At 39.1% G+C, this 144,179-nt stretch overlaps 1 protein-coding gene and 1 pseudogene across 1 annotated transcript; one reads left to right on the top strand and one right to left on the bottom strand.

The window, feature by feature from the left end:
- Positions 1-45,858: 45,858 nt before the first annotated feature.
- LOC128652444 (beta-citrylglutamate synthase B-like) lies at positions 45,859-47,920 on the bottom strand (annotated as a pseudogene).
- Positions 47,921-52,317: 4,397 nt separating this feature from the next.
- Positions 52,318-135,433, top strand: ZMPSTE24 (zinc metallopeptidase STE24). Its single transcript, XM_053707201.1, has 10 exons — positions 52,318-52,474; positions 61,683-61,829; positions 62,626-62,712; positions 72,915-73,031; positions 81,544-81,696; positions 81,785-81,926; positions 82,768-82,931; positions 83,949-84,059; positions 102,586-102,729; positions 134,533-135,433. The coding sequence occupies exons 1-10, from the start codon at positions 52,367-52,369 to the stop codon at positions 134,755-134,757; spliced, it is 1,398 nt and encodes a 465-aa protein (XP_053563176.1). The 5' UTR covers positions 52,318-52,366; the 3' UTR covers positions 134,758-135,433.
- Positions 135,434-144,179: the final 8,746 nt, after the last annotated feature.

Genomic DNA, 144,179 nt, shown 5'->3' with positions numbered 1-144,179 from the left:
TGTTCCTTAATACAATCTAAATCACCATTTTTAATGATAAGTGGGCCTTTTACCCATGGAGTCGGGAATGGTCTACCCATTAGGACCTCAAATGGAGACAACCTGGTTGTCCTATTTGGAGTCATTCTGATTTCTGCTAAAATCACAGGTAAATAGTTTTGCCATTTAACCCATGTACCTGCTGTTGCCTTTAAAAGTTTTTCCTTGATATTGCGATTCATTCTTTCTACAATCCCTGAGCTTTGAGGATGGTAGGGAATGTGAAAGTTCCAATTAATCTGTAACCATTCTACTAACTCATGTGTGATTTTACTAATGAACGCTGGACCGTTATCAGAATTAATCTGAAGCAGACAACCAAATCTGGGAATTATTTCAGTGGCTAAAATTTTAGCGACTGTTTTTGCATCTTCCCTCTGGGTAACAAAAGCTTCTGGCCACTTAGAAAATTGGTCAACTATTATAAGCAGATATAATTGTTTAGTGCCAGTTTTTGGAATATGTGTAAAATCAATTTGTAGATGTGTGAATGGGGCTGTAGGTGGGGGTAAGTGGTCATGCTGGGCTTTATTGGGGATGGTTGCATTGGTCTGTAAGCAATATACACATCTATTAATATATGCCTTGCAATGATCACCTATACCTCTAATGTAGAAAGATTGCTTCAACAAGTTAGTTGTTGGTTTTATACCTATGTGTCCAACACCATGGGCTTGTGCTATAAAGAGTGGTGCACTGCTTTCCGGTATGCCCACCTTCGTCCTTCACGTGTGTTTAGGGCATAGTTAATTGTTGGATCTCGACTCAATTTACTAATACTCTTTACATTACCCCACTCCCAACCTGATTCAGGGTCATAGTCTAGAAGTGCATCAATGATAATTCTTATATCTGTCTGTGTCATGTTTTGTCCTTGTAACATTCTTTTTAAATACATAATACAAGCTGATGGATGTTGACGGGGGTTTGGGGCTCCCTTGGTAATTTCCCTTAATTCACCCGGGGACAAAGGTTTAATAATTAATTGGTCTCCAACAGTAAGAAATGGCATACTAGCTTCTGGTACAGCTGCCTCCTCCTCCTCTACTTCTTCATTCCCTCTTTTATATTGTGGGGTTATTGTAGGGGGGTAGGAAGGTGTTACTGGTTCAACCTTAATCGGGGGTTTGGGCATAATTGGGGGTTTAGTGACCTGGTATCGGGGAGTTACAGAAGGTCCTGGCATTGTCCATTCCTGGGGTACCTGAGCAGAGGCAATAGCAATAGTCTCTAGATCTATGTCACTAGGGGATGGGAGGCTAGGATATAGTCTGTTATATGATGGCAAAGGTAGGTGAGGGGCATTATATGGGGCAGGGGGGGTAAATATGCTGTCTGTCTTTGCTTCTCACTTTTACCCTTCTTTTTATTCCCATCTATATCAATATATTGCCAGTATGGAGCAACAGTCAGCCAATTTTCCCCACCCTTTTTCATATAATCCATATTCCACCTTGGATCACCTTTATACCATGGAAATGCCTCTTCATCACCTAGACACAACCCTTTTACCATATTCACATGAAATTTATCATTATCCCCCTCTCTGGGGAATGGATCAGAGCTTCTCATAGCTTCTGTCCAATCTGCCATATTCTGAACCCAAGGAATAATATACATAAACCCATCGGGCGACACCCTTCCCACATAATCTTTACATTTTTCTCCTTGCTTAGGTGATGGAAATTGTTTAGACTGGGATTTGCCCATTCTCAACTCCTAACTTATCATTTAAAACTTTTACAACAACTCTTACAGCTCCGATGTACATATATGTTGTGTGGTACAATTCAGATAGAACACATATTTTCTATTATATGTGTTACAGGCAACCATGGGGGTGTTCAATCATTGCTGAGTGTGTACCCCTAGCAGCCAAGGGGGCCACATCACTGCTCTGTACATGTAATACTAGCAACCAAGGGGATAAAATGACTGCTTAGTTGTGAAAAATATATGTGGTGGGATCAAGGGTGGGGTCTAAGAGTGAGCTTTTGTGGAGACATTGCTTGAACCTAGCTACGTCCCATATCCAATCACCTATAGGTCGTCCAGTATTTTTATGAAGCACAGCTGGCAACCCTACAAACAAATATCAGCTATGGGCTAGATTATGAGTGGAGCAGTAGTTTGCACTCACGTTCAAGCATTGAAAGTAAAAAGTTAGCTCTCTCATGCTCGTAACGTCACAGTAAAAAATAGACTTTGAAAAGTTGCGAATGCAAAATCGCATTCCCCATAGACCTCAATGGAGCTGAAAAAGTTGGAAAAAATACCTTGCACCCACAAGTCGCACAAACACGATCTCGGTTATTTAAAAGCGTAACATAAGAATATAATATTGCATCTTTAATAATCAAATGTTCTACGCATAGCAGAATATGTTCTATTTATTCTTAAAGAGATATTTAAATGTATATCTGATTTATATTTGCTCAAATACTATTTGTACTATTGACCTCGGCAAGGCCAGTTGAGGGTTCTGGATTTCTCTGACTGCAGGGGAGTTTATGCACACCTCACTTTGTTACCTCTATTGAACGACAAGGGAAAGCAGTAACCTCATTGCACACATCTTGGAGCTTCAGCACTCGACTGCAGCACACAGGGGAAGCAGCATTTCAGCATTCTACCGAGTCCGGATTGACATACACCAGCATATATGGATGTCATATTTTGACGAAGATGGGTGAGATCAGTCCACATTACTTGCCTGCACTAACGGGTCCCTTGGGTGAGGGTAAACCCCTCAGTAGGTAGTACCCTGTAGCAAGTATACCCAGCAATTTCTGGGAGCATCTAATTGCTTGGAACACTATTCGGCTGTGTCTCTACTAATTGAACTGCTTGATTGTTATATTGTTTCACTGCTTTTCATCTACATTGCATGGCATATGTTTGTTTGCAGGAACTGCTGCTGCTGATTTTTACTAATATTCCCTGACTACTGATCGTGTTCTTGGAGACTAGTGTGGTGCTAATCCTGCATGGACTTATGGGCTACTATTCCATATCTTAGGATCACTGTATGAACTTTATTATGCTCCACTATGATGCTTTGATTTATTACTTGAGCCCTATCCATGGATACAGCTTTCTCCCCAATGGCTATTGGTAGATAGGTACTTTTGTTACATCTAGGTTATTTTTTAACTCATTCTTATATATTTATATGTATTTTTGACTAATAAACTGAAGGCACTTTTTTGTACATCTATGACTAGCAGCTTATGTTTATAGGAGAGGGGCTTATATCCTTTAGACCAGTGGGTTTTACATCCAGCTTTGATGACTTTATTTTATATTTTCTTTTTACATGATCAGTGCTGGCACAGGGCATACTTTTTTCTTTCCTTTTTTCTGTCCCCTCTTGTGTTTTTTCTATATTTTATAAATAATTATATATTGGTCTAGAATCTAGATATATACAGATATATATAGGAATATCTATTTAAAAATACAAATAACTTATTCCACTTTGTGTAGAACATTGGAATGTGATATATATATATATATATATATATATATATAGTGTAAATACACAGTTAAACACTTATGAATATTGCATTAAATATTGCATTAAAAATGTTTTTCATGTTTTCATCTACTTAACTGCAAAGGGCTCCAATGCCTGGATTGGTGTTGATTGATAACACTAAGTTTCTGGAAGAAAGTTTGGCAGAGGCGAATGAAAGTGGATCTACCCAGTAAAGAATCTCAAAGTTCAGATTGCACAAGTGAAGGTGTTAAGGAACCGGACGAGAAATCTGGGTGAGACAGAAGCCGGATGCCAAGTCCTGGCTCACTTCATATGGATGCTTCAAGTTTGTGCCTTAAGAAACCGAAACCCGGTCTTTGCTGCCTGGAACCTATCCTTACCTGGAAGAGGTTGTATACGTTTTCCTTTATCCTTTTTTGCCGTCTCTTGGAAATAGCCTGTTGTTACTATCAAGCACTCATGGTTTACATGTGCTGACTTAGGAGGACGCTTTTACCTCGAATCTGTCAGCTGTTTCTTTTATAACGGTACCGTTTGTGGATGAGCTCATATGTTGCTATTTGCCAATAAGATATCTACATTATAACCAACATAATATTTGTGGAACTTTTTGCTACTTTGGGACATTTTGTTTCAGCTTCAATTTGATTCCTTATGTTATGTTTTGTTTTATTGATTCATTTTGTGCAACATTGAGAATGTCATTATTTTGTACCTAGCACTCATGAGTATAGGTATTTATTCAGGTTTTCCACTGCAGTGGCATATTTAGGATAAACTTGTATTAATAAATGCGTTACACGTTAATTGGACTACCTGTGTGTGAGCCTCTGTTTTGATACTATGTTTCAGCTTTTTTCTACATATTAGATTTTGAGAAGTTATTTCTGAGTGCTGCAATCCCCTACTTTAAACATAGCATCTCGTATAGCTCTGCTGTGTGTAACATATATTTACTTATATAAATATATTTGAACTATTATAAAATTTTGGGGTCTGCACCAGGACCTGGCCTAGCTAGCGCTATCCAGGTTCATACTATTGTTTCAGGCAATTTACCTAAAAGTGGAAACATAGGTGCCTGATTATTATATTTCTCTCCCTAACCCTTGATCAATTTATTTAACATAAAGGAATATAAGAGAGGATTCTCACATTTCCGTTCTTTGGGATTGAGGAAGTATTTTAGTAGTATACGGTTTTGTGTATACTCAAACTTCTCTCTTGTAAAGCTGATAACATTGTTGATAACAGAAGATTATGGCATTCACCCTCTCAGATGAGGTCTGGGAAGCTGAGCTGAAAGAATCCCTTACCAATACAAATTTAGAAAGCAGTGAATTAGAAACTAATGTGTTCAATGCTTTTAAAAAATATAAGAATTGTATTGTAAAACAGGTAAAGGTAAGAGCTGAGAATTCAAGCCTAGCTAACTATGTGGAGAAAAAAATAGTTCCTAGAGGGTTAAGACTCTTCTTAGACCCAGGTTTCAATGCTAGAGAGAAAGAGGGAGGCTTAGAATTTTTGGATGAATGGAACGAAAAATTATCTTCATGTGCGCTTGGAATGATAGAAATGCTAATTAAAAGGAATGATAAAAGATTGGAAAAAATAAAAGAAGATGTAGAGTCAGCATTACAAATTGTTAATAAGTTTGATCATGATCCGAACTTTGAAAAATTAAATGAAGAAACTAAAATACATATTTCTTTCATGTAATTAGCAAGAGTCCATGAGCTAGTGACGTATGGGATATACATTCCTACCAGGAGGGGCAAAGTTTCCCAAACCTTAAAATGCCTATAAATACACCCCTCACCACACCCACAATTCAGTTTTACAAACTTTGCCTCCTATGGAGGTGGTGAAGTAAGTTTGTGCTAGATTCTACGTTGATATGCGCTCCGCAGCAGGTTGGAGCCCGGTTTTCCTCTCAGCGTGCAGTGAATGTCAGAGGGATGTGAGGAGAGTATTGCCTGTTTGAATTCAATGATCTCCTTCTACGGGGTCTATTTCATAGGTTCTCTGTTATCGGTCGTAGAGATTCATCTCTTACCTCCCTTTTCAGATCGACGATATACTCTTATATATATACCATTACCTCTGCTGATTTTCGTTTCAGTACTGGTTTGGCTTTCTACAAACATGTAGATGAGTGTCCTGGGGTAAGTAAGTCTTATTTTCTGCGACACTCTAAGCTATGGTTGGACACTTTTTTATTAAAGTTCTAAATATATGTATTCAAACATTTATTTGCCTTGACTCAGGATGTTCAACATTCCTTATTTTCAGACAGTCAGTTTCATATTTGGGATAATGCACTTGAATCAAATATTTTTCTTACCTTTAAAATTTGACTTTTTTCCCTGTGGGCTGTTAGGCTCGTGGGGGCTGAAAATGCTTCATTTTATTGCGTCATTCTTGGCGCGGATTTTTTTGGCGCAAAAAATCTTTTCTGTTTCCGGCGTCATACGTGTCGCCGGAAGTTGCGTCATTTTTTGACGTTCTTTTGCGCCAAAAATGTCGGCGTTCCGGATGTGGCGTCATTTTTTGGCGCCAAAAGCATTTAGGCGCCAAATAATGTGGGCGTCTTATTTGGCGCTAAAAAAATATGGGCGTCGCTTTTGTCTCCACATTATTTAAGTCTCATTTTTCATTGCTTCTGGTTGCTAGAAGCTTGTTCTTTGGCATTTTTTCCCATTCCTGAAACTGTCATTTAAGGAATTTGATCAATTTTGCTTTATATGTTGTTTTTTCTCTTACATATTGCAAGATGTCTCACGTTGCATCTGAGTCAGAAGATACTTCAGGAAAATCGCTGTCTGGTGCTGGAACTACCAAAGCTAAGTGTATCTGCTGTAAACTTTTGGTAGCTGTTCCTCCAGCTGTTGTTTGTATTAATTGTCATGACAAACTTGTTAATGCAGATACTATTTCCTTTAGTAATGTACCATTACCTGTTGCAGTTCCATCAACATCTAATGTTCAGAATGTTCCTGATAACATAAGAGATTTTGTTTCTGAATCCATCAAGAAGGCTATGTCTGTTATTCCTCCTTCTAGTAAACATAAAAAATCTTTTAAAACTTCTCTTTATACAGATGAATTTTTAAATGAACATCATCATTCTTATTCTAATGACTCTTCTGGTTCAGAGGATTCTGTCTCAGAGGTTGATGCTGATAAATCTTCATATTTATTTAAAATGGAATTTATTCGTTCTTTACTTAAAGAAGTACTAATTGCTTTAGAAGTTGAGGATTCTGGTCCTCTTGATACTAAATCTAAACGTTTAGATAAGGTCTTTAAATCTCCTGTGGTTATTCCAGAAGTTTTTCCTGTTCCTGGTGCTATTTCTGAAGTAATTTCCAGAGAATGGAATAATTTGGGTAATTCATTTACTCCTTCTAAACGTTTTAAGCAATTATATCCTGTGCCGTCTGACAGATTAGAATTTTGGGACAAAATCCCTAAAGTTGATGGGGCTATTTCTACCCTTGCTAAACGTACTACTATTCCTACGTCAGATGGTACTTCGTTTAAGGATCCTTTAGATAGGAAAATTGAATCCTTTCTAAGAAAAGCTTATCTGTGTTCAGGTAATCTTCTTAGACCTGCTATATCATTGGCTGATGTTGCTGCAGCTTCAACTTTTTGGTTGGAAACTTTAGCGCAACAAGTAACAGATCATGATTCTCATAATATTATTATTCTTCTTCAACATGCTAATAATTTTATCTGTGATGCCATTTTTTATCAGAGTTGATGTCAGGTTTATGTCTCTAGCTATTTTAGCTAGAAGAGCTTTATGGCGTAAAACTTGGAATGCTGATATGTCTTCTAAATCGACTCTACTTTCCATTTCTTTCCAGGGTAACAAATTATTTGGTTCTCAGTTGGATTCTATTATCTCAACTGTTACTGGTGGGAAAGGAACTTTTTTACCACAGGATAAAAAATCTAAGGGTAAAAACAGGGCTAATAATCGTTTTCGTTCCTTTCGTTTCAACAAAGAACAAAGGCCTGATCCTTCATCCTCAGGAGCAGTTTCAGTTTGGAACCCATCTCCAGTATGGAATAAATCCAAGCCTTCTAGAAAAGCAAAGCCAGCTTCTAAGTCCACATGAAGGTGCGGCCCTCATTCCAGCTCAGCTGGTAGGGGGCAGGTTACGTTTTTTCAAAGAAATTTGGATCAATTCTGTTCACAATCTTTGGATTCAGAACATTGTTTCAGAAGGGTACAGAAGGAGAATTCCTTCAGACCAGTTCTGGATCTAAAAATATTGAATCGTTATGTAAGGATACCAACGTTCAAAATGGTAACTGTAAGGACTATCTTGCCTTTTGTTCAGCAAGGGCATTATATGTCCACAATAGATTTACAGGATGCATATCTGCATATTCCGATTCATCCAGATCATTATCAGTTCCTGAGATTCTCTTTTCTGGACAAGCATTACCAGTTTGTGGCTCTGCCGTTTGGTCTAGCTACAGCTCCAAGAATTTTTACAAAGGTTCTCGGTGCCCTTCTGTCTGTAATCAGAGAACAGGGTATTGTGGTATTTCCTTATTTGGACGATATCTTGGTACTTGCTCAGTCTTTACATTTAGCAGAATCTCATACGAATCGACTTGTGTTGTTTCTTCAAGATCATGGTTGGAGGATCAATTTACTAAAAAGTTAATTGATTCCTCAGACAAGGGTAACCTTTCTGGGTTTCCAGATAGATTCAGTGTCCATGACTCTGTCTTTGACAGACAAGACACGTCTAAAATTGATTTCAGCTTGTCAAAACCTTCAGTCACAATCATTCCCTTCGGTAGCCTTATGCATGGAAATTCTAGGTCTTATGACTGCTGCATCGGACGCGATCCCCTTTGCTCGTTTTCACATGCGACCTCTTCAGCTCTGTATGCTGAATCAATGGTGCAGGGATTACACAAAGATATCTCAATTAATATCTTTAAAACCGATTGTACGACACTCTCTAACGTGGTGGACAGATCACCATCGTTTAATTCAGGGGGCTTCTTTTGTTCTTCCGACCTGGACTGTAATTTCAACAGATGCAAGTCTTACAGGTTGGGGAGCTGTGTGGGGATCTCTGACGGCACAAGGAGTTTGGGAATCTCAGGAGGTGAGATTACCGATCAATATTTTGGAACTCCGTGCAATTTTCAGAGCTCTTCAGTCTTGGCCTCTTCTGAAGAGAGAATCGTTCATTTGTTTTCAGACAGACAATGTCACAACTGTGGCATACATCAATCATCAAGGAGGGACTCACAGTCCTCTGGCTATGAAAGAAGTATCTCGAATTCTGGTTTGGGCGGAATCCAGCTCCTGTCTAATCTCTGCGGTTCATATCCCAGGTATAGACAATTGGGAAGCGGATTATCTCAGTCGCCAAACGTTGCATCCGGGCGAATGGTCTCTTCACCCAGAGGTATTTCTTCAGATTGTTCAAATGTGGGAGCTTCCAGAAATAGATCTGATGGCGTCTCATCTAAACAAGAAACTTCCCAGGTATCTGTCCAGATCCCGGGATCCTCAGGCGGAAGCAGTGGATGCATTATCACTTCCTTGGAAATATCATCCTGCCTATATCTTTCCGCCTCTAGTTCTTCTTCCAAGAGTAATCTCCAAGATTCTGAAGGAATGCTCGTTTGTTCTGCTGGTAGCTCCGGCATGGCCTCACAGGTTTTGGTATGCGGATCTTGTCCGGATGGCCTCTTGCCATCCGTGGACTCTTCCGCTAAGACCAGACCTTCTGTCGCAAGGTCCTTTTTTCCATCAGGATCTCAAATCCTTAAATTTAAAGGTATGGAGATTGAACGCTTGATTCTTGGTCAAAGAGGTTTCTCTGACTCTGTGATTAATACTATGTTACAGGCTCGTAAATCTGTATCTAGAGAGATATATTATAGAGTCTGGAAGACTTATATTTCTTGGTGTCTTTCTCATAATTTTTCTTGGCATTCTTTTAGAATTCCGAGAATTTTACAGTTTCTTCAGGATGGTTTAGATAAAGGTTTATCCGCAAGTTCTTTGAAAGGACAAATCTCTGCTCTTTCTGTTCTTTTTCACAGAAAGATTGCTAATCTTCCTGATATTCATTGTTTTGTACAAGCTTTGGTTCGTATAAAACCTGTAATTAAGTCAATTTCTCCTCCTTGGAGTTTGAATTTGGTTCTGGGGGCTCTTCAAGCTCCTCCTTTTGAACCCATGCATTCATTGGACATTAAATTACTTTCTTGGAAAGTTTTGTTCCTTTTGGCGATCTCTTCTGCCAGAAGAGTCTCTGAATTATCTGCTCTTTCTTGTGAGTCTCCTTTTCTGATTTTTCATCAGGATAAGGCGGTGTTGCGAACTTCTTTTGAATTTTTACCTAAGGTTGTGAATTCCAACAACATTAGTAGAGAAATTGTGGTTCCCTCATTATGTCCTAATCCTAAGAATTCTAAGGAGAAATCGTTGCATTCTTTGGATGTTGTTAGAGCTTTGAAATATTATTTTGAAGCTACTAAGTCTTTCCGAAGGACTTCTAGTCTATTTGTTATCTTTTCCGGTTCTAGAAAAGGCCAGAAAGCTTCTGCCATTTCTTTGGCATCTTGGTTGAAATCTTTAATTCATCATGCCTATGTCGAGTCGGGTAAAACTCTGCCTCAAAGGATTACAGCTCATTCTACTAGGTCAGTTTCTACTTCCTGGGCGTTTAGGAATAAAGCTTCGGTTGATCAGATTTGTAAAGCAGCAACTTGGTCCTCTTTGCATACTTTTACTAAATTCTACCATTTTGATGTATTTTCTTCTTCTGAAGCAGTTTTTGGTAGAAAAGTACTTCAGGCAGCGGTTTCAGTTTGAATCTTCTGTTTATGTTTTTCATTAAACTTTATTTTGAGTGTGGATTATTTTCAGCAGGAATTGGCTGTCTTTATTTTATCCCTCCCTCTCTAGTGACTCTTGCGTGGAAAGATCCACATCTTGGATAGTCATTATCCCATACGTCACTAGCTCATGGACTCTTGCTAATTACATAAAAGAAAACATAATTTATGTAAGAACTTACCTGATAAATTCATTTCTTTCATATTAGCAAGAGTCCATGAGGCCCGCCCTTTTTTGTGGTGGTTATAATTTTTTTGTATAAAGCACAATTATTCCAATTCCTTATTTTATATGCTTTCGCACTTTTTTCTTATCACCCCACTTCTTGGCTATTCGTTAAACTGAATTGTGGGTGTGGTGAGGGGTGTATTTATAGGCATTTTAAGGTTTGGGAAACTTTGCCCCTCCTGGTAGGAATGTATATCCCATACGTCACTAGCTCATGGACTCTTGCTAATATGAAAGAAATGAATTTATCAGGTAAGTTCTTACATAAATTATGTTTTCTAGACTGCAAGCAGAAATCAAAGTAAGGAAGTGCAGAAAATTGCATCGCGATCAGGAAGATTATCAAAACAAAAAAGTCTATGTGTACAAATTTGATAGAGGTTCATATGATTCAGGGACAGATATGTCAGATATAGAAAATGAAGATAGATCTTGAAAAAATGAAGGAGGCCCTGGGTCACAGATTTTAGGCCAGGGCAACCTAGGAAGAGACGAGGGGGGAGGAAGAGGAGCAGAAAAAACAAAGAATATAACAATCGAAGAGAGGAGATATCCCCAGCGAGAACAGAGAGGGAGAGGGGGCAATATGAGACAAAGGCAAGGGAACAGAGGGAGGCCACGAAGGAGACCTTATCAGGGCTATTAATCCCGACTGTATCTAAAGATGAGCTACAGATCATCAATCTTTCCTCATTTAAATTAAAACTAACACATATTGAAGTTCTAAGAAAAGGCTTATCCTTTAGTCCAACTAATAAATTAAACAAGTTTGACTTCATTAAAGATTTACATCTATTTGCGAGAAAACTAGTGTTACATCATATAATGCACCAATCATCTGAAAATAAGAAAGACGAAGAGGCAATACTTGCCTTAAAATCCCTTTTGGATGACAATGAGTCCACAATGGTTTCTGAGAATACAGGAATATTTAGATCAAATTTAAAGACAAAATCCACCTATATGCCTTCTATAGCACAGGTACCTGCTGTCTCTATGTTTGTAAAGGCTGTGGAAAAGGAGATTGAGCAGCTACCTGAAGAGTGGATTTTGTCTGATAATTTAACATCTGGTCAAAGAATGGCGTTGAAAGAATTAACCCAAGCGAAAGGGATAGTGTTCAAGCCAGCGGACAAGGGCGGTAACCTAGTCTTGCTTGATGAATCTTTTTACCTAAATGAATCAAAAAGACAACTGTTGGACAGAACCCAGTATGAAAAACTTCCAAAAAATCCTTTGTCAAATATGAAATTAAAGCTGTATCATATTTTACAGGGAGCTAAAATGGAAGGTCTCATTTCCCCAGATGAGTTCAAGTTTCTAAATCCGGTGTGTCCAGTGATGCCTACCTTCTATACTATCCCGAAAATTCATAAAAACAAGTCTCACCCACCAGGGAGACCAATAGTATCGGGGATAGGGGGCATCAGTGAACACATCGGACAATATGTAGATTTTTTCTTAAGACCGTTCCTACTCTCTCTGCCCTCATATGTCAAGGACACCCCAGATCTCCTTCGAAAAATAGATGACATAACTGTCTCTACCCATACTATCCTTGTATCACTTGACGTTGAAAGTCTCTATTCCTCTATACCTCATGAGGTTGGGATTGGTGCAAGTGAACACTTTTTGAGATCTAGAGGCTCAGAAAGCAATAATCATACTGATTTTGTCATTAAGCTTTTAAGGTTTATCCTTGAGAACAATGTGTTTGAATTTGATGGCTCAATTTACAGACAGGTCAGGGGGACAGCGATGGGAGCCGTATGTGCACCCACATATGCTTGTCTACACTTGGGGGCATGGGAGCTGGACATCTTTGAAAAGTTTGGTGAGGTGTTCAGTTCCCATGTGTCCCTTTGGCTTAGATATGTGGACGACATCCGTATGCTTTGGGATGGCCCCCTGGCCTGTCTGTTTGAATTTATTGACTCATTAAATAAGAATGATAGGAACATTCTGCTGACACATGTATTCAGTGAGAAAGAATTACCTTTCCTGGATATTTGTATTAAAAAAGAAGGGAATAAGATAACTACTGAAAACCATCGAAAGAATACAGCAACAAACAGTCTATTAGAAGCTTCTAGTAGCCACACTGAATCACTCAAAAGAGGCATTCCCTTTGGACAATTGAAGAGAAATTGTTCTTCAAAAACAAAATTTGAGCATCATGCTCAAATTATGTGTGAAAAATTCATTGAAAGAGGATATTCAAATAAACTAATTAAATTCACCCTTACCAAAGTTTGGAAATTGAATAGAAATGATCTTCTTTATTCAAATAAAGTCAGAGCTACAGCAGATAGCAACATAAGATTCATCACTACATTTAATTGCCAATGGCAGACTTTGAGAGACATTTTGTCTCGACACTGGCACTTGCTGTCATTTGATGAAAAAATTGCTGGAAAAGTGGGTCAAAGACCCCTTCTGCCCGCAAAGAAATCTCCTAACTTAAAAGAGAAGTTGGTTAAAAGTAGATTTGTGAGGTCCGAACCCACAACTAACTGGTTGAATAAATATCAACAAGTTAAAGGCAGTTTCCCATGTGGACACTGTGTGTACTGCCCGTATATGCTGAAGTGTAAAACATTTTCGGCAAATACGAGCAAAAACTTTGAAATAAGATGTTTTTCTAATTGCAACACAGTAGGAGTAGTGTATCTCTTACAATGCTCCTGTCCCCTGTTCTATGTTGGAAAAACAAAACATATGTTCAAGGACAGGGTACAGGAGCATAGAGATGATATACTATATGAAAGAGATACGAGTGTCGCTAGACATTTTAAAGATGCACACAATAGCAGTACTGTATCTTTGAAATTTGTTGGTATTGATCAAGGACTGACAAGTGGCAGAGGAGGGGACAATAATAAATGTCTTCTAAAAAAAGAAGCTAGATGGACCTATGTGTTAAAAACTGTGTCCCCATTTGGCTTAAATGAAAGAATTGAATTTAGGTCTTTCCTGGGTTAAAGAAATGAACAACGTGACTAATCAACCTAGTTAGTCCTAAACAGCACTAAGTTCTTTTTGAAAGATGATTCCTTTCAAAGTTATTCCTCTCATTCCTTAAAAGGCCAAAACACATGTATGAAGATAAAAATGTTCATCCAAATTTTAATAAAACAATTTTTGAATACCTTAAAACTAGTTATGTAAAGTTATCTAACTAGAGGTGATTAAAATAAATCTAACGCAGGCTTAGCACCAGTTGGTCCCTTTGATAGTGTTTAAACTCATTTGTTATATCTATTCTTTTTAGTCTGTTAACTTTGCTTAAACATGGTAAATAGCAATGTTTTGTTTTGTTTATACATGTATGGGAATCTGAATGGTGGCGATGTTCTATCATCTATCCCATTGGCTGGTGTGTATACGCCTTAACCACTCCTGCAACATTGGCAACAGATTTAAATGAATGGAGATATCACCTGTGACTGACAGTCCTGACGCAAAGCATTGTGGGGCGAAACGCGCGTCGACACAGTCATTTGAAAATTAAGCGGCAGTAAGCAAGTACCTGGATTGGTGTTGATTGATAACACTAAGTTTCTGGAAGAAAGTTTGGCAGAGGCGAATGAAAGTGGATCTACCCAGTAAAGAATCTCAAAGTTCAGATTGCACAAGTGAAGGTGTTAAGGAACCGGACGAGAAATCTGGGTGAGACAGAAGCCGGATGCCAAGTCCTGGCTCACTTCATATGGATGCTTCAAGTTTGTGCCTTAAGAAACCGAAACCCGGTCTTTGCTGCCTGGAACCTATCCTTACCTGGAAGAGGTTGTATACGTTTTCCTTTATCCTTTTTTGCCGTCTCTTGGAAATAGCCTGTTGTTACTATCAAGCACTCATGGTTTACATGTGCTGACTTAGGAGGACGCTTTTACCTCGAATCTGTCAGCTGTTTCTTTTAGAACGGTACAGTTTGTGGATGAGCTCATATGTTGCTATTTGCCAATAAGATATCTACATTATAACCAACATAATATTTGTGGAACTTTTTGCTACTTTGGGACATTTTGTTTCAGCTTCAATTTGATTCCTTATGTTATGTTTTGTTTTATTGATTCATTTTGTGCAACATTGAGAATGTCATTATTTTGTACCTAGCACTCATGAGTATAGGGTATTTATTCAGGTTTTCCACTGCAGTGGCATATTTAGGATAAACTTGTATTAATAAATGCGTTACACGTTAATTGGACTACCTGTGTGTGAGCCTCTGTTTTGATACTATGTTTCAGCTTTTTTCTACATATTAGATTTTGAGAAGTTATTTCTGAGTGCTGCAATCCCCTACTTTAAACATAGCATCTCGTATAGCTCTGCTGTGTGTAACATATATTTACTTATATAAATATATTTGAACTATTATAAAATTTTGGGGTCTGCACCAGGACCTGGCCTAGCTAGCGCTATCCAGGTTCATACTATTGTTTCAGGCAATTTACCTAAAAGTGGAAACATAGGTGCCTGATTATTATATTTCTCTCCCTAACCCTTGATCAATTTATATATATATATATATATATATATATATATATATATATACACATACATATGTATTTAAGTGTTTATATGTCTGTAAATACATATATATATACATATAATACATATGTACACATATGTGTATGTATGTATGTATGTATGTATGTATGTATCTCTATGTTAAAGCTCTTTGCAGTTTTTCAAGTTCTCAGTATACTGTAATTAAGCATTCTTTACTAGGTGTGTTACAGTATGATGAGCTTGTTTTTTACATCATATATGAAAATGTGAGGATTTTTAAGTTTATATGCATGGGAGGGAGGCTTGTCTGTTTATCCGAGTAGTGGTCCTATTATAGATAGCTAGACCATTATGACACTGACAAATGAGGCAAGTAGGCAACTTGGGAAATGGAGGCCTGCACTGAAATAAGCATGAACATAATGTCTAGGGGTTTTTGGGTGATCCAGTTGCTCCTATCATTAACAGATATTCTTTGTGTCCTCATATATAAATATACAAACATATCTATTGCAGATATGTGCAGAACATCTGGCTATTTTTTTTATTTTTTTAGGTAGGAACCCTTTTAATATGTCAAGGGCACTTGGAAATAAGGCAAAATCTTGAATCTTATGATATAAGGAAGCCTTTTTATTCTATAGTAGTTCTGCTTACATACAAACCCAGTACAAAAAGAGTGATCTCTTGTAGGGTAATAATTTATTGTAATACTACAAATGTAGTGTTTTTTCACTATAGGCAGGTTGTTTCACCCTCATTAGGGCTCTTCGGTATGATGTAGGTACTATGTTATTGGACTCAAGCATTAATTTTAGGTTTACGGCTATATGCCAGTTTTGCTGATGATTGCATTAATTTTCATAATCACACTTAAAAAGCGTGAAATAAATGCTTGAGCAGAACAGCAGCACCAACCATTGACAGCCTGTAATGCCCACTTGGGGCTCATCCCTCCATTGTATTAATCTTAGCAAAAAACAAATATACTTATCTGTGCAAAAACTATTCAATTTAATTGGTCAGCCCTATAACAAAGGGTGAAATGCTCGCGGACATCAGCATTAACCATAATGACTTGAGTGAGGAAGAGTCCCAAAGTAGCAAAACAGGCTGCCTCTGGTTGATGCAGTGTTATTTAATCCTCATGTATTTAACAGTTTGCTACACTACTGGTTTAAACTAACAGGAGCATAAGCATTTTGAATTAGTAATACACTCTGTGTGATGATGTGTATATTTTATCAATTATATATTTATTCCTTGCTAAACTAATTAAATGGAGGGTTTATCTCCCCCTATTAACAACAATACATTTATTTGGTACAATGTGAGTCCCTGCTCTAAAGGATTTCCATGGGTTAAAGTGCAGACCCTGTACCAAGGAGCTTACAATCTAGTGTTTCAATGCTTTGCTCAAAGAGCTTACAATCTTGTATTTAAGGAGAACTTACCTCTGGCTACTTACAGTGTAGAGAAATAAAATAAAGCCCTGATGTAAGACTGTATTCAGCATGTGACATAACACTAGTTCCTCTGACATCTTCAATCTTCCTGCCACTGCTATAGAGTATTCCAGTCTTAATTATACTGCTTGCCAGATATGAATCAGTCAATGCACATATTGTAAGGATTTTTCATCCAATACAAGAAGATGGGTGCATGATACATCGTACGTTATAATGCAGTATTTTTTCAGTTTCTAATCTGAAGTAAAAAATACAGGACCATCCCATGATGTATCAAATCTTGTGCTTCACTAGGACTCTCTACTTCAAAAATCCAACAGTAGTACTTGTCCCACAATGACTGTAGACATTTAAGTTTAGTGTCACAGACATGGTAGTCCTTGTTCCATGATAGCACAAAGCAACACTCACACACCAAGTCTCTAAGTGAGTTTAGAATGTATTCATTCTGACTTTTAGGGTAGTAAAATTACATCTCCCCTAGATGTAATATATGCAGTATACTCAGTCATACATACAATCAGCTTCTGTGGTATATTAGAAGTGTTAACTTAATAAACTCTGTATAAGTAGCAATGACAAGTATGTGGTAAAAGAAGTAATACACTTCTATGCTGAACAAGTCAAATCCACAATGTAAGTAAGAAACAGAATTTATGCTTACCTGATAAATTACTTTCTCCAACGGTGTGTCCGGTCCACGGCGTCATCCTTGTGGGATATTCTCTTCCCCAACAGGAAATGGCAAAGAGTCCCAGCAAAGCTGGTCACATGATCCCTCCTAGGCTCCGCCCACCCCAGTCATTCGACCGACGGACAGGAGGAAATATATATAGGAGAAACCATATGGTACCGTGGTGACTGTAGTTAGAGAAAATAATTCATCAGACCTGATTAAAAAACCAGGGCGGGCCGTGGACCGGACACACCGTTGGAGAAAGTAATTTATCAGGTAAGCATAAATTCTGTTTTCTCCAACATTGGTGTGTCCGGTCCACGGCGTCATCCTTACTTGTGGGAACCAATACCAAAGCTTTAGGACACGGATGAAGGGAGGGAGCAAATCAGGTCACCTAAACGGAAGGCACCACAGCTTGCAAAACCTTTCTCCCAAAAATAGCCTCCGAAGAAGCAAAAGTATAAAATTTGTAAAATTTGGCAAAAGTGTGCAGTGAAGACCAAGTCGCTGCCTTACATATCTGGTCAACAGAAGCCTCGTTCTTGAAGGCCCATGTGGAAGCCACAGCCCTAGTGGAGTGAGCTGTAATTTTTTCAGGAGGTTGCCGTCCGGCAGTCTCATAAGCCAATCGGATAATACTTTTAAGCCAAAAGGAAAGAGAGGTAGAAGTCGCTTTTTGACCTCTCCTTTTACCAGAATAAACAACAAACAAGGAAGATGTTTGTCTGAAATCTTTAGTAGCCTCTAAATAGAACTTTAGAGCCCAGACAACGTCCAAATTGTGTAACAAACGTTCCTTCTTTGAAACTGGATTCGGACACAAAGAAGGTACAACTATCTCCTGGTTAATATTTTTGTTAGAAACAACCTTAGGAAGAAAACCAGGCTTAGTACGCAAAACCACCTTATCTGCATGGAACACCAGATAGGGCGGAGAACACTGCAGAGCAGATAACTCTGAAACTCTTCTAGCAGAAGAAATTGGAACTAAAAACAAAACTTTCCAAGATAGTAACTTAATATCTATGGAATGTAAAGGTTCAAACGGAACCCCTTGAAGAACTGAAAGAACTAGATTTAGACTCCAGGGAGGAGTCAAAGGTCTGTAAACAGGCTTGATCCTAACCAGAGCCTGAACAAAAGCTTGAACATCTGGCACAGCTGCCAGTCTTTTGTGTAATAAGACAGATAAAGCAGAGATCTGTCCCTTTAGAGAACTTGCAGATAATCCTTTCTCCAAACCTTCTTGTAGAAAGGAGAGAATCTTAGGAATTTTTATCTTATTCCATGGGAATCCTTTGGATTCACACCAACAGATATATTTTTTCCATATTTTATGGTAAATTTTTCTAGTTACAGGTTTTCTGGCCTGAACCAGAGTATCTATAACAGAATCTGAAAACCCACGCTTTGATAGAATCAAGTGTTCAATCTCCAAGCCGTCAGTTGGAGGGAGACCAGATTTGGATGTTCGAATGGACCCTGAACAAGAAGGTCCTGTCTCAAAGGTAGCTTCCATGGTGGAGCCGATGACATATTCACCAGGTCTGCATACCAAGTCCTGCGTGGCCACGCAGGAGCTATCAAGATCACCGAGGCCCTCTCCTGATTGATCCTGGCTACCAGCCTGGGAATGAGAGGAAACGGTGGGAATACATAAGCTAGGTTGAAGGTCCAAGGTGCTACTAGTGCATCTACTAGAGTCGCCTTGGGATCCCTGGATCTGGACCCGTAGCAAGGAACCTTGAAGTTCTGACGAGACGCCATCAGATCCATGTCTGGAATGCCCCATAATTGAGTTTTTTGGGGCAAAGAATTCTGGATGGAGTTCCCACTCCCCCGGATGGAATGTCTGACGACTCAGAAAATCCGCTTCCCAATTTTCCACTCCTGGGATGTGGATCGCAGACAAGTGGCAGGAGTGATCCTCCGCCCATTGAATTATTTTGGTCACTTCTTTCATCGCCAGGGAACTCTTTGTTCCCCCCTGATGATTGATATATGCAACGGTCGTCATGTTGTCTGATTGGAACCTTATGAATTTGGCCTTTGCTAGTTGAGGCCAAGCTCTGAGAGCATTGAATATCGCTCTCAGTTCCAGAATGTTTATCGGGAGAAGAGACTCTTCCCGAGACCATAGACCCTGAGCTTTCAGGGATTCCCAGACCGCGCCCCAGCCCACTAGACTGGCGTCGGTCGTGACAATGACCCACTCTGGCCTGCGGAAGCTCATTCCCTGGGACAGATGGTCCAGGGTCAGTCACCAACGGAGTGAATCTCTGGTCTTTTGATCTACTTGAATCATTGGAGACAAGTCTGTATAATCCCCATTCAACTGTTTGAGCATGCACAGTTGTAATGGTCTTAGATGCATTCGTGCAAAAGGAACTATGTCCATTGTTGCAACCATCAATCCTACTACTTCCATGCACTGCGCTATGGAAGGACGAGGAACAGAATGAAGCACTTGACAAGAGCTTAGAAGTTTTGATTTTCTGACCTCTGTCAGAAAAATCCTCATTTCTAAGGAATCTATTATTGTTCCCAAGAAGGGAACTCTTGTTGACGGGGACAGAGAACTTTTTTCTTTGTTCACCTTCCATCCGTGAGATCTGAGAAAGGCTAGAACGATGTCCGTATGAGCCTTTGCTTTTGACAGGGACGACGCTTGTATTAGAATGTCGTCCAAGTAAGGTACTACTGCAATGCCCCTTGGTCTTAGAACCGCTAGAAGGGACCCTAGCACCTTTGTGAAAATCCTTGGAGCAGTGGCTAATCCGAATGGGAGGGCCACAAACTGGTAATGTTTGTCCAGAAAAGCGAACCTTAGGAACTGATGATGTTCTTTGTGGATAGGAATATGTAGGTACGCATCCTTTAGATCCACGGTAGTCATAAATTGACTTTCCTGGATGGTGGATAGAATCGTTCGAATAGTTTCCATTTTGAACGATGGTACCCTGAGAAATTTGTTTAGGATCTTCAAATCCAAAATTGGTCTGAACGTTCCCTCTTTTTTGGGAACTACGAACAGATTGGAATAAAATCCCATTCCTTGTTCCTTTATTGGAACTGGGTGTATCACTCCCATCTTTAACAGGTCTTCTACACAATGTAAGAATGCCTGTCTCTTTATTTGGTTTGAGGATAAGTGAGACTTGTGGAACCTTCCCCTTGGGGGTAGTTCCTTGAATTCCGGGAGATAACCTTGAGAAACTATTTCTAGCGCCCAAGGATCCTGAACATCTCTTGCCCAAGCCTGAGCAAAGAGAGAGAGTCTGCCCCCCACCAGATCCGGTCCCGGATCGGGGGCTACTCCTTCATGCTGTTTTGTTAGCAGTGGCAGGCTTCTTGGCCTGCTTACCCTTGTTCCAGCCTTGCATTGGTTTCCAGGCTGGTTTGGGTTGTGAGGCATTACCCTCTTGCTTAGAGGATGCAGAATTAGAGGCTGGTCCGTTTCTGCGAAAGGGACGAAAATTAGGCTTATTTTTAGCCTTAAAAGACCTATCCTGTGGAAGGGCGTGGCCCTTTCCCCCAGTGATGTCTGAAATAATCTCTTTCAATTCTGGTCCAAATAAAGTTTTACCTTTGAAAGGGATGTTAAGCAATTTTGTCTTGGATGACACATCCGCTGACCAAGACTTTAGCCAAAGCGCTCTGCACGCCACGATAGCAAACCCTGAATTTTTCGCCGCTAATCTGGCTAATTGCAAAGTGGCATCTAAAATAAAAGAGTTAGCCAATTTAAGTGCGTGAACTCTGTCCATAACCTCCTCATATGGAGTTTCTCTACTGAGCGACTTTTCTAGTTCCTCGAACCAGAACCACGCTGCCGTAGTGACAGGAACAATGCATGAAATTGGTTGTAGAAGGTAGCCTTGCTGTACAAAAATCTTTTTAAGCAAACCTTCCAATTTTTTATCCATAGGATCTTTGAAAGCACAACTATCTTCGATAGGAATAGTAGTGCGTTTGTTTAGAGTAGAAACTGCCCCCCTCGACCTTAGGGACTGTCTGCCATAAGTCCTTTCTGGGGTCGACCATAGGAAATCATTTCTTAAATATAGGGGGGGGAACAAAAGGTATGCCGGGCTTTTCCCACTCCTTATTTACTATGTCCGCCACCCGCTTGGGTATAGGAAAAGCGTCGGGGGGCACCGGAACCTCTAGGAACCTGTCCATCTTGCATAATTTCTCTGGAATGACCAAATTGTCACAATCATCCAGAGTAGATAACACCTCCTTAAGCAGTGTGCGGAGATGTTCTAATTTAAATTTAAATGTCACAACATCAGGTTCAGCTTGATGAGAAATTTTTCCTGAATCTGAAATTTCTCCATCAGACAAAACCTCCCTCATGGCCCCTTCAGATTGGTGTGAGGGTATGACAGAACAATTATCATCAGCACCCTCTTGCTCTTCAGTGTTTAAAACAGAGCAATCGCGCTTTCTCTGATAAGTAGGCATTTTGGATAAAAGATTTGCTATGGAGTTATCCATTACAGCCGTTAATTGTTGCATGGTAATAAGTATTGACGCACTAGATGTACTAGGGGCCTCCTGCATGGGCAAAACTGGTGTAGACACAGTAGGAGATGATGTAGTATCATGTTTACTCCCCTCATTTGAGGAATCATCTTGGGCAATATCATTATCTGTGGCAGTACTGTCCTTACTTTGTTTGGACGCTATGGCACAATTATCACATAAATTTAAATGGGGAGACACATTGGCTTTCATACATATAGAACATAGCTTATCTGAAGGTACAGACATGTTAAACAGGCTTAAACTTGTCAACAAAGCACAAAAAACGTTTTAAAATAAAACCGTTACTGTCACTTTAAATTTCAAACAGAAAACACTTTATTACTGAATATGTGAAAAAGTATGAAGGAATCGTTCAAAAATTTTCACCACAGTGTCTTAAAGCCTTAAAAGTATTGCACACCAAATTTCAGAGCTTTAACCCTTAAAATAACGGAACCGGAGCCGTTTTTAAATTTAACCCCTATACAGTCCCAGCTATAGTCTTTGCTAAGACCCAACCAAGCCCTGAGGGGAATACGATACCAAATGACGCCTTCTAGAAGCTTTTTCAGAGATTTTTAGATCCTCACACATGCATCTGCATGCCCTGCTCTCAAAAAACAACTGCGCATTAATGGCGCGAAAATGAGGCTCAGTCTAAAACTAGAAAGGCCCCCTGACTGAAAAAGGTGACCAACACAGTGCCTGCCGTTTTATAAGCGTTCCCCAAGATTATAAATGCCAATTGTTAGCCTAAATCTGAATAATATGCCCAAATAAAGCAATCGATTTAGCCCATAAAAATGTCTACCAGTTTTTTAGCCCATATTAAGCCCTTTATTCTGTTTGTTTGACTAAGAAAATGGCTTACCGGTCCCCATGAGGGGAAATGACAGCCTTCCAGCATTACACAGTCTTGTTAGAAATATGGCTAGTCATACCTTAAGCAGAAAAGTCTGCTAACAGTTTCCCCCAACTGAAGTTACTTCATCTCAACAGTCCTATGTGGAAACAGCAATCGATTTTAGTTACTGTCTGCTAAAATCATCTTCCTCTTACAAACAGAAATCTTCATCCTTTTCTGTTTCAGAGTAAATAGTACATACCAGCACTATTTTAAAATAACAAACACTTGATAGAAGAATAAAAACTACATTTAAACACCAAAAAACTCTCAACCATCTCCGTGGAGATGTTGCCTGTGCAACGGCAAAGAGAATGACTGGGGTGGGCGGAGCCTAGGAGGGATCATGTGACCAGCTTTGCTGGGACTCTTTGCCATTTCCTGTTGGGGAAGAGAATATCCCACAAGTAAGGATGACGCCGTGGACCGGACACACCAATGTTGGAGAAAAGATGTTACCTCAATTCTTCAGTAAGGACTTCACACTCTTTAACAAAGTGAGCACAAAAGTATACATCACTGGTAGGTATATTCAAGACAAACTTGAACCGGTTCCCACAATTTGCATGATAGTGCTAGGCCCAAGAGAGGTCACACAATCCAGATCCAACCACAGTGATCTGAGTAGGTGAGGGGAGGTGCAAATAAAGTTGCAGGCTCCTAAGCAACGATTCCCAAACGTTGCCAAATAAGATACAAAACCACTTAAAGAAGAAAAGGAGTTACAGATGGCACCATCAGGAATATGTTAAAATCCAAATGTTTTATTCCAAGTTGCAATAAAAAGTAATATCCATGGCAAACACAGGAATTAATCAACCCCAACACACAGGAGCTGCCTCCGACGTCTTTCCTGCTAACACAAGCACTTTATCAGGGATGAACAGCTGTATTCCGTCAGTATTTAAACCTAGTAAATTAACCCTTAACTAGCCACAATGTATTGAATCTGGAGCCGTTACAGGTACACCCAATATCAAGATTTCTAAACCAAAATCTAAGTCTTCTACATTATAAATGGGTATGTAAAAATAATACAAAAATAGGAAAAAATACATAAAAATAACATTAAATAAACAAATAAAGGCAACATTGTTCACATAATCATGTTACAAAAAAGAAACTATCACCTAGATTACGAGTTTTGTGGCAATGGCAATTTCAGCGTAAAAGCAGTAACGCAGCTATCGCGAGTCGTGTGGGTATAGCTATATGCCGCACTCAAAAAAATGATGGTTTTGCGTGGGATTTCAATAGCGCCGGTATTACAGGTTGTGCGGTGAGGCTAAAAAGCTTGCGTTACAGCCTATACTGACACAATCCATACCGCCATCTGAAAGCAGTAGTTATGAGTTTTGCGCCACAAAAATGTTTCACAAAACTCATAACTAAAGTGTTACAAAGTACACTAACACCCATAAACTACCTATTAACCTCTAAACCGCCGCCCTCCAGCATCGCAAACACTATATTAAATGTATTAACCCCTAATCTGCCGCCCACCCACATTGCGACTATTAAATACATTTATTAACCACTAATCTGCCGCTTCCAACATCGCCGACACTAATAAAAATTATTAACCCCTATTCTGCCACTCCCCGACATCACCGCCACTGTAATAAAGTTACTAACCCCTATTCCGCTGCTCCCCGACATCACCACCACTATAATAAAGCTATTAACTCCTATTCTGCTGCTCCCCGACATCGCCAACACTATAATAAAGTTATTAACCCCTAAACCTCCGGCCTCCAACATCTCAGCAACTAAATAAACCTATTAACCCCTAAACCTCCGGCCTCCCACATCTCCGCCACTAAATAAACCTATTAACCCCTAAACTGCAACCCCCCACATCGCAAAACACTAAATTTAAACTATTAACCCCTAAACCTAACATCCCCCTAACTTTTAAATAAAATTACAATATAACTATATTTAAATAAATAAAAACTTACCTGTGAAATAAAAATAAACCTAACATTAAACTATAAATTAACCTAACCTTACTATTCTAATAAAATAAAAATACTATTAATTAAAATATCTAAATTACAACTTTGAAAAAACCTAACGCTATGAAAAAAATGTAAAAATCTAAAATTACAAAAAATTAAAAACACTAAATTGAGAAAAATAAAAAAACACTAAGCTTTAAAAAAATAAACAAATTTATCAAAAATAAAAACAATTACACCTAATCTAATAGCCCTATAAAAATAAAAAAGCCCCCCAAAATAAAAACAATAAACTACCAATAGCCCTTAAAAGGGCATTTTGTATGGCATTGCCCTAAGTTAAACAGCTCTTTTACCTATTAAAAATTCCCCCCAACAATAAAACCCACCACCCAACCAACCCCCCAAAATAAAAAAATCTAACTCTAAAAAAACATAAGCTACCCTTGCCCCTAATGGGTCATTTGTATGGGAATTGCCCTTAAAAGGGCATTCAGCTCTTTTTTATTGCCCTTAAAAGGGCATTTAGCTCTTTTTCAAAAGTCCAAACCCTAATCTGAAAAAAAACCCACCCCAAAAAATAATAAATAACTAACACTAACCCCAGAATATCTACTCATGGTTGCTGAAGTCCAGACATCCAGGCGGTGAGAAGTCTTCATCCATTGCGGGGGAGTCTTCTATCTTCATCCTGGCGACGCGAAGCGGTGAAGACATCCAGCGCGGAGTGTCCTCTTCATACGGTCCCCGTCGTTCACTGAAGCTAGAAATGCAAGGTAGCCATTTCAAAATTGCGTAATTTGCACTCCTACTGGCTGATTTGATTCCTGAAATTCAAATCAGCCAATTGGATGAGAGCTTCTAAAATCCTATTAGCTGTTCAAAACAACCAATAGGATGAGAGCTACTGAAATCCTATTGGCTGATTTGAACAGCCAATATGATTTTAGAAGCTCTCATTCTATTGGCTGATTTGAATTTGAAGAATCAAATCAGCCAATAGGAATGCAAGGTACGCCATTTTGAAATAGCTACCTTGCATTGAAGCTTCAGTGTAGGGCAGGGACCATATGAAGAGGACGCTCCGCGCTGGATGTCTTCGCCACTCCGTGCCGCCAGGATGAAGATAGAAGACGCCCCGTGATGGATGAAGATGTCGCACCTGGATGAAGACTTCTTGCCGCCTGGATGAAGACTTCTCACCGCATGGATGTCCAGACTTCAGCAACCGTGAGTAAATATTCTGGGGTTAGTGTTAGTTTTTTTTTCAGATTAGGGTTTGTTTGGGCTTTTGAAAAAGAGCTAAATGCCCTCTTAAGGGCAATGAAAAAGAGCTGAATGCCCTTTTAAGGGCAATGCCCATACAAATGCCCCTTATGGGGCAATGGGTAGCTTAGGTTTTTTTTAGAGTTAGGTTTTTTTAACTTTGGGAGGTTGGTTGGGTGCTGGGTTTTACTGTTGGGGGGACTTTGTATTTTTTTTTACAGGTAAAAGAGCTGTTTAACTTAGGGCAATGCCCTACAAAAAGGCCCTTTTAAGGGCTATTGGTAGTTTATTGTAGATTAGGCTTTTTTATTTTGGGGTGTTTTTTTTTAATAGGGCTATTAGATTAGGTGTAATTGTTTTTATTTTTGATTATTTAATTTATTATTCTTTGTAAACTTAGTGTTTTTATAGTTATATTAATTAATTAGTTTTAATTTAAAGTTAAGGGGTGTTAGGTTTAGGGGTTAATAGTTTAATTTAGTGTTTTGCGATGAGGGGGGCTGGTGGTTTAGGGGTTAATAGGTTTATTTAGTGGCAGAGATGTGGGAGGCCGGAGGTTTAGGGGTTAATAGGTTTATTTAGTTGCGAGATGTGGGAGGTCGGAGGTTTAGGGGTTAATAACTTTATTATAGTGTCGGCGATATCGGGGATCGGCGGAATAGGGGTTAATAGCTTTATTATAGTGTCGGCGATGTAGGGGAGCGGCAGAATAGGGGTTAATAGCTTTATTATAGTGGCAGTGATGTCAGGGAGTTGCGGAATAGGGGTTAATAGCTTTATTATAGTGGTAGTGATGTTGGGGAGTGGCGGAATAGGGGTGTTTAGACTTGGGGTTTATGTTGGGGTGTAAGGTTTAAACGTTACTTTTTTTCAAAAGAAAAGGGTGTGATGAGGATTGGGCTAATAATAGTGTTGACTTGGCCTTATTAACAGTCTTTATTGCCCTTGCGTGCTGCTGTGTACCAATTTACATATTTGCATATACAACCGAAGAAAGTTGCAAGGAAAGTTTACACCGTAATAGCACTCTCATTACTTTTACGTTACTTTTTTTTCCCCATAGACATCAATGGGGTTGCGTTACAGAGATTTTTCATTCCGCACTTCAGGTGTTTTTTTTTTCTAACACTCTCTCCTCATTGATGTCTATAGGGGAAAGTGTGCACGAGCACGTCAAAGCAGCCCTTGGCTTTAGTGCTTAACGCCACCATATTGCACGCACAAGGAGGCTTTTCAGTAACTCGTAATGACAGCGCTAAGGAGGGTGAAATAACGCAACTTTTTTGGCATTGGTTTCGCACCCTGTTTAGCACAAAACTTGTAATCTAGGTGTATGTACATTAAATTGTATTAGAGACTGATCAATCAGATACAGATATGCATTGATATTTTAATACATGAATAACTGGATGGATAAATAAATCAGTTAAATAGATAAGGCCAGAACTAAAGAAAAGTGGCAAATCTATATCTAATTTATAGAAAAATAAATAGAAAAATAAAATGAAAAAGAATTAAGGGCTTCAAACACCAGTAAGAAGTTTTTTTTTTTTTTTTTTAATTTTTTATTGAGGTTTCAAAATGATACAGCAAATATCTGGTAAAACATAAACAGAGAAAGCAAAATAAAGTATATTAGTTCTGTACAAAATGTATCATCTTATCCCTTATACATGTCAAGTATTTTCATAACAGGCTTATGCAAATTAATACAACATCTGACAGTCCCCAAAAGAGCCATCCGGAACATTTCAATCTTCACATAATTCAACAGCGTTCCAAGATACAAAACATATATTAATATACCAGATTTTAAACACTTTAAAATATCAACCTCTTTTCCTTTCTAAGAATAAACCTCTCTATTATTTTATAATCACCAACAATATTATTAGATCAAACAACTTGCCTTTACTATTGTACCGCCTATGTGTTTTGGAATTAATCAATGCATTTAGCATACAGTATATACCTGACAGGAACAAAACCTGTCTTCCAAGACCCTCTTATACCTTCAGGCAAGTTAAAGCATATAGACAGATATGTTCCTCTTAACTACCTTGTGTAAAAAAAAAAAAAAAAAAGTGAATGGTAACTATCATTAAAAAGTAAATAAATAGTAAAATAAAACTTTCTTTCATGTAATTAGCAAGAGTCCATGAGCTAGTGACGTATGGGATATACATTCCTACCAGGAGGGGCAAAGTTTCCCAAACCTCAAAATGCCTATAAATACACCCCTCACCACACCCACAAATCAGTTTTGCAAACTTTGCCTCCTACGGAGGTGGTGAAGTAAGTTTGTGCTAGATTCTACGTTGATATGCGCTCCGCAGCAGGTTGGAGCCCGGTTTTCCTCTCAGCGTGCAGTGAATGTCAGAGGGATGTGAGGAGAGTATTGCCTATTTGAATGCAATGATCTCCTTCTACGGGGTCTATTTCATAGGTTCTCTGTTATCGGTCGTAGAGATTCATCTCTTACCTCCCTTTTCAGATCGACGATATACTCTTATATATACCATTACCTCTGCTGATTTTCGTTTCAGTACTGGTTTGGCTTTCTACAAACATGTAGATGAGTGTCCTGGGGTAAGTAAATCTTATTTTCTGTGACACTCTAAGCTATGGTTGGGCACTTTTTTATAAAGTTCTAAATATATGTATTCAAACATTTATTTGCCTTGACTCAGGATGTTCAACATTCCTTATTTTCAGACAGTCAGTTTCATATTTGGGATTATGCATTTGAATCAATCATTTTTTCTTACCTTAAAAATTTGACTTTTTCCCTGTGGGCTGTTAGGCTCGCGGGGGCTAAAAATGCTTCATTTTATTGCGTCATTCTTGGCGCGGACTTTTTTGGCGCAAACAATCTTTTCTGTTTCCGGCGTCATACGTGTCCCCGGAAGTTGCGTCATTTTTTGACGTTCTTTTGCGCCAAAAATGTCGGCGTTCCGGATGTGGCGTCATTTTTGGCGCCAAAAGCATTTAGGCGCCAAATAATGTGGGCGTCTTATTTGGCGCTAAAAAAATATGGGCGTCGCTTTTGTCTCCACATTATTTAAGTCTCATTTTTCATTGCTTCTGGTTGCTAGAAGCTTGTTCCTTGGCATTTTTTCCCATTCCTGAAACTGTCATTTAAGGAATTTGATCAATTTTGCTTTATATGTTGTTTTTTTCTCTTACATATTGCAAGATGTCTCACGTTGCATCCGAGTCAGAAGATACTTCAGGAAAATCGCTGTCTGGTGCTGGAACTACCAAAGCTAAGTGTATCTGCTGTAAACTTTTGGTAGCTGTTCCTCCAGCTGTTGTTTGTACTAATTGTCATGACAAACTTGTTAATGCAGATAATATTTCCTTTAGTAATGTACCATTACCTGTTGCAGTTCCATCAACATCTAATGTTCAGAGTGTTCCTGATAACATAAGAGATTTTGTTTCTGAATCCATAAAGAAGGCTATGTCTGTTATTCCTCCTTCTAGTAAACATAAAAAATCTTTTAAAACTTCTCTTTATACAGATGAATTTTTAAATGAACATCATCATTCTGATTCTAATGACTCTTCTGGTTCAGAGGATTCTGTCTCAGAGGTTGATGCTGATAAATCTTCATATTTATTTAAAATGGAATTTATTCGTTCTTTGCTTAAAGAAGTACTAATTGCTTTAGAAATTGAGGATTCTGGTCCTCTTGATACTAAATCTAAACGTTTAGATAAGGTCTTTAAATCTCCTGTGGTTATTCCAGAAGTTTTTCATGTTCCTGGTGCTATTTCTGAAGTAATTTCCAGAGAATGGAATAATTTGGGTAATTCATTTACTCCTTCTAAACGTTTTAAGCAATTATATCCTGTGCCATCTGATAGATTAGAATTTTGGGACAAAATCCCTAAAGTTGATGGGGCTATTTCTACCCTTGCTAAACGTACTACTATTCTTACGTCAGATGGTACTTCGTTTAAGGATCCTTTAGATAGGAAAATTGAATCCTTTCTAAGAAAAGCTTATCTGTGTTCAGGTAATCTTCTTAGACCTGCTATATCATTGGCTGATGTTGCTGCAGCTTCAACTTTTTCGTTGGAAACTTTAGCGCAACAAGTAACAGATCATGATTCTCATAATATTATTATTCTTCTGCAACATGCTAATAATTTTATCTGTGATGCCATTTTTGATATTATCAGAGTTGATGTCAGGTTTATGTCTCTAGCTATTTTAGCTAGAAGAGCTTTATGGCTTAAAACTTGGAATGCTGATATGTCTTCTAAATCGACTCTACTTTCCATTTCTTTCCAGGGTAACAAATTATTTGGTTCTCAGTTGGATTCTATTATCTCAACTGTTACTGGTGGGAAAGGAACTTTTTTACCACAGGATAAAAAATCTAAGGGTAAAAACAGGGCTAATAATCGTTTTCGTTCCTTTCGTTTCAACAAAGAACAAAAGCCTGATCCTTCTTCCTCAGGAGCAGTTTCAGTTTGGAAACCATCTCCAGTCTGGAATAAATCCAAGCCTTCTAGAAAAGCAAAGCCAGCTTCTAAGTCCACATGAAGGTGCGGCCCTCATTCCAGCTCAGCTGGTAGGGGGCAGGTTATGTTTTTTCAAAGAAATTTGGATCAATTCTGTTCACAATCTTTGGATTCAGAACATTGTTTCAGAAGGGTACAGAATTGGTTTCAAGATAAGACCTCCTGCAAAGAGATTTTTTCTTTCCCGTGTCCCAGTAAATCCAGTGAAAGCTCAAGCATTTCTGAAATGTGTTTCAGATCTAGAGTTGGCTGGAGTAATTATACCAGTTCCAGTTCTGGAACAGGGGCTGGGGTTTTATTCGAATCTCTTCATTGTACCAAAGAAGGAGAATTCCTTCAGACCAGTTCTGGATCTAAAAATATTGAATCGTTATGTAAGGATACCAACATTCAAAATGGTAACTGTAAGGACTATCTTGCCTTTTGTTCAGCAAGGGCATTATATGTCCACGATAGATTTACAGGATGCATATCTACATATTCCGATTCATCCAGATCACTATCAGTTCCTGAGATTCTCTTTCCTGGACAAGCATTACCAGTTTGTGGCTCTGCCGTTTGGCCTAGCTACAGCCCCAAGAATTTTTACAAAGGTTCTCGGTGCCCTTCTGTCTGTAATCAGAGAACAGGGTATTGTGGTATTTCCTTATTTGGACGATATCTTGGTACTTGCTCAGTCTTTACATTTAGCAGAATCTCATACGAATCGACTTGTGTTGTTTCTTCAAGATCATGGTTGGAGGATCAATTCACTAAAAAGTTCATTGATTCCTCAGACAAGGGTAACCTTTCTGGGTTTCCAGATAGATTCAGTGTCCATGACTCTGTCTTTGACAGACAAGAGACGTCTAAAATTGATTTCAGCTTGTCGAAACCTTCAGTCACAATCATTCCCTTCGGTAGCCTTATGCATGGAAATTCTAGGTCTTATGACTGCTGCATCGGACGCGATCCTCTTTGCTCGTTTTCACATGCGACCTCTTCAGCTCTGTATGCTGAATCAATGGTGCAGGGATTACACAAAGATATCTCAATTAATATCTTTAAAACCGATTATACGACACTCTCTGATGTGGTGGACAGATCACCATCGTTTAATTCAGGGGGCTTCTTTTGTTCTTCCGACCTGGACTGTAATTTCAACAGATGCAAGTCTTACAGGTTGGGGAGCTGTGTGGGGATCTCTGACGGCACAAGGAGTTTGGGAATCTCAGGAGGTGAGATTACCGATCAATATTTTGGAACTCCGTGCAATTTTCAGAGTTCTTCAGTCTTGGCCTCTTCTGAAGAGAGAATCGTTCATTTGTTTTCAGACAGACAATGTCACAACTGTGGCATACATCAATCATCAAGGAGGGACTCACAGTCCTCTGGCTATGAAAGAAGTATCTCGAATTCTGGTTTGGGCGGAATCCAGCTCCTGTCTAATCTCTGCGGTTCATATCCCAGGTATAGACAATTGGGAAGCGGATTATCTCAGTCGCCAAACGTTGCATCCGGGCGAATGGTCTCTTCACCCAGAGGTATTTCTTCAGATTGTTCAAATGTGGGAACTTCCAGAAATAGATCTGATGGCGTCTCATCTAAACAAGAAACTTCCCAGGTATCTGTCCAGATCCCGGGATCCTCAGGCGGAGGCAGTGGATGCATTATCACTTCCTTGGAAGTATCATCCTGCCTATATCTTTCCGCCTCTAGTTCTTCTTCCAAGAGTAATCTCCAAGATTCTGAAGGAATGCTCGTTTGTTCTGCTGGTAGCTCCGGCATGGCCTCACAGGTTTTGGTATGCGGATCTTGTCCGGATGGCCTCTTGCCAACCGTGGACTCTTCCGTTAAGACCAGACCTTCTGTCAAAAGGTCCTTTTTTCCATCAGGATCTCAAATCCTTAAATTTAAAGGTATGGAGATTGAACGCTTGATTCTTGGTCAAAGAGGTTTCTCTGACTCTGTGATTAATACTATGTTACAGGCTCGTAAATCTGTATCTAGAGAGATATATTATAGAGTCTGGAAGACTTATATTTCTTGGTGTCTTTCTCATCATTTTTCTTGGCATTCTTTTAGAATTCTGAGAATTTTACAGTTTCTTCAGGATGGTTTAGATAAAGGTTTGTCTGCAAGTTCCTTGAAAGGACAAATCTCTGCTCTTTCTGTTCTTTTTCACAGAAAGATTGCTAATCTTCCTGATATTCATTGTTTTGTACAAGCTTTGGTTCGTATAAAACCTGTCATTAAGTCAATTTCTCCTCCTTGGAGTTTGAATTTGGTTCTGGGGGCTCTTCAAGCTCCTCCTTTTGAACCCATGCATTCATTGGACATTAAATTACTTCATCATGCCTATGTTGAGTCGGGTAAAACTCCGCCTCAAAGGATTACAGCTCATTCTACTAGGTCAGTTTCTACTTCCTGGGCGTTTAGGAATGAAGCTTCGGTTGATCAGATTTGCAAAGCAGCAACTTGGTCCTCTTTGCATACTTTTACTAAATTCTACCATTTTGATGTGTTTTCTTCTTCTGAAGCAGTTTTTGGTAGAAAAGTACTTCAGGCAGCGGTTTCAGTTTGAATCTTCTGCTTATGTTTTTCATTAAACTTTATTTTGGGTGTGGATTATTTTCAGCAGGAATTGGCTGTCTTTATTCTATCCCTCCCTCTCTAGTGACTCTTGCGTGGAAAGATCCACATCTTGGGTAGTCATTATCCCATACGTCACTAGCTCATGGACTCTTGCTAATTATATGAAAGAAAACATAATTTATGTAAGAACTTACCTGATAAATTCATTTCTTTCATATTAGCAAGAGTCCATGAGGCCCACCCTTTTTGTGGTGGTTATGATTATTTTGTATAAAGCACAATTATTCCAATTCCTTATTTTATATGCTTTCGCACTTTTTTCTTATCACCCCACTTCTTGGCTATTCGTTAAACTGATTTGTGGGTGTGGCGAGGGGTGTATTTATAGGCATTTTGAGGTTTGGGAAACTTTGCCCCTCCTGGTAGGAATGTATATCCCATACGTCACTAGCTCATGGACTCTTGCTAATATGAAAGAAATTAATTTATCAGGTAAGTTCTTACATAAATTATGTTTTTTTTACTCGTAACACCCCAATATACTGTTGGAGTGTCAAAAACAAAACAAGTCCAACAATATAAATATATATATATATATATATATATATATATATATATATATATATATATAGTCAGGGTATATGAATATTATAAATGAAAAAATAAAAAAATAAAATATAGATATATATATATTGTCAGGGTATATGAATATTATAAATGAAAATAAAAATAAATATATATATATATTGTCAGGGTATATGAATATTATAAATGAAATATATATATATATATATATTTCAATTTCATATATATGGCTGCTGGGACCACAGGATTAATTAAATATGAGGCTATTTACAACAGTTCTATTCACTGTAAATCATAGCCCCCTCTGCCAAATGGTTTTGGCTGGGTGAAGACACGTTTATCCTAATTAAAGATAACATTTAAGTAATTTCAAAGACAAGAGCAGAGGTTTATAGCTTGATATAGGATAGGACCATTAAACCATTTAAAAAAAAAGACAGATTGCCTCAAAAGGTACATGCCCATATATGGGCTTCCTGCCCAAGGAGGAGCCGCTCCGTCTAGGAGAATGTTTGAAAATACAAACATCTTCAAAGAACTGTAACTTTTAACAACCACAAGTTAAATGATCCCCTGTGGACTTTCCCATGTGAAGATCCCAGACAAATTGGCATTTAAAGTCTCTGTATGGCATAAATAAAAAATAAATAAATCTTGCAAAAGGAATGATGCCAGTTTTTCATTTGAGATTGAAAATACTCAGGTAACACCTATATGAATATATATATATATATATATATATAATATTAGCTGTGTTGAAAAATAAATACATTGATATATACAAATAGTGACCCATTGAGTTAAAGATAAACACATTTTTCTCTGTTTTCCAGAAATCTAGTGAAAATTACAAGAGGAAGACTCGCTAAGCAAAAGCACATGGCGTATAGCGAGTACACATGTGGTTGTCCCAATGGGAGATGTACTGAATGTGAAACATGCTGTATTTGTATGAATATATATATATATATATATATATATATATATATATATCAGGATTTTAAATGCTATTAATTTTGGAATAGTTAGCAGTATAAATTACTTTGATGTAATATGATATTAGAAATAATACTGATGTTTCATATTAAAAGAGTCAGAATAAATAATGTGACATAGTCCAGTACATGTGAACATGTAACTTATTGATATAAAGAAATGATGGCATTTTTTATGAACATTTGTAAAGAAATGTTTTTACTGTCTAGAAATGGTTAAATGAAACTGTTTGTTTGTCATGCTGCCCCCGATGGCCAGAATCCAGTATTACAGTCAAAAGATTTGACTGTTAAAAGATGCGTTTCCTTAGTAACCATGCATCGCCTAAGGCCAATCAGAGAGATGCTTCCCAGGTGACCAATGAGATGATCAGTTTCCGCAAGGGCCTCCCACATGGTTTCATCCATGATTAAAACATATATAAGCTAAATGCAAGAAAAGAGAAGGACACATGCTGCTGACCTTTATTGATAACTGACTGCTGGGCGTTTGAGATACAATTATTCTAAGCAAAGCTGGCTACCTTTTCTCATTGATTGCAAAATATACTTATTTGTCTTCTGAGATGAAACAAGAAGTTTTTTGAAACTGACTTATCGATTTGGTCAATTTTTGGTGATGTATGATTGTTCTAATTTTTGATATCTAAATCAAAAATATTTGGTAAAATATAAAAGGTTGCTAATTACAGGTAAATGTCTATAACAAAATATATGCATAGTCACTGCAGTTAAGTTACAACTGATAGACCTAAAGAGCATTATTTATATTTTAGAATTATATTCATAGTCCTGAATAGTTTAAGCTTGCCTTTTTGTATGCAAAATATTTAAAACAAACATCCATTGTTGCTGTAGGTGGCAGACTTAAAGAAATAAATTGTATTTTAACCTTGTATTCATAGTCTGTGCATTTTAAAACATATATCCTTGATGCTAAGTAATTTAACCTGGCAAATATATATATATATATATATATATATATATATATATTTATAACTCAGAATTGGTCTTAATTGTAGATAACTAAGAATTTATTTCAGCTTAGAGAAATTGGCATAGGAATTGGTTGTTTACACAAATAATATAAACAACTCTCTGGTATTTCAATTAGAGTGTATATTGTCCTATCGTTTAACTAAGCACTGTTAAAATTGTACCAATCTGAATGTTAGTGGCTTATATCTTAGTCTCATTGTGATATTTTAAATGCAACTCTGATTTGGGAGGCTATTGTGAATAAGGCAACTTTTATGAACTTTGCTTAGCATATTTTAATAGTTTTAAACGTGTATAGTATTGACTCATATTCTGGTTCCTACAAATATATTTCGATGTGTCTATAGATATTAACTAATAAAAAGAATTCAGGAATTTATATTAATTTTATTGTCTTAGTATATGCATTTTTATTTTAAAGAATAATTATTAAATATATTGTGTTAAAACCCGGCTATATACTGACTATATATATATATATATATATATATATATAAAAGGGGGGTTGAGGGTAAAAAGTTTTATGTCCCGAATTTCATTGATGCCTTTTGGATAATCTGCCTGAAGTGTGTGTATCCAAAATGCTTCTTTTCTATCTAATTTTGCCAACCTATATCCCCCTATAATACGCTTGGGAATCCAGTCTATTGCTTGGAATTCAAACATTGACATAATTAGTTTCTTAGCTGTTTCATCAAATATATCTTCAATTCTGTGTTTTGCAAAATGTTTTGCCACTGGAGTTTTTGGTTTATCCAATTCCAATGATAGTAGGTGCTCCCGTATTCGGTCTTTGAAAGGCCTAGTGGTATGGCCTGTATATTAACAACCCCATAATCTACAAGATATTAGATAAACCACAAAACTGGAGACACAAGTTAAATTATAAAAGATATTGAATTCACACTTGGTTTGATTAGAAACAAATATATCCCCACCTTTACATGGTCACAGCATTTACAGGGTCTAACTCAACACTTAATGAGGCGTTTTTCTTGATTAGCAAGTTTCTACAGTTAGTACATGATTCAGATACATTTTTATTTACAAAGTAACCTATGGATTTTGCTCTTCTAGATACAAATTTTACATTTTCATTAGCAATAGTTGCTAGTGAAGGTTCCCTATTAAGTATAGGTAGGTATCGTTCAACAATGCCACAAATTTTACGGTACTGGTTACTATATTGGGTAGAGAAAACTAAAGTATTATCAGAATGATCCCCTTTTGGGTTGTCCCTCAAAAGCATTTCTCTATACATAGATCTAACTTCCATAAGGGAATCTGTTAGACTACGTTCCCTATAGCCTCTATCTTTTAATCTGTCTTTTAGTTCCAAAGCATGTTTGTGTAATACTCATTTAAATTAGTGCAGTTTCTGCGTAGTTTCATAAATTGTCCCTTAGGGATCGCTTTCTTTAAATGATGAGGGTGATGGGAATCAAATCTGAGGCTAGTGTTTCCAGCAATAGCCTTCCTATAGGCTTCAGTTAGGAGCAAATTGCTAGATTTATCTGTCTTAATATTAAGGTCTAAGAATGAGATGTTATCAGAAGCCCATGTGTAAGTGAATTTGAGATTCATGCTGTTATCATTTAGGCTGTTTATAAAGCTTTCTACTTGGTCTACATTACCATCCCATATAATCAGAATATCTTCTATAAACCTGGTATAAAACTTGATGTTATCTTTATAAGCATTCAATTCATCAAATATTTTAAATATTTCGAAATATCCAAGGTATATATTTGCATAGTAGTCCTTGTTAAAATTGTAAACCAGCTGCAGGGTGCTTATAACCTAGTAGTATTATTGGTGTCCCTACGTCAAGGCATTGCATTGAGGATATAAGTGCAAACATATTATTAATCATATCATTTTATTCTCTTTGCCAAGATCCTTAACATTATTATTTTATACAGATATGTGCAGTGAGGGTGGATTTAAGCCATTCAATTTAATTTAATGTTAGTTTATTAAAGTTATAGCAGTGTAAGTGTAATTATGCTTTATTGTTGGTGTTATGATTCAAGTTCTAGTGTCACAGAGATGATTTGTATATCTTTATATCAATAAGCCTTAAAAAGTACAGAAAGCTTTAAACATACAGAACCAAATTAAAGCTAAAGATTTTTATGAAATGGGAAAGTAAACGAAAAACACAACAGAAATGTGAGAAATGATCTGACCTCACTGCACATGTCTGTGGGCTCTGGGAACAGGGTCTCTATTTACAATCAAGTGTGGTTATAAGATGTCTTGCTCAAAGAGCTTACAAACTTGTTAATGTCAGAAAATCTTACCTTAGATATTTACAGTTTAGTAATAAAAAAAATCCTTGAAGGACATCTGCCATTAGCGCATATACTGCAGGTCAGATGCACATCAGTCTGATCTGAATATATTTCAGAAAACCAGTTGTCTTTTCTTCATCCGGGTCAAGCAGAAAAACCAGCTGCATCAAATGCTGCACCTTACAATACAGTGTTTAATGAGGGTCCCAGCACCAGTGAGTTTGCAGCTTGAGGAAATCTGCCATAAGCACGTATACTGCTGGCCAGATGTGCATCAGTCTGATCTGAATTTATTTCAGATTGCCAGTTGAGTTGTCTTTTCTTCATCCAGGTCAAGCAGGGCAAATCAGATGCTGCAACTTACAGTACAGTGTTTAATGAGGATCCCAGCACCATTGAGTTTGTCTTTTCTTCATCTGGTTCAAGCAGAACAAAAAGCTGCATCAGATGCTGCACCTTACAGTACAATGTTTAATGAGGGTCCAAGCACCAGTGAGTTTGCAGCGTGAGGACATCTGCCATCAGCGTGTATACTGCTGGCCAGATGCACATCAGTCTGATCTGAATTTATTTCAGATCGGCAGTTGCATTTTCTTCATCCGGGTCAAGCAGAAAAAAAACAACTCCATCAGATGCGGCACCATACAGTAGTGTTTAATGAGGGTCTCAGCATCAGTGAGTTTGCAGCGTATAAATTGCAGACTCATACCGTGGGGTTTATATTTTAGACCTTTAGTAAAAGTCCTTGCTTTAGAGCATCTGCAGACTAATGATGCAGTAATTCCTACCTTCCTTAAAGCTGTTTTAAATTCTTTACTACCAGCTGCAAGTCTTATAAAGATATGTAGAGAAAGCACAGAAAGGCATTTGTTTGACCTACAGTTATTGCTGTAATGCTGGTGCTCATAAGAATCTACAAAGTTTAAGCTATTACTTTTATCGGTATTGATTTACTATGTATATAAATGTGATCTAGATTTATTCAGTTACTGAGTTGGGGTAATCATGGTAACACTACCTTTAGTAATTAGTGTTCATAACTGCAGCTCCCACCGGATGCCATTTGCATTGTGTTGGAGGTAGTCACTGTTCTTCATACCAGCACATAAACAGAGCTGTGGTTGTAAAGTACTAGCTGTACTGTAATGTGCTAGCTGTGAAAAAAAATATATTAGATAGCTAATATTTACATGCCAGTGATTACTGAAGCTCAGCAGGATCAGTCTGGCAACTCTAGTAAAGTGAGCAGCAGTTATGAGTGTGTTGTCAGCTGGTTTTGTGCCATAACTGCTGCATCACATAAGCGACTCCCCTAAGGCTGTCACCATGACAATCAGGCATTACATTATACCATGACTGTGAGTTAAGCCTTTAGTTATATTATTAGTGTGACATAAGATATTTAATTAGGCATAATAAAACAACTTTGTAATATACTCATTATTTATTTTGCCCCTTGGAACTGCATCCTGCTGACTTTTCAGAGCTAACTCTGCATCAAATCTTTTCCTTATTGGCTTTAATAGATAACAACTGCAAAACAATTGACTTTATACTTACTTAATGGCAATGATTAGCCTTGTTGTCTGCCAACTCAAACTTATTTGTCTCCTCCAAATAAGGCGAGTGTTGGGTGCAGTTTTTCTATTGAAAACTAATTGCAGTAAACAGGATTTTATTTTATTATACAAATATTTACATTTAGCTGATATTTTATTCTGTAGGACAGTAACAGAAACGTCTTGTAATTACAACGTTTTTAATGTCTACTACTAGTAAAGAATTAAAACTTAAATTTTAATGATTATAAGTTAAAAAGTTAGAACACAACCTTATTTACAAGAAATACCTAATAAGAGTCATCTTGTTTCCCTGTTTCCTGGCCGATAACTGCTCCCTCGGCTTCAGGTGACAGAGACAAGAGACAACTAATGTTAAAAAACCAATAAGTGCACCAAAGTGCTTACTTTTAAACACAAACGCATTTTGGCTGTTTACTACAGCCTTTCTCAATGTGGCAAGACAAACCGAGGCCCGGGTGCCACCCCTTCTTATAGCGCACTACTGACGGTTCTACACCCAATCACAGGCATTAGATAGGACCGCCCTACTGAGCACCAATGATTACGCTGTAAATGTGGGCTTATTCGTTATGTGCGATCCGATTGGCTGATGTGTTAAATACAATCTGGGGCCAATACGCAGTCGCAGCTATGTATATTACGATGTCAATTTGTCTGTGACGATAAAGCCCTATGTACCTCTCTTGATGATTATTTATATTTCCAGTATAAATGTCATTTATCCTCTCAGGTTAGAAACGAGGGTTACCAATCGATGCTGTAAAACAAATGTTGTCAAAGTTACCATAAAGTTATGCTATGTCGAAATGCTTATCTTTATTCTCATTGCATCATTCAAGATTGATTATTATATATGCATGTGTTTCTACACCCGTAAAAATAAACAGCAAGACTTTGTGGTGTCACCACTGTCGATCCGAGTCTCAAAGCGGACCATTAGGCATACTACATATCAGTCTATGCATATTAAGACACTAAGTAGAGCAAGAATAAAGGGTTAGACAACTACTTTGTCACATAATACCAGAGTAAACTAATGCAAATGTTCAGGGTGTCTATCAGTCTTTGTGAGTATTACGCTTTCAACGGTCATCACTTATTAGTATGGTAACAAAGTAACTATGTCACTGTGTCTTATGTGAGCTTCCATTGGCCATAATTATTGTTGAGCAGAGGATTCCATTCTCACATTTGTTCATAGTGGTCAAAATAAAGGTCTAAAACAGAGGCTCCCTTATGGAGAATATCTAAGAATAAGGAGAAATTGCACAGACATTTCCTCTTTTAAAAAAACAGCTTTGGAGCTAAAAGAAAGATTATTAAAAAGAGGCTATAACAAAGCATTAATGAAAAATAGACAAGAACTATTTAAACCTAACAAAAAATGTGACTCAGGATCTAACACTATCAGATTTATATTGACATATAATAAACAGAGTGAGCAAGTGAGTTAAATCGTCAGAAAATACTGGCACATACTACAAAGTGATGAAACTCTTAAACAATTGCTACCAGAAAGACCTTCCTTCACTTTTAGACAAGGTAGAAACCTTATGGACAACGTCACTACCAGCCATTTTGATAGAAACAGAAATAAACAACCAATATATCAAGGATCCACCCCGTGTGGCCACTGTAAAACATGTCAATACATGATAAAAAAAAAGACAGCATTACTGGCAGGTTCTCCAAAAAATGGAAAATTAAAACACATATTAACTGTCAGAGCGACAATGTAATCTACTGTTTATCCTGTTCATGTAATTTAATTTACACAGGTATGACTACCCACAAATTACGTACTAGAATTGCAGAACATTTAAGTAATATACGTAATGCGGACAAAGATCAAAAAGATGGGAAACAGATTACTAGTGTGGCCAAACATTTCCTATTACATCATGCTGGCAGTACAACCTCTTTTAAATGCTGGGGCCTAGAAAGGGCCAAACCAGGCAGGTGGCAACATAGAAAATGTTTTATTACAAAAGGAAACAGATTGGATCTTCAGGCTGAATTCTGTCACTCCACATGGAATGAATGAAGCCAACAATTATTGGGTATTTCTGTAAGGCGATTCTACACATGCATTACACTCTGCATATACCTTGCGGATCTCTGAATGTAACTGATATGATACATATACGATCTTTTAGACCTGAGATCATTCCTAATTCTATTGTGGTAATCATTAAAGAGATATTCACATACCAGCATATTCATATACTAATTCGATGTGATACAACTTGTATTACACCTACAGGGTAATCTTGTTGTAATATTCAATTTATGTGAATTGGCATAAGATGGATAATCCTTTGATACCCACACATAGGGGAATTAAAGTCTATGTGTCGCCCATAGCATACTATACTACTCCAGCTACCCCACACATTTATTGCTTATCAAGTTAAGTCTTGCGCTTTTTTAAACTCAGTATATAGATATTGTACTTGTTGTTCCAAATGGAATGCCACATAGATATGTACTTTCATACTAATTTAGTGACATCAACTGGATTCATGTACTATTACTATTCATACCTTAGACCATATCTAACACATGAGCATTATTAAGTTCATATAGGACCAATCTAGTATGCAAAGTACTTATGAGCTGATATATGTAACTCTCTGTAATTACACTAAATGGATTATGTATTCCTTACTAGTCATTTAATGCACAGGCCCCCTCTGGTGCTCTGATTGCTGTCTAATCGATATTCACCGATACTTATATGTATGATATCTTGCGCAGTATCGCATTTGAAACTGTATGCACACAGCGATATCTGCCTGTGACGAAATTATTCTCTTATTATTATGGCTAATAAAGGTACACAGACGGATGGTGATCAGCTTCTGTTTTAGACCGTTATTTTGACCACTATGAACAAATGTGAGAATGGAATCCTCTGCTCACCAATAATTATGGCCAATGGAAGCTCACATAAGACACAGTGACATAGTTACTTTGTTACCATACTAATAAGTGATGACCGTTGAAAGCGTAATACTCACAAAGACTGATAGATACCCTGAACATTTGCATTAGTTTACTCTGGTATTATGTGACAAAGTAGTTGTCTAACCCTTTATTCTTGCTCTACTTAGTGTCTTAATATGCATAGACTGATATGTAGTATACCTAATGGTCCGCTTTGAGACTCGGATCGACAGTGGTGACACCACAAAGTCTTGCTGTTTATTTTTACGGGTGTAGAAACACATGCATATATAATAATCAATCTTGAATGATGCAATGAGAATAAAGATAAGCATTTCGACATAGCATAACTTTATGGTAACTTTGACAACATTTGTTTTACCGCATCGATTGGTAACCCTCGTTTCTAACCTGAGAGGATAAATTACATTTATACTGGAAATATAAATAATCATCAAGAGAGGTACATAGGGCTTTATCGTCACAGACGAATTGACATCGTAATATACATAGCTGCGACTGCGTATTGGCCCCAGATTGTATTTAACACATCAGCCAATCGGATCGCACATAACGAATAAGCCCACATTTACAGCGTAATCATTGGTGCTCAGTAGGGCGGTCCTATCTAATGCCTGTTATTGGGTGTAGAACCGTCAGTAGTGCGCTATAAGAAGGGGTGGCACCCGGGCCTCGGTTTGTCTTGCCACATTGAGAAAGGCTGTAGTAAACAGCCGAAACGCGTTTGTGTTTAAAAGTAAGCACTTTGGTGCACTTATTGGTTTTTTTAACATTAGTTGTCTCTTGTCTCTGTCACCTGAAGCCGAGGGAGCAGTTATCGGCCAGGAAACAGGGAGACAAGATGACTCTTATTAGGTATTTCTTGTAAATAAGGTTGTGTTCTAACTCTTTAACTTATAATCATTAAAATTTAAGTTTTAATTCTTTACTAGTAGTAGGAATGAGTGCTAACTAAACCCCTTTCTTGAGGTCCTTTGGCCTTTATCTTTCTAAGTTTAGTTTAATTGTGGGGCTAGCACCGGATTTTCAATCCATTTGTTCCACTATAATTTACTGTATCTAGTGCCAGTTTTTCACTCCTTTACAATGTTTTTAATGTCCCTTTAAGTCCTAACAAAACTTCCAGTATAAATCCTGAGTTTTCAGTGCTTATGTGTTGGGAATAGATTATTAAAATTATATGAACATGTGATTACCTCTGGGGTGACCAGCCATACTAATTAGCATATGTAATTGTGCAGTGTAGCTAAGAAACTACAGGTGCTAGGTCTGTCATTATTTAATAGTAGAGTCCACACATTTAGAAGCCTTTATGTCTGTATCAATTTTATATTAATTATAGTTGATCTGAACTATACAAATAGGGTGTCCAGTATTTTAGCAGCTGTCCAGTACAATCTGTACAAAAATACTGGACACTTAAAGACCACTGACAGCTAAATGTAAAGGGCCTTTATGGATTAGAAATATGGCTAAAAAAAAAAAAAGTTACACATTGCATTTTCTACTATATGTGTTACTGGCAACGAAGGTGTTAAAAATATATGTGGTGTGATCAAGGGTGGAGCCTAAGGTTGAGCTTTTGTGGGGACATTGTGTGAACCAAGCTACGTCCCGTGTCCATAGGTCGTCAGGTATTTTTATGGATCACAGCTGGAAACCCTATGTGCAATGTGGGGTATTCAGGCTAGAAAAAACTGTGGAGCAATATTATACAGCAAACAGAATAATGAGGGCAAATAGACTGTATAGATAAAGGCATATTATTACACAATATGGTTTAGTTGCAGTGCGGGTTCTGTAAAATTCCCCATAATACTTAGTCTTAAAATAATACTTATGTTCCATGCAACAGGACAGACGTTATCCAAAGTTTGTTGGAGAAATATCATATAAAAGATAAAAAAAGTACCACAAACTTATATTTAGATAAAACTGCAATCAAATTCAGAGAATACAGCTTATTGTACACTTTCCTTATGGACGTCATAATATGGAACAGTAATTATGGATTTGCTGTGCCAGCTTACAGCATAGCAAGACAACATTTGTAAAGATTCAAACAAATGGGCCTAGAAAATCACTAGAGAAATATCTTAAAAATCAGATTCACAAAATGGGCTACATAGATTGTCTTATTTTTGTCAGTTAACATAACATTGTAGAATACCCACCCTAGTTTTTCAGTATTAGGGATATTATAGGGACCTGTACATGCATAATGAGGAAGAAATACTGGATAGGTCACCCTACTCTGTCTTGTCCAACACAAAGATGTGATAGCAGTTTCACGAGGGGGAAACTTCTCAAAAACACCTGCATGAATAGCCTCCAGCACTGATGAAAATTGTTTTCATGCCCCAGAAAACAAGACAAACTATAAAAGTAATTAGCTGCACCACACTGCCCATGCAGAGAGGAAAAAGCCTGGCAAGACTATTTAAACAACCCTCAAGTTGCATGTCTCTTGCCACACTCCTGGATGGATGTATCAACCTGTTTAGGTATTAGAACACAGGTAAAATAATGGCCATAGTGGACTGTATTATTGGCCACACAACTGCACATCTTAGCATGTAAACATTCTTAAATTTAATAAGTGATGTCACAATAAGGTTCCATGATCTACCTGAACCCCACCATAATTTAAAGCCTGACTGTGCAGCTTTATTCACAAGATTGAGTCTACTTAGCAAACTTCAAACACCACTTCCCCTCACTCATCCCTGCCCTCACCTGTAGTAATAGCACTATTAATATTTACATGTGCTAGAACCAAAAAGGAAACTCCCACACCCGCACTGCCCTACCTATTCCCCTACATCGACTCCCCCAATGGGTTGATTTCACTGTCAAGATTTTGATTAATGTTAAAGACTGCCCCCTTGGTAAGTAGTTCTCTCTCTGTGACACTGTCAGGACACTCTTTCTCTCTGTGACACTATCCACTGAGCTGGCCTTCATTTTGCCTCCAGCTTCATAGTTGTAGTGATGGAGCAGTAGAATGGATACCCCAACAATTAAGCTGGAACGGAAAGTTCAGGGTCACTAATCTCAATTGTTCTTTAGACTTTACAAAAGAAGAGACATTCTGCAAGTCAACTGCTTGGATGTAGTGACAGAGCATTGTCAGCCATGAGGAAAGCCACATCATGGTTGCAGGCTTTGTCAAAGACGATGAAACCAACATTGGCATTTGCCTCACACACACAGAGCCATCCTCTATGGTAAAGAGGTCAATGCCCCACACATCCATTCCAAGAAAGTTGGAGACCTGAATCGCCTACTTCCCCTGCTGAGAGTACATATTTTCTTGATGCCTCCTCCCTACTAGAAATAAATTGCTCAGCATTCAACAATCTGTGGAGTAGCATGGTACCAATGACACAACCCCCAATTACGATGACTCCCATATGACTACCATGTGACTCCTGCACATACTTCTGGAGTAGGTAAGGTGCTTCATGATGAATCAGGTGACTCAGGTCTGCTAGGTAGTGCTTGCCCTGGGGTCAGGAACACTGCTTTACCTCTGAGGCCTTGTGTGTTTTACACAAGCACTGGGAATTCCAGCACTTCAGCTTCTTCAATAGTCTTTGCATATTGTTTGTGGCCCCAATAGCAGAATGTGTTCGGTAGTGGTACCCATAACTAGCAAGTTCTTGAAAAGTCCAGAATATTTTGACGCAGTTGAGGATGGCCTGAGTCCTGTTCATGGGTTGGCAGCCCATCGCCTCTAGGTGTCTAAGAACCGTTATGTCACGGTTACTGTGTACCCATGGAGTGGGCACATGCACAACCACCAACTGGGGGAAGGCAGAGATCAGCTCACCATTCATATGCATCCCAAGGCAGCCTTATTCAATAGTCAGCATAACCTCATCCATAAGCAGCGATCTGAACTCCAGCTCCTCCTCATAGGACTTGGCTTTGAGAGCGCGCAGGATTTCTTTAAGCAAACACAACCAATTCAAGAGGACAAGTAATCCACTCAAAGAGTCGGTCAAATGCTGCTGCACTCTCTCTCTGCACTTTTGCCTCCATCCCTGGCTCTCTGTTCATCCTCAGTCAGCTGCTTGCTTTACCAGTCCCCAGATCCCTCACAGAGTATACAATTTTAAACAACTTTCCAATTTACTTCTATCATCAAATTAGTTTAATTATATAATAGAAGTAAATTGGAAAGTTGTTTAAAATTGCACATTCTATCTGAATCATTAAAGATTAATTTTACCTTTGCTGTCCCCTTAAATCCAGCATTTTAAATAGGTCTTCAGCGAAGCTGCTGCTTGACACAGAGTTATCATGCTTGTCATAGTTTTTTATTCATATTTTTTTCTTTTATTATCTCGTTTATTAAAATCAATGTCCCCTCCAAGTCCTCTTTAATGCACACTCTTTTCTTGTTAATCTCTTCTAGAATGAGGAGATGTATGCCTGAAGAGAGCATTGCTTTTTTCTGTAATTTTCTTTTTTTAAGGGACATGAAACACTAAATAAATGCTAGATATAATAAAGCATTCACAGAAAAGATTAGTCCACGACTAACATGTAGATGTATTTTTTAAAGTTTCATTAGTTGTTTAAATATTGACAAAATAAGTGTAAACTTTTAGTGTCTATAAAACAATGGGAGCTGCCATGTTGTAACTTAGGTTACCTTTTCTGCTGTGGCCAATTAGGGACAATTATAAATAGATCACTAGAGTGTGCAGCCAATGGCTGTATGGAATATAACAGTGTTCTGCACTTCTATTTCTAACAGGAATTGAAAAGCTCACAATTTCAGTTCCAGGAAAATAAGGAAAGTATATTGCAGATTTTTTTCTATATACAGGATTGATCATTTTATATTACTATCTCAAAGTGTTTAATGTTGCTTTAAAATGGAAAACTCTCTGGTTGCTGCTATGTCATTATTGTCATAATTGTAGACCGTTGTTTATTTCTGTGGTTCCCAGCTAGTACATTTTTTACCAGGCTCTACCACACCATTGATGTCCTGTCCCCTAACCAGTACACGGGTTTGCTTTTAAGATAACTTATGCCAAACAGGCAGATATTGTCTTAGCAAATAAGAGCATATGGCACCAGCATTCCAGGTTGTAAAGTGATAATCAAACTATGTTTAGTTCTCCAGGTAAAAAGAGAAAGACAGAGATTTGTTCCTCTTTTGGATTTGAAGCTGGAGAAAGAACTGTTTAATAGGAGACATCACCTTTCTCAGGAGCAGAGATTTTAGCCAAACTGTCCTTGAAAGACAGAAGAGGTTGCTCTGTACTTTTCTTCATGGCTCCCCTGTTGTCTGCACCTTTCTCATGTTTCCCCTTATTCATGTATTTAGACCTTCTTAATGCCACATTATCATCATTGCTGGAGGTTTCAGAATATGAAGATGTAGCAAATTTGCTCATCAGTAGCTGTTTGTATATGAATTAATCCTCTGTTGCCTAGGAACCAAAGCTTTGTGTTCTCCATGAAATCTATATAATTTTGAGCTTTTCTGCCTGTTTCTAAAGCATGGTTGCAACTAGAGAGCAATTCTGCCTGAACTCCTAGAGCTACAAGAACACCGAGTCTGCTCATAGAACAGATTTCTCTTAAGACCGCAGCTTCTTAAAGGGACATTAAACCCACATTTTTTCTTTCATGATTCAGATAGAGAATACAGTTTTAAACAACATTCCAATTTACTTCTATTATCTAATTTGCTTCATTCTTTAGCTATCCTTTGTTGAAGAAATAGCAATGCATATGGGTGAGCCAATCACACGAGACATCTATGTGCAACCACCAATCAGCAGCTACTGCGCCTATCTAGATATGCTTTTCTGAAAAGATTATCAAGATAATAAAGCAAATTAGATAATAGAAGTACATTAGAAAGTTGCTTACAATTGCATGTTCTTTCTAAATCATGAAATAAAACAACATTTGGGTTTAATGTCCTTTTAACTCCTGTTTCCGGCGAGCCTGAAGGCTCACGTGGAAACAGGTGCATTTGGGCCTTAATAAATTGGCCCCATGATCTATGTCATACAACCACTCTCTGAGAAGGCATTGTATTTAAATGGTGGTGCATGGGGCACTCGCAGCATATGTGTGTATGCTGCTAAAAAACAGTAATAACTTTTATTAGAAGCATTTTTGCTAATAGAAGTATATTGAACAAAATAAAAAAAGCTTATATTTAAATTGTAAAAGCACCCATGCACATTTCAGTTATGACCTTTCTTTCCCTTTAAGGTTTCTGTGGTGTGTCACTCTGTAGAAGATTTGACAAAAAAGTTATAGTACTTAAATCCTGGTGCAATACTGCATACTAAAAAAGTAACAGCAGCTCCCCTGCTTCTTGTTTTGCTGATTTTAAGGGACAAGTGAGTGGGCAGTCATGACTAGAGTCAACAATGTGGCATGAGTCTCTTACCTCTACGGATGCCACCACTTCAGGAAAAAAATACTGGTCCTGCTCATTAGCATAAATGTGCATTAACAGTTAGACAGCATAATTTAGGAACTAAATCTGCTAGGAATAGTTTTAAATGATCATTGCTTACAATTACATTCTAACAAAAGTAGAAGAAGTTACCCCAAGACATCTTTATTTCTATATTTAGTCTTCATTTGCAACCTTTACCTGAACCTTAAAGTGATGATAAACTTGACATGTTTTAAAATCTGGTCCGGAATCTAGGAAATATTTTAGAGGGACTTTAATTGATAACTTCTAATGAAGATGCTCTGTAACTTACTTTATAATCTAGCCATGCCATTCTAATACCCTGCGCTGTGGGCCACCCATTTCAAAACTCATATATTTTGTAAGCTATCGGTTTGAATTGTTCTCCAATCGGTGCTCTAGCTACAACAAAAGTGTTGTACGGCTAGAGCGCCGATTGGAGAACAATTCAAACCGTAAGCTCACAAAATATATGAGTTTTGAAGTGGGCAGATGTAGCGCGGGGGATTAGAATGGTATGCCTAGATTACAAAAGTGATCAATTAAGTCTATCTAAAATATCACTTAGATTCCAGACCTGATTTTAAAACATGTAACGTTTACCATCACGTTAAAAATACCGGCTAAGTCAGTAAAATATCGGCTTGGTGGTAGCTCTACTTACCTCCCGATATATATCTTCTTCAGAAAACGCTGACACAGAGCCAGACTTAGCCACTCAAGAGGGAAAATGGTTAAGAAGCAAAAATATTTAATATTACAACATTAAAATCATAATCAAATGCTTTGGTCACAAACCCATAATCCTTTGCTGCACATAATCTGAAGTTGTGTAGAACAGCATTCTCCAACAGAAAAGCAAAGCGACACAGATCAAAGCCCAAATTTACACAGGGTCTGCCCATCTGCTGTGCTACATAGAGTATCAAAGATAGTGAACTCATTGAAGCAGAGCAGCACATTAAAGGGACACTGAACCCAATTTTTTTCTTTTGCGATTCAGATAGAGCATGAAATTTTAAGCAACTTTCTAATTTACTCATATTACCAAATTGTCTTCATTCTCTTGGTATTTTATTTGAAATGCAAGATTGTAAATTTAGATGCCGGACCATTTTTGGTGAACAACCTGGGTTGTTCTTGCTGATTGGTGGATAAATTCATCCACCAATAAAAAAGTGCTGTCCATAGTACTGAACCAAAAAAGCTTAGATGCCTTCTTTTTAAAATAAAGATAGCAAGAGAACGAAGAAAAATTAATAATACGAGTAAATTAGAAAGTTCCTTAAAATTGCATGCTCTTTCTGAATCACAAAAGAAAAAAATTTGGGTTCAGTGTCCCTTTAAGCCGATCTGGCTCTACTACCTGGAGACCCTGTGTTAGTGTGCCTGGGCACGAACCTATACTAGAAATAAATTATGATACATTTCCTGTTAGTTTCAGTATCCATTTAAACAGCTTTAGGTTATGTTTTAAATTAAAACACGTTAACATGCCTATTTTATTTATTATACATGATAGAAGTGATTTAGAGTTTAATGTCGCTTTTAAAGGTATAGCTGTTATTGGAATCAATGCAAACACTTTTTTTTTTGAGTACGTGTCTTGTAAGCCTGCTTGAATGCTCAATTTTACCAAACCAAGGGCAGATCAGAAATACCTGTTCAACACTGACATGTCTCCTTTTTGTGTATTTGAAATTGTTGAAGTTTTTTAACTACAACTAATATATGAAATACTATTGCTGTCAGAAAACCAAGCATGTGTGATAAAAGAAAGCGTGTGTGATTCTTTATCATTGTACATAAATAGTGACATATGAATACAAATCTAAATGTTAAAATTCTATTTTTTTAAAAAATACAATTACAGCTGTATCAGACTGATAGGTAGTTCAAAGGCTAATAGTTACTTCTTGTTAATGTTCATTGATTGATTCCTGCTAATGCTCAGAAATGTCTATAAGCCAATCTGCATTAGTAGCAAGTGCATGACTGATACCAAAGTCAAAATTAAACTTTCATCATTCAGATAGGCCATGTAGGTGTAATTTTAAATAACTTTCCAATTTACTTCTATCTCATTTGCTTTTATCCTTTGTTGAAATGCTTGAAAAGAATATCTAGGTAGGCTCAGGAGCACTTATGAGACCTAGCTGCTAACTGTCATTGGCTCACCCAATATGTTCGGCTAGCTCCTAGTAGCGTATTGCTGCCCCTTCAGCTAAGGATATCATGAAAATTAAGTAAATTGGAAAGATGTTGACAATTGTATGCTTGATCTGAATCATGGAAGAAAAAAATGTGTGTTTGATGTCCTTTTTTAAACTTTTTTTAATTTGTCATTTTTACTAAAAAAAATGTTTTCTTAGCCTTTTTAGTGGTTATTTATAAATTGCATCATTCACATGGATCAGTAAATATTGTTTCAGTCCAGACTGTGAAAAGGGGAGCTCTTGAAAACTTGTTCATTCGTACGTTTAAGATATTACTAAACACTGCTGTATTAAATTGTAAAATCTAAATCGCTTGAATAACAGACATGTTAAAGGGACATGAAACCCAAATTTTTTCTTTTGTGATTTAGATAGAGCATGTCATTTTAAACAACTTTCTAATACACTTGTATTATCTAATTTGCTTAATTCTCTTGATATCATTTCCTGAAAAGCATATCTAGATAAGCCCAGTAGCTCCTGATTGGTTGTTGCACATAGATGCCTTGTGTGATTGGCTCACCCATGTGCATTGCTATTTCTTCAACAAAGGATATCTAAAGAATTAAGCAAATTAGATAATAGAAGTAAATTGTAATGTTGTTTAAAATTATATTCTCTACCTGAACCATGAAAGAAAAATGTTGGGTTAAGTGTCCTTTTAAGCTATATAAATAAAAATCTAGTAAACAATGCATTCATTAACTCCCTATCGGTACATAGTGCTGCATTCATACACTGAAAGACTCAAATTTGCGTGTCATTAAAACAATTATTGCTCTTTTAACAAAAACGTTAGAACATTTAGCATCTGAGAGCTACCACAAGCGATGAGTCGTATAACTAATTCCTAGGGCCAGGTCGCCCAAAAATAGTGTAATTTCCCGTTTGTCATTACAAACCCACAGAAACAACCAATCCGAATAGTCACAGTTGACAGACATCAAAACCAATGAAAACTCGTGTTTGCGAGATACCACTAACCAATTATCCAGGGGCAATATATGAATGTACAATTGTACATTCATTTACAGGAAAACTAAGAGGCGGCGACAAATATAGTCATCACCCAGAGCCAATCAGGATGGTTCTTACCTATGGTGCCGGCTGTAAGCCAATCAGCAGCAGGCTCCTTGTGCGCCTCTGCTACAGGCCGGTGTTTGTCCAGTTTCTCTTCAGCGACCATGTTGCCTCTCCTGTTTGAGTTGTCAGTGGAACAACAGATCTTTTACTCGGTGTTGTTGTTCTCATGGCTCGTGTACGTGTGGGAGGCCTACCTGGCCAACAGGCAGGTTAGTATGACAACCGACTGGTATTGTGAAACGGCTGGAAATGACAACAGGGGACCTGCCCGAAAAAAATGGTGTCTGTTTTCATTTTCTATTAAAAAAAAAAAAAAAAGCAAGGAGAAAGAATTGTTCTGCGAGCTTTATCTTACCGATACCGACAGAGCACTGGCTTCTGTTTAATAGGCAATGAACTCTGGTGTCTGGCATTCTCGTTGCATTATTTGATGATAATATGACCTGTGCAGTGAGGTATTGGTTAACCTTCATAAATTACATGCAGTTTGTGGTTCCATATCAAATACTGAATTTTCATACTTAAAGTGATAGAAAACTTTGTGGGTTTTAAAGATTGTATTTAAATCTATGCACTGTAATAGGATTTGTACATAAATGTGGTTTAAACGTAGGTCCTAGAAAAATCTAATTTATTTTATATAAACTTGTGCAGCTCTATGGGAAAGTTTTTATTTTTTCTACAATGATGATTAGGATGGTAAAACCTATGCATACTTGCACCACTCTTCTCATTGCTTTTGATGGTAGCACTCTCTCTAGCTTGTGAAGGAAGAAGCTGTCAGCTTTTTAAAGCAACGTCTCAATTGACTTAATTTTGTAAAATTTACTTTCTACTCATGGTATCCTTTTTTGAAAAATATGTGGCAGTAATGTACTACCGGGAGCTAGCTAGTGAGGATGTGTCTAGTAACATTCCATTAATTCACCAGATGTGTTCAGTTAGATTCTGGTAGTACATTACTGCTCTGGAACTGGCTTTTGGCAATGTGTTTAACCCTTTCGCAGTAACAGTGCAGTAAAAAAATGTTGTGACAAATTAAAGCATTTTCTTTTATGTCCCTTTAAATTAGATGCTTTTCAACTGTCTTTTGCCCAGTAATGCCACTACTGCCGAGTGTAATCATTATTATGTCCTGCAAATATAAATATATATATATATTTTCTCAATCAGAGATTATTAAATTATGGTCCATGGGTCTTAACATTTAAAGGGACTGTTTACTTTATCTTTTGAAACACTACACAAAATGCCATAACCTGTTTTCTACCCATCTCCAAGATTTACATAACTAACAGTGTTTTATTAACCCCTTCCTGACCTTATGACATTCTATGCCGTCCTAACCGTAAGTGAATCTTAATAGGGGACAACTTGTCTTGTAACTGAGAGAACGTCATTGATCTATTCTGTAATAAGAGATCTGCCACCCGATACAAGCCCTTATTTTCCCATTTAGCTATTTCTTTCCTAAACTCCCTATTTAGCACAGTGCTTGACGAATATGTTCAAAAATTAGGAGCCAGGCATATTTTTAGGAGCCAGACAGTTGGATTTGTATATAGATATATGGAGAATAACCCAAAAAGTTAGGAGCCAGGGGTAAAATTCTAGGAGCCAGTGGCTCCCAGGCTCCTGGGTTTGTTGAGCCCTGATTTAGCAGATACCTGATTGCCATTAGAATGGACTTGACTTGTCATATTCCCTGTTTCACTGTAAATTGAGATCAGACATACCTACTGAGTTCTGTCCCCGGGCATCCAGCCCCTGCTCTGTGATAGGGTGCTGGTTTCGTTTCCCAAATAATTGCGTCATGTGAGTCCCAACCCCCCAAGTTGGACTGACTCAGTTGTAATCCAAATAGCTTCCTTTTTCTCGTCTGCCAATCAGAGCATCTTGTGCTAGTCTAGCTGATCTATAGTATTCTATTAGGTTAGGTATTCCTAATCCTCATAAGCATCTATGTTTTGTCATTATTGCATTATATTCTGGCCATTCCCCCCCCCCCCCCCCCCCCTTATAAATGCTAAAATTTCAGCTTGAATGGCTTTCAGTTCAGGATATTGAATTTTTATTGGGAGGGCTCTGAAAAGATAAATATGACGTGTCAGTATGTTTATCTTAATCACTGACATCCTCCCCAATCAAGAAAAATGACACCTCCTCCATTTTTGAATATCTTTTCTAACATCTTTGTAGAGTGGTATGTAGTTTAATTTTTATAAGTGGTGGGTTTGGGCTGTAAAGTTTATTCCCAAGTACTTTAGAGAGTGTTTTTAACTTGTTGCACGCCAAAATTGATTTCCACTAGGTTTGCTGTGTAGGAAGGGAATTCGATAGGTAACATTTCACACTTATCTAGATTGACACAATATCATGAAATCGTAGAGAATCTGTCCAGAACGTCATATAGATTGGGCAGGGATATCAGCAGTTTGGTAATAGTTAGTTAGTACGTAGGATATTGTCTGCAAAAAGGGTCAATTTGTACCGATTCCTTTATCGTGACCCCAGGGACATCTGGATTGGATCTAATTCTCGCCGCTAGGGGTTCAATGCACAATGCAAACAAGAGGGTACAGCGGGCACCACTGTCTTGTGCCATTTAGGATTGGGAATAGTTTAGACTTGTATCCCATAGAGGTTACCTGTGCAGATGGTGAATCGTATATCGCCTTCAAAGCTTTAATAAATGGGCCGTTAAAATTCATGTGAGAGTCATCTGCATGTATTTCCAGTCCATTCTATCAAATGCCTTCTCCGCGTCCAGCGCTAGGAGCAAGAAAGGCGTATGTGTGCTATTTAGATGATGATGTATGATATTTACTAGACGTCTGATTATCTGGGACCTCTCTCTCCTTAATAAAACCCACCTGATCTAGGTGAATCAGTCCAGGTAGAATATGTTTAACTCTGTTGGCGAGTATTTTAGTAAAATGTTTTAAGTCCTGGTTGATGAGGGATATTGGGTGGTAATTGGCAGGTTTCTTGGGGTCTTTACCCGGTTTAGGTATGACTACAATTTTGGCCTGCAACAGTTCAGAAGGAATTGGGTAGCCCTCCATGATATAGTTACAAAATTTAGTCAGGTGTGGTATCAGGCTATTCCTAAATAATTTGTAGTATTCGCCCGGAAAGCGCTTGACGCTTTTCCTGGTTTAAGGGCGTTGATCGCAAGAACTACTTCTACCTTTGTAATAGGGGCATTTAAAGTGTCTTTATCTTCCGCTGAAAGAGATGCCAGGGTTGTAGTGTCTAAAAATTCCTTCATGATTTCCCTTACCTACTGTGTGTGACTGACCTTTCTGCCATTATATAGTTCCTCATAATATTCCGCGAAGGTGTCCACTATTGCTTGTGGGTGGGATGTGTGTGCCTTGTCTGGTCTCTCAATAAGTGAAATGGCCACTGTTTTTTGACGCTCCCTAATCTTATGGGCTAGAAATCTATCCGGCTTGTTAACGTAAATGAAGTATTGAGCCTTAAGTTTTGTTATTGCCCAACTTGCCTGCTTATTTAAGATTTCTGCTAGGGTATTCTTTTTGGATTTTAACACAGTTAAGATGGCGTCTTGTTTGGTCATTCTGTGTTGTTTTTCTAGCTGGGCTATGTCCTTTATATAATTGAGATAATTGGTTACTGGCGTGTCTAGAGAGAAGGGCCTTCTCTTGTATGAGTAAACCCCTTATAACCGACTTATGGGCTGCCCACGTATAATTCGGATTAGTGGTGGAGTCTATTTTTATATTCCAATATTCGGTGATACATTGTAGGGCTTTAGAAAAAGATATTGGATCCCTGTGAATTGTTGGGTCATAGGCCAATGATCTAGACCTGTTATAATCACAAACACCCTGCATCTGTAAAGACTCTATTGAATGATATGACCAGACACATGAGTGTATAGAAGATGAAATGAGGATCTGCTGCAATATTTGACTAGTGTAAATATAGTCTTCTCACATAGGTATTGTGTGCAGCTGAGTAGAAAGTTGTCTGTTGAAGGACCATTTAGCATGTCCCAAGTGTCAATTAAGATATGGGATGAGAGGGACTCTTGAATTGATTTTATCATGCAATTGCACCTTTGAATTTTGTAAGAAAGTGATGGCCTATTTTGGCTTTCACTGTAGTTAAAGTCGCCCTCTAAGATTATCCTAGACTGCGACCATTGCGTCAATAACTGTACAATATGTTCAAAAAATAGATGTTGGTTGTCATTGGCGGTGTAGATATTACAGAGGGTTATATCTGTGTTATTTAACTGACCTTTCAGTATGAGATCTCCCCTCTGTATCCGCTATTGTGGACTCATGGGTAAAATTAATTGAGGAGTGACTAAGGATGGATACCCCTCATTTTTTTCGTATCTGCTGTAGTATGATAGTGTTTGGTAAAGCGTTTGGCCCAATATCGCGGAATTTGAGCCTTCACAAAGCGAGTTTCTTGTAGTAACAGTATGTTTGCTCTAAGGTAGTTGTAGTGCGTCGTTTGATGTCTGTATTTAGTCCCCTTACGTTATGAGAAATTTATATTTAGGGTGCTTGTCATTACTTAATATAAATGGTATCGTCTAATAACTCTAACTTTGTAGGAGGTGTACCCCTATTTTTTATGTATCTGACGGTGTGCTGTGCATAGTACCTAAAATATTCAGGTGAGCTTCCCAGCATTCTGACATCCTTGGGGAAAACTATAAAAATAACAAAACATTACAATTTCAAAACATAACGTGCATAAAACCTTTAACCCAACTTTTGGGTTCTATTGCTAAAATCTTATATAAACACAAAATTAACAAGGATTGCCTCTACGACTGTGCTTGACGAATATGTTCAAAAATTAGGAGCCAGTAAGAATATTTAGGAGCCAGGCATATTTGTTAGGAGCCAGACAGTTGGATTTATATATAGATATATGGAGAATAACCCAAAAAGTTAGGAGCCAGGGGTAAAATTCTAGGAGCCAGTGGCTCCCAGGCTCCTGGGTTTGTCGAGCCCTGCTCTACGACATCCCTTGAATGTCCAGATCGTGGGCGACAGACAACGCCTTTAGGATCCTGAAACAAAGTCTCTCAGGAAAGGCATTTCATTCTGAGGTTACATAACTTTGACATCACTAAAATATATCAACCTACAGTATATGTAGCTAGCGAGTAAGAACTTATCTACATTATCAGCCTTATGCTGTACAAGGATATTCGCTGGGTCCATTCAGAGTCCGCCAACTCTCAATCATGGAGTCAAACGCTTCCTCCTAAAAGAAAAAGGATTACCTCGCTGTCAGGGGGAAACACATTACAGCGGTGTTCAAGGTTTCTGTCTCTTTCGGTTAACCCTGGACCACTTGGTTGATGAAGAATGAGAGGATAACTTTGGAGAGAGAGTTAGGATTGCTGCTGTAGTTGTTGAAGGGAGTTTTGGGGGGGTTCCAAGCCCAGGATCTTACATACCTCTGTGATATCTTCAGGTTTCCTGATGGTGATTATTTTAGAGTCTTTGTTGATATATAGCGCAAATGGAAAACCCCATTTATAGGGTATGTGGTGCTTGCGTAGAAGAAGAGTTAGGGATAGGGTTGCCACCCGTCCCTTAAAATACAAAACACTTATAAGTGACACATGCTGTAGGGTGTGCAGGGAGGAATATAAATAGTGCTGTCCAGAAACACAATACATGTTCCTACCTGCACACCCTGCAGCATGTGTAACTCATAAGTATCCAAGAAAACATGGCTGAGGTGGCAACCCTAGTTAGGGATCTCAGAGAGCTCCTACGTTGCAGGGTTCGGAGGCTAAGGTCTGTATCAGGTTCCCTTGGAATTTGAATGTTGGATTTTTCCTTGCAGCTTGTAATATTTTGTCTTTATCTTGGAACAAGAGCATTTTAATTATAATGTATCTGGGGGGCTAACCTTCCTTAGGCTTGGGTCTAAGAGCCCTGTGTGCTCTTTCTATGCCCATGCTATAGGTATCATTTTCTCCTGTCACGTGATGGAAAAGCTAAGCTATATAGGAGAGGGAGATCTTTATTAGAGATGGTTTCAGGAACTCCTTCCATCTGATGTCGTTCCTCCTATTCTCCAGATCCTCTAATTTGTCTTCCATCTCAGTAATTAAGTGATGTTGGGATGTGATGGACTGGGACATTTCGTTCAGATCTTCTTCCATAGAGTCTGTATGTTCTTCTAAAGAGTCAATTCTACCTCCCAAGTCGACTATTTCAGTTTTGATTGCAGATAGGCTATTGGTCACCGATGTGTGCATATTGTCTATCTTATTCCACAACTTATCAAAATTCACTGATATGTTCTGTTTAGACACTAAAACCTTTAGGTCCGTTCTTGTTGTTGGGGCCAGGTCTTCTGTTTGTGTCGGATCTGTATCCAACTCTTCCTGTTCCCTTCTCCTTATCTGCTGTGCTTGGAGTTTTGGAAGGTTTTAAAGAAGGTAGTCATCATCAGTTATCTTGGGGGTTTTATCTCCTTTCGGAGGTCTTCTAGAAGCCATAATGAGGATGGACCCTCAGCTTTGCAATAGTATTAAGAGGCTCTGGCTTATTGCTTATAGGGTGAACCTAGACTTCAAAGAGTGGTCACACTTATCCCCTCTTACAATATCAGAAAGACTCTCAATATGTTAGAAAATTCTTGCTTTATTGGTATTTCCTCTCACTCCGTATTTATCTGCGGATCATTTTCCATGGCTAGAAACTACAGTTGCTGCCACAACCTTCTGAGTAGCATGTTGTGTTACACCTAAATGCTATTTGCATACTGTATATTGTTGCCTGTCGTTCAATTCATGGTCTCATAATCTGCCTTGTGTATTCATCCTTTCCTGGATGTAACCTGTCATTTCCAGATGCTAGGGGTTATCTCTTTGGAGATAATTTTTTTTGTATGCAGTGACAGTATGCCATGGGTCTGTGCAGCTTCACTCGGCCTCTACTTGATTTACTTAGCTTCTTAGCGTCTAATGATAAGGCTTGTGTGTGTCTTTAATGTGCCAATCGTGCTGCTCAGGACACGAGTACAAACGTATCAGATTAATTCAAGGAGCCATACGGCCTATATGGGTCTACGTAGCAACAGACATCCCCAGACACAGATCTTTATTTAGTTATATTAAGAGCCTCAAACAGTTTGGTGTCTGGCAAGAAACGAGCGACCCCAACCAACGCCACCAGTCTGTTTTATATACATATGGTTTTAGCCTGTGAGTGTGGTGATTGGTACAGTCCCCCGCTCCCTAACTTACTGTCACCATTCAGATTACAGGTCGGGTGATGCTCTTTCACAAGGTCTGCTCTGAGGTCTCCACGCTGTCAGTGTCTGGCCGCCTGTGCTCTCTTCCTTCTGTAGCAAAGATGGCGTTTCTCGCCAACAGACCTCCCTGCTCTGCTATCTGGTGTCTCACCTAAGATTTTTTTTACCGGCTTCCTATTGTCTGCTGAGAGCGGATCCTCTGCGGGGGGGTGTATAACCCGTTGCGGTCTTAACCGCTCGTTGAAGATAGAGCAGAAGGCCCCAGGCAGCAAGTGAGTACTCTGCCCGAAGTCCGTTTGTCTCCTTCCGACTGAAAGCTGGCCCCCTGCCGAGGGCAGCTCTTCCTTTCACTGGGCTTCTCGCTTGCAAATAGCCCTGCTTAAGGCCCCGCTTGAGGTACTGATGCTCCCTATGCGGCCGGATAGGCCAATTCTATGGGTTCCAGCGGGTTGTCAATGCCGGTAAGATGCTGTAGGCCTCTGACCTCTGTTTTGTGCAAGGCACTCCGAAACAGTCATATAGCGGGTCTTTTAACCTCCCAGTGTCTGTATGACCTCGCTATCCTTGTTCACTACAAGACTTGGCTATTTAAAATGTTAAAATCTCGGCTTTTTAGTAACTTTAACCAGTTTCAGTTACGGAGCTCCAAACACCCACGTCTGTTACCTTTGCTGGCTAGCTCTGCCCTCCAACTGTGCCTTTTTTAAAGGGATATGAAACCCCCCAAAAAATTTCTGGGATTCAGACAATATGCCATTTTAAAAAAGTTTCCAATTTACTACTTTTATCAAATTTGCTTTGTTTCCATGATATTCTGTGTCGAAGAGATACCTAGGTAGGCATCTGGATAATACGTGACAGGAAATATTGATGACATTCTTGCAAAACTGCTTCCATATAGTGCTCTAGAAATGGTCCGGTGTTCTATTCAAAAAAAGCTACCTCGACATGCGCATGCTCATAGTGACAAAATTGCATGCCACAGATGATTGAAAAGAATCTTTGAAACATTCTTCTAAACATGCGCACAGGTTCAGGTAGCTAATCTCAAAACAGATGAAAATGAATGTCCTATTAAAGCGGTGATCTCCATGCACACGTGTACTTTAAAGAAACACTCAAAATTAAACTTTCATGACTCAGAACATGCAATTTTAAATAACTTTCAAATTTACCTCTATTAATAAAATGTGCACAGTCTTTTTATATTTACACTTTTTGAATCACCAGCTCCTACTGAGCATGTGCAAGAATTCACAGAATATACGTATATGCATTTTGTGATTGGCAGATGGCTGTCACATGATACAGGGAGCGTGGAAATAGACATATCATTGAAATTTGCCTGAAAAAAATCTATTTATTTGAAGTTCAGACTAAGTGCTACTGTATTGTCTTTATCATGCATTTGTTTATTATGCAAATCTACAGTATTTACTGGTCCTTTAAACTGTTGGTAGCTAATTCCAGCATTGTGTTTTCTAATTATGTTACAAAGGACTGTTCAGTGCTCATTTGCACAAATGGTCTATTAACATTAAAACGTTTGTTTGCACAGTACACTTACACATAGCAATTCTGTGATATGTGCAAATGTACTGTGCAAACCACTCATTTTCATCTGTCGTAATTGCATTCCAAAGATTCTTTTGAATCATCTGTGGAATGCAATTACATCGTTGTGAGCATGCGCACATCAAGGTAGCTAATCTCGACAAAGTAGCTTTTTTCGTTAGAACACCAGCACCTGAGCTTACATCTTACATCGTTGCTTTTCAACAAAATATTCCAAGAGAATGAAGAAAAAAATGATAAAAAGTAAATTAGTACTTTTTTTTTTTTTTTTTTTTTTTTTTTTTTTTTTTTTTTTAAATATCATGCGCTATCTAATTCATGAAAATGTTGGGTTTCATATCCATTTCTGCTGGTATATTTTCTGTATTGTTATTTAGTGTTTTTTCTGTGTTGTGGTCTTCCTCTGTCTTGCAGCTTCCCATTTAACTTTTTCAATAATTACCTAGATATCTTCGAGACTATGAATCAAGAGAGAGCCACAAGTGTATTTACCCTTTAATGTACTTACATGTGAGAAAAAAAAACTTGCATATAAAAGATTAACATTTTATTTCTTAATGTTTTCTTCTTTTTCAGAGGTATATTTATCGCACGACAACACACGTACCTTCTGAGCTTGAAAACATAATGGACCCTGAAACATTTAAAAAGTCTCGACTTTATCAACTGGATAAAAGCACTTTCAGTTTCTGGTCAGGACTGTACTCTGAAGCAGAAGGAACTGTATGTTTTATATGTAATATTTTTACTCTAACACTTTCCTTTTGTTCACTGATTTAATACTAATTAAGATCTTAATTTGTCAACCATTCTATTGTTTTACATCAAAAACAACCTAGTATTTAATTATATTATGTAAACCAGCTTGTGATTTATCATCGCCACCTGTAAGTCATGTGGCTTACACAATGTTTTTTAAATGAAGCCATTTATGGTGCATATGAAAATAAAAACATGTTGACTCAATCGGTACGTTTGCGCAGTAAGCCTAGTACCTTCAGAGCTCAGCTTCCAGTATTTCAACTCAGTCCCCCTTTTGCATTTTGTTAAATTCTTCATTTCAATTTCTGTTATATTCTACGTTTTCCTAAGGGCCGTTATAGTGGAAAGAATGCATGTGTTTTTAAAAAAAATAAAATAAAAAAAAGATGTAATTTTAGTAAAAGTGACTCTGCAAACCTGTGTTTAACTCCTGTAAATGTGTTATATGCATAGTTAAAGTACCACTTGGGAGCTGCAGTGAACAGCTGGTCCTGGGCTGAAACTGCAAGTAGCGAATCAGCAGTCATAGTGGCATGACCCAGCTTTATAACTGCCGCTGCTGATTAGCTCGCTGGTATTTTCGGCTCTGAAACTGCAGAGAACTGCTGGGACTTTAATTCACACAAAGGATTTAAAAACTTAGTTAAACACACCGGCTTACAGGGTTGCAAGTGTTAACATTTCATGCTTTTATGCCTTCATATACTGACTTGAAAATGGGTTTTCCTTTTTTCCGTATTGGTTGTTTTTCTTCCAGCTAATCCTTGTACTGGGAGGCATTCCTTTTCTATGGAACGTTTCTGCACATATCCTGGATCAAGCAGGCTTTGGGCCGGAGTATGAGGTAGGCACATAGTTACTGTGAAATGGGTAAAAATGCCTACAAATATATCAGAATTGTCTAGCTAGAGCGTTTGCATTGTAGCGTGACACTGATGTAACAATAAACATTTTCAAGTAGACTGTCCATTTAATTATCAATGTGGAATTTTTGGTAGCAAACCTAGCAGTATGCATATACCTAAAGGCCTCTGGCAATAGCCAGTCTCGTTGAGTTTTTATCACACTGTTTGATGACCATTCTGATTTTATGTTGTGTTGAATATATTTGAGTAAGGGGCTTAGCAGCCATTAAAGTGCCTTAAAACAGCGGTCGCCAACCATTGGTCCATGGACCACTGGTGATCCACGAGAAAGATGTTGGTGGTCCTTGACACCATCAAGCAGGAATTCATCTCCTCTGATGGTGTCGCCCCCGTCGCACCGCAACTTCCTACAGTGCATGGCTGAACATCAGTGAAAACCGACGGAGGAGAAGTTAAATTACAATCTCCCTACGCACGTTGCGTAGCTAGATTGTATTTTTAACTCCTCCTGCGCAGCGTGCTGCTCAGAGAAAGATGCTTCCATTCTAAAGCCAGCAGAGTTTGGTATAGTCTTGGCTTGAAATAGTGGAATTAAAGTATATAAAAAAAAAAAGAAAATATTAGAAAAAAATAAATAAAAATTCTCTCCATATTTAATTTATTTTCTTCCCTTTACCTGTCTTTGTAGTAGTTTTCCTAATTCCTTCAGATGGTCTTACATCACTGTTTGTCTTCCTCCTCTCTATCTTCTTTTTTTAAAAAATTAATATTAATTATTTTACATTCTAATAGTTTTCCTGCGCACAAAGCCATTTTACCTGAATTCCAGTAATTGCAATCCAGCAGATCAGCCGTATCCCATAAGTATTGTAGTAATTGCCAGTAACATCAGTCGTGGTTAGCTCACATCCATATTGAGAGCTTTCTGATATAAACTTCATTTATGACTCCAATGTCTTTCCATGATCATAAGTAGTTTTGAATAATTCCTAACTCGGGAGGTAACTTGGGAATCTTTTGGTCCTTTTAAACCTTATTCTTCCCCCCCCCCACTTTCTGCCTCTCTGTTTCCAGCTCAAAAGTTGGCACTCACCCTTCATCTGTCATTTGGAAGTATTCTCTCAGTTCTGTCATTCATTTAGTTAATTCCAAAATGTGTGTATATATATATATATATATATATATATATATATATATATATATATATATATATATATTCATTCATTAATTTTACAGGTAGCCCTCAGTTTACGCCGGGGTTAGGTTCCAGAAAGAATGGTTGTAAATTGAAACCCAGTTTATAATGTGAGGGAGTTAGGTTCCTGTCCCCTCTCAAAATTGTCATAAGTAACACCTTATACGTTTAAATGCTAAACCGCATTATAAACCGTATCAAATAATCACACAACACAGAATATATAATTAAACTAAGTTAAATAGACAAAAACATTTGCTAAACGGCATTATAAACCTTATAAAATAATCACACAACACGGACTTTACTTGCATTTTTCTGCAAACAGTTCTTTCTATGCATTCCAATCTGGACTGATTTATAGACAGGAAGATCTTTTTCCTTTGAAAGCTGCTCAGTAGCTCATGTGTCTGGCTACACTTATTAATTTCAGTCTGCTAAGCTTGCATATCTTTGCTGCAACATAAGCGGACAGCTCCACCTACTGGCTATTTTAATCAATGCAATGCTTCTCAATGCGTTTCAATAGCAGTCACATGACTAAACTAAAAGAGCTAATTAAGTAAACATATTTTGCATAAAAAAATGTTTAAAAAATGCTGGCAAGTATTTTAAAATTTTCAAAAATAAGAAAAAATAGTTACATAGCCATACTGTTTGGACTAGTCTGATCCACCCCCCTTATCAGTGTAAAGCATCAGAAATGCAGGCATTGTATTTCAACTGAGTCCACAGCAGCTTATTTGCTTCTAGGCATGCTCCAGCAGATGAGTGTTAAAGTCTTGTATTCTACCAAAGCAAAGGTGGAGATAGATACAGCCATGAAAGGAATTGTGTGGGGGAAGTTAGAGCTGTACAAGAAACTTAAAATAAATGGTTAATGGCGAGGCACTGCGGTGTATATTTGCAGGTAAAGTAATTAAAGTACATATTATATTTTGTGTCTATCCCAACTTGTTTTATGTCCCTTTTAAAGGGACAGTCTACTCTAAAAATGTTATTGTTTAAAAAGATAGATAATCCCTTTTTCTCTTGTTAAGTGTATCCAGTCCACGGATCATCCATTACTTATGGGATATTAACTCCTCCCCAACAGGAAGTGCAAGAGGATTCACCCAGCAGAGCTGCTATATAGCTCCTCCCCTAACTGCCATTACCAGTCATTCTCTTGCACCCAACGACTAGATAGGATGTGTGAGAGGACTATGGTGATTATATTTAGTTTTATACCTTCAATCAAAAGTTTGTTATTTTATAATAGCACCGGAGTGTGTTATTCCTTCTCTGGTAGAATTTGAAGAAGAATCTACCTGAGTTTTTACTATGATTTTAGCCGGCGTAGTTAAGATCATATTGCTGTTTCTCGGCCATCTGAGGAGAGGTAAACTTCAGATCAGGGGACAGCGGGCAGATTAATCTGCAAAGAGGTATGTAGCAGCTTATTATTTTCTGACAATGGAATTGATGAGAAAATTCTGCCATACCGATATAATGTAAACTCAGCCTTAAATGCAGTAGCAGCAACTGGTATCAGGCTGTCATGTATGTATATTTTACACTTCAGTATTCTGGGGAATGGCACTTCACTGGAATTATACTGTGTGCATAAGACTTTAGCCTAATTTGCAGGGACTGGCAACAGGCTCTTTAATGACACTTAATTTATGTTAAACGTTTTTTGCTGGCATGTAAAATCGTTTCATTTTCTGAGGTACTGGGTGAATAAAATGTTTTGGGCATTATTTTTTCCACTTGGCAGTTGTTTTATTTAATTTATGACAGTTTACTGATCTCTCTCACTGTTGTGTGTGAGGGGGAGGTCAAAAAATTCAGTCAGAAGCTCATTGTATTTCCTGCATGATCCGGTTCATCTCTACAGAACTCAGGGGTCTTCAAAACTTGTTTTGAGGGAGGTAATCATTCACAGCAGAGCTGTGAGATTGTAGTTGACTGTGATAAAAAACGTTTATTTCTGTAACTTTTTTTTCTGCTATCAGGGTTAGTTATCCTTCGCTAATGGGAACAAGCCTTTGCTAAAATTGTGTTTTTACAAAGATTTGATGCTATAACCTTTCAGTTTATTAACTTTCAACTGTCATAACTCTTTCTGTGCTTCTTATAGGCACAGTACGTTTTCATATTATAGTAAATTACTTGAAAAGTATTTCCAAGTTGCTAGTTTATTTGCTAGTGTGTTAAACATGTCTGATTCAGAGGAAGACATCTGTGCTATATGTGCTAATGCCAAAGTGGAGCCCAATAGAAATTTATGTACTAACTGTATTGATGCTACTTTAAATAAAAGTCAATCTGTACAAATTGAACACATTTCACCAAACAACGAGGGGAGAGTTATGCCGACTAACTCGCCTCACGTGTCAGTACCTGCATCTCCCGCTCGGGGGGTGCGTGATATTGTGGCGCCGAGTACATCTGGGTGGCCATTACAAATCACATTACAGGATATGGCTACTGTTATGACTGAAGTTTTGGCTAAATTACCAGAACTAAGAGGTAAGCGTGATCACTCTGGGGTGAGAACAGAGTGCGCTGATAATGTTAGGGCCATGTCAGATACTGCGTCACAACTTGCAGAACATGAGGACGGAGAGCTTCATTCTGCGGCTGACGGTTCTGATCCAAACAGATTGGATTCAGATATTTCAAATTTTAAATTTAAGCTGGAAAACCTCCGTGTATTACTAGGGGAGGTGTTAGCGGCTCTGAATGATTGTAACACAGTTGCAATACCAGAAAAAATGTGTAGGTTGGATAAATATTTTGCGGTACCGTCGAGTACTGACGTTTTTCCTATACCTAAGAGACTTACTGAAATTGTTACTAAGGAGTGTGATAGACCCGGTGTGCCGTTCTCACCCCCTCCGATATTTAGAAAGATGTTTCCAATAGACACCACCACACGGGACTTATGGCAAACGATCCCTAAGGTGGAGGGAGCAGTTTCTACTTTAGCTAAGCGTACCACTATCCCGGTGGAGGATAGCTGTGCCTTTTCAGATCCAATGGATAAAAAGTTAGAGGGTTACCTTAAGAAAATGTTTGTTCAACAAGGTTTTATATTGCAACCCCTTGCATGCATTGCGCCTGTCACGGCTGCAGCAGCATTTTGGTTTGAGTCTCTGGAAGGGACACTTGAATCAGCTCCATTAGATGAGATTACACACAGGCTTAAAGCTCTTAAGTTAGCTAACTCATTTATTTCAGATGCCGTAGTACATTTAACTAAGCTTACGGCTAAGAATTCCGGATTCGCCATTCAGGCGCGCAGAGCACTGTGGCTAAAATCCTGGTCAGCTGACGTTACTTCTAAGTCTAAATTTCTTAATATACCTTTCAAAGGGCAGACCTTATTCGGGCCCGGATTGAAAGAAATTATCGCTGACATTACAGGAGGTAAAGGCCATGCCCTGCCTCAAGACAGAGCCAAACCTAAGGCTAGACAATCTAATTTTCGTTCCTTTCGGAATTTCAAAGCAGGAGCAGCATCAACTTCCTCTGCTCCAAAACAAGAAGGATCTGTTGCTCGCTACAGACAAGGCTGGAGACCTAACCAGTCCTGGAACAAGGGCAAGCAGGCCAGGAAACCTGCTGGTGCCCCTAAAACAGCATGAATTAAGGGCCCCCCGATCCGGGAACGGATCTAGTGGGGGGCAGACTTTCTCTCTTCGCCCAGGCTTGGGCAAGAGATGTCCAGGATCCCTGGGCGCTAGAGAAAATATCTCAGGGATACCTTCTGGACTTCAAATACTCTCCCCCAAGAGAGAGATTTCATCTGTCAAGGTTGTCAACAAACCAAATAAAGAAAGAGGCGTTTCTACGCTGCGTACAAGAGCTTTTATTAATGGGAGTAATCCATCCAGTTCCACGGTCGGAACAGGGACAAGGGTTTTACTCAAATCTGTTTGTGGTTCCCAAAAAAGAGGGAACTTTCAGGCCAATCCTGGATTTAAAGATCCTAAACAAATTCCTAAGAGTTCCATCGTTCAAAATGGAGACTATTCGGACAATTTTACCCATGATCCAAAAGGGTCAGTACATGACCACAGTGGATTTAAAGGATGCTTACCTTCACATACCGATTCACAAAGATCATTACCGGTATCTAAGGTTTGCCTTTCTAGACAGGCATTACCAGTTTGTAGCTCTTCCATTCGGATTGGCTACGGCTCCGAGAATCTTCACAAAGGTTCTGGGTGCTCTTCTGGCGGTACTAAGACCGCGAGGAATTGCGGTAGCTCCGTACCTAGACGACATTCTGATACAAGCTTCAAGCTTTCAAACTGCCAAGTCTCATACAGAGTTAGTACTGGCATTTCTAAGGTCGCATGGATGGAAGGTGAACGAAAAGAAGAGTTCTCTCTTTCCACTCACAAGAGTTCCCTTCTTGGGGACTCTTATAGATTCTGTAGAAATGAAGATTTACCTGACAGAAGACAGGTTAACAAAGCTTCAAAATGCATGCCGTGTCCTTCATTCCATTCAACACCCGTCAGTAGCTCAATGCATGGAGGTGATCGGCTTAATGGTAGCAGCAATGGACATAGTACCCTTTGCACGCCTACATCTCAGACCGCTGCAATTGTGCATGCTAAGTCAGTGGAATGGGGATTACTCAGACTTGTCCCCTACTCTGAATCTGGATCAAGAGACCAGAAATTCTCTTCTATGGTGGCTTTCTCTGCCACATCTGTCCAGGGGGATGCCATTCAGCAGGCCGGACTGGACAATTGTAACAACAGACGCCAGCCTACTAGGTTGGGGCGCTGTCTGGAATTCTCTGAAGGCTCAGGGACAATGGAATCAGGAGGAGAGTCTCCTACCAATAAACATTCTGGAATTGAGAGCAGTTCTCAATGCCCTTCTGGCTTGGCCCCAGTTAACAACTCGGGGGTTCATCAGATTTCAGTCGGACAACATCACGACTGTAGCTTACATCAACCATCAGGGAGGGACAAGAAGCTCCCTAGCAATGATGGAAGTATCAAAGATAATTCGCTGGGCAGAGTCTCACTCTTGCCACCTGTCAGCAATCCACATCCCGGGAGTGGAGAACTGGGAGGCGGATTTCTTAAGTCGTCAGACTTTTCATCCGGGGGAGTGGGAACTTCATCCGGAGGTCTTTGCCCAAATACTTCGACGTTGGGGCAAACCAGAGATAGATCTCATGGCGTCTCGACAGAACGCCAAGCTTCCTCGTTACGGGTCCAGATCCAGGGATCCGGGAGCGGTTCTGATAGATGCTTTGACAGCACCTTGGACCTTCGGGATGGCTTATGTGTTTCCACCCTTCCCGATGCTTCCTCGATTGATTGCCAGAATCAAACAGGAGAGAGCATCAGTGATTCTAATAGCGCCTGCATGGCCACGCAGGACTTGGTATGCAGATCTAGTGGACATGTCATCCTGTCCACCTTGGTCGCTACCTCTGAAACAGGACCTTCTGATCCAGGGTCCCTTCAAACATCAAAATCTAATTTCTCTGAAGCTGACTGCTTGGAAATTGAACGCTTGATTTTATCAAAACGTGGTTTTTCTGAGTCAGTTATTGATACCTTAATACAGGCTAGGAAGCCTGTTACCAGAAAGATTTACCATAAGATATGGCGCAAATACTTATATTGGTGCGAATCCAAGAGTTACTCATGGAGTAAGGTTAGGATTCCGAGGATATTGTCTTTTCTACAAGAAGGTTTAGAAAAGGGTTTATCCGCTAGTTCCTTAAAGGGACAGATTTCAGCTCTGTCCATTCTTTTACACAAACGTCTGTCAGAAGTTCCGGACGTTCAAGCTTTTTGTCAGGCTTTAGCTAGGATCAAGCCTGTGTTTAAAACTGTTGCTCCACCATGGAGTTTGAACTTAGTTCTTAATGTTTTACAGGGGGTTCCGTTTCAACCCCTTCATTCCATTGATATCAAGTTGTTATCTTGGAAAGTTCTGTTTTTAATGGCAATTTCCTCGGCTCGAAGAGTCTCTGAGTTATCAGCCTTACATTGTGATTCTCCTTATCTGATTTTTCATTCAGACAAGGTAGTTCTGCGTACTAAACCTGGGTTCCTACCTAAGGTGGTCACTATCAGGAATATCAATCAAGAGATTGTGGTTCCATCTTTGTGTCCTAATCCTTCTTCGAAAAAGGAACGTCTGCTACACAATCTAGATGTAGTCCGTGCCCTGAAATTTTATCTACAGGCAACTAAGGATTTTCGACAAACGTCTTCCCTGTTTGTCGTTTATTCTGGTCAGAGCAGAGGTCAAAAAGCTTCGGCTACCTCTCTCTCCTTTTGGCTTCGTAGCATAATACGGTTAGCCTATGAGACTGCTGGACAGCAGCCTCCTGAAAGAATTACAGCACATTCTACTAGAGCTGTGGCTTCCACTTGGGCCTTTAAGAATGAGGCTTCTGTTGAACAGATTTGCAAGGCTGCAACTTGGTCTTCTCTTCATACTTTTTCCAAATTTTACAAATTTGACACTTTTGCTTCTTCGGAGGCTGTTTTTGGGAGAAAGGTTCTTCAGGCAGTGGTTCCTTCCGTATAAAGAGCCTGCCTGTCCCTCCCGTCATCCGTGTACTTTAGCTTTGGTATTGGTATCCCATAAGTAATGGATGATCCGTGGACTGGATACACTTAACAAGAGAAAACATAATTTATGCTTACCTGATAAATTTATTTCTCTTTTAATGTATCCAGTCCACGGCCCGCCCTGTCACTTTAAGGCAGGTAATTTTTCCATTAAACTACAGTCACCACTGCACCCTATGGTTTTCCTTTCTCTGCATGTTTTCAGTCGAATGACTGGTAATGGCAGTTAGGGGAGGAGCTATATAGCAGCTCTGCTGGGTGAATCCTCTTGCACTTCCTGTTGGAGAGGAGTTAATATCCCATAAGTAATGGATGATCCGTGGACTGGATACACTACAAGAGAAATAAATTTATCAGGTAAGCATAAATTATGTTATTACCCATTCCCCAGTTTTGCACAGCCAACACTGTTATATTAATATACTTTTTACATCTGTGATTACCTTGTATCCAAGTCTCTTCTAACAACCCCCTAATCACATGACTTATCTACTGACTTGCCTTTTATCCAATTTAGTGCTGTGTCCTGCACAACTACACGGGAGAGAGCACAATGCTATTTATATGGCACACATAAATTAGCAGTCTCTTGTGAAAAGCAAATAAAAAAGCAATGATAAGAGGCTTTCTGTAGTGGCTTAGAAACAGGCAGAAATTTATAGGTTTACATTTTATAAAGTATATTAAAGGGACACTAAACGCATATTTTTTTTCTTTAAAGGACCAGTCAACACTGTAGATTTGCATAATCAACAAATGCAAGATAACAAGACAATGCAATAGCACTTAGTCTGAACTTCAAATGAGTAGTGGATTTTTTTTCTGACAATTTTAAAAGTTGTCTTTTTCCACTCCCCCTGTACCATGTGACAGCCATCAGCCAATCACAAATTCATACACACTTATTCTTGCACATGCTCAGTAGAAGCTGGTGACTCAAAAAGTTTAAATATAAAAATAGTCCATCAGAGCTACATAATTTAAAAAAAAAAAAAAAAAAAAAAGGCTTTTCTGTCAGTACTCAAGATGACGGGGACAATTGTGGGGTTTACGGAGGGAAGAGCTGTTTGGGAGGAATCAGGGGATGGCATGTGTCAGGTGGGAGACTGATCTCTACACAAAAGCTAAAACTTTGGGTTGTCTACTAAAAAAAATATATACAGGTCGAGATATTCAGGTATTCCTGACAGATATCAGTGTTCCAATGTAACTATCGCTAATTTTGAATACAAAATGGTTTGGAAATAGCAAAGTGCTACTTATATTTATTGCCCTATAACTACAAAAAAAGCAAAGAACATGTGAACATTGGGTATTTTGAAACGCAGGACAAAATTTAGAAACTATTTAGCATAGGAGTTTTTGTTGGTGGTTGTAGATGGGGAACAGATTTTGGGGGTCAAAGTTAGAAAAAGTGTGGGTTTTTTTCCCTCCCCTCATATTTTCTAAAAAATGTTTTTATAGTAAATAATAAGATATGATGAAAATAATGGTATCTTTAGAAAGTCCATTTAATGGCGAGAATAATGGTATATAATATGTGTGGGTACAGTAAATGAGTAAGAGGAAAATAACCGCTAAACACAAGCACAGCAGAAATGCAAAAATAGCCTTGGTCCCAGACGGACAAATGGAAAAGTGCTCTGGTCATGACTGTCCCATTAAATTGAAAATTAACACAACCATGTCAATTCACATCTCATTTCTTTCCACGGTGCATTAAAGTGGGCTTAGCGCAGCATGAAATATAATTCTTTTGGTATCCATATTCTGTGGCAACATACTTAGGACATTCAAATGTAGTATCCCAATATTATACACACACGTGTATATATAATATATCTATCATCATCATCTCTATCATTATTGTTTTTAACTGGGTTGTTGCAAGTCATTTTCCCATTTTTTCCCCTCTTGCTATTAGCTTTTAAATTACAGTTTATGCCCCTTTTAATATGCTCAATATAATAGGATGTAGCCTAAATTTAAAAGGAAAGTATTTACTGGAAAGTTGATCTAAAGTGCATATCTTTACATCAATTCAGTTAAAAGGACCATTAAACAAATGTTCTTATATTGTTCTATTACAGAATGACAGCTATTTATTTTGTAATGACATAGCTAACATTTTTAACAGTTATGGCATATTTTATGTTTATTTTTATAATATATTTGTTTATTAATAATATTTTCTTAATGGAAAATAAAACCTTACTATGCAAATTTCAAATTTCAAGTTAAAGGCTTATTTGGAACAAGGTATCATAGTTCCTATGAATATTAAAACAATTTAGAAGATTAGTTAGTTTCAGGATCATCCTCTGACTGCTCTCCATAATGCAGTATTCACAATTTGTTTTTCTTTCTTCTTTGCTTTTTTTAGATTATTCAGTCATTGATGTTTCTTCTTCTTGCAACCTTGTTCAGCGCACTGACAGGACTACCATGGAGCCTTTACAATACATTTGTAATAGAGGAGCGACATGGCTTTAATCAACAGGTAATAAAGATTAGGGGGAGCCCAATTCTTTACTCTTCTGCTTCAATTGCTTACTCATCCGGGGGGACTTTTTGTGTATAGCTACTTTTTTTTTTTAAATACCAAATTATATGGTAAACAGACACTATCATGCAGAGAAGCCATTCATTATCTGGCATATATGCATTAAAGGTATAGTAGACACCTTGTAATTACAAGACATTTCTTTTGAGTTGCTATAGAATAACATAAGCCAAGATGTTTTTAAAACAAATTAATATCCTTTTACTGCAGTTATTTAATCAATAGTTAAACTCCACCCACCGTTTGTCTTATTTGAAGGAGCACATCTAGGCTTTAGTCCACAGACAATAAGGCTATCTTCGGCTATGTTAGTAAAGAGTGCATTGTTATATAATAAAGCAAATTAGGGACAGATATGTAGCAGGGTTAAAACGTTGAGAAGTCAGCAGGGTGCAGTTTAAGTTCTGGGAATTATAAATTGATGAATTTTCAGAGCTAAATTACATGAAAAGGGGGCACAATAAATAATGAAACATTTTATAATCTCAAGGTGTTTACTGGACCTTTTTAAAGCAGGTTTGGACTATTCCGCACTTACCATACTCTGCATGTAGACACACTTGGTTGGCTCCTAATAAAAAAAATAATTAAAAAAATTAAATTAATTAAAAAAAAAAAATATATATATATTCTTCATGAAAAGTCATTATGCATTTTAGGTATCCATAATAATATCACAGCCTCATTATACATACCACTGTAATTAGCAATGTGTTGCCTGCTCTGTGTTATTTTTAGTAAGGAAGGCAAAATTATTTTATAACTAAATAGGTCAGATTTGTCCTTGTTACCAATGATATTAGAATTTGTAATATGCATAGTGCCATCATATAGTGTAGCACTGCACTGAGTACTTCACAGTAAACAATACTTCCTGTATATAGATTTGCTCTGTGCACTTGCATTTTAACTCTTTAAGAACCAAGGGTTTTTCCCAGGTTTTGTTCTTAAATGACACCGGAAATTGCTTTTTCTTTCATGTAATTAGCAAGAGTCCATGAGCTAGTGACGTATGGGATATACATTCCTACCAGGAGGGGCAAAGTTTCCCAAACCTCAAAATGCCTATAAATACACCCCTCACCACACCCACAAATCAGTTTTACAAACTTTGCCTCCCATGGAGGTGGTGAAGTAAGTTTGTGCTAGATTCTACGTTGATATGCGCTTCGCAGCAGGCTGGAGCCCGGTTTTCCTCTCAGTGTGCAGTGAATGTCAGAGGGATGTGAGGAGAGTATTGCCTATTTGAATTCAATGGTCTCCTTCTACGGGATCTTTTTCATAGGTTCTCTGTTATCGGTCGTAGAGATTCATCTCTTACCTCCCTTTTCAGATCGACGATATACTCTTATATACCATTACCTCTACTGATTCTCGTTTCAGTACTGGTTTGGCTTTCTACTACATGTAGATGAGTGTCCTGGGGTAAGTAAATCTTATTTTTTGTGACACTCTCGGCTATGGTTGGGCACTTTTATGTAAAAGTTCTAAATATATGTGTTTAAACATTTATTTGCCTTGATTCAGGATGATCAATATTCCTTATTTCAGACAGTTTCATTATTTGGGATAATGCATATGAATAATCAATTTTTTTCTTACCTTTAAATTGACTTTTTTCTCTGTGGGCTGTTAGGCTCGCGGGGGCTGAAAATGCTTCATTTTATTGCGTCATTTCTTTGTCATTTCCAGCGTCATACTTGTCGCCGGAAGTTGTTCGTGATTGCGTCATTTGTTTTGATGTTTTGCGCCAAAAGTGTCGGCGTCACCGGATGTGGCGCTAAAGTATTTTGGCGCCAATAATGTGGGCGTCTTTTTGGCGCTAAAAAATGTGGGCGTCATTTTTGTCTCCACCTTTTTTTCTCATTATTTAAGTCTCATTTTTCTTTTGCTTCTGGTTACTAGAGGCTTGTTCATTGGCATTTTTTCCCATTCCTGAAACTGTCATTTAAGGAATTTGATAGATTTTGCTTTATATGTTGTTTTTTCTCTTACATATTGCAAGATGTCTCAGATTGACCCTGGATCAGAAGCTACTTCTGGAAAACGCTGCCTGATGCTGGTTCTACCAAAGTTAAGTGCATTTGTTGTAAACTTGTGGTATCTGTTGCTCCGGCTGTAGTTTGTGATGAATGTCATGATAAACTTGCTAATGCAGATAATATTTCCATTAGTAATATTCCATTACCTGTTGCTGTTCCATCAACATTTAATACACAGGATGTTCCTGTTAAGATAAGAGATTTTGTTTCTAAATCTATCAGGAAGGCTATGTCTGTTATTCCTCCTTCCAGTAAGCGTAAAAGGTCTTTTAAAACTTCTAATTTCTCAGATGAATTTTTAAATGAACATCATCATTCTGATTTGTCTGTTTCTGATGAGGATTTTTCTGGTTCAGAGGATTCTGTCTCAGATATTGACACTGATAAATCTTCATATTTATTTAAAATGGAATTTATTCGTTCTTTACTTAAAGAAGTTTTAATCGCTTTAGAAATTGAGGATTCTAGTCCTCTTGATACTAAATCTAATAAGCGTTTAAATTCGGTTTTTAAACCTCCTGTAGTTATTCCGGAAGTTTTTCCTGTCCCTGATGCTATTTCTGAAGTAATTTCTAGGGAATGGAATAATCTGGGTAATTCTTTTACTCTTTCTAAAAGATTTAAGAAATTATATCCTGTGCCATCTGACAGATTAGAGTTTTGGGACAAAATCCCTAAAGTTGATGGGGCTATCTCTACTCTTGCTAAGCGTACTACTATTCCTACGGCAGATAGTACTTCCTTTAAGGATCCTTTAGATAGGAAGATTGATTCCTTTCTAAGGAAAGCTTATTTATGTTCAGGTAATCTTCTTAGGCCTGCTATTTCTTTGGCTGATGTTGCTGCAGCTTCCACTTTTTGGTTGGAGGCTTTGGCGCAACAAGTGTCAGATCATAATTCACATAGCATTGTTAAACTTCTTCAACATGCTAATAACTTTATTTGTGATGCCATTTTTGATATAATCAGAGTGGATGTCAGGTTTATGTCTTTAGCTATTCTAGCTAGAAGAGCTTTATGGCTTAAAACTTGGAATGCTGATATGTCTTCTAAGTCAACTTTGCTTTCCCTTTCTTTTCAAGGTAATAAATTGTTTGGTTCTCAGTTGGATTCTATTATTTCAACTGTTACTGGGGGGAAAGGAACTTTTTTACCTCAGGATAAAAAATCTAAGGGTAAATATAGGGCTGCTAATCGTTTTCGTTCCTTTTGTCAGAATAAGGAACAGAAGCCTGATCCTTCCCCTAAAGGAACGGTTTCTGTTTGGAAACAGTCTCCAGTCTGGAATAAATCCAAGCCTTTTAGAAAGCCAAAGCCAGCTCCGAAGTCCACATGAAGGTGCGGCCCTCATTCCAGCGCAGCTGGTAGGGGGCAGATTACGATTTTTCAAAGAAATTTGGATCAAATCGATTTACAGTCTTTGGATTCAGAACATTGTTTCACAAGGGTACAGAATAGGTTTCAAGGTAAGGCCACCTGCAAGAAGATTTTTTCTTTCTCGCATTCCAATAAATCCAGTGAAGGCTCAGGCAGTTCTGAAATGTGTTTCAGATCTAGAGTTGGCTGGAGTAATTGAGCCAGTTCCAGTTCTGGAACAGGGGCTGGGGTTGTACTCAAATCTCTTCATTGTACCAAAGAAGGAGAATTCCTTCAGACCAGTTCTGGATTTAAAAATATTGAATCGCTATGTAAGGATACCAGCATTCAAAATGGTAACTATAAGGACTATTCTGCCTTTTGTTCAGCAAGGGCATTATATGTCCACAATAGATTTGCAGGATGCATATCTGCATATTCCGATTCATCCAGATCACTTTCAGTTTCTGAGATTCTCTTTTCTAGACAAGCATTACCAATTTGTGGCTCTGCCGTTCGGCCTAGCAACGGCTCCAAGGATTTTTTCAAAAGTTCTCGGTGCCCTTCTTTCTGTAATCAGAGAACAGGGTATTGTGGTATTTCCTTATTTGGACGATATCTTGGTACTTGCTCAGTCTTCACATTTAGCAGAATTTCATACGAATCGACTTGTGTCGTTTCTTCAAGAACATGGTTGGAGGATCAATTTACCAAAGAGTTCATTGATTCCTCAGACAAGGGTAACCTTTTTAGGTTTCCAAATAGATTCAGTGTCCATGACTTTGTCTCTGACGGACAAGAGACGTCTGAAATTGATTTCAGCCTGTCAAAACCTTTGGTTTCAATCATTCCCTTCGGTAGCCTTATGCATGGAAATTCTAGGTCTTATGTCTGCTGCATCGGACGCGATCCCCTTTGCTCGTTTTCACATGCGACCTCTTCAGCTCTGTATGCTGAACCAGTGGTGCAGGGATTATACAAAGATATCACAGTTAATATCTTTAAATCCGATTGTACGACACTCTCTGACGTGGTGGACAGATCACCATCGTTTAATTCAAGGGGCTTCTTTTGTTCTTCCAACCTGGACTGTGATCTCAACAGATGCGAGTCTGACAGGTTGGGGAGCGGTATGGGGGTCTCTGACAGCGCAGGGGGTTTGGGAATCTCAGGAGGCGAGATTACCAATCAACATTTTGGAACTCCGTGCGATTTTCAGAGCTCTTCAGTCGTGGCCTCTTCTGAAGAGAGAATCGTTCATTTGTTTTCAGACGGACAATGTCACAACCGTGGCATATATCAATCATCAAGGGGGGACTCACAGTCCTCTGGCGATGAAAGAAATATCTTGAATACTACTTTGGGCGGAATCCAGCTCCTGTCTAATTTCTGCGGTTCACATCCCAGGTATAGACAATTGGGAAGCGGATTATCTCAGTCGCCAGACGTTGCATCCAGGCGAATGGTCTCTTCACCCAGAGGTATTTCTTCAGATTGTTCAAATCTGGGGTCTTCCAGAAATAGATCTGATGGCTTCTCATCTAAAAAACAAACTTCCCAGGTATCTTTCCAGATCCAGGGATCCTCAGGCGGAGGCAGTGGATGTATTGTCGCTTCCTTGGAAGTATCATCCTGCCTCTATCTTTCCGCCTCTAGTTCTTCTTCCAAGAGTGATTTCCAATATTCTAAAGGAGCGTTCGTTTGTACTGCTGGTGGCTCCAGCATGGCCTCACAGGTTTTGGTATGCGGATCTTGTTCGGATGGCCAGTTGCCAACCTTGGACTCTTCCGTTAAGACCAGACCTTCTATCTCAAGGCCCATTTTTCCATCAGGATCTCAAATCATTAAATTTGAAGGTATGGAGATTGAACGCTTGATTCTTAGTCAAAGAGGTTTCTCTGACTCCGTAATTAATACTATGTTACAGGCTCGTAAATCTGTGTCTAGGAAGATATATTATCGAGTCTGGAAGACTTACATTTCTTGGTGTTCTTCTCATCATTTTTCCTGGCATTCTTTTAGAATTCCTAGAATTTTACAGTTTCTTCAGGATGGTCTAGATAAAGGTTTATCTGCCAGTTCTTTGAAAGGACAAATTTCTGCTCTTTCTGTGCTGTTTCACAGAAAGATTGATAATCTTCCTGATATTCATTGTTTTGTACAGGCTTTGGTTCGTATCAAACCTGTCATTAAGTCAATTTCTCCTCCTTGGAGTTTGAATTTGGTTCTGGGAGCTCTACAAGCTCCTCCCTTGGAACCTATGCATTCTCTAGATATTAAATTACTTTCTTGGAAAGTTTTGTTTCTTTTGGCCATCTCTTCTGCTAGATGAGTTTCTGAGTTATCTGCTCTTTCTTGTGAATCTCCTTTTCTGATTTTTCATCAGGATAAGGCAGTGTTGCGGACTTCATTTAAATTTTTACCTAAGGTTGTGAATTCTAACAACATTAGTAGAGAGATTGTGGTTCCTTCATTGTGTCCTAATCCTAAGAATTCTAAGGAAATATCATTAAATTCTTTGGATCTAGTAAGAGCTTTGAAATATTATGTTGAAGCTACTAAAGATTTCCGAAAGACTTCTAGTCTATTTGTTATCTTTTCTTTTTCTAGGAAAGGTCAGAAGGCCTCTGCCATTTCTTTGGCGTCTTGGTTAAAGTCTTTGATTCATCATGCTTATGTTGAGTCGGGTAGAACTCCGCCTCAAAGGATTACGGCTCATTCGACTAGGTCAGTTTCTACTTCCTGGGCATTTAGGAATGAAGCTTCGGTTGATCAGATTTGCAAAGCAGCAACTTGGTCTTCTTTGCATACTTTTACTAAATTCTACCATTTTGATGTGTTTTCTTCTTCTGAAGCAGTTTTTGGTAGAAAAGTACTCCAGGCAGCTGTTTCAGTTTGATTCTTCTGCTTATAATTTTAGTTTTTTTCATTATAAGATTTAAACTTGTTTGGGGTGTGGATTATTGTTCAGTGGAATTGGCTGTCTTTATTTTATCCCTCCCTCTCTAGTGACTCTTGCGTGGAAGTTCCACATCTTGGGTATTTATTATCCCATACGTCACTAGCTCATGGACTCTTGCTAATTACATGAAAGAAAACATAATTTATGTAAGAACTTACCTGATAAATTCATTTCTTTCATATTAGCAAGAGTCCATGAGACCCACCCTTTTTTGTGGTGATTATGATTTTTTTTGTATAAAGCACAACTATTCCAATTCCTTATTTTTTATGCTTTCGCACTTTTTTTCTTATCACCCCACTTCTTGGCTATTCGTTAAACTGATTTGTGGGTGTGGTGAGGGGTGTATTTATAGGCATTTTGAGGTTTGGGAAAGTTTGCCCCTCCTGGTAGGAATGTATATCCCATACGTCACTAGCTCATGGACTCTTGCTAATATGAAAGAAATGAATTTATCAGGTAAGTTCTTACATAAATTATGCTTTTTTTTGCTTATTATTGGTTCACCTTAATTATCTGCTCTCTTGATAAGTGCACCTATACATATTATTATATTCTGTTTTTTTTTTTTTGTTGTTGTTTTTTTTTGACAACAGGCCTTTCTTATGATACACACTATATGGGTATATAAAATTATATATATTTTTTTTATATATAACCATTTCTACATAACTAGTGAATTGAAAGAACACTACTGCCAAGTAAATTCATTATGTTGTCCTGAATTTATTAATACCCCCTATGCATAGTGTTTACAAGTTATTATAGTAAATATAGATCAAATACTATAATGATGGAAATATTGGTATAATACAAAAAAATACAATTTAGGGGCAAAAAAACCCCAAAACACTCTTTTTATTTAAAAAAAAAAAGTAACAAAGTAATTTTTTCTAAATAAAATAAAAAAAAAATGTATAAACTTGCTTTTATTAAAATAATTTTAACTTTTTTTTTTTTTCACTGTATGTTTTCATTGGACAGAAGGAGAGGGACTGGCTGTCAGTGATCACATGACCATGGGTCACTTGTTTGAGCATCACTGGACTGCCTCATTCCTGAGGCATCCAGTGATTGGCCACTGAGCCTGATACCAGCATGCATTGCAGTATGCTGGTATCCAGGCTGCTTTTATAGTATATAATCAGTGTGACTGGTTGTCACAGTGATTGTATGCAAACTTGACTGTTGCTGCACTGTTGCCGGATGCCTTACATGCAAGCATCTGCCAACAGCATGAGAGACAAGCTGATCGCAAACTTGTCTCTCATGTTATAGAGGCACACTGATCTGAGCACTAATAGGAATACGATCACAGGGACACGATGTCCCTGCATTCGCTAGCTTGCGGGGGACTCCATACTGCTACTTCTGCACTGCCTCACTCGTGGGGCATGCAGTAATAGCGCTGTCTCAACGCTGTCAGCTAGACCACCGCTGTAAGAGCCAAGGACATTAGCGCTGTGCCGGGTACGGCAGTGGTCTAAGGGCAAAACAACTAGAGCCGTACCCTCTACTGCGCTGGTTGTCAACGGGTTAAATACTACACCTCTTTAAAGCTGGCATTGCCTTGTATTATGTGCCGGTGACTATATTTGCATATTCTCTGCCGCCATACAAATTTCCACTGGCTTTCTGGGCATGTGCAATGTTTAAAATGCATATATCTAGCTATGCTAAGTTTCACAGTGCTGAGTAAAAGTTATCACTGGAACAGTAATAGCTTTTACCATAAAGCATTTTTAATGCTTTTATTCAGAATAAACTTTTTTTTTTTTTTGGTTGCAACTCTTACATTTTGGTATGAGCCCAATGTTATCTATATGGTACACATTAACTAGCTGTGAAAAGCTAATACAATGCACTAGGAGAAGGAGGCGGTCTTCAAGGGCTTAGAAATTAGCATGAGTCTACCTAGGTTTAGCCTTTAACAAAGAAGAACAAAACAAATTTGATGATAAAAGTAAATTGGAAAGTTGTTTAAAATTGCATTCCCTATCTGAATCATGAACATTTAAGTTTGACTAGACTGTCCCTTTTAATAAAAATAAAAGACAACTATGCAATAAACTCTTTCATCTGCTTGCAGACTTTGGGATTTTTTTTTAAAGATGCCGTTAAGAAGTTCTTAGTGACACAGTGCATTCTACTTCCCGTCACATCCCTTTTGCTGTACATCATCAAAATAGGTGGTGACTACTTTTTCATCTATGCTTGGCTCTTCACTTTGATTGTGTCTCTGGTGAGTTGAATTACATTTGTTGGATTTTATTTAAATAGTTTTGGTTAGCAGTTTTAAATAATCACGGTTTCTCTTTACTATGTTACAGGTTCTTGTAACAATATATGCAGATTATATTGCACCTTTGTTTGATAAATTTATCCCACTTCCTGAAGGAAATTTAAAAGAAGACATAGAATCTATGGCAAAAAGTATTAACTTTCCACTGACAAAAGTTTATGTTGTCGAAGGTAAATGTTGAAACTTTAACTTGTGTACATAATCTGTTTTATAAAGCTTATGCCAAAGCATATTTACTCACTAGAGGATATACTTGATTTGTTTGCTCATAGAACTCCTATCAATTAGCTAGACTACTGCAATTTTTTGTGTAAAAGTTGAGGATAAACCTAATATTTTGAACTTGCTTTTTCTCATTTGTAAAATAAGTCCATAAAAATGATGGGCAGTAGTTGAACAAGTATTAACAAATCTGTTGTTATTGTGTTTATTTTAATTTTGTAAACTTCAATTCAGTGGATATTTTCATTTTGATCTTTAAAAGATTTATTTTTAAAGGGACGGTAAAGTAAAAATTAAACTAATAGATAAGATTTTAATTTTTTTAAATTGCTTGAACTATTTTTTTTTTTTTTTTAATTTATTATTTTGTAAATAACGTTTGCTTTGTTTCTTTGAAAAGTAATTCTGGGTAGGCTTATAGGAGCTCAGGAGTGTACACATCTCTAGAACGCTATACATTGTTGAAAACACTGCTCTCATAGAATTCTCTACACGTGCATGCTCCTGAGCCTACCTATGTTAATACTTCATGAAGCAAATTAGAATCTTTAATCTTTTTTTATTTTATTTTTTTAATTAATTTTGACTTTACTGTCTTTTTTTTTAAATTATTTTAAGGTATTGACTATAAAATACAATTATAAAATTACAAATAAATTCCACAGTGTCAGTGGCTTAACTGTCACACATTAGTTGGAGTAACATGAGTCAACATTAAAGTAGTGTAAAAGCAGATTATCTTGGGGTTTTTATTTCTTAAATAACTGCCTATTTTGTACTTTTGCCAAGGATCCAAGCGTTCCTCACACAGCAATGCTTACTTCTATGGTTTCTTCAAGAACAAAAGGATTGTCCTGTTTGACACCCTCTTGGAGGACTACTCACCTTTAAATAAAGACCCTGCAGAGGAAACATCAGAGAATGAAAGTGCTGAAAGCAAATCCAAAGCCAAAGTGAGACTGAAGAAAAATATGTAGACGTGTGTGGTGGTTTTTTAAAAATAAAATTCCCTTGCCCGATTAAGGGTACACTGTACTGTACTTTTGTTACCCTTTAAAAAGATAGATAATTCCTTTATTCACCATTCCCCAGTTTTCCATAACCAACACTGTTATAGAAATATATATTTTTTACCTCTGTAATTACCTTTTATCTAAGCCTCTGCAGACTGCCCCCTTATCTCAGATAATAACTTCATGAGCATGAGCACAGTGTCCTCTATATGAAACGCATGAACTAACACCCTCTAGCTGTAAAAGACTGTCAAATGCATTCAGATGAGAGGCGGTCTTCAAGGGCTTAGAGATTAGCATATGAGCCTACCTAGGTTTAGCTTTCAACCAAGAATAACAAGGGACTTTACCTTTAATGGAAAATTGTTCCTTGATGTGTATTTTTGTATTTGGAATAGCTGATTTTACTCATTTAAACCATCACCTATAATTCTTCAAGGGTATGCCCATTTCAGTGGGCTAACTTGTCAGAAAGCATTGACTGGTTCATGTTATCTCTTTTTGTATATAAAATAATTAGGCATTGGAAATCCAATTTAAAGCTGGGGAGGGGTTTAATGAGCAAAAACAACTATTTCAGATACAAAAATCTCACCCCCCCCCCCATGAAAGACAAATTCAGTCAGTGACAAAGTAATGGTAAGTGAGCTGTTCGCAAACAATTTAATACACAGCAACAGGTAACATGGATCATTTGGAACACATTAAAGGGAAGAATGTTTTACAGAATGCATCCCTTTAAGATGGCTGGAACATTTTTATGGCTAGCTCATTAATGGCTGTAATAGATTTTAGGCATGTCACGTGCAGTTCTAGAAAAAAATAGAATGAGATTTTGACATCTGGTTTAAGATAGTTGAATGTTCTTTCTTTTTAAAAAACATTTTTGACCCTCTAGGTTTCTTCCTGCTAATCTTGTTTTTCACTTCAAGTTTTTGTTTTTTTCTTCAAATATAGAATGTTCATAAGAAGCAAGGCTGTAATAACCAAGAGGTCCTTGCCGTGCTGGGGCATGAGTTGGGTCACTGGAAGCTGGGCCACACTGTAAAGAATATTGTGATAAGCCAGGTAAGTTAAGCTGTGTGCAGTCATTAACTACATTGTTTTATAGCCATTGTTCTTATTTACTGGGAACTGTATCGGTAAAAAAAATTAAAAAAAAATAAAAAAAAATTGCGAAATGACCCGTAGAACACAGTTGCCATCAGCAAGTAATTAATATTGATAGGCTTTTAAGTTTCATGGTCAGAACTGCCCCCTCTTTTCCAAAACATCATCTCCTAGTATTCAAACTATGGAGAAACCACAAATTCAGGAGCTTGTGCTCCATTGTAAAATTATTTTATATAACTATATTATGTATTTTAAAGCAGTGCTTCTTAAATTGTCAGTAAGCACCAAATGCAATGTATAAGCATTGTATTGAGGTTATTCCCTGCCACCAGCAACAATTATTTAGATACCTGCAGTAAAATCTAGGTTCCAAAATGGCTGTTCAGGACCCCCCGTGGTCGCTTAAAATTTTTCATGGACCACTCAAAATTTCAGAATGTACTCTGCTCAGGGAGATAGGAGGATGGCAGAAGGGCTACTGGTACAATGGTAGGCAAAGTTGCAATTATTAAGCTAACCGCAGTTAAACAGAAAGGGACAGGAGGTTGCTCTTGATTCCTGCTTGGTCTTCACATTTATGTTTTGTTTGGCTAAATGTCTTCAACTCAACTCTTCACACAACCTTGTTTATAAAGGAAAACCTTTTTTTTGCTCACTTAAAGGGATATGAAACCTATAAATGTATTGTGATTCAGATAGAGCATGCCTTTTTAAAAAACGTTTCCAATTTAATTCAATTATCAAATTTACTTTGTTCCTATGGTAATTCTAGATGGCAGGAAATAGTGCTGCCATATAGTGCTCTTACAAATTAATAACATCATTGCAAAACTGCTGTCATATAGTGCTCCAGCACACTTCTGAGCATATGTCCCTGCTTTTCAACAAATTATACCTAGAGATTAAAAAATATTTTAACAGAAGTAAATTAAAAAGTTGCTTAAAATTGCTTTCTCTGCCTGAATCCTGAATAAAAAAAGTTTCATGTCCCTTTTACTTAATCTAAATATACATTATTTGTAAGATGTACTTGCTAAGATTGCATTTCCTTGTTCTCTGGTATAATCTTTGTGGAAATTAGGGTTGCACCGATACCATTTTTTTAAGACTACAAGGTACAAGTACCGATACTTTTTTTTCAAGTAGTCACCGATACCAGTTACCAATACTTTTTTATTGTCATGTGACAGTTTCCCAAGCACAATACAACAGAGTCAGACTAATGTTTTAAGATAGCTTCTTTATATGAAGAACTGTAACTCAAAATACATTATGAAATATATAAAACAAGGCAGTTTTATTGGCTTGTCACAAAGTTGTAACAACTCAAGTAAATTTCACAGAACATGTTAAATTAAATCACAAATACAATACAATGCAATAGAAAGTAAAGAAAATGTAACACTTCTTTAAGCAATTACAAAAAAAGTGCAAATAATTTTTTCTACATGACAGCCAAAAACATTCATGTAAGTCCAACAATAAACCTATCCCAACCTGCCATTAAAGTAAATATACTCTGCAATTCATGCAGCACACAGGACTCTATCATTCTGAATAATTCTACAGCTAACCTTTTCAGAAAAGTAAGATTTGCTCTCAGTAACACATCATTAGGGAAATGAACTCATGCCAAGTGAACCAAATAATTAATTTTGAGGCAGAAAGTAGCAATTGGGATGGGGAAAATATTGATGGTGTTATTTATTTGTACTTTGTAAAATCCTTTGATTTGATGTGGCTCCAAAAGTTCAAATATAACACTTAAAGGACATAACGTGGGACAGTTTTATTCCAAAGCTAATGTACAAATATCACATGTTGTAAAGCATTAACGTGCAACCCTACCCAAAATTCTCTCTGAGATAAAGATAGCACATGAAAGGAAGGCCTACATGCATTACTACTACTTTATATATTAAAAGCAATTCAGTACCATTTCATTATAATATCATTTTTAATTACTTCAGAGTTATGTTTATTTTACAATTGCTTGTAAAATCAAAATAGTATTACAATTCCTCTGTCTTGCACATTAATTTGAACTTTTGGAGCCACATCAAATCAAAGTATTTTACAATCTTTTATAAATTAATAAGCAGGAGAAGGGAGGAAAAAGCTGCACCTATGTGTTTTTATTATTATACTAAAATAATAAGTAAATACAGCTCGACTCTCAGGTAACTGTGATTGGCTTCTCCCACTTCCAAAGGTACAACGTAGTAAACTTAAAGGGACACTGTACCCAAAATTTGTCTTTTGTGATTCAGATTGAGCATGAAATTTTAAGCAACTTTCTAATTTACTCCTATTATCAATTTTTCTTCATTCTCTTGGTATCTTTATTTGAAATGCAAGAATGTAAGTTTAGATGCCGGCCCATTTTTGGTGAACAACCTGGGTTGTCCTTGCTGATTGGTGGATAAATTCATCCACCAATAAAAAAGTGCTGTCCAGAGTACTGAAACCAAAAAAAGCTCAGATGCCCTCTTTTTCAAATAATGATAGAGAACGAAGAAAAATTGATAATAGGAGTAAAATAGATCACTGGGAACACATTAAACAGGAGACAATTGTAAAGTACGCTTTCCCTTAAATTTCTCTTTAAAAGGACACTGGACCCAAAAAAAATTATTTCTCCAACATAGGTGTGTCCGGTCCACGGCGTCATCCTTACTTGTGGGATATTCTCTTCCCCAACAGGAAATGGCAAAGAGCCCAGCAAAGCTGGTCACATGATCCCTCCTAGGCTCCGCCTACCCCAGTCATTCTCTTTGCCGTTGTACAGGCAACATCTCCACGGAGATGGCTTAGAGTTTTTTAGTGTTTAACTGTAGTTTTTATTATTCAATCAAGAGTTTGTTATTTTAAAATAGTGCTGGTATGTACTATTTACTCTGAAACAGAAAAGAGATGAAGATTTCTGTTTGTAAGAGGAAAATGGTTTTAGCAACCGTTACTAAAATCCATGGCTGTTCCACACAGGACTGTTGAGAGGAATTAACTTCAGTTGGGGGAACAGTGAGCAGTCTTTTGCTGCTTGAGGTATGACACATTCTAACAAGACGATGTAATGCTGGAAGCTGTCATTTTCCCTCTGGGATCCGGTAAGCCATTTTTATTCAGACAGTAAATAAGGGCTTCACAAGGGCTTATTAAGACTGTAGACATTTTCTGGGCTAAATCGATTCATATATAACACATATTTAGCCTTGAGGAATCATTTAATCTGGGTATTTTTGTAAAATAATATCGGCAGGCACTGTTTTAGACACCTTATTCTCTAGGGGCTTTCCCTAATCATAGGCAGAGCCTCATTTTCGCGCCGGTATTGCGCACTTGTTTTTGAGAAGCATGACATGCAGTCGCATGTGTGAGGAGCTCTGATACATAGAAAAGACTTTCTGAAGGCGTCATTTGGTATCGTATTCCCCTTTGGGCTTGGTTGGGTCTCAGCAAAGCAGATACCAGGGACTGTAAAGGGGTTAAAGTTAAAAACGGCTCCGGTTCCGTTATTTTAAGGGTTAAAGCTTCCAAATTTGGTGTGCAATACTTTTAAGGCTTTAAGACACTGTGGTGAAATTTTGGTGAATTTTGAACAATTCCTTCATACTTTTTCGCAATTGCAGTAATAAAGTGTGTTCAGTTTAAAATTTAAAGTGACAGTAACGGTTTTATTTTAAAACGTTTTTTGTACTTTGTTATCAAGTTTATGCCTGTTTAACATGTCTGAACTACCAGATAGACTGTGTTCTGAATGTGGGGAAGCCAAGGTTCCTTCTCATTTAAATAAATGTGATTTATGTGACAATGAAAATGATGCCCAAGATGATTCCTCAAGTGAGGGGAGTAAGCATGGTACTGCATCATTCCCTCCTTCGTCTACACGAGTCTTTCCCACTCAGGAGGCCCCTAGTACATCTAGCGCGCCAATACTCCTTACTATGCAACAATTAACGGCTGTAATGGATAATTCTATCAAAAACATTTTAGCCAAAATGCCCACTTATCAGCGTAAGCGCGACTGCTCTGTTTTAGATACTGAAGAGCATGAGGACGCTGATGATAATGGTTCTGAAATGCCCCTACACCAGTCTGAGGGGGCCAGGGAGGTTTTGTCTGAGGGAGAAATTTCAGATTCAGGGAAAATTTCTCAACAAGCTGAACCCGATGTGATTACATTTAAATTTAAGTTGGAACATCTCCGCGCTCTGCTTAAGGAGGTATTATCCACTCTGGATGATTGTGAGAATTTGATCATCCCAGAGAAACTATGTAAAATGGACAAGTTCCTAGAGGTCCCGGGGCTCCCAGAAGCTTTTCCTATACCCAAGCGGGTGGCGGACATTGTAAATAAAGAATGGGAAAGGCCCGGTATACCTTTCGTCCCTCCCCCCATATTTAAAAAATTGTTTCCTATGGTCGACCCCAGAAAGGACTTATGGCAGACAGTCCCCAAGGTCGAGGGAGCGGTTTCTACTTTAAACAAACGCACCACTATACCCATAGAAGATAGTTGTGCTTTCAAAGATCCTATGGATAAAAAATTAGAAGGTTTGCTTAAAAAGATGTTTGTTCAGCAAGGTTACCTTCTACAACCAATTTCATGCATTGTCCCTGTCACTACAGCCGCGTGTTTCTGGTTCGATGAGCTAGTAAAGGCGATCGATAGTGATTCTCCTCCTTATGAGGAGATTATGGACAGAATCCGTGCTCTCAAATTGGCTAATTCTTTCACCCTAGACGCCACTTTGCAATTGGCTAGGTTAGCGGCGAAGAATTCTGGGTTTGCTATTGTGGCGCGCAGAGCGCTTTGGTTGAAATCTTGGTCAGCGGATGCGTCTTCCAAGAACAAACTCCTTAACATTCCTTTCAAGGGGAAAACGCTGTTTGGCCCTGACTTGAAAGAGATTATCTCTGATATCACTGGGGGTAAGGGCCACGCCCTTCCTCAGGATAGGTCTTTCAAGGCCAAAAATAAACCTAATTTTCGTCCCTTTCGTAGAAACGGACCAGCCCCAAGTGCTACGTCCTCTAAGCAAGAGGGTAATACTTCTCAAGCCAAGCCAGCCTGGAGACCAATGCAAGGCTGGAACAAGGGAAAGCAGGCCAAGAAACCTGCCACTGCTACCAAGACAGCATGAAATGTTGGCCCCCGATCCGGGACCGGATCTGGTGGGGGGCAGACTCTCTCTCTTCGCTCAGGCTTGGGCAAGAGATGTTCTGGATCCTTGGGCACTAGAAATAGTCTCCCAAGGTTATCTTCTGGAATTCAAGGGGCTCCCCCCAAGGGGGAGGTTCCACAGGTCTCAATTGTCTTCAGACCACATAAAGAGACAGGCATTCTTACATTGTGTAGAAGACCTGTTAAAAATGGGAGTGATTCATCCTGTTCCATTAGGAGAACAAGGGATGGGGTTCTACTCCAATCTGTTCATAGTTCCCAAAAAAGAGGGAACGTTCAGACCAATCTTAGATCTCAAGATCTTAAACAAGTTTCTCAAGGTTCCATCGTTCAAAATGGAAACCATTCGAACAATTCTTCCTTCCATCCAGGAAGGTCAATTCATGACCACGGTGGATTTAAAGGATGCGTATCTACATATTCCTATCCACAAGGAACATCATCGGTTCCTAAGGTTCGCATTCCTGGACAAGCATTACCAGTTCGTGGCGCTTCCTTTCGGATTAGCCACTGCTCCAAGGATTTTCACAAAGGTACTAGGGTCCCTTCTAGCGGTGCTAAGACCAAGGGGCATTGCAGTAGTACCTTACTTGGACGACATTCTGATTCAAGCGTCGTCCCTTCCTCAAGCAAAGGCTCACACGGACATAGTCCTGGCCTTTCTCAGATCTCACGGATGGAAAGTGAACGTGGAAAAGAGTTCTCTATCTCCGTCGACAAGGGTTCCCTTCTTGGGAACAATAATAGACTCCTTAGAAATGAGGATTTTTTTGACAGAGGCCAGAAAAACAAAACTTCTAAACTCTTGTCAAACACTTCATTCCGTTCCTCTTCCTTCCATAGCGCAGTGCATGGAAGTAATAGGTTTGATGGTAGCGGCAATGGACATAGTTCCTTTTGCGCGCATTCATCTAAGACCATTACAACTGTGCATGCTCAGTCAGTGGAATGGGGACTATACAGACTTGTCTCCGAAGATAAAAGTAAATCAGAGGACCAGAGACTCACTCCGTTGGTGGCTGTCCCTGGACAACCTGTCACAAGGGATGACCTTCCGCAGACCAGAGTGGGTCATTGTCACGACCGACGCCAGTCTGATGGGCTGGGGCGCGGTCTGGGGATCCCTGAAAGCTCAGGGTCTTTGGTCTCGGGAAGAATCTCTTCTACCGATAAATATTCTGGAACTGAGAGCGATATTCCATGCTCTCAAGACTTGGCCTCAGCTAGCAAAGGCCAAGTTCATACGGTTTCAATCAGACAACATGACGACTGTTGCGTACATCAACCATCAGGGGGGAACAAGGAGTTCCCTGGCAATGGAAGAAGTGACCAAAATCATTCAATGGGCGGAGACTCACTCCTGCCACCTGTCTGCAATCCACATCCCAGGAGTGGAAAATTGGGAAGCGGATTTTCTGAGTCGTCAGACATTGCATCCGGGGGAGTGGGAACTCCATCCGGAAATCTTTGCCCAAATTACTCAACTGTGGGGCATTCCAGACATGGATCTCATGGCCTCTCGTCAGAACTTCAAGGTTCCTTGCTACGGGTCCAGATCCAGGGATCCCAAGGCGACTCTAGTAGATGCACTAGTAGCACCTTGGACCTTCAAACTAGCTTATGTATTCCCGCCGTTTCCTCTCATCCCCAGGCTGGTAGCCAGGATCAATCAAGAGAGGGCGTCGGTGATCTTGATAGCTCCTGCGTGGCCACGCAGGACTTGGTATGCAGATCTGGTGAATATGTCATCGGCTCCACCATGGAAGCTACCTTTGAGACGAGACCTTCTTGTTCAAGGTCCGTTAGAACATCCGAATCTGGTCTCACTCCAGCTGACTGCTTGGAGATTGAACGCTTGATCTTATCAAAACGAGGGTTCTCAGATTCTGTTATTGATACTCTTGTTCAGGCCAGAAAGCCTGTAACTAGAAAAATTTACCACAAAATATGGAAAAAATATATCTGTTGGTGTGAATCTAAAGGATTCCCTTGGGACAAGGTTAAGATTCCTAAGATTCTATCCTTTCTTCAAGAAGGATTGGAGAAAGGATTATCTGCAAGTTCCTTGAAGGGACAGATTTCTGCCTTGTCTGTGTTACTTCACAAAAAGCTGGCAGCTGTGCCAGATGTTCAAGCCTTTGTTCAGGCTCTGGTTAGAATCAAGCCTGTTTACAAACCTTTGACTCCTCCTTGGAGTCTCAACTTAGTTCTTTCAGTTCTTCAGGGGGTTCCGTTTGAACCCTTACATTCCTTTGATATTAAGTTATTATCTTGGAAAGTTTTGTTTTTGGTTGCAATTTCTTCTGCTAGAAGAGTTTCAGAATTATCTGCTCTGCAGTGTTCTCCTCCTTATCTGGTGTTCCATGCAGATAAGGTGGTTTTACGTACTAAACCTGGTTTTCTTCCAAAAGTTGTTTCTAACAAGAACATTAACCAGGAGATAGTCGTGCCTTCTTTGTGTCCGAAACCAGTTTCGAAGAAGGAACGTTTGTTGCACAATTTGGATGTTGTTTGCGCTCTAAAATTCTATTTAGATGCTACAAAGGATTTTAGACAAACATCTTCCTTGTTTGTTGTTTATTCTCGTAAAAGGAGAGGTCAAAAGGCAACTTCTACCTCTCTCTCTTTTTGGATTAAAAGCATCATCAGATTGGCTTACGAGACTGCCGGACGGCAGCCTCCTGAAAGAATCACAGCTCATTCCACTAGGGCTGTGGCTTCCACATGGGCCTTCAAGAACGAGGCTTCTGTTGATCAGATATGTAGGGCAGCGACTTGGTCTTCACTGCACACTTTTACCAAATTTTACAAGTTTGATACTTTTGCTTCTTCTGAGGCTATTTTTGGGAGAAAGGTTTTGCAAGCCGTGGTGCCTTCCATTTAGGTGACCTGATTTGCTCCCTCCCTTCATCCGTGTCCTAAAGCTTTGGTATTGGTTCCCACAAGTAAGGATGACGCCGTGGACCGGACACACCTATGTTGGAGAAAACAGAATTTATGTTTACCTGATAAATTACTTTCTCCAACGGTGTGTCCGGTCCACGGCCCGCCCTGGTTTTTTAATCAGGTCTGATAATTTATTTTCTTTAACTACAGTCACCACGGTATCATATGGTTTCTCCTATGCAAATATTCCTCCTTAACGTCGGTCGAATGACTGGGGTAGGCGGAGCCTAGGAGGGATCATGTGACCAGCTTTGCTGGGCTCTTTGCCATTTCCTGTTGGGGAAGAGAATATCCCACAAGTAAGGATGACGCCGTGGACCGGACACACCGTTGGAGAAAGTAATTTATCAGGTAAACATAAATTCTGTTTTCTTGATTCAGACAGAGCATGTAATTTTAAGCAACTTTCTAATTTACTCCTATTATCAATGTTTCTTAGTTCTCTTGCTATCTTTATATAAAAAGAAGCCATCTAAGCTTTTTTCTTGGTTCAGAACTCTGGACAGCAGTTTTTGATTGGTGGATGAATTTATCCACCAATCAACATGGACAACCTAGGTTGTTCACTAAAAATGGGCAGGCATCTAAACTTACATTCGTGCATTTCAAATAAAAGATACCAAGAGAATAAAGAACATTTGATAAAAGGAGTAAATTAGAAAGTTGCTTAAAATTTCATGCTCTATCTGAATCGCAAAAGAAAAAATTTGGGTTCAGTGTCCCTTTTAAGTGACACCCTTAAAGGGACCGTATACTATAAAATTGTTTTTCCCTTAATGTGTTTCCAATAACTTTTTATACCAGCTGCAGAGTATAAAATGTATGAAATCTGCTTTTTTTAAGGTTTGTGTATATGAATTAGCTGATTTTGTGCTTTGAAGCCATAACCTAATAAAATGGGTTGAGCTTGTAGGTATAATCAGATCTCATTACTTTATCACATTGTGTACATATACCTGCTTCATTATCTTATATCTGTCCATAAACCAATCGCCAATACTGGAAGAGAACAATAGAAAATGAACATTTTATTACCTTATCTCTTTTATAACCTACTGGGAGTTTAATTTCTTCTACTGGCTGTGTTAACACAGCTTGGCCTCGAGGCCAAAAACTTTCAGTATGGGTGGGGATACCACAGGCTCAATAAACTATTTTAAACGCCAATATAAGGGTAATGGAAATACTTGTAAACAATTTAATACACTCCAGCAGGTAAAGTGGATCATTGGGGACAAATTAAAGGGGAGACATTTCTCCAACATTGGTGTGTCCGGTCCACGGCGTCATCCTTACTTGTGGGATATTCTCTTCCCCAACAGGAAATGGCAAAGAGTCCCAGCAAAGCTGGTCACATGATCCCTCCTAGGCTCCGCCCACCCCAGTCATTCTCTTTGCCGTTGCACAGGCAACATCTCCACGGAGATGGTTAAGAGTTTTTTGTAGTTTTATTCTTCTATCAAGTGTTTGTTATTTTAAAATAGTGCTGGTATGTACTATTTACTCTGAAACAGAAAAGGATGAAGATTTCTGTTTGTAAGAGGAAGATGATTTTTAGCAGACAGTAACTAAAATTGATTGCTGTTTCCACACAGGACTGTTGAGATGAAGTAACTTCAGTTGGGGGAAACAGTTAGCAGTCTTTTCTGCTTAAGGTATGACTAGCCATATTTCTAACAAGACCATGTAATGCTGGAAGGCTGTCATTTCCCCTCATGGGGACCGGTAAGCCATTTTCTTAGTTAAACATAAAAGAATAAAGGGCTTCAAAAAGGGCTTAAAAACTGGTAGACATTTTTCTGGGCTAAAACAATTGCTTTACTAGGCATATTATGCAGATTCTAACTAATTATTGGTATTATAATCTTGGGGAACGTTTAGAAAAACGGCAGGCACTGTGTTGGACACCTTTTTCAGATGGGGGCCTTTCTAGTTATAGACAGAGCCTCATTCTGGGACTGTATAGGGGTTAAATGTAAAAACGGCTCCGGTTCCGTTTAAGGGTTAAAGCTCTGAAATTTGGTGTGCAATACTTTTAATGCTTTAAGACACTGTGGTGAAATTTTGGTGAATTTTGAACAATTCCTTCATACTTTTTCACATATTCAGTAATAAAGTGTTTTCAGTTTGAAATTTAAAGTGACAGTAACGGTTTTATTTTAAAACGTTTTTTGTGCTTTGTTGACAAGTTTAAGCCTGTTTAACATGTCTGTACCATCAGATAAGCTATGTTCTATATGTATGAAAGCCAATGTGTCTCCCCATTTAAATTTATGTGATAATTGTGCCATAGTGTCCAAACAAAGTAAGGACAGTAATGCAACAGACAATGATATTGCCCAAGATGATTCCTCAAATGAGGGGAGTAAACATGATACTACATCATCCCCTACTGTGTCTACACCAGTTATGCCCACACAGGAGGCCCCTAGTACATCTAGTGCGCCAATACTTATTACCATGCAACAATTAACGGCTGTAATGGATAACTCCATAGCAAATCTTTTATCCAAAATGCCTACTTATCAGAGAAAGCGCGATTGCTCTGTTTTAAACACTGAAGAGCAAGAGGACGCTGATGATAACTGTTCTGACATACCCTCACACCAATCTCAAGGGGCCATGAGGGAGGTTTTGTCTGATGGAGAAATTTCAGATTCAGGAAAAATTTCTCATCAAGCTGAACCTGATGTTGTGACATTTAAATTTAAATTAGAACATCTCCACGCACTGCTTAAGGAGGTGTTATCTACTCTGGATGATTGTGACAATTTGGTCATTCCAGAGAAATTATGTAAGATGGACAAGTTCCTAGAGGTTCCGGTGCCCCCCAACGCTTTTCCTATACCCAAGCGGGTGGCGGACATAGTAAATAAAGAGTGGGAAAGGCCCGGCATACCTTTTGTTCCCCCCCCTATATTTAAGAAATTATTTCCTATAGTCGACCCCAGAAAGGACTTATGGCAGACAGTCCCCAAGGTCGAGGGGGCGGTTTCTACTCTAAACAAACGCACTACTATTCCTATAGAAGATAGTTGTGCTTTCAAAGATCCTATGGATAAGAAATTAGAGGGTTTGCTTAAAAAGATTTTTGTACAGCAAGGTTACCTTCTACAACCAATTTCATGCATTGTTCCTGTCACTACGGCAGCGTGTTTCTGGTTCGAGGAACTAGAAAAATCGCTCAGTAAAGAATCTTCGTATGAGGAGGTTATGGACAGAGTTCAAGCACTTAAATTGGCTAACTCTTTTGTTTTAGATGCCGCTTTGCAATTAGCTAGATTAGCGGCGAAAAATTCAGGGTTTGCTGTCGTGGCGCGCAGAGTGCTTTGGCTAAAGTCTTGGTCAGCGGATGTGTCTTCCAAGACAAAATTGCTTAACATTCCTTTCAAAGGTAAAACATTATTTGGACCTGATTTGAAAGAGATTATTTCAGACATCACTGGGGGAAAGGGCCACGCCCTCCCACAGGATAGGTCTTTTAAGGCTAATAATAAGCCTAATTTTCGTCCCTTTCGCAGAAACGGACCAGTCTCTAATTCTGTATCCTCTAAGCAAGAGGGTAATACTTCACAACCCAAACCAGCCTGGAAACCAATGCAAGGCTGGAACAAGGGTAAGCAGGCCAAGAAGCCTACCACTGCTACCAAAACAGCATGAAGGGATAGCCCCCAATCCGGGACCGGATCTAGTGGGGGGCAGACTTTCTCTCTTTGCTCAGGCTTGGGCAAGAGATGTTCAGGATCCTTGGGCGCTAGAAATAGTTTCTCAAGGTTATCTCCTGGAATTCAAGGAACTACCCCCAAGGGGAAGGTTCCACAGGTCTCAATCTTCAAACCAAATAAAGAGACAGGCATTCTTACATTGTGTAGAAGACCTGTTAAAGATGGGAGTGATACATCCAGTTCCAATAAGAGAACAAGGAATGGGATTTTATTCCAATCTGTTCATAGTTCCCAAAAAAGAGGGAACATTCAGACCAATTTTGGATCTAAAGATCCTAAACAAATTTCTCAGGGTACCATCGTTCAAAATGGAAACTATTCGAACGATCCTACCTACTATCCAGGAAAATCAATTTATGACTACCGTGGATTTAAAGGATGCGTACCTACATATTCCTATCCACAAGGAACATCATCAGTTCCTAAGGTTCGCTTTTCTGGACAAGCATTACCAGTTTATGGCACTTCCATTTGGATTAGCCACTGCTCCAAGGATTTTCACAAAGGTACTAGGGTCCCTTCTAGCGGTTCTAAGACCAAGGGGCATTGCAGTAGTACCTTACTTGGACGACATCCTGATTCAAGCGTCGTCCCTGTCAAAAGCAAAGGCTCATACGGACATCGTCCTAGCCTTTCTCAGATCTCACGGATGGAAGGTGAACAAAGAAAAAAGTTCTCTGTCCCCGTCAACAAGAGTTCCCTTCTTGGGAACAATAATAGATTCCTTAGAAATGAGGATTTTTCTGACAGAGGTCAGAAAATCAAAACTTCTAAGCTCTTGTCAAGTACTTCATTCTGTTCCTCGTCGTTCCATAGTGCAGTGCATGGAAGTAATAGGATTGATGGTTGCAACAATGGACATAGTTCCTTTTGCACGAATTCATCTAAGACCATTACAACTGTGCATGCTCAGACAGTGGAATGGGGATTATACAGACTTGTCTCCGACGATTCAAGTAGATCAAAAGACCAGAGATTCACTCCGTTGGTGGCTGACCCTGGACAATCTGTCACAGGGAATGAGCTTCCGCAGACCAGAGTGGGTCATTGTCACGACCGACGCCAGCCTAGTGGGCTGGGGCGCGGTCTGGGAATCCCTGAAAGCTCAGGGTCTATGGCAGAGCTTTCCAAACTTTTCATGTTGGTGACACACATTTTGGACCTACATCATTTCGCAACACAGTAATTCAGTTGTACCAGCAAACAGGAGGTTAAACTAACTTATTTTAAGAGATACGGACACATACATAAATTATATAATAATGAAATATATTTACAAGTAACAGTATGTAAGTATGTGCAAGAATAAAAAAAGTTTAACACCACCAATAGCTACTTACTATTTTAATGGGATGTATGAGGTTGATGGGATGAACACAGTTTTTGAATATTTGGTGGGATATTAGATAAAGACACTTGCACTTCATCATCAAGCATTTTTAAGCTTACACTTCCTATCCATATATCAAGAGCAGGAGCAGCAATGCACTACTGGGTGATAGCTGCAGAAAAAAAAAATCTTTGACTTTTGACTTCAGCTCAGCATTTAAGCTGCTACCCTTAGAGCTCTGCTAGTCTGACTGACTACTGCCCATGCTGCAAACACACTGCTGTCCCACTCACTGACTACACATGCAGTCACGAGTTGATTGAGGAGACTACATGTGCAGTCAGGAGCCAATGTGCCGCCAAAGCCGCCAATGGGAATAGTTTCAGTTCCCACTGAGCTGCGCTAATAGGTTAAGATATTTGACCAAATAGGTATCAATCACGTGTCAACCATGTGATATGCGTAGCATGCATGCAGAAAGCCAGAAACCAAAAAAAAAAATGTTAAATTCCAAACAATTTGTGTTGAAGCAGGGACACACCTACACACTGCTGCCGACACACTAATGTGTCACGACACACAGTTTGGAAAGCACTGGTCTATGGTCTCGGGAAGAGTCTCTTCTCCCGATAAACATTCTGGAACTGAGAGCGATATTCAATGCTCTCAAAGCTTGGCCTCAACTAGCAAAGGCCAAATTCATAAGGTTTCAGTCAGACAACATGACGACTGTTGCATATATCAATCATCAGGGGGGAACAAGGACTTCCCTGGCGATGAAAGAAGTGACCAAGATAATTCAATGGGCGGAGGATCACTCCTGCCACTTGTCTGCGATCCACATCCCAGGAGTGGAAAATTGGGAAGCGGATTTTCTGAGTCGTCAGACATTCCATCCGGGGGAGTGGGAACTCCATCCGGAAATCTTTGCCCAAATAACTCAATTATGGGGCATTCCAGACATGGATCTGATGGCGTCTCGTCAGAACTTCAAGGTTCCTTGCTACGGGTCCAGATCCAGGGATCCCAAGGCGACCCTAGTAGATGCACTAGTAGCACCTTGGACCTTCAACCTAGCTTATGTATTCCCACCGTTTCCTCTCATCCCCAGGCTGGTAGCCAGGATCAATCAGGAGAGGGCCTCGGTGATCTTGATAGCTCCTGCGTGGCCACGCAGGACTTGGTATGCAGACCTGGTGAATATGTCATCGGCTCCACCATGGAAGCTACCTTTGAGACAGGACCTTCTTGTTCAGGGTCCATTCGAACATCCGAATCTGGTTTCCCTCCAACTGACGGCTTGGAGATTGAACGCTTGATTTTATCAAAGCGTGGGTTTTCAGATTCTGTAATAGATACTCTGATTCAGGCTAGAAAGCCTGTAACTAGAAAAATTTACCATAAAATATGGAAAAAATATATCTGTTGGTGTGAATCTAAAGGATTCCCATGGAACAAGATAAAAATTCCTAAGATTCTATCCTTTCTACAAGAAGGTTTGGAGAAAGGATTATCTGCAAGTTCTCTGAAGGGACAGATCTCTGCTTTATCTGTTTTACTTCACAAAAGACTGGCAGCTGTGCCAGATGTTCAAGCATTTGTTCAGGCTCTGGTTAGGATCAAGCCTGTTTACAGACCTTTGACTCCTCCCTGGAGTCTAAATCTAGTTCTTTCAGTTCTTCAAGGGGTTCCGTTTGAATCCTTACATTCCGTAGATATTAAGTTATTATCTTGGAAAGTTTTGTTTTTGGTTGCAATTTCTTCTGCTAGAAGAGTTTCAGAGTTATCTGCTCTGCAGTGTTCTCCGCCCTATCTGGTGTTCCATGCAGATAAGGTGGTTTTGCGTACTAAGCCTGGTTTTCTTCCGAAAGTTGTTTCCAACAAAAATATTAACCAGGAGATAGTTGTACCTTCTTTGTGTCCGAATCCAGTTTCAAAGAAGGAACGTTTGTTACACAATTTGGACGTAGTCCGTGCTCTAAAATTCTATTTAGAGGCTACTAAAGATTTCAGACAAACATCTTCCTTGTTTGTTGTTTATTCTGGTAAAAGGAGAGGTCAAAAAGCGACTTCTACCTCTCTTTCCTTTTGGCTTAAAAGCATTATCCGATTGGCTTATGAGACTGCCGGACGGCAGCCTCCTGAAAGAATCACAGCTCACTCCACTAGGGCTGTGGCTTCCACATGGGCCTTCAAGAACGAGGCTTCTGTTGACCAGATATGTAAGGCAGCGACTTGGTCTTCACTGCACACTTTTGCCAAATTTTACAAATTTGATACTTTTGCTTCTTCGGAGGCTATTTTTGGGAGAGAGGTTTTGCAAGCCGTGGTGCCTTCCATTTAGGTGACCTGATTTGCTCCCTCCCTTCATCCGTGTCCTAAAGCTTTGGTATTGGTTCCCACAAGTAAGGATGACGCCGTGGACCGGACACACTAATGTTGGAGAAAACAGAATTTATGCTTACCTGATAAATTACTTTCTCCAACGGTGTGTCGGGCCCACGGCCCGCCCTGGTTTTTTAAATCAGGTTTGATGAATTATTTTCTCTAACTACAGTCACCACGGTATCATATGGTTTCTCCTATATATATTTCCTCCTGTCCGTCGGTCAAATGACTGGGGTGGGCGGAGCCTAGGAGGGATCATGTGACCAGCTTTGCTGGGACTCTTTGCCATTTCCTGTTGGGGAAGAGAATATCCCACAAGTAAGGATGACGCCGTGGACCGGACACACCGTTGGAGAAAGTAATTTATCAGGTAAGCATAAATTCTGTTTTTTTGAGTAAACTGTCCCTTTAACATCCATCTCACAATGAATCTGAGTGTTATATAACGAACTACCCCCAATCTGTGCAATAACATAGTCCCAGACAGGGTATAAAATCTAGCTTCTCCTCCTCAAAACCCGTTCAGACCAATACGATTGCGAGTTGGTCTGCACTGGCTGGTACTATGTTATTGCACAGATTGGGGGTAGTTATATATTATTAGCACTCAGATTCATTGATGGCTGAAAAGATAGCAGCCAGGTTAGGGGATTTTTTTGCTTAAGCCTTTGTTTTGTAGTTCCGTTGTTAACCGGAAACGGTTGACAAACACAAACTGTGTTTAAACTGTTATGGTGTGTTAGCTTAAAAGTTCAAACGCTGTTTGTGTTTGTCAACCCTGTTTCCAGTTAATAACGAACCTACGAAACATAAAGGCTTAAGCAAAAAAATCCCCTCACCGGGCTGCTATCTTTTAATACCGGCTTAAGTAAAAGCTGCTGGCTGTAATATTTAACCCCTTAACGACCGAGGATGTGCCAGGAACGTCCTACAAAAAAACACCATTAACGACCAAGGATGTTCCTGGCACGTCCTCTGGTCTTTCGAGCGGTGGAAGTGATCCTGATCGCTTCCAGACGCTTTTCTGGTATTGCAGTGATGCCTCGATATTGAGGCATCCTGCAATACCACTTTTTTACAAACCAATGCAGAGAGAGCCACTCTGTGGCCCTCTCTGCATCGGTAGCGATGGTGCAGATCGATTATCATTGGCGGGTGGGTGGCCCATAGCTACCCGGCATCTGGTTCCTCTATGTGCACGCCAGGTCCTGGGAGCGTGCGGGCAACCACTACCGTCGGTGAAAGTGAATGAGAGGGAGGGGGGAAAAATAAGGATCAGAGGATCTGGGAAGGGGAGAGGGAGTGGAGTTGCTACACTACAGAGAAATGTAATTTATTAAAAATAATAATCTTTTTTTTTTTTTTTTTTGGAGCAAAATGGATACTGGCAGACAGCTGCCAGTACCCAAGATGGCGACACATAAGTAGCAGGGGGAGGGATAGAGAGCTGTTTGGGGGAGATCAGGGAGGTTGGGGGCTTAGGGGGGGTCAATCAGAGCTACATAATTTTTTTTATTTTATTAAATAATAAAAAAAAAGCCTTATTTTAGTACTGGCAGACTTTCTGCCAATACTCAAGATGGCGGGGACAATTGTGGGGTGGGGAATGGAAGAGAGCTGTTTGGGAGGAATCAGGGGATGGGATGTGTCAGGTGGGAGGCTGATCTCTACATTAAACCTAAAATTAACCCTGCAAGCTCCCCTACAAGCTACCCAATTAACCCCTTCACTGCTGGGCATAATACAAGTGTGGTGCGCAGCGGCATTTAGCGGCCTTCTAATTACCAAAAAGCAACGCCAAAGCCATATATGTCTGCTATTTCTGAACAAAGGGGATCCCAGAGAAGCATTTTTCAACCATTTGTGCCATAATTGCACAAGCTGTTTGTAAATAATTTCAGTGAGAAACCTAAAGTTTGTGAAAAAGTGAACTTTTTTTTTTTTTTTTTTATTTGATCGCATTTGGTGGTGAAATGGTGGCATGAAATATACCAAAATGGGCCTAGACCAATACTTTGGGTTGTCTACTAAAAAAATACATACATGTCAAGGGATATTCAGGGATTCCTGACAGATATCCGTGTTCCAATGTAACTATCGCTAATTTTGAAAAAAAAAAAAATGGTTTGGAAATAGCAAAGTGCTACTTGTATTTATTGCCCTATAACTTACAAAAAAAGCAAAGAACATGTAAATATTGGGTATTTCTAGACTTAGGACAAAATTTAGAAACTATTTAGCATAGGAGTTTTTTTGGTGGTTGTAGATGTGGAACAGATTTTGGGGATCAAGGTTAGAAAGTTTTTTTTTTTTTTTTTGTGTGTTTTTTTTCCACCTCATATTTTGTAAAACTTTTTTTATAGTAAATTATAAGATATGATGAAAATAATGGTATCTTTAGAAAGTCCATTTAATGGCGAGAAAAACGGTATATAATGTGTGGGTACAGTAAACGAGTAAGAGGAAAATTACAGCTAAACACAAACACCGCAGACCTTGGTCCCAGACGGTCAGCAAATGGAAAAGTGCTCTGGTCACGAAGGGGTTAAATAACGCACACATAATAAGCAGAATCTCCTAACCTGGATGCAATGCTGGTTGCAATCTCCACGCGCCGTTGATCTGAGTCTACCTGGTTAGATGTTAGCTCCCTGCAACTGCGCAGTCCCCGCCCCCCTCTACTGTGAAGAGCTCTCTGATTTGTATTAGCGCGGCAGAAGCTCCCTCATGTCACGTCCCTTCTTCCCTCACAGGGCTCAAAAAGTATCGACTGAGGCATCGGAGCTTGTGAAAATGTTCAGTATTGTTGCATCCCTAGTGGAAATACTAGATCTTAATATTAATTTCTAGTGTGTTGCTGTCATGGTTAACCTTTTTTTTTTTTTTTTTTTTTCTTCAATCCCACAGATGAATTCCTTCTTATGTTTCTTCCTTTTTGCTGTGCTGATTAGCCGCAAAGAACTTTTTGCTGCATTTGGATTTCATACCACACAGCCCACTCTTATTGGCCTTATGATCATCTTTCAGTTTATCTTCTCGCCATACAATGAGGTAATGAAAGTTGTGTATTTTTATAATGTGATTCTGATTATTATTATTATTATTATTATTTATTATTATTATTATTATTTTAAAGCCAGACTATATCCATAAAAATAACAAATCGTATCCTAGCCATAATTGGATCTGTTTGCAAAAAGCTAGATTCTATTTTTTTTTATTTTTTTGCAAATAATCTTGGACAATTGCTTGAATTTGCATTGCAATTATTTTGTATGTCTTTTCTTGTCCCTACCTAACATTGGATGATCTATTTATCCAGTTATATAAATGAACACACCAGATGGAAATATGACTTTCACATTTCAGACCCGCACAAGCATTTTATTTAAAGCTATGTCATCAATACTAGTCATTTGGAATGCTTAATCGTTTCCCTACCCCAGAGTTTTTATTTTAGCAGAAAGTTACAATGATGTAAAGGTGAACATACCATCATATCTCTTGTATTGCTAGGCTGGATCTTTATAGCAAAAATATTACCAAAACTAAGTGTTTTACTACAAATGTTAAAGCAGATGAATATAAAGACTTAAATTATGGACAAAAAAAAAAGGGAAACATTCTTTCAAAAATTTCAACTTTTTAAAGCAATAAATACATTTGTGGGTGTGGTATGAATTTGCTGATTATAGTTAAAGGGGGTAGTCGTGCCTTTTAGTAGTATTAATAGTGGAGGGATTTTTCTTCTGTTAAGTGTGATCAGTCCACGGGTCATCATTACTTGTGGGATATTATCTGCTCCCCTACAGGAAGTGCAAGAGGATTCACCCAGCAGAGCTGCTATATAGCTCCTCCCCTCTACGTCACCTCCAGTCATTCTCTTGCACCCAGCAACTAGATAGGTCGTGTGAGAGGACTATGGTGATTATACTTAGTTTTATATCTTCAATCAAAAGTTTGTTATTTTAAAATAACACCGGAGTGTGTTATTACCTCTCTGGCAGAGTTTGAGGAAGAATCTACCAGAGTTTTGCTATGATTTTAGCCGGAGTAGTTAAGATCATATTGCTGTTTCTCGGCCATCTGAGGAGTGAGGTAAAACTTCAGATCAGGGGACAGCGGGCAGATGAATCTGCATAGAGGTATGTAGCAGTTTTTATTTTCTGACAATGGAATTGATGAGAAAATCCTGCCATACCGATATAATGTCATGTATGTATACTTTACACTTCAGTATTCTGGGGAATGGTACTTCACTAGAATTACACTGTAAGAAAGACATAAAGTTGTTTAATAACTAGAGATTATGTTTAATGTTTTTGCTGGAATGTAAAATCATTTTCATTTACTGAGGTACTGAGTGAATAAATGTTTGGGCACTATTTTTCCACTTGGCAGTTGCTTAAATCTGTTTTTTCTGTCAGTTTCTGTTCTCCCTCACTGCTGTGTGTGAGGGGGAGGGGCGCTTTTACTATGCATCAAATATTTTCTCTCAGCAGAGCTGTGAGAATTATAGTTTGACTGAAATAAAAACGTTTATTCTGTAATTTGTTTCCTGCTTTCAGAAATTGTTATCTTTGCTAATGGGATTAAACCTTTGCTAAAGTTGTGTTGTTTAATTGCTGAGGGGAACAATCCTTTGCTAAAACTGTATATTCTGACAAAGATTGATGCTATAACTTAATTATTTTAACTGTTATAATTTTTTTCTGTGCTTCTTAAAGGCACAGTTCGTTTTCATATTATTTGTAAATTACTTTGAAAAGTATTTTCAAGTTGCTGTTTATTTGCTAGTATGTTAAACATGTCTGATTCAGAGGAATATCTCTGTGCTATATGTGTTAATGCCAAACTGGAGCCCAATAGAAATTTATGTACTAAATGTATTGATGCTATTTTAAAAAACAGTCAATCTGTACAAATTGAACATATTTCACCAAACAACGAGGGGAGAGTTATGCCGACTAACTCGCCTCACGTGTCAGTACCTGCATCTCCCGCTCAGGAGGTGCGTGATATTGTAGCGCCGAGTACATCTGGGCGGCCATTACAAATCACATTACAAGATATGGCTACTGTTATGACTGAAGTTTTGGCTAAACTACCAGAACTAAGAGGTAAACGTGATCACTCTGGGGTGAGAACAGAGTGCGCTGATAATGCAAGGGCCATGTCTGATACTGCGTCACAGTTTGCAGAACGTGAAGACGGAGAGCTTCATTCTGTGGGTGACGGTTCTGATCCAAATAAACTGGACTCAGACATTTCAAATTTTAAATTTAAGCTTTAGAACCTCCGTGTGTTACTAGGGGAGGTATTAGCGGCTCTGAATGATTGTAACACTGTTGCAATCCCAGAGAAAATGTGTAGGTTGGATAAATATTTTGCGGTACCGACGAGTACTGACGTTTTTCCTATACCTAAGAGACTTACTGACATTGTTACTAAGGAGTGGGATAGACCCGGTGTGCCTTTCTCACCCCCTCCTATATTCAGAAAGATGTTTCCAATAGACGCCGCCACACGGGACTTATGGCAAATGGTCCCTAAGGTGGAGGGAGCAGTTTCTACTTTAGCTAAGCGTACCACTATCCCAGTGGAGGATAGCTGTGCTTTTTCAGATCCAATGGATAAAAAATTAGAGGGTTACCTTAAGAAAATGTTTGTTCAACAAGGGTTTATATTGCAACCTCTTGCATGTATTGCGCCTGTCACGGCTGCAGCAGCATTTTGGTTTGAGTCTCTGGAAGAGACACTTCAATCATCCACACTAGATGACATCACACACAAACTTAAATTCCTTAAGTTAGCTAATTCATTTATTTCAGATGCCGTAGTACATTTAACTAAACTTGCGGCTAAAAATTCAGGATTCGCCATTCAGGCACGCAGAGCTCTGTGGCTGAAATCCTGGTCAGCTGATGTTACGTCTAAATCTAAATTGCTTAATATTCCTTTCAAAGGGCAGACCTTATTCGGGCCCGGCTTGAAAGAGATTATTGCTGACATTACAGGAGGTAAAGGTCATGCCCTGCCTCAGGACAAGGCTAAAGCCAAGGCTAGACAGTCCAATTTTCGTTCCTTTCGTAATTTCAAAGCAGGAGCAGCATCAACTTCCTCTGCACCAAAACAGGAAGGAGCTGTTGCTCGCTACAGACAAGGCTGGAAACCTAACCAGTCCTGGAACAGGGGCAAACAGGCCAGAAAACCTGCTGCTGCCCCTAAGACAGCATGAATTGAGGGCCCCCGATCCGGGACCGGATCTAGTGGGGGGTAGACTTTCCCTCTTCGCCCAGACTTGGGCAAGAGATGTTCAGGATCCCTGGGCGTTAGAGATCATATCTCAGGGATACCTTCTGGACTTCAAATCCTCTCCCCCAAGAGGGAGATTTCATCTGTCAAGGTTGTCAACAAACCTAACAAAGAAGGAAGCGTTTCTACGCCGCGTACAAGATCTTTTATTAATGGGAGTGATCCATCCAGTTCCGCGGTTGGAACTAGGACAAGGGTTTTACTCAAATCTGTTTGTAGTTCCCAAAAAAGAGGGAACCTTCAGGCCAATCTTGGATTTAAAGATCCTAAACAAATTCCTAAGAGTTCCATCGTTCAAGATGGAAACTATTCGAACATTTTTGCCCATGATCCAAGAGGGTCAGTACATGACCACAGTGGATTTAAAGGATGCTTACCTTCACATACCGATTCACAAAAGCCATTACCGGTATCTAAGGTTTGCCTTTTTGACAGGCATTACCAGTTTGTAGCTCTTCCATTCGGACTGGCTACGGCTCCAAGAATCTTCACAAAGGTTCTGGGCACTCTTCTGGCGGTACTAAGACCGCGAGGAATTTCAGTAGCTCCGTACTTAGACGACATACTGATACAAGCTTCAAGCCTTCAAACTGCCAAATCTCATACAGAGATAGTACTGGCATTTCTAAGGTCGCATGGATGGAAAGTGAACGAAAAGAGAAGTTCTCTCTTTCCACTCACAAGAGTTCCCTTCCTGGGGACTCTGATAGATTCTGTACAAATGAAGATTTACCTAACAGAGGACAGGTTAACAAAACTTCAAAGTGCATGCCGTGTCCTTCATTCTATTCAACACCCGTCAGTAGCTCAATGCATGGAGGTAATCGGACTAATGGTAGCAGCAATGGACATAGTTCCTTTTGCACGCCTATATCTCAGACCACTGCAACTGTGCATGCTAAGTCAGTGGAATGGGGATTACTCAGATTTGTCCCCCACTCTAAATCTGAATCAAGAGACCAGAAATTCTCTTCTATGGTGGCTTTATCGGCCACATCTGGCCAGGGGAATGCCATTCAGCAGGCCAGACTGGTCAATTGTAACAACAGACGCCAGCCTACTAGGTTGGGGCGCTGTCTGGAATTCTCTGAAGGCTCAGGGACTATGGAATCAGGAGGAGAGTCTTCTTCCAATAAACATTCTGGAATTGAGAGCAGTCCTCAATGCTCTTCTGGCTTGACCCCAGTTAACAACTCGGGGGTTCATCAGGTTCCGGTCGGACAACATCACGACTGTAGCTTATATCAACCATCAGGGAGGGACAAGAAGCTCCCTAGCAATGATGGAAGTATCGAAGATAATTCGCTGGGCAGAGTCTCACTCTTGCCACCTGTCTGCAATCCACATCCCGGGAGTGGAGAACTGGGAGGCGGATTTCTTAAGTCGTCAGACTTTTCATCCGGGGGAGTGGGAACTTCATCCAGAGGTCTTTGCCCAAATACTTCGACGTTGGGGCAAACCAGAGATAGATCTCATGGCGTCTCGACAGAACGCCAAGCTTCCGCGCTACGGGTCCAGATCCAGGGATCCGGGAGCGGTCCTGATAGATGCCTTGACAGCACCATGGACCTTCAGGATGGCTTATGTGTTTCCACCTTTCCCGATGCTTCCTCGATTGATTGCCAGAATCAAACAGGAGAAAGCATCAGTGATTCTAATAGCGCCTGCATGGCCACGCAGGACTTGGTATACAGATCTGGTGGACATGTCATTCTGTCCACCTTGGTCGTTACCTCTGAAACAGGACCTTCTGATTCAGGGTCCTTTCAAACATCAAAATCTAACTTCTCTGAAGCTGACTGCTTGGAAATTGAACGCTTGATCTTATCAAAGCGTGGTTTTTCTGAGTCAGTTATTGATACCTTAATACAGGCTAGGAAGCCTGTTACCAGAAAGATTTACCATAAAATATGGCGTAAATACCTATATTGGTGCGAATCCAAAGGTTACTCTTGGAGTAAGGTTAGGATTCCTAGGATATTGTCTTTTCTACAAGAAGGTTTAGAAAAGGGGTTATCCGCTAGTTCCTTAAAGGGACAGATCTCAGCTCTGTCCATTCTGTTACACAAGCGTCTGTCAGAAGTTCCAGACGTTCAGGCTTTTTGTCAGGCTTTGGCCAGGATTAAACCTGTGTTTAAAGCTGTGGCTCCACCATGGAGTTTAAACCTTGTTCTTAACGTCTTTACAGGGTGTTCCGTTTGAACCCCTTCATTCCATTGTTATAAAGTTGTTATCTTGGAAAGTTCTATTTTTAATGGCTATTTCCTCGGCTCGAAGAGTCTCTGAGTTATCAGCCTTACATTGTGATTCTCCTTATTTGATTTTTCACTCGGATAAGGTAGTTCTGCGTACTAAACCTGGGTTCTTACCTAAGGTAGTCACTAACAGGAATATCAATCAGGAGATTGTTGTTCCATCCTTGTGCCCAAATCCTTCTTCGAGGAAGGAACGTCTTTTGCACAATCTGGATGTAGTTCGTGCCCTTAAATTTTATTTACAGGCAACTAAAGATTTTCGACAAACGTCTTCCCTGTTTGTCGTTTACTCTGGTCAGAGGAGAGGTCAAAAAGCTTCTGCTACCTCTCTCTCTTTTTGGCTTCGTAGCATAATTCGTTTAGCTTATGAGACTGCTGGACAGCAGCCTCCTGAAAGAATTACAGCTCATTCCACTAGAGCTGTGGCTTCCACTTGGGCCTTTAAGAATGAGGCCTCTGTTGAACAGATTTGCAAGGCTGCAACTTGGTCTTCGCTTCATACTTTTTCCAAATTTTACAGATTTGACACTTTTGCTTCCTCGGAGGCTATTTTTGGGAGAAAGGCTCTTCAGGCAGTGGTTCCTTCTGTATAAAGAGCCTGCCTATCCCTCCCGTCATCCGTGTACTTTTGCTTTGGTATTGGTATCCCACAAGTAATGATGACCCGTGGACTGATCACACTTAACAGAAGAAAACATAATTTATGCTTACCTGATAAATTCCTTTCTTCTGTAGTGTGATCAGTCCACGGCCCGCCCTGTTTTTTAAGGCAGGTAAATATTTTTTAAATTATACTCCAGTCACCACTACACCCTTGGCTTCTCCTTTCTCGTTGGTCCTTGGTCGAATGACTGGAGGTGACGTAGAGGGGAGGAGCTATATAGCAGCTCTGCTGGGTGAATCCTCTTGCACTTCCTGTAGGGGAGCAGATAATATCCCACAAGTAATGATGACCCGTGGACTGATCACACTACAGAAGAAAGGAATTTATCAGGTAAGCATAAATTATGTTTTTTTTTTTTTAAGAATATTTACTTGTGATTTTTCTGTTTGTATGATGCTTTAATGCCTCTCACTTGTCACTTTTTTGTTTGTCTGATAGGGCAGATTTTTTTTAATTTCCTATGACCCCCTTGCTTTCTAACCCCATTATTTCTGGGTTTATCCGTAACACAACAACCTAATGACACTTAAACATATTTCAGGCAAGCATTTAAATACTGTGCATTTTTGAGACTACTTAATGGGACATGATACCCATGCATATAAAAAGAAAGCAGTGTAATTCAATATGTTAAAATATTTATGCATGAATGATGATTAAAGGGACACTGAACCCAAATGTTTTCTTTCATGATTCAGATAGAACATGCAACTTTCTAATTTACTCCTTTAATATTTTTTTCTTTGTTCTCCTGCTATCTTTATTTTAAAAGCAGGAATGTAAATCTTAGCAGCCAGCCCATTTTAGGTTCAGCACCATGGATATCTCTTGCTTATCGGAGGCTTACATTTACCCACCAATATGCAATCATAACCTAGGTTCTCAACCAAAAATGGGCCGGCTCCTTTGCATCACATTCCTGCTTTTTAAATAAAGATAGCAAGAGAACAAAGAAAAATTGATAATAGGCATAAATTAGAAAGTTGCTTAAAACTGCATGCTCTATCTGAATAATGAAAGAAAAGATTTGGGTTTAGTGTCCCTTTTAAAAGGGACATGAAACCCAACATTTTTATTTCATGATTCAGATAGAGCATACACTTTTTTTAAACAACATCCCAATTTACTTCTATGATCTAATTTGCTTCATTCTTTAGATATCCTAAGTTGAAGAAATAGCAATGCAAATGGATGAGTCAATTACACAAAGTTTATATGTGCAGCCACCAATCAGCAGCTACTTAGCCTCTTTAGATATGTTTTCAACAAAGGATATCAAGAGATTGAAGCAAATTAGATAATATAAGTAAATTGGGAAGTTATTTAACATTGCATGCTCTATTTAAATCATGAAAGAGAAAAAATGTTTCATCTCCCTTTATTTCCATCTTAATGGGAGGAGAGTCCACTGCTTAATTCATTACTTGTGGGAATTAAGAACCTGGCCACCAGGAGGAGGCAATGACACCCCAGCTAAAGGCTTAAATACTTCCCCCACTCCCCTCATCCCCCATTTATTCTTTGCCTTTCGTCACAGAAGGAAGGTTGGCAGAGAAGTACCGGAAGATCGGAGTAGTCTCTTATGGACGGTAGTACTCTTCGAAATGGAGTTTTAAGTAGCCCTGTCAGCCTCTCAGTGAGAGCATGGATGAAGGTTAGAGTCCAGGATGCAGAGACAGTCTTTCTGCGAACCCATCCTGACTCAGTTTAACAGCTCCATTAGCAAACAGAATTGACGAGTTTCGCTGCCTGCTTTTCTTCTCTCAAGTCCATGTCAGGAGCGATACTACTTACCTGTCACACTTGAAGGGCCATGTTCCTGTTCCACGGCGTGTATTCTGGTAAGATCGTTTCATATATACTGTGTGTATATACTGTATTCTCCCGAGTATAGGCCGCACTTTTTCCCCCTAATGCAAGTCTTTAAATTAGGAATGTGGCCTGTGCTCGGGTTGTTACACAAAACCGGTATGCATAGGTAAGTAAGGAGGCAGTTAAAATACACTTAACGTTAGCTAAAGCCAGCAATAGAAACACAGCCTGCTAGCATTTACATCCACATCCGCTTCCCCAGATAAACCCGTTACCTGCCGGACTTGACTTTATTTGGTGGCTATGATGAATCAACTACTGACCGGAGGCTCTCTCCCTTTAATATCTCCTCTTCTCCTTTCCCGTTACCTGCTAGCTGAGTTGGAGCATCGGAGTTGCCTGGCTAACTAAGGACACCCCCCCAATAGGATTGCGGTATTGGTGCTTTATCCAATAAATGTCACAGCTGCATCCATTGATTGGACCGAGGCGAGTGGAGGCGTAGTCTTACGCAGTCCAATCAGCTGTTAAGTTTCTCGGATGAAGAACCAATCCCACGATCTCATTGGGGGGGTGTGCCCTTAGGAAGGCAAGGTCTCAGCTAGCTGGTAACGGGGGAAGGAGAACAGGAGACATCAAAGGGAGCCTCCGGTCAGTAGATTGTAATTAAATCTAGATTGTTTAACTATTCATGAAGTTATGGTATATTTTTATGATCACTGAAACGGCCCTTATTAAGAATTAATAATAAAACAACATACAGTGACAATAAAATCAAATTCAAATCCCCAAGTACCGGTAAATGATTCTTTATTCCATGGTACGTTAAAAAACAGGATAAAAAAGGAAGACTGGTTTAAAAAACGTCTTCCCTTTTTTTTGTATCCTGTTTTTGTCAAGCACCATGGAATAAAGAATCGTTTTTACAGTATACCGTATTCTGCTTTGAGTTTCTTTTTTATTTTTACCAGAGTGGATATTGGCAGCCTGTGTGTGTTGGGGGGGGGGGGGGGGGGGTTAAGGAGACTTACCTTACCTGTCATGGAGGGGGGGGGGGTCTGTGACTGAGGGAGATAGAGGGCTGAGAGGGTGGGGATGGCTGAGGTAGTTATCAGTAATAGGGTGAGTTGGGGGCTGTGTGTGTGTGGGGGGGAGGGAGGGTAAGGAGACTTACCTTACCTGTCATGGAGGGAAGGGGGTCTGTGACTGAGGGAGATAGGGGGCTGAGATGGAGAGGAGGGCTGAGGTACCGTAGTTATCTGTAATAGGGTGAGTTGTGGGCAGCCTGTGGTTCTGAGGGGGCTGTATGTGTGTGTGTGGGGGGGGGGGGGGGGTAAGGAGACTTACCTTACCTGTCATGGAGGGAGGGGGCCTGTGACTGAGGGAGATAGGGGGCTGAGAGGGTGGGGAAGGCTGAGTTAGTTATCTGTAATAGGGTGAGTTGTGGGCAGCCTGTGGTTCTGTTGGGGCTGTGTGTGTGGGGGGGAGGGAGGATAAGGAGACTTACCTTACCTGTCATGGAGGGAGGGGGTCTGTGACTGAGGGAGATAGGGGGCTGAGAGGGAGAGGAGGGCTGAGGTACCGTAGTTATCTGTAATAGGGTGAGTTGTGGGCAGCCTCTGGTTCTGAGGGGGCTGTGTGTGTGTGTGGGGGGGGGGGGGGGGGGGGGTGGGAGGGAGGGAGGGAAGGTAAGGAGACTTACCTTACCTGTCATGGAGGGAGGGGGTCTGTGACTGAGGGAGATAGGGGGCTGAGAGGGAGAGGAGGGCTGAGGTAGTTATCTGTAATAGGGTGAGTTGTAGGCAGCCTGTGGTTCTGAGGGGGCGCTGTGTGGGGGGGAGGGGGGTAAGGAGACTTGCCTTACCTGTCATGGAAAGAGGGGGTCTGTGTTCGAGAGTTAGGGGGCTGAGAGGGTGAGGAGGGCTGAGGGGAGGTAGTTACCTGTAATAGGGTGAGTTGTGGGCACTGTGTGAGGAAAGGAGGCTGAGTGGGTTAAGAGGGGGCTGTGTGTAAGGAGACTGTCATTGAGGGAGGGAGGGAGGCTAAGAGATTAAGGAGGGGTCTGTGTGTGAGGGTGTCATATATTGACTCTCTATTACACTGTACCTTTAATTGGTTGCCTAGCTCCCTTTATAAGGAGCCTTTGTTCATTGCTTGTAATTAAGATTCTCCTATCAGTTTTGGAATTCTTTCAAGCCTCCTCCTTGTGGCTGTTCCTGACTTCAGCATTCTGACAGCTTACGCTGACACCTGACCGCTCCGCCTCAGCACCACCTCCTTCACTGGACGGACTTCGCGCTCAAACACACTAGTGCTGCAGCCTGAGGCTCCTCTCCCTCTCATCTCTGCGTGTAAGTACTTACCGCTTTGGATATCGAACTTAACATCAGATCTGCCTAATGACTTTCTTTGTACTCTGTTATTATTTCTCACTTATTGGATTTGGAGTTAATTCAATCTGGAACATAAGACCAAGTTGTTTCATAAAATACTTCAATGTACGCTAGCTGTATCATTTCTACCATCTTACGATAATATTATCAAAAGGGAAGTTTCTATCATCCTAGAGTGTATTTAACATTTGTTATGTTGCCAAACCATACTCTGCTTAAGTATACCATACTTCCTAATGACATTGCTAATATATCTATTCCAATATATTAGAATACCACACAGTAGTTCTGTGTTTGTTAAAGATAAACATCATACAACTACAAGGTGGTAAATTAAATCCTAGATGAATCATATGACTAAACAGAATTTTAGTTCAATGATTTGTTCAGGTACAAAACACTTTATTTCCTGAAATTGAATGAAACATATAAAATTCTAATCTGCATATTTGATCCTTTTGTTAAGCAGATTCAGTTTGAACTCTGACAGAATTACAAGCCATAAAAAGATGGATCAAGCAGAATTACCTTCACATGTCTATAATTTATCCCAGAGGGTTGATCAGCTCTCACAAGGGTTAAGACAACTTCAATTAGAGAATCAGACTTTAAAAGACATTCTTAAAGACACAGTAACTCCTAAACAGCTAACTGTGGATTCTACTAATGAGCCAAACGTATCACCACCAGAGAAATTTTTTGGTGACAGAAGTCAATTTCGAGACTTCAAAAACTCATGCTTATTACTCTTTACCCTACGACCTAAAACTTATACCACAGACAAACAGAGAGTTCTAACAGTTATATCTTATCTTAGAGGAGAACCCAGAACATGGGCAAACTCCTATTTCGAGCAAAATGACCCAATTTTGGACAGTCTGGAGGATTTTTTTCAAGCTATGGCACTTCTCTATGATGACCCATGCAAACAGATAACATCAGAAAATGCTATGAGAGCTCTTAGACAAGGGAAAAGGCCCGTGGAGGATTACATAGCAGAATTTAAGAGAGTGTCTAAGGATTCACAATGGAATAATATTTCATTGCGCAATCAATTTAGACTTGGGTTGTCAGATGCATTGAAGGATGAACTTTCACGAGTTGATATACCAGAAACTTTAGATAATCTGATGTCTTTATCCATCAATATAGATAGAAGGTTAAGGGAAAGAAAGAGAGAGAGGTTTAGTCAGGAAACAGTAACAAAGAGAATAATTAATCCTAATAGTTCTCAACAGTATAAAACACCAGATGAACCTATGGAAATAGGTGTGATTAGGGGTCCTTTATCTATGGAAGAGAAAAGGAGAAGAAGGGACAACAATCTCTGCCTTTATTGTGCTGCAAAAGAACATGAGGTCAAGGAATGTCCTAACCTTTTGAAAACAAAGAAAGGTGAGAAACATAATATACCAAGATCTTTTGATATGAGAAGTGGTAATTCAACTTATTGTTTTTTACCTATTTCATTACAGTTGGGTTAAAAAAAGATTACTTTGAAGGCACTCATTGACTCCGGTGCAACAAGCAACTTCATTGATTATCATGTGGTGTGTAAACATGAAATACCAATAAAAGACATAAATCATCCTTATGTTTTAAGAGTTTTTGATGGTAGCCAAGCTTTAAATGGTTCAATCACACATCAAACACATAGGTTAGTTATGAGTACACAAGAAGGACATATTGAGAATATAACTTTTGACATAACACCTTCTCCTTTATTCCCAATTATTTTGGGGTTAAAGTGGTTACAACAACATCAACCAATTATAGATTGGTCCACAAATAAAATTCAATTTTCCTCTGACATTTGCAGAAATAGATGTCTGTCTAAGATCTGCATTATACAAGCAGATTCTGACAAAACATCTAACCATATACCAAAAGTATATTCCTCTTTTCAAGATGTTTTTTACAAGAAGGAAGCAGAGTCATTGCCCCCTCATAGGGCTTTCGATTGTCCAATTGAATTGTTACCTGGTTCCCCAATTCCACATGGTCATATTTATCCCCTCTCTCAACCTGAACTCACACATCTTAAACAATATTTAGATGAAAATTTATGAAAGGGGTTTATTAGACCATCCACCTCTCCAGCAGCAGCTGGAATGTTTTTTGTACGTAACAAAGATGGTACTCTCAGGCCAATCATTGATTACAGGCAATTAAACAAAGTTACAGTAAAGAACAGGTACCCCCTACCTTTAATAACAGAATTAATAGAAAGGTTGGGTAATGCAACAATTTTTACTAAGTTGGATTTAAGGGGAGCCTATAATTTGATTCGAATAAGAAAAGGAGACGAATGGCTCACAGCATTCCGTACTCGGTACGGATTGTACGAATACACTGTGATGCCATTCGGGCTCTGTAATGCCCCCGCGACATTCCAGTATTTTATAAATGAACTATTTAGAGATTTACTGGATGTCTGTATAATAATTTACCTGGATGATATTTTAATTTATTCAGAATCCTTAGAACAACATATCAAACATGTTACAACAGTTTTAACAAGACTCGGAGAGAATCAACTTTATGCTAAACCTGAAAAATGTATCTTCCACACACAAGATATTTCTTTTCTAGGTTACAAAATAACAGCTGAAGGTATCAACATGGAAGATACAAAAATATCAGCTATAACAGGTTGGCCAAGACCAACCACTGTAAAGGAATTACAAAGTTTTTTAGGATTTTCAAACTTCTACCGAAAATTTATTAATAATTTCTCCAACATAGGTGTGTCCGGTCCACGGCGTCATCCTTACTTGTGGGATATTCTCCTCCCCAACAGGAAATGGGAAAGAGCCCAGCAAAGCTGGTCACATGATCCCTCCTAGGCTCCGCCTTCCCCAGTCATTCTCTTTGCCGTTGTACAGGCAACATCTACACGGAGATGGCTTAGAGTTTTTTGGTGTTTAAAAATCTACCATAAAGTATGGAAAAAATATATCTGTTGGTGTGAATCTAAAGGATTCCCATGGAACAAGATAAAAATTCCTAAGATTCTATCCTTTCTTCAAGAAGGTTTGGAGAAAGGATTATCTGCAAGTTCTTTGAAGGGACAGATTTCTGCTTTATCTGTTTTACTTCACAAAAAGCTGGCGGCTGTGCCAGATGTTCAAGCTTTTGTTCAGGCTCTGGTTAGAATCAAGCCTGTTTACAAACCTTTGACTCCTCCTTGGAGTCTTAATTTAGTTCTTTCAGTTCTTCAGGGGGTTCCGTTTGAACCCCTACATTCCGTTGATATCAAGTTATTATCTTGGAAAGTTTTGTTTTTGGTTGCAATTTCTTCTGCTAGAAGAGTTTCAGAGTTATCTGCTCTGCAGTGTTCTCCTCCTTATCTGGTGTTCCATGCAGATAAGGTGGTTTTGCGTACTAAACCTGGTTTTCTTCCGAAAGTTGTTTCTAACAAAAATATTAACCAGGAGATAGTCGTGCCTTCTTTGTGTCCGAATCCAGTTTCAAAGAAGGAACGTTTGTTGCACAATTTGGATGTAGTTCGTGCTCTAAAATTCTATTTAGAGGCTACAAAGGATTTCAGACAAACATCTTCCTTGTTTGTTGTTTATTCTGGTAAAAGGAGAGGTCAAAAAGCAACTTTTACCTCTCTCTCTTTTTGGCTTAAAAGCATCATCAGATTGGCTTATGAGACTGCCGCACGACAGCCTCCTGAAAGAATCACAGCTCATTCCACTAGGGCCGTGGCTTCCACATGGGCCTTCAAGAACGAGGCTTCTGTTGATCAGATATGTAAGGCAGCGACTTGGTCTTCACTGCACACTTTTACTAAATTTTACAAATTTGATACTTTTGCTTCTTCTGAGGCTATTTTTGGGAGAAAGGTTTTGCAAGCCGTGGTGCCTTCCATCTAGGTGACCTGATTTGCTCCCTCCCATCATCCGTGTCCTAAAGCTTTGGTATTGGTTCCCACAAGTAAGGATGACGCCGTGGACCGGACACACCTATGTTGGAGAAAACAGAATTTATGTTTACCTGATAAATTACTTTCGCCAACGGTGTGTCCGGTCCACGGCCCGCCCTGGTTTTTTAATCAGGTCTGATGATTTATTTTCTCTAACTACAGTCACCACGGTATCATATGATTTCTCCTATGCAAATATTCCTCCTTTACGTCGGTCGAATGACTGGGGAAGGCGGAGCCTAGGAGGGATCATGTGACCAGCTTTGCTGGGCTCTTTGCCATTTCCTGTTGGGGAGGAGAATATCCCACAAGTAAGGATGACGCCGTGGACCGGACACACCGTTGGAGAAAGTAATTTATCAGGTAAACATAAATTCTGTTTTCTCACATATTGTCAAACCATTGACAAGACTCACAGGTAAACATGTACCTTTCAATTGGAGTACAGAAGCACAACAAGCATTCGATACTTTGAAACATAGTTTTACTACAGCACCCATACTTCAATTCCCAGACCCCAATAAGCAGTTTGTACTTGAGGTGGATGCCTCTGAGTGTGCTTTAGGGGCTATTTTATCTCAAAGGAAGAGTCTGTTAGATCCTATGCATCCTGTAGCATATTTTTCAAGATCTCTGTCTCCAGCGGAAATTAATTATCCTATTGGAGAAAAGGAGCTCCTATCCATAAAATCTGCTTTTGAAAATTGGAGACACTTACTGGAGGGGACTGAGACACCAATTTTGGTTATTACTGACCACAAAAATTTAGAATATTTACAAACTAATCGGACTTTATCATCTAGACAGCTCAGATGGAGTTTGTTTTTCTCCAGGTTTAATTTCCACATTCAATACAGACCTGGTTCAAGGAATGGAAAAGCAGACGCTTTATCAAGACAGAAATTGCCAGATAATAAAAAATCTTCACCTACTACTATTCTACCAATTGGACATTTCATATCTTGTACTTTGAGTTCTGAACAAGAAAAAGAATATTCACAGGGAGGTAATTGCAACCCAGAAAGATTCAACCTTACGAAAGGTTCAGATGGGTTGTACTATTTCGGGAATTTATTGTACATACCTCCATCTTTACAAGGAAGTATTTTAAAACAAAACCATGATTCGATTCTAAATGGTCATCCGGGTGTTCAAAATACCTATCATCTATTAAAAAGGAAATACTGGTGGCCCAAAATGTGGAAATCAGTTGAGGAATATGTTCACACCTGTACAACTTGTGTTCAACATAAAAAGGAACATAAAAGGCCATATGGGTATTTGATGTCCTTACCCATTCCGGAACGACCATGGAAGGAAGTCGCAATGGACTTCATTGTAGAATTACCAACATCAAAAAATTTCACCACAATCTTAGTGGTAATTGACCTTTTTACTAAAATGGCACATTTTCTACCTATACAAGCGTTACCTACTGCCTCACAAACAGCTGAGTTATTTCTGAACCATATAGTGAGATTACACGGTCTTCCAACTAGTGTTTTAACTGACCGTGGTAGTCAATTTACTTCGAAGTTCTGGCATTCACTTTGTCAAAGGTTGAATATCACAAGAAAATTAACCACTTCTTATCATCCACAAACTAATGGACAGTGCGAACGTACCAATCGGGCATTGGAACAATATTTGAGAATTCATTGTTCTCAACAACAAGAGAAGTGGGCAGATTTTCTAGCAACTGCTGAATTTGCCTATAACAATACTAAGAACACCTCCACTCAGTTGACTCCGTTCTTCGCAAATTACGGATTTAATCCGGAATATGAATTTCATCATAACATTCATGTGCCATGTCCTGTAGTTAATGACTTGGTTAACTCAATTGCACAATCTTTTAACCTTTTAAAAGAAAATATCCGAAAGGCACAATCCCAACAACAACATTATTACAACCTACGACGGCGACCAGCACCTAACTATAAAGTTGGAGAATTAGTATGGTTATCCACCCGTCATTTGAAAATTCCGGCTACTAAAGCAAAGTTTAACCAATTATGTTGGTCCATTTCCGATTACTAAAATTATTAATTCTAATGCAGTAACCCTGCAGTTACCTGAGAAATACCGTATACATCCTTCATTTCACGTCTCACTGTTGAAACCGTACACACCTGTTCGGTCACAACCAGTCCCTTTGACTGTACCACCTGATACTTCATCATCGGAGGTGGATTATGAGGTCTCTGACATACTAGACTCAAGAGTGTATCGTGGGGACTTACAGTATCTTATTCGCTGGTCTGGTTATTCACCAGATGATGACTCTTGGGAATCTGCTTCACAGGTCTCTGCCCCCCGCTTGGTGAAACTTTTCCATAGACGATATCCGGATAGACCCTCTTTTTGAAAACCTGGAGGTTTTCCTTGGGTGGGGGACCTGTCATATATTGACTCTCTATTACACTGTACCTTTAATTGGTTGCCTAGCTCCCTTTATAAGGAGCCTTTGTTCATTGCTTGTAATTAAGATTCTCCTATCAGTTTTGGAATTCTTTCAAGCCTCCTCCTTGTGGCTGTTCCTGACTTCAGCATTCTGACAGCTTACGCTGACACCTGACCGCTCCGCCTCAGCACCGCCTCCTTCACTGGACGGACTTCGCGCACAAACACACTAGTGCTGCAGCCTGAGGCTCCTCTCCCTCTCATCTCTGCGTGTAAGTACTTACCGCTTTGGATATCGAACTTAACATCAGATCTGCCTAATGACTTTCTTTGTACTCTGTTATTATTTCTCACTTATTGGATTTGGAGTTAATTCAATCTGGAACATAAGACCAAGTTGTTTCATAAAATACTTCAATGTACGCTAGCTGTATCATTTCTACCATCTTACGATAATATTATCAAAAGGGAAGTTTCTATCATCCTAGAGTGTATTTAACATTTGTTATGTTGCCAAACCATACTCTGCTTAAGTATACCATACTTCCTAATGACATTGCTAATATATCTATTCCAATATATTAGAATACCACACAGTAGTTCTGTGTTTGTTAAAGATAAACATCAAACAACTACAAGGTGGTAAATTAAATCCTAGATGAATCATATGACTAAACAGAATTTTAGTTCAATGATTTGTTCAGGTACAAAACACTTTATTTCCTGAAATTGAATGAAACATATAAAATTCGAATCTGCATATTTGATCCTTTTGTTAAGCAGATTCAGTTTGAACTCTGACAGAGGGAGATAGGGGGGCTGAGAGGGTGAGGATGAGAGGGGGATATTTTTAAGAATAAGATTAGAAAAGGATGCTGAGAGTGAAAGGAGAGACTGTTTAGGAGGGAGGGGGTGTATGAGGGAGAGGGGGCTGAAATAATCAGGGGGTGCATGAGGGAGAGGGGGCTGAGAGGCTGAGGAGGAAGGCTGAGAGGGTAAGGAGACAGAAGCTGTTTGTGATTGAGAAAAAGTGGGTTAGGAGAGAGGGTGAGGAACGGTATGTGTGAGGGAGAGGGGAGCTGAGAGGGTGATAAGGGGGTTGTGTGTGAGTGAAGGAAGAGCAAAGAGGGTAAGGAGGGAGCTAGGTGAGGGAGTTAGGGCTAAGAGGGTAAGGAGATGGGGTGTAAAGAAAAGGGGGCTAAAAGCCTGAGAATTGAGGATGAGGTTATTGGTTTTTTTTTGTACAGGCGCGAACATAAAATACGGTACCAATATGGCTGATCATGTGGAGATTCAGAGTTCAACCAGCCAAGGGAAAAGACGAAGTTACGATTCAAACTTTAAGATTAAAGGATTACTTTCTGTTATAATTTTTAAGCTAAACAACTAACATAGTAAAGTTAATAAACATTAATTAAAACCTACTGACCTATATTTTCTCCAAAACAAAGTTTCATAACGTTCTAAAAGTTATCTTTTATTCGCCGATGATGTCACGTTATCCTGCCCACTATTTTCAGCACTGCATGTTCAAAATACTTAAACCAATAACTTTGTATTTAAAGCGCCATTTTGAAACCTAGGTATTGTAAATGGATTGATACAGAGCAAAGGATACCCACGGAGTGGGTTTGGAAAACAATTAAATTTGCAGACAAGATTTCTGATATACGGTAGAGATATGTTAATGAAATGCTATTGATAAAAAGCATATTTGGGGTAGTTAGTTAGTAACAGGCATAGAAAATATTTACTTACAGTGGCCCTTTAAAGTCTTAAAATACGCTGAACAAATAAGCAATAGGTAAGCTGCCAGAAAATATGACGTAGATGAGAAAAATGTACGCAGATGGAAGCTTATGCAGAAGAAACTAGAAATCTCTGCTTCTGCAGGAAAATCGTTCAGAGGGCCTAAGAAAGGCAGGTATTGTGAAGTTGATACAGCAGTGCTTCCCTTCATTCAAGAATAAAGAAAAAATGGAATGCCTGTCACCCGAAAAATCATACAATTGAAGGCATTAGAAATTGCCAGTGAATTAAATATTCCCAGGCATGAATTTAAAGCAAGCCTTGGATGGTGCCGTAGATTTATGCTCCGAAATGGCCTCTCTCTAAGACGCAGGACAACACTAGCACAAAGACTACCTGTTGACTACAATGAAAAGCTGCTTACTTTCCAACGGTATGTCATAGAGCTCAGGAACTATCCATTGAGCCAAATTGGAAATGCTGACGAAACTCCAGTTTTCTTTGATATGCCAAGTAATACAACTGTGGATCAAAAAGGAGCAAAATCCATTCTAATGAGGACCACAGGAAATGAAAAATTACGTATAACAGCAATGTTATCTGTTACAGCTTATGGTCATAAGCTGACACCTTATGTGATCCTAAAAAGGAAAACTATGCCAAAAGAAAGTCTTCCAAGAGGCTTAATTGTCAGATGTCATGAAAAGGGATGGATGAGCAAGGAGCTGATGAATGATTGGCTATCAGTTGTTTGGAAGAGTAGGCCTGGTGCTCTTCTTGCGAAAAAAGCAATGCTGGTATTGGATGCCTTTTAAAGGACATTTAACACCTGATGTAAAAAGTAAGATTGCATCCTTGAAATCCGATCTGGTTGAAATACCAGGGGGTATGACATTCCAACTCCAAGTGCTTGATGTTGTGGTCAACAAGCCATTTAAAGATAATCTACGGCAGCAGTATTCTGAATGGCTTGTGGCTGGAGATCATGCCCTCACACCAAGCGGCAAAATTAAGAAACCATCAGTGGCTTTGTTTTGTCAGTGGATTATTTCTGCATGGGAAATTATATCTTACGAATCAATCATAAAAGGATTAAAAAAATGTTGCCTGTCAAATGCATTGGATGGTAGTGAAGATGATGTATTGTGGGAAAATCAGAGAGAAGTTGATCAGGAGAATGATGAAGAAAATAGTGATAGCGATGTAGAAAGCATTGGAAGTAGTGATGAATTTGATTCGATTGGATTCAGGTCTGGGCTCTGGCTGGGCCATTCCAAAACTTTAATCTTCATCTGGTGAAGCCATTCCTTTGTTGATTTGGATGTATGCTTTGGGTCGTCATGCTGAAAGATGAAGCTCCTCTTCATGTTCAGTTTTCTAGCAGAAGCCTGAAGGTTTTGTGCCAATATTGACTGGTATTTGGAACTGTTCATAATTCCCTCTACCTTGAATAAGGCCCCAGTTCCAGCTGAAGAAAAATCGCCCCAAAGCATGATGCTGCCATCACCATGTTTCACTGTAGATATGGTGTTCTTTTGGTGATATGCAGTGTTGTTTTTGCACCAAACATATCTTTTGGAATTATTGCCAAAAAGTTCAACCTTGGTTTCATCAGACCATAATGCCTTTTCTCACATACTTTTGGGACACTTCAGATGTGTTTTTGCTAAATTTAGCTGGACTTGGATGTTTTTCTTCGTAAGAAAAGGCTTCCGTCTTGCCGTCTACCCCAAAGCCCAAACATATGAAGAATATGTGAGATTGTTGTCACATGTACCACACAGCCAGTACTTGCCAGATATTCCTGCAGCTCCTTTAATGTTGCTTTAGGCCATTTGGTAGATTCCCAGACCAGTTTTCTTCTCGTCTTTTCATCAATTTTGGAGGGATATCCAGTTCTTGGTAATATCATTGTTGTGCCATATGTTCTCTACTTGATGATGACTGTCTTCACTGTGTTCCATGGTATATCTAATGCCTTGGAAATTATTTTGTGCCCTTCTCCTCACTATTACCTTTTAACAATGAGATCCCTCTGATGCTTTGGAAGCTCTCTGCGGACCATGGCTTTTGCTGTAGGATGCGACTAACAAAATGTCAGGAAAGACCTACTAGAACAGCTGGGGTTAATCAGAGGCACTTTAAATTATGACAGGTGTGTGATGACTCTTATTTAACATGGTTTTGAATGTGATTGCTTAATTCTGAACACAGCTACATCCCCAGTCCAGTTATAATAGGGTGTGCACACACATGCAACCACATTATTTTAGTTTTTTTTGTTTACTTCCCTCCACCTTAAAGATTTCAGTTTGTTTTTTAATTGAGGTGTGTAGTTTATAGGTCACATTAAAGGTGGAAAAAGTTCTGAAATGATTAATCTTTGTCTCATTTTTTTACATCACAGAAACCTGACTTTTTATATCCACTGTATATATGTAAGTGTGTATGTGTGTGTGTATATATATATATATATATATATATATATATATATATATATATATATATATATATATATATATATTAGACATAAAGATGAAATACCAGCGCTAGAAAGCTTCAATCTCAGTAAATAGTTATAACAAAACCCATGTAGCAGAAAAAAACAAATGTTTCAATATGAATCTGTCTGATCATGCTGCTTGAAAATGATACAGTGTACCTGTGGCACTGTTAGAAATTCAAAAAAAGCAAGAGGAAATCAATATAGCTCAGCCCACAGATAGGGTATTAGTACATCAATGAATATATAGTCCAATAAAATGCAATATTTCTAGTCCCATTAAGAAGCACACAGTGGTTGGTAAATGGTTTTCTTCTTACCAGAGATTACCTCAATCCTATGAGGTAATGTTTGTGCCTGAAAGTTAATCCTGAGCCGCATTTCTGGTCTCCTATTTTTCTCTGACTGTTTTTCAAGCTTTGTGCTGATGAATGGGAAGTGTCTTCCTGGTAGAAACTGTCAGCTCTTTGTATCCCCCAGGAGTATGGTTGTATGGTAGTGATTCTCGATGTGATATTATGAAAAGACAAAAGAGACTTGCATAGTGTAATTCTGTCAGATAAGTAATTTATTATTTAAAAATGAAAACAATTTGCACTCACATTTAGTGCCCTCAATCCTTAATGAGGTAAGCATTCAGGCACATAAAACATTTGTTTCCATACGAATATGTAAATTTGCTGAGGTCTAGATGTAGATGAATCCCCACAGAGATCCCTCTATTTGGGAGTCTTTGAAAATCACACCGTGTGGTAAACTGTATTCTGACCCCTTTTCTTGTATAAAAAGATTGGCTTTGTGCGATACCCGCATATATTTATAAGAAATAGTCTCCTAGGGGTCTATATATATATATATATATATATATATATATATATATATGTTGTCAACCGTATATTGATACTGTATAGCCCCAGTGGTACAATACTTCACAGTTGCTAGCAATTAATAACAATTAATAACAAGCAGATACAAGTTGTTTAAAAAATAAATGAATCAAGAATTGATGGTTAAAGGAATTAAAAATTGATAAAACAAAATTGATGAATAAATAATTGGTGTATAAAAAAATTGATGATTGAAAAAGTTGATGAATAAAAAAACCACTATAGGTTGCCGGTCACGTTGTGAACGTACTGTACACCCACTTCAATAATCCTTACGCGTTTGGAAGTGTAGATATACTTCTTCGTCAAAGGTGAAGATTGTGTACAGCAAGACCGGCTTAAAAAGTGAAGTGGACGTAATTTTCCTTCCGTTACGTGTGACGCCGCTACGTTACGTGACTCCGGCAGCCTATAGTGGTTGTTGTGACGTAAGTTCCCATGGTGATAATGGCTAGTACGTTTTGTCAGCTAACTCTTGCACCAATCGTAAGTTTTGTATACCGGTTACTATGGGAACCCAATTATGATCGCAGTCTGACCCGAAATATATTCCGTGACATCTCGGCTATATTGTGTAGAAAATGATAGGATCCCTAGATGTATGGACTTTTTTTAGCATAAATTATATTTGTAATAGACATTTTTTCAACACCCTATAATTTCCTACACAATATAGCCGAGATGGCACGGAATATATTTCAGGCCAGACTGATCATAATTGGGTTCCCATAGTAACCGGGATACAAAATTTACGATTGGAGCAAGAGGTTAACACAAACAATCAATGTATTAAGAAACGATTTTGAGAAATAAATAATAATTATTCACTCATTGCTCAGTAGGTTACACATTATTTCACCTCTATTTCTTATCCAGATTTCCCCATACAATTGGAAGTAAAAAGGAGACCAGTGATGAGTCATTTGCTAGGGTGTTGAAAAAACTTCTATTAGAAATATAGTTTATGCTAAAAAAGTCCATACATCTAGAGATCCTATCATTTTCTACACAATATAGCCGATATGTCACGGAATATATTTCGGGTCAGACTGTGATCATAATTGGGTTCCCATAGTAACCGGTATACAAAATTTACGATTGGTGCAAGAGTTAGCTGACAAAACGTACTAGCCAGTATCACCATGTGAACTTATGTCACAACAACCACTATAGGCTGCCGGAGTCACGTAACATAGTGACGTCACACGTAACGGAAGGAAAATTACGCCTACTTCATCACTCTTTAAATTTTAAGCTGGTCTTGCTGTACACAATCTTCACCTCTGACGAAGAAGTATATCTACACTTCGAAACGCGTATGCATTATTGAAGTGGGTGTACAGTACGTGCACCACATGACCGGCAACCTGTAGTGGTTTTTTTATTCATCAACTTTTTCAATCATCAATTTTTTTATTCACCAATTATTTATTCATCAATTTTGTTTGTTTTGTTTGTTTTTTTATTGAAATTTTATTCATTTTACATCATACATAAACAGGTGTTGAAGTACATCTACAACAAAAAACAAACAGAAACAACTTCACAGCATGTTGTTTCACAGCGTTAAATAACATAAACACATCAGTTCTCCGCTGCAGCACTTTATACTGTCTATCTTATCACATCTACATCATTTTAGATTACTTTTACCAGTATTCTTATATACTGTATGCATTTATTTCTTTATAAATTTCTAAAAGTGTGTTTTATTCAATTAGAGTTTCTTTTCAGTGTTCATACTATTCCTTTGGGAGGATTATTTAGGGAGTGATATTATTCTATTAGTCTGTTGGTAATGATATTTTTCAAGGGATAATAACCTCGATACCTGTTCCCTCCATTCTTGCACTTTAGGGATTTTTGTGTTTTTCCATAGTCGTGGGATTAACTGTTTTGCACAGTTTAGCATAATATATAATAACATTGACCTTAATTTACACTTTATTTTGGGTACCTTATGGAATAAAAATACAAATGGGTCGTTCCCGAGTTGAATTGTTATTATTTTCCCTATTTCTGTGTGTATGTCATTCCAATATGATCTTAACAGGGGGCATTCCCACCATATATGTGAGAGAGTTCCTTCCTGACCACATCCTCTCCAACAGAGTTTGCTGGCACTTGGGTATATATTAGACAATCTTTTAGGGGTAAGATACCATCTGGTAAGTAGCTTCATATTGGTTTCCGTGACATTCATAGAAGATGGAGCTCTTCCCATTTGGTAGAAAATCATTTGCCACTCATTCAGTGTTAAAGATTTATGTAACTCCCCCTCCTACACTTTAGTATATGAAGGCAGCTGTTTCGAGTGCATTGCTAATAAGTCTATACGACTGAGATAACCCCTTCTTTGAGGTGCCTTCCGAATAGCATATAGATTTGAATGCAGTAAGTTGCCTCACCAGATTTGGTTTATTTTTATTATTATTAATGTAATGTGTAAGTTGCAGGTACTCATACCAATTCTGACCTCTAAGTATACGTTTGTCTGCTATTTCTTTTTTTTTGAGTATCTTACCGTTATCTAAAACTGAGCGTATCGGTACCCAACAATGTATGTTCATGGTGTCACCCTCTGTGATATTGTGGATCATTGGAGAGTCAGTGTTTGCTAGTAGAGGGGTCAGGGGAGATGGGACAGAGGAGATGTCATTGTTTTTAGATTGAGTCTGGAGCCCAGGTGAAGGGATCAAGACTAGAAAAAGTGCACCTTGGCAGCACTCCCGTCCCTGATTGAAGTAATTAATAATGAACTCACATTCAGGACCAAAAAGTTTCTATTCAAAGAAATTAATTAACTTAAAACATAACTTTTATTCAACAATAGTTATAAAATTAATACGTGTATGTGTGTGCTTTAAAAACACATAGGAACTGGGTTGTAAATGTTGGCTAATGTTCAGTTGGACAAACTAGTTATGCAGACATATAGGGCACCTCAGAGGGGTCCCACTTTTGTATAGATCGTCGTTTGTATTTGTATCTTATGCTAGGGGTGGATTGGGGTGTTTCACAGTGGGTTCATATCTAGGTGCTGTGTGTAGCACTTTCTGAGTTAATAGTATTACAGATCAAATATCTGATTCAGGTTTTACAAATGTAACGTCTAATATAATCTATACTCAGGTCTGGTTTGGTATACTAGACTTCAGGCTATCTAGTGGTATGATAAGTTTTGTTTCTTCTATCAATACCCAGATATCTCACACAATACCTTTGCTCTTTATATTAACAAAGTGAAGATATAAATGTCATGAGTTATTCATGTTGGTGCCACTATATTTAATAACAGATTTTATTATAGTGAGTATATTCCTTGCTTCCAAATAGTACACAGAGTCTAAATCACACCTTGTTTAATTTGCAAGACTTGTAAGTCTTGGGATGGGGAATTTTCTTAGCTGAACTGGAATATACTTTGTGCAATATATTTTCCTCTTTCTTTTTGTATATTGTGCATAAATTACCAGTTTTGATAGTTAATAACATACGAAGTCTGTAAGGACCTACTATTTAGTCCTCGCCTAAAGGTGCTTGGTGTAAACTTTCGGATTTAGACTCTTGTATTTGGCTTATTTTGAGAGTATGAAATAATTTTGTTTTATTACCTTGTACCGGTAATTTAAAAAATATATCTTATTTTGGGAAGTGTTCTTTCAAGTTGAACCTATATGTTATCACTTGACATTCACCTCATACGTGTGGTTAGATTCTTATTGTATATTGGTTCACAACGGTTTATATATTGTTGTTCAAATAGAATGCCCTTTATCGGCTTAACCAGATTTGAATTGGACACACATTGCTGTTAAAGTTAAATAGTGGAGTAACTTATTTGTGTGTGTGGTAACCAGTATATACTTTATACCTATTGCACCTCTGGCATGTGGTACAAATATCGAAATGCCTGAGATCGCAAGGGTCAGTGTATTATTACTCAAATGCAGTACACTTTGTAGAATTTGCAGTCACCATTAACTCGATACTCGGTGGCACCTGCACTGCTTGAAATGCTAGTACTGTAATAGCGTGATCTGCGTCTTATAGCAATTCACAAACAGTGTCTATTAGAATTGGGTGTTAGCTTATCTAAAAAATCTAGAGAGATGCCTTATTTTGGCATCTATTGCTTATCGATTAGGCTTCTACAATTTAGAGAACCGCTATTGGAAGTTAACTAACCCCAGACTTTTACCCCAAAGCGTGTCACCGATTACTAGTGTGATTATGACCGTCCCGGTCAATAAGCTATTGGGTGTTAGCTTATCTAAAGAGTCTAGAGAGATGCCTTATTTTGGCATTTATTACTTATCGATTAGGCTTCTACAATTTGGAGAACCGCTATAAGAAGTTAACTAACCCCAGACTTTTACCCCAAAGCGTGTCACCGATTACTAGTGTAATTCTGACCATCCCGGTCAATAAACTATAGGTCCTTTATCAACCAATACAAGTATATATGTTAAATATAAGTTTTTTAAGATTGCCAACGCATTAAATTAAGTAATATTCAGCCAGTTCCTATGCCATTTAAAAACGGCTGATTGGGGTGTGTATTGGACTATACCCCCCCTGACATGTTTCGCCGATGCTGTTTCGGCTTTCTCAAAGGTGACGCGCGACGGCGTCTGGGGCTTTTTAAATGTCTTGAAAGAAAATGATTGGTCCATATCGGCCAATCATTTTACTCTGAACTGGAGGTGTGTAAGTTTCAAACATTGTCGTCACACCTCACCTATGTTGTGCTACACGATTATCCTGGGATTTATAAGCGGTATGAAACCTGGATGATACTGAAACAGCTTATCTCCAATAATTATACTTAGATGTTAGATTTATGATCAGCCTAGTTACTTGTTAAGAGTACGAGAGTGGAGATAAATAATACATTACAGAAACATAAAAAAATATATAATATATATATATTTTTTGTGTGTTTCACCTAACAAATAATTTTGATTCCTAGGGTATTTTGTTATAACTCATGATTTTTTGAGTATTTCAGGCACAAACATTACCTCATAGGATTGAGGTAATCTCTGGTAAGAAGAAAACCATTTACCAACCACTGTGTGCTTCTTAATGGGACTAGAAATATTGCATTTTATTGGACTATATATTGATTGATGTACTAATACCCTATCTGTGCGCTGAGCTATATTGATTTCCTCTTGCTTATTTTGAATATATATATATATATATATATATATATATATATATATATATATATATATATATATATATATATATATATATATATATATATATATATATATATATATATATATATATACATATATATATATATATATATAATTTGATACCGCATGAAGACAGGGTCACAGTATGGCTCCTTCTATCTTTATAGAATCTAGGGTAATACCCTCGGAAGGGGGGCTATTGAACAGGGGGGAGTTTATAGCATAATATTGTTTGTGTTTTTACTGCATTTGTGTGCGATGAGGCTCTGTCAGTGTGGAACACAGTTCATAGAGAGGGATTGAGGCGGGCCTTTTTGGCACGTTTTTCTTTCGCGTGCAGGGGCGGTCCTGCATGGCACTCCATGTGACCGGGTGTGGCCTCTGCAACTTTCTCAACCTGTGTTCGGAGGAGACAAAAGCTGTTCTTGTAGACCGGGTCATAGGTGGTGAGTGCCCCGGCCATTGGGATATAAAGGTGCTATTTATTTTTTGATCAAGTCCGCAATAAAGGCACAAGCTATGGAGGACTCTGATATGTTAGAGGATACTCCCTCTTTATCTAAACCCATTAACTTGGAATATTGTGAGGAGGTTCCAGTCAAGCCGCCTACCCAACTCTGTTCCACATGCTTTGATAAATTTGCTATTTCCAAAAAGAATAAGGTATTTAGTACGACTGAGCCATCCACCTCTGAGGGTTCGCCACCCCGCGAGGTGCGTTCCTTGCAATCATCTCCGATTACACAAGCAGTTCCCCAGGGCACTACTAATACTCCTTCGGGAGGGGTACTTTGACCGCCCGACTTTGCCGATCAATTAGACGGCGGTTTCTGTGGCCATCAATGTGATGCCTCGTCCTACTAAGCAGAAGGTACGGCACAGCTATCCGTCCCAGGGGTCGTCGACTCCGTTGGATGTCTCCAGATTATCAGCTGAGGAGGACAACTCCGACTTATCGGAGGATGTCGCTTCTGGGTCAGAATCGTCTACGTCTAGGCCTCCGTCCGTGGAGGAGCCTGATTTTTAAATTTAAGATGGAGCATTTGCGCTTTCTGTTGAAAGAGGTACTTGCTACGTTGGAAGTTCCGGAACTACCTGAGGAACCTTCGAACCCTAAACTGGATAGGGTTTTTGAGGACAGAGTAGTGCCCCAGGCCTTGCCGGTTCCAGTCAAAATGGCTAACATTATTAAGAATGAATGGGAGAAACTTGGTTCGCCCTTTAACCCCTCTTCTTCTTTTAAAAAGCTTTTCCCCATCCCAGACTCGCAGCTTAAACTGTGGGGTACCAACCCTAAGGTGGATGCTGCTATCTCCACGCTCGCTAAGAGAACGACTATTCCGCTAGAGGATAGCTCCTCTTTAAAGGAACCCATGGATAAAAAGATGGAGTCCATGTTGCGGAAGATGTTCCACCTTACAGGGTTTGTTTTTCAACCAGCGGTCGCTGCGGTGGCTGGTGCGGCTACCTACTGGTCTGACGCTCTATATGCAATGGTCGAGGTGGAGACTCCTCTCAATGAGATTTTAGGATCAAGGCCTTAAGAGTGGCTCATTTGTGATGCGAACATGCAGATTATTCGCCTGAATGCTAAGACATCAGGGTTTTCTGTTTTAGCCCGCAGGGCTCTGTGGCTTAAGTCGTGGTCTGCTGACATGACTTCTAAGTCTCGTTTGCTTTCCCTCCCATTCAAGGGGAATGTTTTGTTTGGTCCGGGCTTGGATTCTATTATATCTACAGTCACAGGTGGCAAGGGTGCCTTCTTGCCTTAGGATAAGAAGGCTAAACCTAAGGGTTCTACTGTGGTGGATTTCTCAGAAACATCTGTCTCAGGGCACATGCTTTCGGAGACCTTGCTGGGTGATTGTGACCACGGACGCCAGCCTGCTGGGCTGGGGAGCAGTCTGGAACTCGTTAAAAGCTCAGGGCCTTTGACTTGGGAGGAGTCTGCTCTTTCCATCAACATCTTGGAGTTGAGGGCGATTTACAATGCTCTATTGGCTTGACCTCAGTTGTCCTCAGCCCAGTTTATCAGGTTCCAGTCAGACAACATAACCTCTGTGGCTTATATCAATCACCAGGCAGGAACTCGGAGTTCCTTAGCCATGAAGGAGGTTACTCAGATTCTTCAGTGGGCAGAGACCCACAATTGCTTTCTATCTGTCATCCACATTCCAGGAGTAGACAACTGGGAAGCGGATTTTCTGAGCAAACAGACTTTTTATCCCAGGGAGTGGGAACTCCATCCAGAGGTGTTTTCCAGCTTAGTCCTCAAATGGGTGGTGCCTGGAGTTAGATCTGATTGCGTCACGTCAGAATGCCAAGCTTCCAAGGTACGGTTCAAGGTCAAGAGATCCGCAGGCCGTTCTGATAGATGTTCTGATAGATGTTCTGGTGGTTCCTTGGGTTTTCAGGTTAGCATACCTGTTTCCTCCATTTGCTCTCCTTCCACGAGTCATTGCTTGTATCAAACAGGAGAGGGTGTCTGTGATTCTAATAGCCCCTGCGTGGCCTCGCAGGATCTGGTTTGCAGACCTAGTGAAGATGTCATCTCTCCCACCTTGGAGACTACCTCTGAGGAAGGACCTCCTGATTCAAGGTCTCTTCCTTCATCCAAATCTCGTTTCTCTGAAGCTGACTGCTTGGAGATTGAATGCTTTAATTCTGTCTGAGCGTGGTTTTTCTGAGTCGGTCATTGAGACCATGATTCAGGCTCTCAATCCTGTTGCTAGAAAGATTTACCATAAGATATGGCGTAACTATCTTTATTGGTGTGAATCCAAGGGCTACTCTTGGAGTAGAATTAGAATTCCTAGAATTTTATCTTTTTTTCAGGAAGGCCTGGAGAAGGGATTGTCAGTCAGTACCCTGAAGGTTCAGATTTCTGCTTTTCTGTTTTACTACATAAACGTTTGGCGAATGTGCTAGATGTGCAATCGTTTTGTCAGGCCTTGGTCAAAATCAGGCCTGTCTTTAAGTCTGTTGCTCCTCCTTGGAGCCTTAACCTTGTTCTTAAAGTTTTACAGCTGGCTCTGTTTGAGCCATTGCATTCCATAGATATTAAGTTGTTATATTGGAAGCTTTTGTTTCTTGTTGCTATCTCTTCTGCTCGAAGAGAATCAGAACTCTCAGCTCTGCAGTGCGATTCCCCTTATCTTATTTTTCATGCCAATAAGGCAGTTCTTCGTACCAAGTTAGGTTTCCTTCCTAAGGTTGTTTCTAATAGAAATATCAATCAGGAAATTGTTGTTCCCTCTCTGTGTCCTAATCCTCCTCCTTCCAAAGAACATTAGTTACACAATTTGGATGTTGTACGTGCTTTAAATTCTACTTACAGGCAACTAAGGATTTTCGCCAGTCCTCTCCTATCTTTGTCTGTTTCTCTGGGAAAAGTAAAGGTCAGAAAGCTACTGCTACTACTCTTTGGTTACGAAGTATAATTAGTTTGGCTTATGAGACTGCTGGACAGCAGCCTTCTGAGAGAATTACGGCTCATTTCACAAGAGCTGTTTCCTCTTCTTGGGCTTTCAAAAATTAAGCTTCTGTGGAACAAATTTGCAAGGCTCCAATTTGGTCTTCTTTACATACTTTTTCCACATTTTCCAAATTTGAAACTTTTGCCTCGGCTGAGGCTTCTTTTGGGAGAAAGGTTCTTCAAGCTTTGGTGCCTTCTGTTTAGGACTGCCCGTCTTGTCCCTCCCTATTTATCCGTGTCCTCTAGCTTGGGTATTGGTTCCCAACGGTAATTACTTAGGCCGTGGACTCACCATATCTTATGAAAGAGAAACAAAATTTATGCTTACCTGGTAAATTTATTTATTTCCGGATATGGTGAGTCCACGGCCCCACCCTTTATTTTAAGACTGTTGTTCTTTTGACTATAACCTCAGGCACCTCTGCAACAGTTTTTCATTATTTGTAACTAAATATGAGTTTATTTTATCCCTTTTTATAAAGGTTTTTGAATAAGGTTTTATAAAGTTTTTGAATTTGTAACATTTTTGCATACACCTACAGTATATTAGTCCTATGTAATTAGCTCCTTTACAATCCATAATGAAGCCTCTGCCAGGCTCATCTTCCTTACACCTCGCTCTTCATCTGCTGCACCTCTCTGCCAATCCCTTCACTGGCTTCCTCTTGCCTCTAAGATTAAACACAAAATTCTCCTCAACTGCACTGCTCCCCCCTATATCTCAGACCTTGTCTCCAGATACTCTCCCTCCCGTCCCCTTCGCTCTGCTCATGACTCTCCTCTTGTTACCTCATCACACTTCCATTTACAGGACTTCTCCAGACTGGCTCCCATCTTGTGGAACACTATGCCTCGCTTCACAAGACTCTCCCCTAGTTTTGAAAGCTTCAAGTGCTCCCTAAAGACTCTACTGTTCAGGGATGCATACAACCTACCCTAACTTTACTTTATACCAGTTCCTCTCCTCCATTGCTATCCCCTAAACCCCCTTAGCATGTACGCCTAAGAGTCCAGCTGTCTGTAGATCACCTTCTTAAGAGCTGACTACAACAGTGCGACCCTTGGCAGGGCCCTCTACCCATTTGATCCCTATAATTGTTTTGTCGTACTCTGCCTGTTTATAGTGCTGTATAATCTGTTGGTGTTCTACAAATCGATAATACTAATAATTATATCTCAAAATATTTTCATCAGTTTTGGTTTATGTGTACAGTACAAAAGATAATATATTGAGTAATAATATTTTTTTTTCCTTTTTAGGTTCTTTCATTCTGCCTTACAGTATTGAGCAGGAGATTTGAATTTCAAGCTGATGCATTTGCCAGAAACCTTGGAAAGGCAAACGATTTGTATGATGCTTTAATTAAACTAAATAAGGACAATTTAGGATTTCCTGTATCAGACTGGCTTTTTTCAATGTGGCATTATTCCCACCCTCCCTTATTAGAAAGACTTCAAGCTTTGAAAGTAGAAAAACAAGACTGACAAAGAATTTGACGCAGTTGGCAAATTAGTATTTCTCCTGCAAAGATTCTTTTGCAGCTTATTTTTTTTCTTCATTCCTTTAAAACACCGTAATGCTTGCTTATGTCTAAACCTGCCTGTTAATGAGTCAAGGCAACCTTTTAAAAAAGATTAGGTGTGAATGTATAACTGTACATTTCTTTTTTTTTTTTTTTGTGTAAGGAACAGAAAAAAGTTCTGATGGTTTTTAATGATTTACTTTGTACCACAGAGCCTTATGTTTTTTAAATGTATTTATTTTCTTTATATGCTAAAACTGCCGTTTGCAGTTAACTTTTGGTTCATTTATATGGCAGTAAACAAAAACGTTTTACTCATAAAAATGAAGGCTATTTTTTTTATTTTTTCCTCTTAAGAATTAGTATTGGCTAACAGTCTGTTCTTTAGTCAATATAGACTAAAGACAATATGTACATTTAAGTATTACTATGTTTTTTTCATAGTTAGCATATGGAATGGTACCAGTGTTAAGAATCTTATAATAAAAAAAACTTTTTTTTTTTCTTATGTGCAATTAATTGGCTTATGAAATAAAATGGTTTTGATTTTCCTACTGCATTGAGGTCTCGATATACTATATAATTGTGGTCTTGGTGCTGATTCCCAATGATAAATAAAAATGGCAGAATGTTCCAGCTTTCTGTAGTGTGTGTGAGTTATGGCGGAAACGTAAGAAATGCTTTAGAGACATGAGATATATGAAATGCACTGCATTTTTTTAATGCATTTTGAAAGAATATTTCTCCTGTGGTGTGATTTATTTATTTTTTTTTGGTCTTTTTTTCTTTATTTTCGAAAAATAAGCATGCAAAAATAATGCAAAATAAGAAGGTCCATTTCAACCCATGTTTTTACGCCACGCAGGACGTGTTGTAAACTAAACAAAAAAAGACAGTCATCAACACAAAACAATAATTCTTAACCTTAAAGCATACACTATTCTATTTATGAACCTTACAATAGAAGATATAACTAAGACACTTCCACCTATTCGGGGGGGGGGAGAAAAAAAACTTTGGAGGGGGCAAACCCCCTAAATAAAAATAGGGAGAATATATTCTCACACCCTCTCATGCCAATCCTTTTCTGAATTCCGAAAAGGAAAAATTAAAAAGTCAATTTCCCTAGAGGGAAGAGTTTTAATGAGGGGTGCCCATTTTGTAAAAAAAAAAGGGATATATCTTGTTAATTGTACATATCTGTAACATGTTCTAGTATAGATTGTTTCTCCAACATTGGTGTGTCCGGTCCACGGCGTCATCCTTACTTGTGGGATATTCTCTTCCCCAACAGGAAATGGCAAAGAGTCCCAGCAAAGCTGGTCACATGATCCCTCCTAGGCTCCGCCCACCCCAGTCATTCTCTTTGCCGTTGCACAGGCAACATCTCCACGGAGATGGTTAAGGGTTTTTTGGTGTTTAAATGTAGTTTTATTCTTCTATCAAGTGTTTGTTATTTTAAAATAGTGCTGGTATGTACTATTTACTCTGAAAAAGAAAAGGATGAAGATTTCTGTTTGAAAGAGGAAGATGATTTTAGCAGACAGTAACTAAAATCGATTGCTGTTTCCACACAGGACTGTTGAGATGAAGTAACTTCAGTTGGGGGAAACAGTTAGCAGTCTTTTCTGCTTAAGGTATGACTAGCCATATTTCTAACAAGACCATGTAATGCTGGAAGGCTGTCATTTCCCCTCATGGGGACCGGTAAGCCATTTTCTTAGTTAAACATAAAAGAATAAAGGGCTTCAAAAAGGGCTTAAAAACTGGTAGACATTTTTCTGGGCTAAAACAATTGCTTTACTAGGCATATTATGCAGATTCTAACTAATTATTGGTATTATAATCTTGGGTAACGTTTAGAAAAACGGCAGGCACTGTGTTGGACACCTTTTCTTCTGTTAAGTGTGATCAGTCCACGGGTCATCATTACTTCTGGGATATTACTCCTCCCCAACAGGAAGTGCAAGAGGATTCACCCAGCAGAGCTGTATATAGCTCCTCCCCTCTACGTCACTCCCAGTCATTCTCTTGCACCCAACGACTAGATAGGATGTGTGAGAGGACTATGGTGATTATACTTAGTTTTATATCTTCAATCAAAAGTTTGTTATTTTAAAATAGCACCGGAGTGTGTTATTATCTCTCTGGCAGAGTTTGAAGAAGAATCTACCAGAGTTTTTGTTATGATTTTAGCCGGAGTAGTTAAGATCATATTGCTGTTTCTCGGCCATCTGAGGAGAGGTAAACTTCAGATCAGGGGACAGCGGGCAGATGAATCTGCATAGAGGTATGTAGCAGTTTTTATTTTCTGACAATGGAATTGATGAGAAAATCCTGCCATACCGATATAATGTCATGTATGTATACTTTACACTTCAGTATTCTGGGGAATGGTACTTCACTAGAATTACACTGTAAGAAGTACATAAAGCTGTTTAATAACTAGAAATTATGTTTAACGTTTTTGCTGGAATGTAAAATCGTTTTCATTTGCTGAGGTACTGAGTGAATAAATGTTTGGGCACTATTTTTCCACTTGGCAGTTGCTTAATCTGTTTTCTGACAGTTTCTGTTCTCCCTCACTGCTGTGTGTGAGGGGGAGGGGCCGTTTTTTGGCGCTTTTACTAAGCATCAAATATTTCAGTCAGCAACTCATTGTATTCCCTGCATGATCCGGTTCATCTCTACAGAGCTCAGGGGTCTTCAAAACTTATTTTGAGGGAGGTAATTTCTCTCAGCAGAGCTGTGAGAATTATAGTTTGACTGAGATAAAAAACGTTTATTCTGTAATTTGTTTCCTGCTTTCAGAATTTGTTATCTTTGCTAATGGGAAAACCTTTGCTAAAGTTGTGTTGTTTACAAGGATTGAGGCTATAACTGTTTCAATTTATTAATTTTCAACTGTCATAAATCTTCTGTGCTTCTTAAAGGCACAGTACGTTTTTAATATTATTCTAATTGAATTGTATTTCCAAGTTGCAAGTTTATTTGCTAGTGTGTTAAACATGTCTGATTCAGAGGATGATACCTGTGTCATTTGTTGCAATGCCAAAGTGGAGCCCAATAGAAATTTATGTACTAACTGTATTGATGCTACTTTAAATAAAAGTCAATCTGTACAAATTGAACAAATTTCACCAAACAACGAGGGGAGAGTTATGCCGACTAACTCGCCTCACGTGTCAGTACCTACATCTCCCGCTCAGAGGGAGGTGCGTGATATTGTAGCGCCGAGTACATCTGGGCGGCCATTACAAATCACATTACAGGATATGGCTACTGTTATGACTGAGGTTTTGGCTAAATTACCAGAACTAAGAGGTAAGCGTGATCACTCTGGGGTGAGAACAGAGTGCGCTGATAATATTAGGGCCATGTCAGACACTGCGTCACAGGTGGCAGAACATGAGGACGGAGAACTTCATTCTGTGGGTGACGGTTCTGATCCAAACAGACTGGATTCAGATATTTCAAATTTTTAATTTAAACTGGAAAACCTCCGTGTATTACTAGGGGAGGTGTTAGCGGCTCTGAATGATTGTAACACAGTTGCAATACCAGAGAAAATGTGTAGGTTGGATAAATATTTTGCGGTACCGACGAGTACTGAGGTTTTTCCTATACCTAAGAGACTTACTGAAATTGTTACTAAGGAGTGGGATAGACCCGGTGTGCCGTTCTCACCCCCTCCGATATTTAGAAAAATGTTTCCAATAGACGCCACCACAAGGGACTTATGGCAAACGGTCCCTAAGGTGGAGGGAGCAGTTTCTACCTTAGCTAAGCGTACCACTATCCCGGTGGAGGATAGCTGTGCTTTTTCAGATCCAATGGATAAAAAGTTAGAGGGTTACCTTAAGAAAATGTTTGTTCAACAAGGTTTTATATTGCAACCCCTTGCATGCATTGCGCCGATCACGGCTGCAGCGGCATTCTGGATTGAGTCTCTGGAAGAGAACATTGGTTCAGCTACTCTGGACGACCTTACGGACAGGCTTAGAGTCCTTAAACTAGCTAATTCTTTCATTTCGGAGGCCGTAGTACATCTTACTAAACTTACGGCAAAAAATTCAGGATTCGCCATTCAGGCACGCAGGGCGCTGTGGCTAAAATCCTGGTCAGCTGATGTTACTTCTAAGTCTAAATTGCTTAATATACCTTTCAAAGGGCAGACCTTATTCGGGCCCGGGTTGAAAGAGATTATCGCTGACATTACAGGAGGTAAAGGCCATGCCCTGCCTCAGGACAAAGCCAAAGCCAAGACTAGACAGTCTAATTTTCGTTCCTTTCGTAATTTCAAAGCAGGAGCAGCATCAACTTCCTCTGCACCAAAACAGGAAGGAGCTGTTGCTCGCTACAGACAAGGCTGGAAACCTAACCAGTCCTGGAACAAGGGCAAGCAGACTAGGAAACCTGCTGCTGTCCCTAAAACAGCATGAATTGAGGGCCCCCGATCCGGGATCGGATCTAGTGGGGGGCAGACTTTCTCTCTCCGCCCAGGCTTGGGCAAGAGATGTTCAGGATCCCTGGGCGCTAGAGATAATATCTCAGGGATACCTACTGGACTTCAAATACTCTCCTCCAAGAGAGAGATTTCATCTGTCAAGATTGTCAACAATCCAGACAAAGAAAGAGGCGTTTCTACGCTGCGTACAAGAGCTCTTGTTAATGGGAGTAATCCATCCAGTTCCACGATCGGAACAGGGACAGGGGTTTTACTCAAATCTGTTTGTGGTTCCCAAAAAAGAGGGAACTTTCAGACCAATCCTGGACTTAAAGATCCTAAACAAATTCCTAAGAGTTCCATCGTTCAAGATGGAGACTATTCGGACAATTTTACCTATGATCCAAGAGGGTCAGTACATGACCACTGTAGATTTAAAAGATGCTTACCTTCACATACCGATTCACAAAGATCATTATCGGTACCTAAGGTTTGCCTTCCTAGACAGGCATTACCAGTTTGTGGCTCTTCCATTCGGATTGGCTACAGCTCCAAGAATCTTCACAAAGGTTCTGGGTGCTCTTCTGGCGGTACTAAGAACGCGGGGAATCTCGGTAGCTCCTTACCTAGACGACATTCTGATACAAGCTTCAAGCTTTCAAACTGCCAAGTCTCATACAGAGTTAGTGCTGGCATTTCTAAGGTCACATGGATGGAAGGTGAACGAAAAGAAAAGTTCACTCGTTCCACTCACAAGAGTTCCCTTCCTGGGGACTCTTATAGATTCTGTAGAAATGAAGATTTACCTGACAGAGGACAGGCTAACAAGACTTCAAAGTGCTTGCCGCACCCTTCATTCCATTCAACACCCGTCAGTGGCTCAATGCATGGAGGTAATCGGCTTAATGGTAGCGGCAATGGACATAGTACCCTTTGCACGCTTACACCTCAGACCACTGCAACTGTGCATGCTAAATCAGTGGAATGGGGATTACTCAGACTTATCCCCTTCTCTGAATCTGGATCAAGAGACCAGAAATTCTCTTCTATGGTGGCTTTCTCGGCCACATCTGTCCAGGGGGATGCCATTCAGCAGACCAGACTGGACAATTGTAACAACAGACGCCAGCCTTCTAGTTTGGGGTGCCGTCTGGAATTCTCTGAAGGCTCAGGGACAATGGAGTCAGGAGGAGAGTCTCCTGCCAATAAACATTCTGGAATTGAGAGCAGTTCTCAATGCCCTTCTGGCTTGGCCCCAGTTGACAACTCGGGGGTTCATCAGGTTTCAGTCGGACAACATCACGACTGTAGCTTACATCAACCATCAGGGAGGGACAAGAAGCTCCCTAGCTATGATGGAAGTATCAAAGATAATTCGCTGGGCAGAGTCTCACTCTTGCCACCTGTCAGCAATCCACATCCCGGGAGTGGAGAACTGGGAGGCGGATTTCTTAAGTCGTCAGACTTTTCATCCGGGGGAGTGGGAACTTCATCCGGAGGTCTTTGCCCAAATACTTCGACGTTGGGGCAAACCAAAGATAGATCTCATGGCGTCTCGACAGAACGCCAAGCTTCCTCGTTACGGGTCCAGATCCAGGGATCCAGGAGCAGTCCTGATAGATGCTCTGACAGCACCTTGGGACTTCAGGATGGCTTACGTGTTTCCACCCTTCCCGTTGCTTCCTCGATTGATTGCCAGAATCAAACAAGAGAGAGCATCAGTGATTCTAATAGCACCTGCGTGGCCACGCAGGACTTGGTATGCAGACCTGGTGGACATGTCATCCTGTCCACCTTGGTCTCTACCTCTGAAACAGGACCTTCTGATACAGGGTCCCTTCAAACATCAAAATCTAACTTCTCTGAAGCTGACTGCTTGGAAATTGAACGCTTGATTTTATCAAGACGTGGGTTTTCTGAGTCAGTTATTGATACCTTAACACAGGCTAGGAAACCTGTTACCAGAAAGATTTACCATAAGATATGGCGTAAATACCTATATTGGTGTGAATCCAAGGGTTACTCTTGGAGTAAGGTTAGGATTCCTAGGATATTGTCTTTTCTACAAGAAGGTTTAGAAAAGGGTTTATCTGCTAGTTCATTAAAGGGACAGATCTCAGCTCTGTCCATTCTGTTGCACAAACGTCTGTCAGAAGTTCCAGACGTTCAGGCTTTTTGTCAGGCTTTGGCCAGGATTAAGCCTGTGTTTAAAACTGTTGCTCCGCCATGGAGTTTAAACCTTGTTCTTAACGTTTTACAAGGCGTTCCGTTTGAACCCCTTCATTCCATTGATATAAAGTTGTTATCTTGGAAAGTTTTATTTTTAATGGCTATTTCCTCGGCTCGAAGAGTCTCTGAGTTATCAGCCCTACATTGTGATTCTCCTTATTTGATTTTTCATTCGGATAAGGTAGTTCTGCGTACTAAACCTGGGTTCTTACCTAAGGTAGTCACTAACAGGAATATCAATCAAGAGATTGTTGTTCCTTCTTTGTGTCCAAATCCTTCTTCAAAGAAGGAACGTCTACTGCACAACCTGGATGTAGTCCGTGCTCTAAAATTTTACTTACAGGCAACTAAGGAATTTCGACAAACGTCTTCTCTGTTTGTCATTTACTCTGGGCAGAGGAGAGGTCAAAAAGCTTCCGCTACCTCTCTTTCTTTTTGGCTTCGTAGCATAATTCGTTTAGCTTATGAGACTGCTGGACAGCAGCCTCCTGAAAGAATTACAGCTCATTCTACTAGAGCTGTGGCTTCCACTTGGGCCTTCAAGAATGAGGCCTCTGTTGAACAGATTTGCAAGGCTGCAACTTGGTCTTCGCTTCATACTTTTTCCAAATTTTACAAATTTGACACTTTTGCTTCATCGGAGGCTATTTTTGGGAGAAAGGTTCTTCAGGCAGTGGTTCCTTCTGTATAAAGAGCCTGCCTATCCCTCCCGTCATCCGTGTACTTTTGCTTTGGTATTGGTATCCCAGAAGTAATGATGACCCGTGGACTGATCACACTTAACAGAAGAAAACATAATTTATGCTTACCTGATAAATTCCTTTCTTCTGTAGTGTGATCAGTCCACGGCCCGCCCTGTTTTTAAGGCAGGTAAATATTTTTTAATTTATACTCCAGTCACCACTTCACCCTTGGCTTTTCCTTTCTCGTTGGTCCTTGGTCGAATGACTGGGAGTGACGTAGAGGGGAGGAGCTATATACAGCTCTGCTGGGTGAATCCTCTTGCACTTCCTGTTGGGGAGGAGTAATATCCCAGAAGTAATGATGACCCGTGGACTGATCACACTACAGAAGAAAGGAATTTATCAGGTAAGCATAAATTATGTTTTTCAGATGGGGGCCTTTCTAGTTATAGACAGAGCCTCATTCTGGGACTGTATAGGGGTTAAATGTAAAAACGGCTCCGGTTCAGTTAATTTAAGGGTTAAAGCTCTGAAATTTGGTGTGCAATACTTTTAATGCTTTAAGACACTGTGGTGAAATTTTGGTGAATTTTGAACAATTCCTTCATACTTTTTCACATATTCAGTAATAAAGTGTTTTCAGTTTGAAATTTAAAGTGACAGTAACGGTTTTATTTTAAAACGTTTTTTGTGCCTTGTTGACAAGTTTAAGCCTGTTTAACATGTCTGTACCATCAGATAAGCTATGTTCTATATGTATGAAAGCCAATGTGTCTCCCCATTTAAATTTATGTGATAATTGTGCCATAGTGTCCAAACAAAGTAAGGACAGTAATGCAACAGACAATGATATTGCCCAAGATGATTCCTCAAATGAGGGGAGTAAACATGATACTACATCATCCCCTACTGTGTCTACACCAGTTATACCCACACAGAAGGCCCCTAGTACATCTAGTGCGCCAATATTTATTACCATGCAACAATTAACGTCTGTAATGGATAACTCCATAGCAAATCTTTTATCCAAAATGCCTACTTATCAGAGAAAGCGTGATTGCTCTGTTTTAAACACTGAAGAGCAAGAGGACGCTGATGATAACTGTTCTGACATACCCTCACACCAATCTCAAGGGGCCATGAGGGAGGTTTTGTCTGATGGAGAAATTTCAGATTCAGGAAAAATTTCTCATCAAGCTGAACCTGATGTTGTGACATTTAAATTAGAACATCTCCGTGCACTGCTTAAGGAGGTGTTATTTACTCTGGATGATTGTGACAATTTGGTCATTCCAGAGAAATTATGTAAGATGGACAAGTTCCTAGAGGTTCCGGTGCCCCCCGACGCTTTTCCTATACCCAAGCGGGTGGCGGACATAGTAAATAAAGAGTGGGAAAGGCTCGGCATACCTTTTGTTCCCCCCCCTATATTTAAGAAATTATTTCCTATAGTCGACCCCAGAAAGGACTTATGGCACACAGTCCCCAAGGTCGAGGGGGCGGTTTCTACTCTAAACAAACGCACTACTATTCCTATCGAAGATAGTTGTGCTTTCAAAGATCCTATGGATAAGAAATTAGAGGGTTTGCTTAAAAAGATTTTTGTACAGCAAGGTTACCTTTTACAACCAATTTCATGCATTGTTCCTGTCACTACGGCAGCGTGTTTCTGGTTCGAGGAACTAGAAAAATCGCTCAGTAAAGAATCTTCGTATGAGGAGGTTATGGACAGAGTTCAAGCACTTAAATTGGCTAACTCTTTTGTTTTAGATGCCGCTTTGCAATTAGCTAGATTAGCGGCGAAAAATTCAGGGTTTGCTGTCGTGGCGCGCAGAGTGCTTTGGCTAAAGTCTTGGTCAGCGGATGTGTCTTCCAAGACAAAATTGCTTAACATTCCTTTCAAAGGTAAAACATTATTTGGACCTGATTTGAAAGAGATTATTTCAGACATCACTGGGGGAAAGGGCCACGCCCTCCCACAGGATAGGTCTTTTAAGGCTAATAATAAGCCTAATTTTCGTCCCT

The sequence above is a fragment of the Bombina bombina genome, chromosome 3, assembly GCF_027579735.1.
Source record: "Bombina bombina isolate aBomBom1 chromosome 3, aBomBom1.pri, whole genome shotgun sequence".
Lineage (NCBI taxonomy): Eukaryota > Metazoa > Chordata > Amphibia > Anura > Bombinatoridae > Bombina > Bombina bombina.
Note: the sequence above shows the minus strand (reverse complement) of the source record. Positions and strands in the feature narration are given on the sequence as shown.

Coding starts and splice junctions, on each gene's coding strand:
- ZMPSTE24 (XM_053707201.1), top strand. CDS start 52,367: ATGTTGCCTCTCCTGTTTGAGTTGTCAGTGGAACAACAGATCTTTTAC. Junction 73,032..81,543: donor GACATGGCTTTAATCAACAG/GTAATAAAGATT, acceptor ATCTGCTTGCAG/ACTTTGGGATTTTTTTTTAA. Junction 81,697..81,784: donor TCACTTTGATTGTGTCTCTG/GTGAGTTGAATT, acceptor ACTATGTTACAG/GTTCTTGTAACAATATATGC.